The sequence below is a fragment of the Phocoena sinus genome, chromosome 15, assembly GCF_008692025.1.
Source record: "Phocoena sinus isolate mPhoSin1 chromosome 15, mPhoSin1.pri, whole genome shotgun sequence".
In the NCBI taxonomy this organism is placed as follows: Eukaryota; Metazoa; Chordata; class Mammalia; order Artiodactyla; family Phocoenidae; genus Phocoena; species Phocoena sinus.
This window is the reverse complement of record NC_045777.1, coordinates 11,736,188-11,880,366: the sequence shown is the minus strand read 5'-3', so window position 1 is coordinate 11,880,366 and position 144,179 is coordinate 11,736,188. Positions and strand designations below refer to the sequence as shown.

The 144,179-nt window shown below is 43.9% G+C and overlaps 1 protein-coding gene across 2 annotated transcripts; it reads right to left on the bottom strand.

Moving 5' to 3' along the window:
- Positions 1-27,136: 27,136 nt before the first annotated feature.
- B4GALT5 (beta-1,4-galactosyltransferase 5) lies at positions 27,137-109,653 on the bottom strand. 2 transcript variants are annotated; one of them, XM_032604822.1, is made up of 9 exons: positions 109,490-109,653; positions 48,423-48,557; positions 38,415-38,528; positions 37,318-37,442; positions 36,213-36,329; positions 35,396-35,583; positions 34,540-34,662; positions 31,350-31,451; positions 29,694-30,308 (listed from the first exon to the last, which is right to left on the bottom strand). In XM_032604822.1, the coding sequence occupies exons 1-9, from the start codon at positions 109,602-109,604 to the stop codon at positions 30,161-30,163; spliced, it is 1,167 nt and encodes a 388-aa protein (XP_032460713.1). In that variant the 5' UTR covers positions 109,605-109,653; the 3' UTR covers positions 29,694-30,160. The 2 variants fall into 2 exon arrangements, with proteins under 2 accessions (XP_032460714.1, XP_032460713.1); XM_032604823.1 differs by lacking the exon at positions 109,490-109,653 and adding an exon at positions 60,478-60,799 and having other exon boundaries at positions 27,137-31,451.
- Between the last annotated feature and the right edge of the window lie 34,526 nt (positions 109,654-144,179).

Genomic DNA, 144,179 nt, shown 5'->3' with positions numbered 1-144,179 from the left:
TCATGTCACCACCAATGCCCTTGGGTGGTAGACACCCATGTTGTCTCCATTTTACAGACTTGGAAACTGAGGCAAGTCCCTTGTCCAAGGTCACACAGCAGGTAAGCAGCAGTGCTGGGACTCCAGAGCCACATGTCACCATTATCTTAGTGGAAAGTCAGCTCATAGAGTAGGACAGGTCTCAGCAAAGTGTCCACGATGGACACGAGAGGAGGAAGGGGGACTTTGGGGCTCTGGCTTCAAACCCTCACTCCGTGGGAAACAGCTACAGCTTCACCTCCTCCCTCCCATGTCCCTGGCCTATCACCACCCTGTTCATCTACGTCTCTCCCGAAAGCCCAGGTTTTCCTTGCTGCTCACTGTGGCTCCAGGAACTACATCAGCCCATGAAGGCAGGACCTCGTCTGTCCAGTTCAGGGCCATGGCCCAGGCCCACATCAGGATTCAATACATTTTGGGCAAAGACCTTTGGGATCAGTTGTCAGTCACTTGTGGCTCAGAGGCAGCCCCAGTGCTGACTCTGTGAGCCTAGTAAACTACGTTCCCCCACCCCACCCCCGCAAGCCTCCCTTCCCTCATCTGTAAAATGGGCAGTGTAAAGCTTATCTCTTAGGTCCTACAAATACTAAATGCTCAAGCAATGAGCTGGAAGGGCCACAGGGTCCAGGGTTGTGAACTCAGACATCCCAGCATCCCAAGACACAAGTGAGAAATGATGGAGTGGGCTGGCCGCAGACTGTGATAGCCCCTAGGCAGCTCCAGTCACCAGCTGCCAGATCTTCTCATTTCTCGAGAGAAGCCAGAAATCTAGAGTTGACGAGAAGTTTCCCAACTCTTAAGTGCTGGCAGCTAATCTAAAACATTTAAACACTTCTGCGGGAAGGATGTGACTGCAGGCTGTCAATCTGAGACCCTGATTAATCCAATGTGCCTCAGATGTGGAGATTGAGGCTCAGAGAGGGTGAGCCACCGGCCCCAGGTCACAGAGCACAAGAAGTAGAGGGGAAATGGCAACCTTTATCCCCCAGCTGCAGCCCAGCTGCCCAAGCCTAGGGTATAGGCGGGCCCGCTCGCCACGATCCCAAGGGAGGCACCGCAACCTTCACCTCCCAGGCCTGGCAGTTCTGGGGTGAGAGAGAGAGGTCACGGTATCTCTGCCCAACCTGCCTAGACCAGGCTGTATCAGGCTATGAGATCCAGAGAATAATTCCAAGCAACAGGCTGGCCTAGGAAGCAAGACCTGGGGTGGGATGGGGGGTGGAGGGGAGTATGCTCCTTGCTCACTTCAGTGACTTGGAAACCATGTCAGCAGGCCTGGGCAGAGCTGGGCATGGGGCAGATCTTGGTTCAACTCCTGTCTGGAGAAGCATGTGGACCTTCAGCCTAGCACTGCCCTTAGAGGTCTTGCTGACAGGCCAATAACACGTGCCAGGCTCATCTCACCAGAACTCACCTGACACCCCACGATCTCCCTGAGCCCCCCTCCCTCCAGCCTCCCACCACAATGGCTGCCCTGCTGTGCCTGCAACATACCAGGCATGCTCTCACCTCAGGGCCTTGGCACTTGTGGGTCCCTCCACCTGGTACACTTTCCCCCATTATCCATATGGCTCATGACCTCACCTCTTTCAGGCCTCTGTTGAATGTGACCTTCTCAGGGAAGGTCACATTTTAAGCAGGGTGAACCTGCCTGTTCACCGTGCTTAAAATCGCAAGCCATCCCTACATTCCTTATCCTCCATCTGGCTTTATTTTTCCCCACAGCACTTATCACCACCTAACGTATTATATGTTTCATTTCTTTATCATGTATTAGTTTCCTCTTGCAGCTGTAACAAATCACAATTTGGTTGCTTAAAACAATACTAATTTATTATCTTACGGTGCCGGAGGTCAGAAGTTCAAACTGGATCTCCTTAGGCCAAAATCAAGGGGCAGGGGTGACTTCCTTGGGGAGATTCAGAGAGAGAATCTGCTCCCTTCCTTTTCCAGTTTCTACAGGCTGCCTGCATCCCTTGGCTCGTGGCCCTAGCCTCCAGCTTCAATGCCAGCAGAGGCAGGTCTAGTCTGTCTGCTGCTGCATCCCTCTGACTCTGACTCTCCTGCTTCCCTCTTGTACTTACAAGGATGCTTGCAATTAAATTGGGCCCACTGGATAATCCGGGACCATCTCCCAGCTCAAGGTCAGCTGCTCAGCAACCGTAATTCCACTGCCACCTTAACTCCCTGTGTAACTAGCATATTCACTGGTTCCAGGGGTTAAATGGACATGGATGGGGGTGGGGAGGCATTATTCTACCTACCACACGCACATTCACGCGCGCGCACACACACACACGCACACACACACACGCCAACAGAGCTCCAGGAGGGCACGGATTGTTGTCCGTCTGGTTTACTGCTTTATGCCTAGTGCCTGGTGCTTAATCAGTGCTCAATAACATTTGGTGACCGGATGGGTGGATGGAGTGGAACGTGGTGGCTGACGGAAAGGGAGGCCCGGGAGGTGGCTCAGACACCCCAGGGGTCCTTCCCATCTCACTCATGGGACCTTGGCTCAGAGGAACCCAACACGCCTAGGGCTGGGGCACTGTGACTTAGCCCCTGGCCTCGCTGTACCCGCCAGAGCACTTTCTACTCTGTCATCCTGAGCCCACAGAGAGGACGGATGTGGGGAGTCTCACTCCCTCACCACTTAGCTCATTCCCTTCCTGGACTGAGCTTTCATTTCTCTGACAGGCCCTGGGCCGCATGTGGGAGGCCCAGAGAAAAGGCCTGAGCTCTGAGTGGCTGCAAGAGGGGATAGTCCCGGCCATGACCCCCTCTCTGCCGGCACCCCCCACCCTCAAGAGCTCTCCTCCCAAGGCCGTGCCAGGCGGCGTGTGCAGACAGCTGCCCAGCCCCAGCCTGTCCGTGGCGGGGTGGGGTGGGGTGTGCCCAGCAGGACCCAATTAGTCACGTAGCAGCTGGAGCTCTCTCCTCCTTCCAGCGGTGCAGGCCCTCCTGCCTTCGAAGGAGACAGGCTCAGGGCCCAGGTTTTCTCATGACAAAAAAATGTTCTGCCCCCAAAGGACATGAGCAAACAGCCTGCTAGGAAGGCAGTGGAGATAACGGTGTTTCACCGTAGCAGGAGACACTCGTCCCCAGCAACACACAGAGAATTTGGAAACAGAATGTTGAGTGAAAGAAGTGAGAAACAGAAGAAGAACTTGTCTGTAAATTAAAAACACCCACGTGTAAAATAATAATACTTGTTTCACAAAGACACATACACACCCAGAGACAGATGTCACAGGCTTGGGCATTAAGGATGAAGGGAAAAAATACAACAAAATATAACAAAGTAAAACCATGGAGTTCCCTGACACAAACCAACTGATAGCATGCTTAACGCAACAAATAAAAGACGTCTGCTTCACTCTCAATTTAAGAAGAGAGGTTTAAACTATACTAAGATATCTGCTTTCATCTATTAGAGTGACCAAAAAATCCAAAAGTTCATAATACACGGTATTGGCAAGTTTGTGGGGAAAGAGGAAGCCTCACATTTCATTGGTGGGAGAATAAATGGGTACAGTCTCTGCAAAGTGCAATTTGATCATACAGATCAAAATGTAAGATGCACAAATGTGTCATAAAGTCTCACACACAAAGAAAGATATTAAGGAGATAGACACTTACTACAGTATTATCTGCTAAGAGCAAAAAGCTAGAAATAACCTGAGGGCCCAGCAATAAGTGAATGATTAAGTAAAAGACAGCCCAGCCACATAATGGAATACTACGCACCTGTGGAAAAGGATGATGCAAGACATCATCACCCTATTTGATGAATTAGGAAGATCAACAAGGTATGTCAAGAGGAAAAAGCAAGATGCGAGACATGGGTTGTATTATGCTTCTATTTGTGTAAATAAAAAGTGTCTGTGGTCGTGTCATGGTCAGACTTTCCCTGGAGGAGCCCACGTGAGACTGGAAACAGGGCTGCCTTGGGAAAGACAACTGGGAGAGCTGGGAGTCAGGGTGGGGAAAAGACTTAATTTTCACTGCTTACCTTTATGCACCATTTGAATTTTTATCATTTACATGTCTTGCCTATGTTTTGAATGTAATTTTTTTAAATGGAAAAGCAACACTCAATTGATCACAAAATTTAAACAGTGAAATACAACCGGTATGAACCAATTGTTCCTAACTCTTCCCCTGAAACCACTACTATTAACCACTTTCCAGATTTAATATATGATCTTAAATTTTGACATGCTTCTGTATTGCTTGAATTTGTACAACAGGCTGCATGACTTGAAATTAAACATGAAACTGCTTTCTTTTTAACGCAAGAGACCAGCAAGGAAGCAGTTGTAGTTGTAAAGGTGAGAAAAGATGGTGACCTGGACAGGCTGTTAAACAGTGAAGTGGCCGGTTTCCAGAGGCAAGTATAAGAGTCAGATGTGAGGGCAGGTAGGGACAGGAGGGAGGATGTGCCATGATCTCATGTCCAAGTGGACACCAATGTGTCGGTCCCAGACAGGACTGGGGAGACTGGAGCCAGGGTCAGAAATTCAGTGATGGGGGTCACGGAGTACCAGGAGTGGGTACAAGGGTCCCAGATTTTAGGGGCTGGGACTCTTGAGGTCAGAGCAAGATGCCTGGATAATGGACTCAGTTTCTAAGAGTTAAACTCCAGATTTACTTGGAGTTCTTGGGACTTCCCTGGCGGTCCAGTGGTTAGGACTCTGTGCTTCCACTGCAAGGGGCACAGGTTCAATCCCTGGTCGGGGAACTAAGATCCCACATGCCTCGTGGCCAAAAAACGAAAAAACAGATTTACATGGAGCTCTGGAGTCTGGATTCGCTGCTGGGAAGTTTGGAGGGAAGTGATGATTATGATGATCCCGACAAGAAGAGTAACAGAGGCCAATACTTTGTAGCACTTACTAGAAGCCACGTGCTTTACACGTGTTAACTCCTTTAATCCCACAGCCACCCTCTAGAGAGGTGCTGTCGTCCCCGTTTCACAGATGGGAAGACTAAGACACAGAGAGGTGAAGTAACTTGCCCAAGTCACACGGCTTATGGGCAATGGAGAAGGGCAGGGTGCACCACTGAGCAAAAAGGAGGTCCCTTCCCCCCAGAGTCCCAAACTCAACCTTCCTCAGTCCCTCCATCTCTCCTGCCACCACTGCATGGACAACTGCCACAAGCCCCTCCTCAGCCTCCCTGCTTCTGCCCTCATCCCCCAGCCCCTTTTCCACCAACTGATCGAATTTAACATCACCGATAAATGATAATGACAATCAATAATTATTTCAATAACTGGCCTGTACTCCTCAAAAATTATAAAGATTAAGGACAGAATCTGTCAGATTAAAAGAGACGAAAGAAACAACAAAGTCCTATTATATAGCACAGGGAACTATATTCGATATCCTGTGATTAACCATAATAAAAAAGAATATGAAAAAGAATATATATATGTGTATAACCGAATCACTTTGCTGTACAGCAGAAATTAACATAGCATTGTAAATCAACTATATGTCAATAAAAAATTTTTTTAAAAAGAGAGAGAGACAGGGCTTCCCTGGTGGCGCAGTGGTTGAGAGTCCGCCTGCCGATGCAGGGGACACGGGTTCGTGCCCCGGTCTGGGAAGATCCCACATGCCGCGGAGCGGCTGGGCCCGTGAGCCATGGCCGCTGAGCCTGCACGTCCGGAGCCTGTGCTCCGCAACGGGAGAGGCCACAACAGTGAGAGGCCCGCGTACCGCAAAAAAAAAAAAAAAAGAGAGAGAGAGACAGAAGAGACATGACGACTACGTATGACGCACAATTGAAATTAGACTCTGGATGGAGGGGGCGAGGAACTGCTGTGAAGGACACCACTGCGACAGTTGGCAAAATGGTTACGGGCTTCGGGTAGCATCTCTAGTAAAGCTGCTGAATCTGATGGCTACAGGGTTGGATAAGGGAACGCCATTGTTCGTAGGAAATACACACTAAAATATTTCGGGGTAAAGGACCATCATGTCTGCAATGTATTCTCAAATGATTCAGGGAAAAAAAAAAAAGATTTCTCCAGAAGAGAGAGAGAAAGAGTGAATGATAAAACAAATGTAGGAAAATGTGGTTAAATTGGTAAATCTGGGTAAAGGGGTTTTTAGAGTTCATTATACCATTCTTGCAACTTTCATTTCTTTCAAAATTAAAAATCTTTTCCCAAGTCCTTAGCAACCCCCTGTGGTGGGTAAACCCTCCATGTCATGAGCTCAGGCTACACTGTTCAATTCCTCTCTGCTTGTAGCCCCTGAAGGTTTATTTCCCTTCAATTCTGCAAGCCCAGCCATCCCTTTAAAAGGCTCCTTGCCATGTTTTATCCAGAATCCCTAGGTGTCCTGGGGGGAGGGGGTCCCCGTCCCTGACCTGTCCCAATGCCCAGCCTCTCAGCACTGTGAGGGCAGGAATGCGTCTCTCTCACTCCCAGGCCCCTGGCACAGACCATGGGCTTGGCAAATATATGGTGAATAAACAAGCTTCGGGTTATAGGCTGGGCTCAAATCACAGCTCTCTACTCACCCATGGGAAAGCCACTTCACTCCACCAAACCTCCCTTCCTTCATCTGCATGCGGACATGTCCGTGGTTTTTTTTTGTTTTGTTTTATTTTTTTAATAAAACACAAATACAGAAAGCCACACAGTACAGACATATACCTTAATGATTTATGATAAGGCAACTAAACTTCCTTGTGGCCACCTCCAGGTGAAGAAACAGAACTTGGCCAGTTACCCCAGAAGCCCCTGCAGTAGCCCTGTCCTACTCCGGGACAGCCCCACCCTCCTTCCAAAAGGAACCGCGACCCTGACTTTTAGAGTTAACTCTTGTGTTTCTTTATAGTTTTATCACTTCTGTTTGTATCCCTAGGCTATATTTTTTCTTGCCCATTTAAAAAAAAAAAATTGATTGAGAATTCCCTGGCAGTCCAGTGGTTAGGACTCCGTACTTTCACTGCTGAGGGCCTGGGTTCAATCCCTGGCCGGGGAACTAAGATTCTACAAACCGCATGCAGCATGGCCACTCCCCCCCCCCCACACACACAAATTGATATGTTCTCAGTCTTTTAAGTTCTGTTCCCCCTACCATTTGTTTCTTTTCCTTACAGTTCACCTGTTGCAAAACCTGGGTTGTCTGACCTGTTGATTGCCCTGGGGCTGATTGTAACACAGCACACTCTAGCCTTGGCGTTTCCTGCAAAATGGCAGAAAGATTCAGATGCCTGATCAGGGATATTTGTGAGGAATGAGGATGGGAGAGGAGCCTGGCCCCAGGGGGCAGCCCCTGAATGCAGGAGCCGAGAAGGTTCGGGTGCCCATGTAACCTGACCGCAGCTCAGCCAGGCGAGACATCCAGTCTCAACAATCCATCTTGGCTTCTCTCCCCAACTCAGACCAAGCTTCCCCACCTCAGGAAAGTTCCAGGACCGAGGCTGGCTCGTCCCAGTGGGAGCTGGCAGCAGAATGGCCCATAATTTTAGCAGTTCCTCTTCCCTAAAATTATTTCCCATCTGGAAATGGATTCCAAACCCCGCCCAGGAAAGAGTTGGTGGTGCAGGGAACATTTTTCTATTAAAAACAACAAAACGAGATCAGACACCGAACGTTGAGTTATTGTAGGCCAGGCTCTGGAGGCCTGGCTGAGTGCCAGCTGTATACCCTCCTTGAGGGGCTCTGCCAGGGAGGAGCAGAAGGTGAGAGGGACAGTCAGGCTCTGTTCCCAGGATCCCCCATCCCACCCTGGGCACAGACTCTGCATGCAGGGCCTGGGAGGGCCTGGATGACCAGAGGAGAAGGGTTTGGGCTGGGATCGAGCTGTGGGCTGTTCTAGGTCACATGGGACATCAGGTCCCAGAGAGGAAGGTGGTTTTCCCCACAGGGATTCTCTTGCTCTGAGCACCTCAAGGAAAATGCTTCTTGCTGCTAACAGCTCCTTATCATCTAGCTAACCCTCTCATCCCTTCTAACAAAGTTCCAGCAGGCTCTGTTTCTAGAGTGGGCGAGGAAGCATCTGGAAGGATGCAATGGTGTTGTTTAGCTCTTATTGTGTTTATTTTCAACATTATCTTCATTACACAGGTTTTCCATTTCTGCTAATAATATATAGTTTCCTTTGTACAGAAACAGGTTTAGTTTAGAAGAAAGGTGGGTGGGCAGTCCCTTTAAAATATAGATTAAGGAAGGCAGGGAGCACATATAACACAAAACTCAGAGCCGACCAGAATTTGGGAGACTCTGGTGCCACGGTTAAGAGGGCAGACTCCAGAGCCTGAGGGCCTGGACTTAAATCCTAGTTCTGACGCTTGTGGGCTGTGTGATCTCGGGAAAATCACTTGTCCTCTCTGAGCTCTGGGGTTTTTCATCTGTAAAAGAAAGGAAAGTAATAGCACTTCCATCACAGTTCTTTCTTTCTTTTTTTTTTTTTTTGAGGAAACTTTTAGTTTATTTTAGTAATTTTTATTGGAGCACAGTTGCTTTATAATGTTGCGTTAATTTCTGCTGTACAGCAAAGTGAATATATAAAACCTTCCCATTTAGGTCACCACAGAGCATTGAGTAGAGTTCCCTGTGCTATACAGTAGGTTCGCATTAGTATCACAGTTATTTCTGAGGATTCAATAAGACATTGCTGGGAAAACACTCAGCAGGCACATGAAGGACCCATTCTATTCATTCAGCCAAAATTCATTGAACGTTGCTCCTGAGTTCATGATGTTTCCTGAAAAAGCAGGTACAAATCCCAGCCCTCGGCTTACTGGCTGGCTGAACAAGCTGCCCTACCTCTCTGAGCCTCAGCTTCCCCATCTGTAAGAGGGGGACATTGATAGTCCTTTGAGGTTCCCGCAGGAGGTGGAGGGTAGCCTTCTGAGACCCCATGGCACACTGCGTGTCCTGTGTCTGTCCCTGCCTCTCAGTCACAGTGAATTGAGCCCCAACATCTACCTCATCCTGACTCCCTGCCGATCTTTTTAAAAATTATTTATTTTATTTTTTTATTTTTGGTTGCATTGGGTCTTCGTTGCTGCCCGGGGGCTTTTCTCTAGTTGCGGCGAGCGGGAGCTACTCTTCATTGCGATGTGCGGGCTTCTCATTGCAGTGGCTTCTCTTGTTGCGGAGCACAGGTTCTAGGCATACGGGCTTCCGTAGTTGTGGCACGTGGGCTCAGTAGTTGTGGCACGTGGGCTCAGTAGTTGTGGTGCATGGGCTTAGTTGCTCCGTAGCATGTGGGATCTTCCCCGACCAGGGCTCAAACCCGGGTCCCCTACATTGGCAGGTGGATTCTTAACCACTGCGCCACCAGGGAAGTACCCCCCTACCCCACCCCATCTTTTTGATGTTATTTTAGCCAGACTTGGCTACTGAGGTTCCTTGAGCCACCCCGGGGCCTTTGTATACACTGACGCTTCCGTCTGAAATATCCTCCTGCTTCCAGATGGGTAACTATTGCTCCTCCGGAAAAATCAGGTAGGCTTCCTGCCCTCCCCTGAAGCATCCCCTGAGGCTTCCCCTCTCTGGGCCATCCCAGCTCCCCAGTCTTCCCATAGTTTCTGATTCTCTGATATGGAAGGTCCATGAATATTTTAAACAAATAATTATGCTCTCGGCACAATGTCTGCCTCCCTTTTTTCACTGTGTGGATACACTCACTCCCTCCCCAAAGGAGACCACGCAAATGTCTAATGAGTACAATCATAGCTTATAATCCCAAGGTGCGCGATCTGCCTCCATACACTGAAGACGCATTGCGGAACAGCATCGCCTCTGCTAGCGACCTCAGCTGTCCAGCCTCAGTTACCGCCTCTGAATAATGTGGCAATAACAGTGCCCGCCTCATTCGGGCTGTCCCAAGGGCTGTTAACGTATGTGGGAAGCCCTGAGCACAGCGCTCGATGCAGGGGAGGAGAAAGACATCTCTTTGGTAGGACAGGACCTCTCAGACCAGGGCTGGGACTAGGGTGAAGCAAGCGAGGTGCCTAGGGTGCGAAATGTAAGGAGGTGCTCGCTCTCAGAGCCACGAAGACCCAGTTCCCAGGAGTCTCAGAGGAGGCCCAGATATCTGCTGCCCCCTGCTGGTCACTCTGCAGAATGACACTCCTTCCCTCTGCTCCCAAAGGTCCCTGACCCTCACCCTCAGAGCTGGACGGGAGGAGGGCACATTGCCAGCTTCGAGGGACGGGTCCTGCTTCTGCACCTGTGGGAGCCTCAGTTTCTTCACCCATAAAATGGGGTAGGAGAGCCTCACAGTGCATGGCAAACAGGAGGCACTCAATCATCTATGTCCTTCCTTCAACACCAGCATTTAAGGAGCAACTACTATGTGCAAAGGACAAAGAAGGAGACTGAAATTCAAGTCCTTCCCTTCAGGGGCTGAAGGGGTGGAGAGGGGAGCATGAGGAGGCCGGGAATGGCGACTGAAGTACAGGACCGCCCCTATTAAGCACCCACTGGGCACCACACACTGTTCTAAACACTTGTGGAGGAACACATTTAATGCTCTCAGAATGCAATGAGGAGGGTACTGTTTTTACTCTTGTTAGGAAACTGAGGTCCAGAGAGGTTAAGGAGCCGGTCCAAGGTCACACAACCTTGGTTATGGAAGTGAGACTAAACCCCACAAAGTTCTAGTGCAAGGTGGGAAGGGCTGTGCAGGTTCATCCATTCATTCATTCTACAAATATTTGTTGCACAGTTACTGGGTACCAGGCACGAAGCTGGATGCTGGAGAGAGAACAGTGACCAAACAGACAGCCTCTGCCCCCAGGGAGCTGTTCACATAGAGGAGATGGGCAAAATAAATGTATATCACTTGGTGATTCTTGCTGTATATAAAAAATGGAGTGAGAAGGGAGGGAAAGCAGGCTGGAGTGTCTTTTGATTTTAAACAGAAGGGCAGGGGCCTTTGGGGCCATTTAGGGACTTTGGATTTCTTTGTGAAGGAGAAGTGGGAACCATGGAAGGTTCTGAGCAGGAGAGGGACATGGGGGTGACAGACAGAAGTCAGAGACAACTGACTCCCTGAGTGTTTGGGGGAAGAGTTGTTTCAGATGCGTCCGTTCAAGTTGCCTGTTAGTGTGGATGTGAAGTTTGGGCTCATCTGGATAAAATATCTTGCATTGACCTGGCACACCGTGAGCCATGGGCAAGCGCTTGCTCGATACTATTGGCATTATTATTACAGGAATGCTGGAGGGATCATTTCTGAAGCCTTGGTTCCTCCGGGAGCTGTTGCAGTGTCTCACGAGGCCACCAGGTGGCACCAGCGCACAGTAGGCAGGCCTGAGACTGCTTACCCGGGGACACAGCATCCCAGGCCAGCATCTCTCAACCAGCCAGGTTCGGACAGGCTCATTCTGTGGTGACAGCTGTCCTGTGCACTGCGGCATCTTTGGCCTCCGATCACTCGATGTCAGCAGCACACCCCGATGCCCCGGGGGACCAGCAAATGCACCAAAATTGTCTTCAGACATTGCCAGGTCATCTCCTAGAGGGAAAAATCTACCCCTGCTCTTCTCTCAACCACTCTGTGCCAGATACATTGGCCTCCCCGAAGCTCCTCCCACTTATCTGCATATTCCTGCTGCAGGACCTTTGCACTTGCTGTTCCCTCTGTCTGGAACTCTCTTCCCCCAAGATATTGTCATGGCTCCTCCATTTCATCCAGGTCTCTGATCAGATATCACCACATCAGGGACTTCCCTGGTGGTCCAGTGGTTGGGACTTTGCCTTCCAATGCAGGGGGTGCGGGTTCGATCCCTGGTCAGGGAGCTAAGATCCCACATGCCTGGCAGCCAAAAAACCAAAACATAAAATAGAAGCAATATTGTAACAAATTCAATAAAGACTTAAAAATATATATATATCACCACCTCAAAGGCCCCCTGTCCCAGACGCCCTCTACCCAATTACCTGAATATTTTTACAGCACATTATCACTAGCAGAAAGGATACTGTTAAAATGTTAATTCCTTTACTGTGGATCTCCCCCACACAACAGACAAACCCCTGCCCTCTTAGAGCTCAAGTTCTGGTGAGCCAGATGGCCAGGAAGGGCCTCTTTGAAGTGGTGACATTTGAGTTGTGACTTGAAGGATGAGAAAGGACTGGTTGCGGGAGAAACTGAGGAAAGGTCTCTCCTGACAGAAGGAATAGCAAGTGCAAAGGCCCAGGGGCTGATGAACCCCTAGAGCCTGCCTTGGAGCAGGCCTGTCTGCTCACTGGGTGGTGAGCTCCCAGGCCACACACAGCTGAGAGCACTTGAGTCATCAGGAAGCCTGATGGTGTGGACAGGGACTGGGCTACACCTGGTCACACAAAGGCTAATTCATGGCCAGATGGGAAGGACACAGGGCAGCCCAAGTGGTTGGCTCCCTCTTGTCAGCTCCCAGGAAGCTCTGGCTGGAAACAATTGAAAGTCTGGAGCTTCCCAGGAGACTCAAGTTTCCCTGGGTCGGGGAGAGAAACACGGGCAGCCTGGTCACTTGGACACACTGGGCAGCTGTGTAAAGGCTTTGAGGTCCCACGGCCCCATTCTAAGTCCAGCCCCCCACCCCTCGCCAGCTGAGCGACCTTGGCCACATCACCCCACTCTCTGGGCTTCAGTTCCCTCACCTCTAAAATGGAGTGAAAAAGAGGACAGTGTGAGGCCACGTGGGAACCAGGTGTTATGCGGTAGGAACTTGATAGCAGGTGGCCGGCCGTGGCGGTTGGCTATGGTGGTACTAAGTATGAAGACCAGCAGGGGAGCGTGGCAGGGGTTTCCGGTTCAGAGAGCCCGGGTTTGACCCAGATCTCCTGCTTTCCAGCCTGGGGCAGGTGTGCTCTCCCTGCTCCTTGCCTCGGTTAAGGGATAATGAGAGCCAGACACAGGACGATGGCTAAAAAGACCCCAGCATGGGGGCCTGTGGTTATAGATGTGGGGTCCAGGGCTTCAGAGGGCAGCCTCAGGAGGGCAGGTGGGAAGTGTAAGGGCATGTTCCCTACAAGCTGACAACAGGAACGGTTTCTGGAAAGGCCCGGCTAAATGGCTGATATGGCAGAAGAATGATGCATCTGGGTCAGCCTGCTGGGTTCAAGTCCCCCATACTAGCTGTGTGTCCTCGGGCAAGTTACGAAACCTCTCTGTGCCTTGGTGCCTTCTTCTGTGAAACAGGGGTAAGATCATCCCCACTAGGCCATGGGGTGGGTGTAAGGTCCTGATGGGAGAAGGTTCGTACAAAGAATGGCTGACAGGCTGAGGGTCCGCTTTGATGACCCATAACCGAGTAGGCATCAAGGCTCCAAGGAGCTGGGAGGGGAACGGGGAAGCGAGCAGGACCTGGAAGGGCCGTGGGGCAGAGGAGGCAACACCCGCGTGTTGTGTGAACACATTGACGAGCTCGGCCGCGGATCAGGGTGAGAAGGCATATCTCAGGCCGGGGAGCAGCAAGAGAAGAGAACCTGAGGCTGGAAAACTACACAGTGGCCATGGGTGCTTCAGGTCCTACTAGAAAAGCTGGCTGCACCCAAAGAAAGGAGAGCGGACATGTGGAGATAAGGGGTGTGGTGGACTCGGCCTGGGGCAGTAGGGAGCCATGGAAGGTTTGGGAATTGAGGGCCCAACTGCTCTTTGCATGAGACTTGACATAGTTAGGATCCTCCGCTTCAGAGCTTCAGCCCCTGCACCCAGCTTGGAGCCTGCCACACGGTGGGTGCCCAGGGAAATGGTTTTGAATGAATAAACGAAATAATGAGCGCATGGAACCCAGCCACTTGACAGCTGCCCTTATTCTGCCTTTCCCCACCCACACAGCACTACATACCTCGAGGGACTTAGATATAGCTCTAGAAAAGATTATAGTAGCTAACACATGTAGGGCATCTACTATTGGGTTTTAGGAAGAGCCAAGAACTAAACAGGTCTAGTCACCGCGTTTGTGGAGCTCACATTTCAGTGACACACCAGGAACAGGTAAACAAATAAATGTGCGTCTGATGTGATGTGCTCTGGAGTGGATGAAACAGGAGTGAGACAGAGTGATGAGGTGAGGGTCAGGCCGGCTCTGAGGGGATAGTTGAAGGAACAGCCATGGGAGCAGCTGAGGGAAGGGCATGCCAGGCCGGGGGACCAGCAAGTGCAAATGTCCTGAGGTGGGAATGAGCTCAGTGAGAGGGAGTTGCGGCCAGGAGGCCCTAATGGCTGAGGAGGGAAAATGAAGGGACAGGAGGGCCTGCAGGGCCTGTGGGGCGAGGAGACAGGACTTCCCTCCGTATGCAGCAGGCGCCCTGGAGGGCTGTGAGCAGGGAACTGGCTTGGTCTCCTTCACCTTTTATATCCTCCTAGTCAAAGGGCTTCACCATTATCATCATCCCCATTTTACAGATGAGGAGACCGAGGCTCCAGAGTTTGCATGATTTACCTTAGGTCATATGGCCAATAAGAGGCAGAGCCAGGGCTCAATGCCCACCCCCCCACCCCACTCCCCACCCCGTCTGTCTCTGGGGCCTGCAGGGCTGGAGGCGGATTGAAATATACCTACTGGACCCAACACAGGTCTCCTGAGTCACCAGGTTGGGCCCAGAGCTAATTTCTAGCAGCCAAGAGCTGCCCCGGGGAGGTGTCCCTCGCAGGGTCACTCCTTGGTGGCCTGCCCCAGTGGCTGTGAAGTGCTTCCATGCCCTTTTGATTCCCCGGCAGTTCCGGCTACACTACCTCAGCCCTCAGCACGCGTGTTGTCCTGTGTGGAGTCCTGGCCCATTGCTGATACTGGGCCCAGGCCTGAGGGCAGAGGGCAGGACAGATAAATGCAGGCAGCGGGAAGCCCCTGTGGACGCCACTAGGCCAGACTCCTGTGGATGAAGCAGAGGCCAAGGCTACCTCATCAGAAGCTCAGGGGCCCAGGTCCCACACAGATAACATGACCCAAGAAGAGGGAGACTCCTGTGGCAGAACTTGGCTTCTATAAGAGAAAGAGGGAAGGAAGAGAGAAGGGGAGGGAGTGAGGGAAGAAAGGAAGGAGAGAAGGAGGGAAGGGATGAAAGAAGGGATGGAGGGGGTTTCCCTGGTGGCGCAGTGGTTGGGAGTCCGCCTGCCGATGCAGGGGACATGTGTTCGTGTCTCGGTCTGGGAAGATCCCACATGCCGCGGAGCCTGGGCGTCTGGAGCCTGTGCTCCGCGGTGGGAGAGGCCACAGCAGTGAGGCCCGCGTACCGCAAAAAAAAAAAAAAAGAAGGGATGGAGGGAGGAAGGAAGGATTCTAGTGCTATCATCTCATTTAATTCTCATAACAACCAACGATGATGATGATACTCATTTTACTGATGAGAAAATTAAAACCCAAAGAGGAAAAGTTTTCTCTCAAAGTCCCAGAGCCAGGAAGGGGGAGAGCCAGCATCAAATCCAGGCCTTTCTCCTTCCACAGCCCCTTTGACTGGGCCTGGTAGCCCCTCAGACTCTTAAGCTTTCATTTTCTTCCCCACAAAGTACAGCACTCTGGACTGAGCCTCCAGGGGCCAGCCAGGCCTGGCTGTGGACCTTGGAGCAGGGCAGGGTTGGTCAGTGCAGCAAGGTGGTCCTGGGGGAGCCTGGTGGCCTCCCTGGGGTTGCTGGCCATCATGCTGGAGGCCACTCTGTCCGTGGGACCCAACCCACCCAGGAGGAGCCCATCTCAACATAGGAGTCATCTGGGGCCTGTGTGGCCCATTTTGGGGTAGGAGGCCCAGAAGTTGCCTGTAACTTGCCCAGGGTCACACAGGGGGAGAGCAGACACAGCCAGGGAACAGGGGGTACAGTGCCCTTTCTTCCTGCCCACTCAGGATAGTCTTCCAACAATTGCCTCTTTTGTGCAGCCTCAGTTTTCCCCACTCCCAGGACCTCATGTTAAAAAACATAAAATGCCTTCCCTTGACCCCATCACCTTACCACGAGCATCCCTCCCTCCACTCCCCCCCATACCTGGTGAGAGTCCACACTCCCTGGCCCACTTCTACACCCTACCCCCTCCTCGGTGTCCCCCAACCAGGCTTCCACCCTCTGTGCCACCAAATGGCTCTCAATGTCACAATCCTTGTTGCCAAGTCCAATTGTGGCATCCGCGCTCAGCAATATCATTTCTCAGCAATGTCCTCCCAGAGCCCTGTGTTTGGACCCCTGCCGGCAGCGCTCCTCTCCCTCCCTTGGTGACCTCACCCATTCTGCTGCCTGAAATAAACATGCGTGATGAATCTCACATTCCTATCAGCATCCTGATCTCTCCTGGGCTCTGGACTGGAATATCGAATTGCGGACTTGAAACATCCTAAGAAGACATCTTGCGTTTCTCCAAACACTTATTCCTCCCCCATCCCCACCCCAAACCTCCAGTCTCTGCTCCTGGTGACACCACCCAGTGGCTCAGGCTCCAAAGGCATCACTATTTTTTTGTTTTTAATTGGGGTAGAGTTGCTTTACAATGCTGTGTTAGTTCCTGTTGTACAACGAACTGAATCAGCCATATGTATACACATATCCCCTCCCTCTTGGACCTCCCTCCCACCCCACCCCCCAGGCATCACTCTTGATTCCTCTGTGCCCCTCACCGCTACCTCCAAAATGTGTCCTGAATCATCCACTTCGCTGCCACCACCTCGCTCCAAGCCACCGCCATCCTCACCTACAACCTCCTTGCTCGTTTCTCCGCTGCCACAGAGCTCCCTACAGCAGCCAGAGGGAACTTTATTTTTTAAATTGTTTTGGCCACGTCGCGCGGCTTGTGGGATCTTAGCTCCCCGACCTGGGCCCTCGGCAGTGAAAGCGCCGGGTCCTAACCACTGGACAGCCAGGGAGCTCCCAAGAGGGAACTTTTGGAAACGTAAATCCAAACATGTCACTTGCCTGCTGAAACCTTCCAGTGGCTCCTGGCTGCCCTTCCGCAATCACCAAAGTTCTCACCACGGCCCGCAAGGCCCTGTCTTTGCCTCCTCCTCTCCCCTTCAGCTACTCTGGCTTCCTTCTACTTCTTCCAACAAGCCAAATTCTCTCCTGCCTCAGGACATCTGCACTTCCTCTTTCCCATTCCCCTGTTCTTGTCATAACTGCCCTTCTTTTAAACCCCAGCTGAACTGTCACCTTCCCAGGGGTCTCTTCCCCGACCATCCAATTGAAGGAGCCCCACCCTGTGTCCTGGTCATTCTCGACCCCATCTCCCTGTTTATTTCCTTCACAGTTCTAAGCACATCTGGAACTCAGTCATTTATTTGTTTACTTGTTTATTGTCCATCCACCCTTCCTCCCCAGAAAGTTGGTTCCACGAAGGCAGGGATTTATATCTGTCTTGTTCGCTGCTATAGACGGAAGCCAGGTACCCAGCACAGTGTGTAGCACAGAGTAGATGCTCAGTAAACATCCGTTGGATGGATGGATGAATTCATACGCAACCAGAAAAATGAACCTAAACTACACATTTAATCTTGCCACTCTCCCGCTCAAGAACCTTCCTTGGCTCCCCACTGTCTACAGAGTAGACAGCAAACTCTTCTTTGTGACATTCAAAGCTTTCTGAACTGGTCCCACATTGGGTACTCACTGCACCCCCAGAAGATAAATCATTCATAGTGGCCTGTTAGGAAGTGGATCGGTTAGGTGTCCGTCTCCCCACACCCTGCCAAGAGCCATCTGAGAGTGGGGTCTTGGTGGTCTTCATCTTGGTCTATTGGCATTTAGCCCTTTGTCAGCAGCATCAGAGACGTTTGATGAATAAATACAAGAATTAGTGAGTGAGTGAGAGAAAGTGGCCTCACTGTGACTTGGGGAGCCAGCAAGGGAGAAGGCTCAGATGCAGGAAGCTTCAGACTCAGAGAGCGGCACTTTCCAAATTTAGAATATGGGAGTAGTTTCACTGTTTCAGGTCACTGCTCCTGGTCAGGGTTTCAAAAGTATGTAGAGGTGGGGCTTTGTGGTAACAGGGAAAATTTGAAAACTACCAGCAATCAGCCCGGCAGTGTCTCTCAGGAAGGGATGATTTGGTTTTTTTTTCGGTTTTTTTCCACTAAATTATTTATTTTTGGTTGTTTTGGGTCTTTGTTGCTATGCGTGGGCTTTCTCTAGTTGTTGTGAGCGGGGGCTACTCTGTTGTGGTGCATGGGCTTCTCATTGCAGTGGCTTCTCTTGTTGCAGAGCACGGGCTCTAGGCGTGCAGGCTTCAGTAGTTGTGGCACGCGGGCTCAGTAGTTGTGGCGCACGGGCTTAGTTGGCCCACAGTATGAGGGATCTTCCTGACCAGGGCTCAAACCTGCGTCCCCTGCATTGGCAGGCAGATTCTTAACCACTGCACCACCAGGGAAGTCCCAGGAAGGGATGATTTGAATGATAATTATCAGATCCTCCAATTCTAAGAGCTGTGCCGCATCAGATTAGTAAAAACACACTCTCATGTGATTTTGACCAAAACCATGAAGACCCACAGCCCTGGCAGTGAAGGTTGTTGGGACTTATGGTCTTGCTGGTGTTCTTCTGGTCTTTGCACACCTCTCAGACCCTTTCAAATCTCTTGATTTGCAGGTGGGATGGGAGCAGAGCTGGGATGGAGGAGAAGCAGCTATGCGAAGCCACTGTGGCTTAGCAAACTGGTCTTATGGTGAGTGTGTATCTGGAGTGGCTTTGGAGGCATTGAAATTACGGGGAAGAGACAAAGGCACTTCCCACAGCCCTTGATGCCAGCCCTTGACACTACCACTGACCATGATAACACCCCAGGCCTGACGTGACAGATGCCAACGCTCCCTCCAAACCTGGCCCCAGGACCCCACGCTACAGTGGGGGGTGAGCTGTTCCTTTAACGATCATGATGGCTGATTAACGATTCATATTTACCATCACCTGTGAATTAGCTTCAAGGGAAACTTGTTAAGGTTAATTTATGCCACTTGTGAAATGAATTCTGCTCCCCATTCTGGCAGAAAACTTCCTTGGGAGGTTATGAGCTGTGCAGCTCAAGAAAGCACAGCTCTGCGACCTTCTCTCCCTCCCTACCACCTTGCCCTGCCCCCCTCAGCTGCCCACTACTACTGCATGTGGCACTGACAGGCACTGTGTGATTAATCTCCGGGACAATGGTGGGTGGCTTGGTGAAGTAGCCAAATGGGAAAGAGGTCCCTGCTTTGTGGGGGGAAGGAATAGGGGAGAGGGAGATGTAAATCTTCTGCTCTTAATTCTAGAAAGAAGAGGGACTGGGAAAGATGCTCTATAGCTGGATTCCACTTCTACAACTAGCTCCATAGCTAGAACTCCACAGCCTGGGGAAGTCATTTCATGTCTCGGGGGCTCCATTTCCTTAGCAGTGGTTCAGATTTTTGTAAGAAGGACAAATTGAAAAGCCAAGAAGCCTGGGTAGCTGGGTAGGCATCTCTCTCTCTCTCTCTCTCTCTCTCTCTCTCTTTCTCATTCAACAAATATTTTAAGACCATCTACTGTCACACCCTACCCTGGATGGCGAGGAGACCTGAGATTCTTGCCCTCCAGAAGTTTACAATGTAGAGGGGGAAGAAAGATAATAAACCAGTGAACACATAAATGAACAAGCAGATTCATCTAGTGATGTGGTATAAAGAAAAATAACACAGAACTGGGACAGTCGGCTGCTCCAAACTGGGTGTTTAGGGAAGACACCTGAAATTGATGGAGTGCTCCCAGCAGAGGGAGGAAAAAGAGAAAATCTTCCCCAAAGCTAACGTCTCCAGCGTCACCTTTAAATGCACTCCAATTCTTGACTTACTACCCTACCTAAGATATGCCAGATATACCTACAAAATTTAATCTTTTAAACTGAATTAATTAGCCATGAGGCTGGCAAAATTTTTCCTGTAAAGGGCTAGATAGTAAATATTTTAGACTCTAGGGGCCATACGTAGTCCCTGTCACAACTCAACCACTCGATTTTCCCGTTGTAACTTGAAGCAGCCGTAGACAATATGTAAACCAACGGGCATGACTGTGTGCCGATAAAACTTTATTTACCAGAGGCTGGCTGGCCAGAGTTTGCCAACCTTTGTAAATTTTTAGGCTAAAGGGTCTTCCCTGGTGGTCCAGTGGTTAAGACTCTGTGCTTCCAACACAAGGGGTGCAGGTTCAATCTCTGGTCAGGGAAGTGAGATCCCACACGCTGAGCGGCGTGCCCAAAAAAAGAAAAAAAAATTAGGCTAAAAATTAACAGAAATATGAATGGTGAAGGAAGATCACAGAACAAAAAGAAGTCCAGGAAAAATAAAGCTAACAATGTGTACTGGCCAGTTTATCACCATGTAACACGTAATAGCAATTCCGCAGAAGGAAATCAAACCGCCCAACAAGAATAGACAAACATGCTAAGCTCTGTCAACACAAAGGAAAAGGGAGTGACAGCAAAGAGTGACAGAAACACGGAAAAGCAAGCCAGATAGTGAAGAAAGGATGCACCACAGGAAGGATGTGCCGATTACAATATTAAACTGTCCATTCCTTGATCCTGGCCCATGGCTGGAGAGAGCTAACCAGAGATTCAGAGCAATGGGGGACATGGTGCTTTTTGTCTGTCATTCTGTCTTTATGCCTGTCATTTTATGTCTGACAAACATTTATGTCTGTCATCTGAACAGACGATCAAAAACAGAACAGAGGCAAAAGTTTTTTTTAATTTACAAATTGATTCAACAAATATTTAATGAGGACCTACTATGTTAGGGGCTACCAAGACTTAAAGTGGGGAAAGTGGCAGTTCTTATTGGATGGGGTTATTGAGAAGCAGAATTTTATGATTATTATTTTTTTAATTTTAACCGTGGTAAAATATACATACTGTAAAAATTACCATCTTAACCATTTTCACATGTACAGTTCAGTATTGTCAAGTATATCCACACCGTTGTGCAACCACCTCCAAAACTTTTCATCTTGCAAAAATGAAATTCTATTATCATTGAACAGCAAAATTTCATTTCCCCCTCCCTTCAGTCCCTGGCAACCACATTCTAGCTCTTGTCTCTATGATTCTGTCTACTCTAGGAAGCTCATATAAATGGAATCGTAGAGTATTTGTCTTTTTGTGAGTGGCTTCTTTTACTTAGCATAATAGCCTCAAGGTTCATCCATTTTATAGCATGTGTCAGAATTTCTTTTCAAGGCTGAATAATATTCCATTATATATACCACATTTTACTAATCCATTCCTCTGTTGATGGACACTTGGGTTGCTTCCACCTTTTGGCTATTGTGGACAACACTGCTATGAGCATGGGAGTACAACTATCTCTCTGAGGCTTTCAATTCTTTTGGATATATACCCAGAAGTGGAATTGCTGGGTCATGTGGTAATTCTATTTTAAATTTTCAAAGAAAGACTGTGTTCCATACCATTTGCACCATTTTACATTCCCATCAACAGTGCACAAGGGAGGCAATTTCTCCACATCCTTGTCAACACTTATTGGAGGCAAAACAATTTAGAACTGAAACCTTAGCTGTACCCTGTCACTCCCTAACATGATATATTGATAGATACTATGAAGTGGGTTTTGGTTATGTTTGTCTTTCTTCCCAACTGGATTGGAGAATATGGACTCTGTTTTTCTCACTGCTCAATCCCCAGCACCCAGTCCAGGACTTGTATACAGCAGGACCTAAGGTAACATGTAGGTGCTCAAAAATTTCCTGAATGAACAAAAGAATGAATCATCTCAATTTGACATGGAAAAAATCAGATGAGATAAGATGAATGTAGAAAGAGCCAGACACACCCATCTCTGAATCCCATTCAGGAGCTTGGGGCCTTAAGTGAAGTCACATTTCTCCGGTCCTGTTTTCTCTTTTGCAAAAGGGAGGTCACAATACTTGACATATGATGTCATTGTGAAGGGTAAGTGCAAAGACATGTGAGTTACTTAGCACAATGCTTGACGCATAATAGGTGGTCAGACAACGGAGCCTCCTTCATCATGGCAGCTTCACCATGAAGCGCGGTATATAAATCTAAGGTATTCTTACTATTAGTAAATCCTAATTCTTAAGACCAACTTACTCACAGGAGAAGTAACTTGGAGCCAAGATTTCTAGCTGGTGACAAGATCACAGACATTTCTGTCAAAAGAAAAATTGTAATGGGATGAAATACAAAATAATACAACAAAATAGAAAGATGCCATCAGATTTGTTTGCCTATCATTTAGGGATTTTTCTTTTTTCATAGTATTTTTGTTGTGAATCCACTGACTAATAAAAACATAGTTGCAGGGCTTCCCTGGTGGCACAGTGGTTGGGAGTCCGCCTGCCGATGCAGGGGACGCCGGTTCGTGCCCCGGTCTGGGAAGATCCCACATGCCACGGAGCGGCTGGGCCCGTGAGCCATGGTCGCTGAGCCTGCGCGTCCGGAGCCTGTGCTCCGCAACGGCAGAGGCCACAACAGTGAGAGGCCCACGTACCGCAAAAAACAAACAAACAAACAAAAAAAAACATAGTTGCAGGATCATGAGTTGGTCACAGCTAGAGGGAATGGTTCATGTTTTCTCTGAGCAAAAGGATTTGGTAATTCTGGAGATTAGAATTAATACTGTAAAGGTACTAAGACTTCCCAAATTAATACTTCAATGTCATGTCAATCATAATCCTATATCGATTTTTTAATAGAACTTGACAAAATGAATCTAAATTTCACTGGATTAAGAAAATACATAAAAATAGCCAAGAAATTTTTAATAATGAACAATCATGAGGTTATATGGATATGTTCACTCTAACAATTCAAAGAGCTATTCACTTATGATTTATGGATTCTTCTGTATGTAAACTCCACTTCTAGAAAAGCTTACATTTAAAAGTTCGAGGAGGATATGGAAGATGAGAGATACTTGTCTTTTGAAAATATACTATAGGGATAAATATGAACTATGTAAAGCAGAATGAGACAAAGAACTTGGTGGAATGCAAGAATCTTGCTAAAGGGGACTTCTCTGGTGGTGCAGTGGTTAAGACTCCGGGGGGCCTTAACCCCCGGAGTTATGCAGGGGGCCCGGGTTCGATTCCTGGTCAGGGAATTAGATCCCACATGCATGCCGCAGCTAAGAGTTTGCATGCCACAACTAAGGAGCCAGTGAGCTGCAACTAAGGAGCCCATGAGCCGCAACTAAAGAGCCTGCCTGCTGCAAATAAGACCCGGTGCAACCAAATTAATTAACTAAAAAAAAAAAGAATCTTGTTAAAGAATTTAATGTATGAGACAGGGTATTTCAAAAAAATGAGGAAATTACATATTATGATAAACAATATTGGGACAATTAGCAGTCCATTCAGAAAAAAATTAAAATTTGGACCCTCCCCCCCTACCTCATCTCATACACAAAATCAATTCCAGGGGATTAAAGATATAAAGGGCATGGTCACTCATAGATGGTAGAAGGGTTAATTCAGACTTCCTTTTTGTAGGACGAATTGGTGTATTCCATCAACAGTTAAAATGTGCAAATTCTTCGCCCCAGTAATTTCACTTTTTGGACTCTCTCAAGTTGACCTGCTTACATATATGCACCCGAATTTATGGGCAGCTGTGTTCACTGTGGTGCATATCATGTGATAGTGGAAAACTGGAAACAGCCTCCATGTCCATCAGGAGTAGAATAGGTAAATAAATTACATCCATCCATACTACATGCGACCATTCACAGGAATAATATAGGTTTGCTCATTCATTCATTCAACAAATATTCATTGAGCACCTACTATGTGCCAGGACTGGTTCTTGGCACTGGGGATAGAGCAGGGAATAAAACAGTCTCTACCTTCATGGGGATTACATTTGGGTGGGGCCGACAGTCAGTGAACAAAGAACGAATAACCATATAGTAGGATTCAGAGTAAGAGATCTTGTGAAGCAAAAGAAAGGTGAATGAGGGCTGATGCACAGTAGACTGGGTGCCCATGGAATGCTTCCCGGAGGGAGTGACATTTGAACTCTGAGACAGCTCTTCATTCACAGAGAAGAGGTCACCAAGAAATAGTAATATACAAAGCCAAAAGTAATACAATTTAAGTTTCTTTAAAAGTATACATGTCTTAAGTGAGAGAGAGGCATGGACATATATACACTGCCAAACGTAAGGTAGATAGCTAGTGGGAAGCAGCCGCATAGCACAGGGAGATCAGCTCGGTGCTTTGTGACCATCTAGAGGGGTGGGATAGGGAGGGTGGGAGGGAGGGAGACGCAAGAGGGAGGAGATATGGGAACATATGTATATGTATAACTCATTCACTTTGTTATAAAGCAGAAACTAACACACCATTGTAAAGCAATTATACTCCAATAAAGAAAAAAAAAGTATACATGTCTTTATCTCCCTATACATGCACGTAGGCATATAGGTACATACAGACACCAGCTAAACTGCTAAAATTAAAGGGAGAATTGAAACATTTTTTTCAGCAAGCATGTGCTCACGTATTACTTTTATAATAAAAATATTTGTGAGTTGTGTTTGTGAACAAAAGCTAATAAGAGCACATATGCAGAAAAAGAAGTTGCATCACAAGTAGCCTAGGGGTTAAGAGCATTTACCTTGGGGTAAAAATGACCTGGTGTTGAAATCCTGGCTGGCTCCATCCGCTAGTTTTGTCACCTCAGGCAAGTGGTGGCTTGGCGGCTGCCGTTCCCCACCTCTAGCGCAATGGTTCCCAATTGGGGATTTTGCTCTCCCCAGGGTCACATGGTAATGCCTGGTGACATTTTTGGTTGTTACAACTGGGAGGAGGGAGTGCTATGCTACCAGCATCTAAAGGGTAGAGGCCAAGGGTGCAGCTAAATAGCCTACATTGCAGAGAGGATGCCAACCCTCCCTCTCCATCCCGTACAAAGAATTATCTGCCCCCAAGTGTCAAGAGGCGAGACTGAGAAACCCCGCTTTAGAGAAAGGGGCAGAGTCTACCTTGCAGGGCTGAGGATTAAGAGTGCACAATGCACTTAATTAGCACAGCACCTGACCCTGAAGCAGCACTCAATAAATGGGAACTACTATTTTTATCACTGGACTTCCCCCAAATTAAAAAAAATTTTGAGTGGGGAGGAAGTGGTAGGACCAGAAATCAATTCGGTCAAATTCCGATTCTCGTGACTTACTAGAAAGGATCCTGGATCTTTTAACAGCAACATGGGTCTTCACGGGCTGTTTGCCAATTAGAGATGGCATAGGAAGGGCTCCTAATTCCTCCTGGTGTTTGCTTTGATCTCACCCCCTGCTACCAGTTCAGGAGCATTCCCGATGGATTATTCCTTGTCTCACATATATTCAGCTATCTTTCTCTGGTGGGCATCTCCCTGGGGTTCAAAAACACACTGAAGTTTCTCTTGTTGGAAAGCCAAAATCAAAACCTGCCCTGAGCCTCACACACTTCCTCCAGGTACCAGCCTTCTTTTTTCATCCCTTTATAGGAAATTCAAGAAACGCCTGCACTCACTGCTACTCCACCCGCTCCTTTCTTGGTCTTCTCCAGTGTGGCTCCCCTTGCACCTCCACTTCAGCAGAATGGCTCTAGCCTCGACCAATGTCCTCCCCGCTGCTAATCCTTAATTTTCATGCCTCGTCTTGCATCACTTCTTTGCTGCATTCAGTGCTATTGACCACCCCCTTGAACATGTCTCCTCCCTTGACCTTCCTGTCCTATCCACTCCTGTCTTCCTCCTATCACTCTTCCTGTCTGCCCCACTGGCTAATCCTCTTCTTCCCAACTGTTATTAATGGAGATCTTAGAGTCTTGGGTCAAGGCCACCTTCTGTTCTCCCTCTATGCGTCCTGTTCTACTCCGTCCCTAAACAATCTCATCCACTCCTAGATTTTCACTAATCTCCTACCCCAGAGACTCACAAATCCATCTGTGGTCCCGACTATTCCTTTGAGTCCCCGAGCCAGCATTCGCAGAATGGCCTGTTTGCTGTTTCGGCTTGGTTGTCTCAAAACCCCCTGAACTCAGCACACTCATGACAGATCTCATGACCTTCCCCGTGAACCTGGTCCAATGCCATCCAGTGCCCTCATCTCATGAAAATGGCCTTGCCATCCATACAAGTGGCAAAGCCAGCTTAGTGGATTCCTCCATCCCAACAGCAATCCATGTCCAGGTCTTGTATTACGTCAGCATCCCTCCATCTCCTCTCCTCCGTCCTGCACACCACGCCCCACCATGACAGCATTCACCTACCTGGTCCTCCTACTTCTTTCTCTACAATCCGCCATTCTCCCTGCAGCCAGAGGCCTCTGTTCAAATTACTCTCAACTCACATCACACACAGCCCTACCTACTGGAAGCGCTTGAATCCACTGCTCTAAACATAAAACCTGAAAGCTTTACCTTGGCTCACAGGGCCCTGCACTGCATGGTCCAGCCCCGTCCACCTCCCCAGCCTAACACTGCCCGCTGCGCCCCTTTGCCCTTTCTGCTCCCGCCTTACCGGCTTTCTGTTCTTGCAGCTCCCAGGGTACACTGTTCATCTCCCCTCAGCTCACCCACCGCACCTCAGGGACGCCTTCCCTACCGTGCACTCATGGTCCGGAGTTACCTCCTTTATAGCACTTACCGTGGTTGTAGTTAAATCATACCCTCCATCTGGGAGTGCAGGAGGAGAAAAGGATAGTAAGCTTTATGAAGCCACTGACCTTTTATTATTTTGCTGATCATTATATCCCTCGCACCTGGGCACAGAACTTTCCACGCAATAAATATCAGTGAGTGGTAAACATTCAACAAAAAGAAGCTACAATTATACTCCACGCAGTATCAGGCAGACGGCAAACTGTGGACCGGCCCCAGAGGACCTCCTGGAGGCAAACTCCATCGACCCTCACCCCACCCCTTGCCCAGGTGTCTTATTTGACTTGATGGGCATCGCCTGGGCCAGTTCTTGAACGAAAACCCAAGTGTGGGCGGATGCCTGGTAGCACAGTGGGGTTCGATGCTTTGGCTACATGGGCAGCGTTTTTCACTCAAGTGGTCTGACTGCAGGGCTCGGGCTGGCAGTATTTCTCTCAGGACTACCTGGAGGTCAGCCCGGCAAAGTGGAAGCCAAGGCTCTAAGAAGTCAAACTGTCCCAGACAAAGACAGACAACCACCAAGGTTTGGTTCTTGAATATGTATTTTTTACTGAAAAAATCATTCATAAATTAACATACAAAAATGTACAAACACATGAGTAAATAATGTAATGACAAAGGACTATTTTCTGTGAAAAGTGTTTTTTAAAACATCTTTAGATTTCAGTGCAAAAATGTACCCCTGGCACCTCTTAAAACATAAGAGCAAGCTCAAAAAACTCGTAGTGATGGAAGTAAGCGAGCTACGTTCAATGTAATGGTCATTGGTGAGTGGATACAATCAGTACGTATGCTGCTGCTTAGCTCTTAATGTCTGTGGTAGAGAGGCTCTCACAAGAGGCCCTGTAATGTCAGAATGAATAGTTTTGCTGATAACCCCCCCAAAACAAAACAGCGTGAAAGGAAAACTTCTTCCTATACGCAGCAATCAAAAGACAAGACTGATTTAAGGGGTCATTCGTTGGTAGCCTTAAAGAATTTCAGCTGTCAAAATATATGCAAGGTCACATTTGGTTCTTATTGTTCTTTTTTTCTTAACGTGAGAATTGCACAGTTAACAGCACACAGGCCTGGCTGTGTTTTCAGCTTCTACCTTTCCCCACACGGTACTCAGCTTGGTGGATAAATGACTTCCAGTGCACAGCAAGAGATTCCACATGAATAAAACAAACTCACACGTGACTGCAAGATGATTTAAATGACCCTACTTTGAGCAGTGGAAAGAGACTTTTCCTTTTGTCCTCAAATCAGCATTTTCTTTTTCAAATCAGGTGTCAGCCTTTTGCCAACACTTTGTTCTTGATGGTAAATGTGTTAATGAAAGCCTTCAAACAATATCATTTTACAACGCTGCCGAGTGTACACGAGCCATTCTTGACCAAGAATCAGTCTGTCCTGGCAAATTCTTCCAAATGACATCATAATTTTGTCACACTGAAAGCAGCTCACAGCCCTCAGAGAGAGAAGAGGCCAGGCTAGCCCAGAGGCCTGGGAGTGCTCAAAGGAAGGGGGGAAAAAAATCTTTATTGCTATATGCACCATACATCAAAGGAAAGCCCAAAGAACTTCTGTGTGTCATGTTCCTCGTGAAGGTCTTTTAAAGCAAGAAATACTCAAAAAAAAAAAAACAAAAAAAAAAACTTTTAAAACATTATGATACAACTTACCAGCGTGTTCAAGGGCAGGAGTCTGCTCTCTCATATGAGCTGGTAAGAGCTTTGCAATGCAGTTTATTTTCTAAATAGCATTCTCCTCTTCGAAGGAACAAAAACACAACAAAAAAACAAGGCCTGGCCAATCACTCCCACAGCCTGTGGGGATCATACGTCCATGGAACCAACACATGCAATGGAAGAAACCCCCAACCCATGTGTATATAAACAAATATAGCCTCTACACACATCCATGTAAACCATGAAAATTAAGGAAGTTGAAGGCAAACAAGGCAATTAAAAAAAAAACATGAAGTACTCTTCAGAAAGTACTCCTAATAATGATATATAAATATGTTTTATGGAAAAGGAGGGGAAAAACCTGGCATTTTTCAGAATTCTGCAGAAGCCAAAGGGGACTATGAGGTGAGGGACTCGGCTCAGGCAAAAACACAAAGGCACAACTTCAAATGTGATTGAGAATCTGACTTCAGAAAGCACATGGGGGTGTGAATGGAGCACTTGGGCTCCTGCGGCCGTCCGGCAGCTTTGTTAGTCTAATCCCAAAGCTTGGATTTGGTCTAACCTGGATCCCAGCTGACCCATAGCACACGAGTGTCACCTGCTCCCTGGCTGAATTCTTCATAATTCAGTTGCTCATTATTCTATGTCCTAGTTAATAGTGTTAATGACAAAGCTTTCCAGAAACCAAAATGGGAAATATTCAAAGGAATCGCTGAAGCTGGTTGGTAATTTAGGCACAGACTTCAGAAACTGTGGCCAAGTTCCATAAGAGCAAGCGAAAGAAGGAGAGAGAGAGAGAAAGAGAGAGAGACGGAAGTAGGGAAAACCAACACCCACGCTCTCTCTTTACCATGATGGAAGGACAAGACAGGAAGTCCAGAGATCCAGGGGTGTGTGCACAGTGGGCCCACCTGACGGGTTTGCTTCAAGTGGGAGAGCAGTGTTCTAACACAGCAGCTTCGTGTTCAGCACAAGACTGGGATGAGAGTGGACGTGCCCAGCAGGGCAGAGACTCCAGAGCCAAAGTCGGGAGCAAGACTTTTGGAAAAGGGGACAGGGGTGGGGGCACAAGAAGTTAGCTACCGGTGATAAAGATTGGACTGTTTTGCTCTCTTGTGACATGCCCTATAACCACTCCCTTCCAGAGTGACAGCAATTTGGGAGACGATGTTATTCCACTTGAGCTGAGTTCCTGCATCTGCCAAACAAATACGGGATCTAATTTATAAACCCTCGGTTTGAATTGGAGCCAGCTAGAAAATTAAATTTAAAAAAGGCATTTTACATGGCTTATTTACAATTATACTTCTTCAAGAAGTGATTGTTATATGTCTATTTATCTTCCCCAATCCCTCCCCCACTCCCCCCTCATCCCCACCCAAAGCAGGTAATTTTTTTTTTTTTTTTTTTTAATGAAACCAAAGAGAACACCAGAGATGTAGAAGAATGGTTGTGTGGAGTTGCCTTTGCTCTTCCTAAAACACAGCTGCCCTGTGGTGGGTCTGCCTCTTTGCTCTGAAGGGAAAGAAGCTCCCAAGGCCATTCGTGGCGGGATGGTGGCGGATCACAGTTCCGGTTCTGCAGATTGTGGAGGAGATGGGACGTCAGGGCAGAAGATGAGGGAGAAGAGCAGCAGGACAGACGTCTGTCTTGTGAAAAGAGCAAGTCAGTTCCCGGCTGACTCCCTCAAGCCCAGTGGGTCCAAACGGTGAAGGCGTTATGTGCGTGTGCTCTGTTCACATTTTTTCCTTGAACCCTGCGATCCCTCATGGATCCACACTGGATTTCTGTTTTCTTCCTCTGCGGAGCCCCGAGACATGTCGTCAGGCTGCTTTCTTGGGGGCGGTGGGTGAAGCAAACATATATTCTCTCCTCGTCTCAGTACTCGGTCACCTGAGCCAGCTCGGGTGTCAAATTGACAGTAATGTTTTTATACAAGGCGTCATATGTGATGTTTGCAAAGTAGTTCAAGTTGTTGAGGCCGTCCAGCCCTTGCCGTTCTTTGGACTTCCTCAGCAACGCATACCTGTTAAGCAGAGAACAGAGGGGTGGGCTCTGAGCGAGGGTCCAAGCTCCTCACGACACGGACGGGGCAGGGCAGACCACAGGAGGCGGCACAACCCAAAACGATGTTCCTGCCCCACATGGCGGGTGACTGGCCGTTCAGCTCCTCCAGGCTACACGTCATCATTAGAATTAGAAACGTGTCCTATTTCATGCGAGGTGTTTTACTTACAGCATTATTTCATTTAATGTCAGCTCCTCCAGGCTACACGTCATCATTAGAATTAGAAACACATCCTATTTCATGCGAGGTGTTTTACTTACAGCATTATTTCATTTAATGTGCCTGCCCCTTTGCAGATGAGGAAACCAAGGCTCTCAATATTAACCGGCTTTCCCAAAACCACAGAGTGGGGAAGTGGGAGGTAAGCTGCTAAACACATGGGATGAGAAAGTTCAGTCTGTATTCAGTGCCTGCTTACTCCCATGAAAAGAGTTCACGCAGCCAGATCGACTGTCTAGAGAATAGTGCTCCCCACTACTAACAAAAGACACAAAGAGCCACTCCTGAGGACGCAGAGACGTACTCCGCCCACATGCCCCGCTCAGTCCGATCACAAATTTCTTTATTGAACGTACAGAGGGTAATAAAGCAGCTGCAACCACGCAAACAGAAGCTGAGGGACACCCTTCCAGAACCAGAGCTTGCAGAGAGGGTGCCAAACTTTTTGTCATGTGACTGTGAGTTACACAGAAACCTTTACCGGAGTGGATTCTTCCCCAACTCCCTGAAAGCTACAGAGGAGACGACAAAGCTTAAGACACAGAATGAGTGATTTCCTTAAAAGATCTTACTGTCAAAAATTTTCACCAATGGTATGATTTTGCCCCCAAACGCCTGCCTCACGCTTAAATTAAAATATATATAGGAACTCTAAAAGAGCTGTCTGAACAAGACCCTGGAGAGGAGTGGGGAGCAAGACAGGAGCTGCAGTGCTCGGGGACACCTGGAAATGCGAAGTATACAGGATATTTGTACAAGGAATAAATAAACTGCACCAACCTTCCAAGAAACTGGACTTCTCCGCGGTGGTGATGAGGAATGGACTTGTACTTCCCCGCGTCACCTTCTGGCCGACTCACAGAATAGCCTGCATTCTGCACTCTGTCCAAGACAAAGAGGGTGGGCTTTTGGGTAAAATGATCAAGTCCCATAGGTGACCAAACCTATCCCGAGGCTGAAGGACCCCAAGCTGAACAACAGAACTTCTGCATCTAAATATTCATGTTGCTTCCCCTCTGGATAAGTTCACGGTTTTAGAAAAGAAGTCTACAATACAAAAACGTTTTGAAGAAGGAAAGAAATTTGAAATTCAAAAAGAAATTCAAAATTCTTGAGGTGTGACACAGGGTCTCAGTGACAGGTACAACCACACTCCCTCTGGGCTGGCTTGTTTGGGTCCTATCAGAAACATGTTCTCCCCGGTGGGCACACCTGTCTTCCACAACCTACCACAGAGCAAGTCAGCAAAGTCAGAGTCACCGTGTGTCCCCCCTAGAGAGACCTTATGTCTCCGCCCACCTCCCCCATCACCAGGGAGATGAGCTAATTTATGTGATGTCCTCCGATATAGATGTAAAACTTCACAATTTATGAAGTCACCATGAGGGGAGAAGAATTTAGAGGAGGTGTTCAGGATATTTATTCTTAACATGATAAATATAAGGTTTCCCAGGCTGGGTTTACTGGAAACTTGATAGGACTCCAAGAAATACTCAATACATGGGGTAGACTTTGGATATCTATGCGATATTTATGATCATTTTCATATTTCAACATCCTCCTTGACTCCAAATTATACTCTCATTTTCATATATAGTCAGCCCTCAGTCTCTGGGTGGGGGACTGGTTTCAGCACTGGGCCCACAGATATTAAAATCTGTGGATGCTCGAGTCCCTAATGTAAATGGCATAGTATTTGCATATAATCCACTCACATCCTCCAGGATACCTTAAACCAAATCTAGCGTACTTATCATACCTAATACAATGCTATGTGAATAGGTGCCAGCATGTGGCAAATCCAAGTTTTGCAACTTCCTGGAATTTTTTTTTTTTTTTTTTTTAATATTTTCATTCTGTAGTTGGTTGAATCCTCAACTTCAGAACCCATGGGTATGGAGGGCCAACTGTGTGAAGATGTGTTCTCACTCTCATTTGATAAATATATATGAAATGCCTACTGTGTGTTTGGAATTGTGTGGGGCGCTGGGGAAAACCAGCTGTAGGTTCCTGCTCTGAGGGGCTCCTTGCTGAACTGAGGAAAGAGCAAGACGAGAGTTATGGCAGATATCCTGGGGGAGCTCAACTGGATTCAAAAACCAGTCAAACTTAGTTAAATGTCTGGAAAAGCTGTTCATCCTCACTAGGTTCCTAAGAAACCCAAGTTAAAAGGATGAGATGCCACTTCTACCTAACAGACTGAGAAAGAACTGTCTGGAGCTGCTTTGCCTAACAGCAGCCACAAGCCACATGGAGCTACTACAGAGCTGAAACACGGCACACATTTAAAAGGTTGTTTACATCCAATGTTGCTGGTGGTGTAAGAAAATTTGTACGCTAACGTGCTGTTGGTCAGAATATTTTTGCAATCTTTTCTGGAGGAAAATGTGACAATAACTATCAAAATTTAAAAGTGCATTTACTGGGGCTTCCCTGGTGGCGCAGTGGTTGAGAGTCCGCCTGCCGATGCAGGGGACGCAGGTTCGTGCCCCGGTCTGGGAAGATCCCACATGCTGCGGAGCGGCTGGGCCCGTGAGCCATGGCCGCTGAGCCTGCGCGTCCAGAGCCTGTGCTCCGCAGTGGGAGAGGCCACAACAGTGAGAGGCCCACGTACCGCAAAAAAAAAAAAAAAAAAAAAGTGCATTTACTTCTTGGGACTTCCCTGGTGGTGCAGTGGTTAAGAATCTGCCTGCCAATGCAGTGGACACGGGTTCGAGCCCTGGTCCGGGAAGATCCCCCATGCCGCGGAGCAACTAAGCCCGTGTGCCACAGCTACTGAGCCTGCGCTCTATAGCCCGCAAGCCACAAGTACTGAGCCCACATGCCACAACTACTGAAGCCCGTGTGCCTAGAGCCCGTGCTCCACAACAACAGAAGCCACCGCAGTGAGAAGTCCTCACACCGCGTCAAAGAGTAGTTCCTGCTCACTGCAACTAGAGAAAGCCCACGCACAGCAACAAAGACCCAACACAGCCAAAAATAAGTTAATTAATAAAAAAAAATTTTAAATAAAAAAAGTGCATTTACTTCTTGACTCTGCAGTTCTGCAACTAGGAATTTAATCTAAAGATATATTCGCACATGTGAACAAAACATGTTCAAAATTAAACAATGTTCATCAACAAGAGAGGATTAAAATAAATTGTTGTCTATCTACATACAGAAATACCATGCAATTGTTAAAAATAATGAAGTGGCTCTCTAACATGGTTGGAAGGGGAGAAAGGATGTGTCTGGGTTGTTTATGTATGAATAGAAAGAAGTCTATAGAAAGAAACAGCTTGTTCAAATGGCTACTTCCTGGGAAGGAAACAGGGTAACAATGGGGATTAAGACTTATACTCCCTGGCTTAGACACATCTGTATCATCTGAATTTTTACCCGAAAATATTATGTTATATTAACAACCAACACACCCTTTCTTTTTTTAAAGCTGAGATAGAAAGTGGATACAAGGTAGAAATTCTTTCGGTTATTTGTTCCTTGTTGGGTTACTATTTACTTACTCTGTAAAAATACTGCTTTACACTAATCACACCCAGGATTGTTCATACAAACTTACATAATACAAGCCTTATCTGATGGCATGGATAAATCTGTGTACACATAACAAACATCTGACCTCTGGTTTGGGGAGGTTTCAGTAAAATGTGCTGTGAGTGTAAAGTACACACCAGATTTCTATGATTTAGTCAGAAAAAAATGAATGTAAAATATCTCATTAATAGTTTATATTGATTACATGTTGAAATGGTATTATTTTGGATATACTATGATAAATATAATTTTAAAAATATTTTTATTAATATAATAAATTAATTTCACATTTTTCTTTTTTAACCTTTTTAAATGTAGCTACTAGAACACTGAAATTTACATACATGGCTTAGTACATCATATTCCTATTAGACAGTGATAGTCTGGAGAGTCTAAGGTAGCATTTCTAGAAGACATCAGAAGAAGGTAGTACCTGTTCCACAGGTCGTCATCTTCTCCACCCCAACCCCAGAAAGCATTAGGAAAGCCATTGATTTTCCGAAACTGTTCCACGGTTAAGCCGCTCACTCCACCAAAGAACTCAGTATAAGGAAGCCTAAAAGGAGATGTATGGTATCAATCATCTGTGCATTAAAGGGTGATTTTTTTCCCCTAGAACAGGCCATCTCACTGGAGAACTAAGTCTTAAGTAAAACAATACTCTCTGTGCTACTGCCCTGAACCACCTGAAACTGTTTCCTCAGGACGAGACGCATCAATCTGAGTAGCTAATTGAACTTTTTCCTAACTGATTATTTTAATAACAGCTTTATTGACGCAGAATTGACATACCATATAATTCACCCATTAAAAGTGTATAATTCAATGGTTTTTAGTATATTCATGGAGCTGTGCAACCACGGCCACCATCAATTTTAATTAATTTCATCACCCTCCTGAAAGAAGCCTTGTACCCACCATCAACAGTCACTCATTTCCCCCTATTCCCCTCAACCCTATGCAACCACTATTCTCCTTTCTGTCTCTACAGATTTGCATATTCTGGACATTTCATATAAATGGAATCATATAACATGCAGTCTTTAGTAGTTAGCTTCTTTCACTGAGCATAATGTTTTCTAGGTTCATCATGTTGTCACATATATCAGTACTTCATTCCTTCTTATTGCCAAATAGCATTCCATTGTATGGATGGATATACTACATTTTGTTTATCCATTCATCAGTTGATTGCCATTCAGGTTGGAGCTAATTGGATTTTGTCATCTCTGCATCTCTCACCATCCTTTTAGATTTAACCTCTTTAATTAAGGGGAAATAATACTCACAGATACATATACTTATCCAGTTTAGTTGCAAAGTGCCTTGGCATCTGTCCACATCCATAATAGTTACGATCGCTTTCTGGTATATGATCCACATCATGAAAAATAAGACAGTCCCAGTCCAAGTCCTTCATTGCTTCTTGAAAACCCACATTAAAAAGCATGGCTCGATTAAAGGGCTGGGTGCCAACCTAAAAGAAGCAGACCTTTATTTTTAAAAGGACTCTTGAAGAACAATCTTTGCTGCCTCAGCCCTGCCTAAGGGAGAGCTTATTGAGAGATCCTGGGCCAGAAGGGAGGTGGGTCCTGCCCAGCTCATCACTGACTCACAATCACTTGACCTCTGGCCTTGACTTCCTCGGAAATAAAAAGGGGTGATAAAGATAAACCCAAGCTCCTCTCTCCCAAGGCTGTTGTAAAGGCAGACAGTCAGCCACGTAACAGCATTTAGAAGGGTACCCAGCCCCATATACGGAAGGAAGAACAACACTGCCATTTCGACCTGTGGCTCCTTATCTTAAGGGGAATTTCCTGGGTCTGGAGCCTAAAGACAACACTTAAAGCAGCTCTAGCGAAACCAGCTCACAAGAGGCCTTTGTTCAGGGTAAACAAAGTTCCAGGCTGCACTCAAATCTGCTGATATTGAGCAACATCTCAAACCAGGAGCAGGACTGCTCTCTGCTCCCCTTCCTGCCGCAGGCGACTCAGTCGACTGTGAGCTTTCAGTTTTACTGGATCTTTACACGAAGGATGCATTAGCCTGAAGCTCTCTAAACTGCTGTCTCAGAAGAGAAAGAAGAGAGAAGAAAGGACCACTTACTTGCTCCACCACATAAAATGCAAACTGTAGGCGCTGGCGTTGGAGCATGGGAATCAGATGTCGGAGCAGGACCGGGAGGTGCTCATGGCGGTTCCGGAAGGGGATAAGGATTGCCACCTGCAATGGGTCACAGCAAAAGAGGCCGTCCTGTTAGTCCCCTCATCTGTTGCTTTGCAGCAGGGCACTTCTGCAGAATCGGGGACCAGCTCTTGGGGAGTTCTGGGAGCTGTCTTATCCTCAGCTTCTCTAAATAAAGACCTATCGTGGCAAGTCGACCCCTGGAAGTAAGTGGACCTCGTTCTTACATGTGCCATACCATGTACACAGTGGGCCTGCAAATGAATTTGACACCACAACCCAGAGAAAGACATACATTCATATTCACTGTGACCCAGTACACAAATATAGAGACATACAACTAAAACACGCTTCACAGAACAGTACTTCCCCTTAAAACATGCAATGCACTTTTATATATATACATAAATTTTTTAAATGCTGCTCATTAAATTGATTTTACAACCCAGTGATGGGCTGGAAACACTGATCTGTTCCAGACATGCTTTGATCACTGCTGCACCACAGCATCTCATAGGGCTGGCACAGAACAGGCACTTTACTAAATACTTGTTGAAAGAATGGACTTAAGCCAGTGCCATAAGCTTGATCCACACTACCGATGTCTCCTGATTAGAGTCACGCAGAAAAAAACTAAACAATTCTCAGTGTCAGGCTAGATAACTCCACTTTTTATTCCACTAGACTCACGGCAACAATGCCAAATAAGGCATGAAGCACTGAATTTGTGAAGATGGCTTCTGCAAATGTGTCACAAGAGACCTACCACCCCCTACCCCCTGCTTAGCCAATATTCCTGTAAGGAAGAAAAAGGGTCCTGGCTCAGTCATCAGAACAATGTGAATTTCCGTGGCTACAGAAGAGTCCTCAGGGAAATCCATTCCTTCAGTATGTTCCCATCAAATGCAAATATTTTGCATTAAGTAGTAAGTAGGGTGCAAATTACAAAAGGTCAGAGTGAAACCCATAGTGATTCAGATGATGGCAGGTAGGCTTCCAGCACTTGGGGTCTGACCTCACCCCCTACCTTCCATCGAGGAATGCAATCCGATGGCTTCCAGTGACCTCCGAGCTTGATGGTTGGGTCTTTAGAGAAGAGTTCATGGATGGCATCCATTCCAATTTCACTCATGTTTATGGCTATGGGGCCCTCTGAACAGAGGAGGGAAAAAAGTAATAATTAAGAGGCCAGAAAATGGTAGAGTCTTATTTCTATGTTCAGGGTTGTAATCTCTGGAGCAGTTAAGTGCTTTTTCAGTGGGTTGTGTTTTTAACAGGGATGGGGGTCCCTTCCTCTGCTTTCCAACTCATTGCATTTCAGCAAATCACTATTACTATTACTGTGTAAAGCAGCAAATCAAGAAATTGAGCCTTTGAGTTCTCTTTCTGCCAAGGGTGTACAGCAGCTGAACTTCTGAAAATGGAAGGAGAAAAGTAGCTGAGCTTGGCACCGTCGCTGTGTGCTCCTGAGGCATGTATAGACACACTATCCCAATTCATTGATCAGTGACCCCGACTGGTCACGTCCAAACTCAGAACTCTCATCGTCTCGGACTCAAGTCCAGAAGAGGACTGTCCAAGAAGCCCCAGAGTCCAGAAAAGGTGTAACAGTATATTGTCATTGCTTCAGATTATAGATGAGATTCTAAGAAGGAAAGGAAAGGAAAGGGGAAGAGGAAGGGGAGAGGAAGAAGAAAAAGGAAGAGAAAGAAAAGATCCAAGAATTTCCTAAACTAGCACTTTGTTAAGAAAATAACTTCCCTCATAGCGAGCAAGTCATATAATCAGTGTGAGATTTATACTAAAAGACAAAGCTGGTTGCCTACACTTTCTCTAGGACATCTTAACAGACCCCGAGTTACAAAGGAGGGTGGCATGTGTAAAGCCAAGTGAAAAATGTGGTAGAAAATGGCACCAGGAACACAGGCCACCCTACAGAAGTGCTGAAGAGGAGCCAGGGCACAAGTAACTTTCAGAATCCCTGTTCCCAACGGCCGGGAGGCGTTTACAATCTCTGTGTAAGTAGACATATCGACAGCTCAAGAACACTCTCCCTTTTAGTTTACTCAAATAAGAAGGCATCAGTTTTAAAAGCAGAGGAAGATAAGCAAGAGCTCTACTCACTCATGGAAGGGAGCCTTTCGGGGCAGGTATGGTTTGCAAAGTAGGTGAAGTCTTCAGGAAGAAAAGTTGTGGTTTGTAGGAAGGTTTCGCTGTGGTTCAAGTCAAGAGGATAATCTAGAGAGGTAAGAAAAACAAGGCAACTCAGACTGGTACATGTCATCACTCCTACAACTCTTCGATGCCTACCAAAGGAGTATTTTTCTTAGATATCATCTTTTGGGGAGGCAGGCCGCTGGCCTAGCTCTTCAGCTAAAATCTGAACCTGTCAATAAAAATGTTAACCAGATGATACTAGTTTACCAGTGTTTCTATTCTTACTGTTGTTATAGCTTTATATGCAGGCAGTTCACAGTCAAATAACCTTACAACGTGATTAAAAAAAAAAAAACACAGGGCCCCCTCCCATGTCTTTCTCTAAAGGAACCGCTCTCACTTCCTCACCTACTACCTCAGTATTTATCTCCAGCAGCCTGCACACCCAATCTCGATGCTTCGGTTTTAGGTCCATCTGTTGACTTCTCACTGCGGGAGCTGAAGACTGTGCTCCCTCCCTCCCCTGCCCCCGCCACACACATACGCTTTCCATCCTCCAGTCTCCCTCCAGTCAAATAATGATAATCGTGGTTAGGACAACCTTCAGTATTTATATTATGACGATTCGATAAATACTCGCTGTAGCTGAGAAATGTGGAAAGTTATGATTACTTTTCCTTTCCTGCATAATTATTTTTTCCTGGAGCGACTGTCTTGTTTTCCTGTTTGCTTAGTTTTATGTGAAATGATGACAACCTGACGTCATGCCCTTTGCCACTTCATTTCCCCTGAAGACACAGGCATCAGGTCTTCCCTCAATTTCCTCTTCCTTAAGAAGGTCCAGCACCTCCCGATCCACTCCAGTTTGGACAGGCTTTCCTGGGAGCCTGATGTGCACATGCTACTCTGGGATCTCCCTTCCTCAGTGTCCTGGGGAGTCCCTTCATCTTCCTATAGTATGGAACCTCAGTTTTCCTAAGTTCAGCTTCTCCCTTGTTCTCACTTGGTAGAGCACATTCTTCCAGTGGCTTCCTAAGAAGGGGGAAAGGGCAGTGATTTTGAAACCCTGTATAGCTGATTATTTTCATTCTTCCTCACTTGATACACGGTTGGTTGGTTTTATAGAATTCAAGGCTGGAAATAATTGTAAAGGTGCTTTCCCACTGCCTTCTAGATTCCCCTGTGCCTGTTAAGTCTGAAGCCATTCCCATTCTTTATCTTTGTAAAAGGTGAAGTAATTTCTTTCTGGAAGTGTAAAGAACTTTCTCTTCAGGAAATTTCATACAGGTGTGCCTAGCCCACCGTGTTGACCTTTTGGTGGGCTTTTAAAGTTTGGAAATTCATTTTCTGTTCTAAAATTTTGGGGTGAGGAGGAGGCATTACTGTGATGATGATTTCCTCCCTTCTCTATTGTGCTATCTTTCTGGAGAACAGAAAATAGGACTCAGATGTTGGACTTCCTGGCCCTATAATTTTCTCATCTTTTCTAACTGACTTTCCATCTTGCTATTCTTCTGCTCTACCTTGAGAGATTTCCTCAATTTTACCCAGTCCTTCTTTTAATTATCATTTTCTGCTGTTAGAGTTTTTATTTCAAAGTGTCCCTTTAATTTTCTGAATGTTCATTTTTTTTTTTCAATGTCTTGTTCCATGTTTGCAATCCTTTTCCTCTGACCCTTGAGAACATATGTGATAGTTAAGTTTTTTCCTCCCAGCATATTCTGTTTCTTTCAATTTGCTGCTTCTTATTTGTTTGGTCTCTGGCACGATGATCCTTGGCCATCTGCTAATATTTAAGAGTGGGGAGCGAAAGCTAACTGGAAGGGTCTGGACTGAGGTTCTTCACTGGAGGGTGTTCTGGCCAAAAGTTTTAGAAACCTCCAGTGTCAATATCTTTGGGTCTTTCCTCTTGGTCCAGTCAGGTTCCCCAGAGAAGTCTATTCTAATCTCCTGCCAGAATCATATGCTCTTTGCTGCAAGCACCCTAAAACTGAGGAAGAGGAAAAGGCTAGGGTACCCTAAACCAAGCCAGGTCCCCCCAGTTGAAGGACCCTCTATTTTACCATCTCTGGAGGTTATCAAGTCTCTAGTACTTTGCCAGGACGGGGGGAAGGAATCTGGGTATCTGACTGCTTTTTAAACAGCTTTCAACCAACTTTTATCTTAGTTGCCACCTTTATTCTTATCTCCAAAAGTACTTGATGTTGCTGATTCCTGAGATTCTGAGGGATTCTGGGGTATAAACTGCAGTGGTTGCTGGCTTTCCTTGCTGCCACATTAGCAGTCAGTTTTCTTGGGTCCATTAAGTCCTTTATCACTGGTCCATCTGCTTTCCAACTTCCAAAATTTTTTGCTGTGGTCTCCTTTCTTGTTCTCATTTTCAGGGGTATACACCATTAAACACACACACACACACACACACACACACACACACACACAATCTACTGTCATTTTAGTGACGTGTTAAAGAGTAAAGCAGAGGCCTTTTTCCTAGGGGGAGGTATGAAGGGGTCCTCCAACCTCTTTATCTTTTGACAGATAAAGAAAGTGAGGCACCGTATACACAACTCGTACAAGGAGACCTGGCTAGTGCGTAACAGAGACCCGACTGAACTCTTTCCATTACACTGCACTATTTTTTCAGAGTATGAAAATCTCTTTCTCCAGTCCTTTTGGATTCATGCTGATTCTATGAAAATTAAAACTTCCTATTCACATTCACTTTGCACCCTGGAATTCTAGAATCTTCAACATGGATAGTTTTTAAAAAGCACTATGAAAAGGCTTCCAAGAATCAAATGGCTAATACAGTGAGTCCTTTTATGCAGACACATGGCTGCCTATTCTACAAGTACTCGGAGGACGAAACTCAATGAGAGGCAACTTGAAGAGAATTTGGAGTCTCTTTTTTTTTTATATTATGAGTATTTATTATAAATATGGCTGAATACAAGGATTCATATATATATAATAGGTTTCATATCATCTCGTAAATACAATAATATTTAAGTCTCTTAACAGGGCAGGAAAGGGACAGAATGCTCTCTGTCCTTTTTAGTTGCAGCTTTCCTGAAAAACAATAAGCTTGCATTTATATCAAGACATAAACCAAGTCAGCATGAACACTAAAGGTAAAATTACATTTACACAGAAATTAGCCCAAAGTCCTCAGTTCACACATGCAAATCCATCCTAAGTCCAGCCCTTTCTGAAGGTATTAACATTTCAAAAAGCTACGTCAAGAACCTCCAATGCTAATCATTACTCCGGGTGATTCTCATTTTGCTTAATTGTATACATATATATACACACACATATTTTTTTGTCCATAAAATGATTCTTTTTAAGAAAAAAAATTAGCAGTTTTCATGTGTTCTAGAAAACGTGTATGTCTGTGATGTGCGCATGTGTGGAGGGAGAAGCTGGTTAGAAACGGCATCACAAAAATTATAGTCATCCTTATCAGTTCACTCAGTCCCATGTCAAATATACAAATCAATTTTCACTGCAAAGTAAAGGCGCTGTTACTGTGGAGGATTCCTGGACTGAATGTCAATATGATGACATAGTGTGAGTGTGTTTCGTGTTTGGTAATTGCAATCACTGTTGCTTCTGTTGTGGTCATCCATTTACAATGCTTGGTGTCAGTTTATTTATCTCTTGTAAAACTAAAATACAGTGTGTGTGTGTGTGTGTGTGTGTGTGTGTGTGTGTGTGTGTGAAATAAATACATACATACATACTTTTTAAGGGGAAAAAAAAAAGAAACGGCATCACAGTAATTAGGCAAAGAAATTCCCAGAAGTATTACAACAGGCATTTTCATAAGCAAATCAACAAAAACAGAATAATAATTCTGGGCAAAGACAGAACCAAGCCTTAGAGCTACAACCTAAGTAGGGAACAAGAAGTTAAAAAAACATGTGGGAGAGGAGACAAGACACCGTCTAACCTTAATGATCCTACTTTGGGGGTCTGTTTGGGGACACAGATAAATTCCTTTCTACTTCCTTCCAACACTGATATATATATAATAGGCCTGGTAGTGAAACTGTACAACCCAGATTGGGACCTGAACCCACTGTCTTTTGTCTTTTTTTTTTTGGCCACGCCCATAGCATGTGGGATCTTAGTTCCCTGACCAGGGATTGAACCCGCACCCCCTGCATTGGAAGCGTGGAGTCTTAACCACTGGACCACCAGGAAGTCCCATGAACCTACTGTCTTTTAACAGAGATCACACACCTAGTCTCAGGACTTACTGAAGCTCAGGTTATGTCTCAGCACAGAAATTCAAATTCAGTGACAGACAAAGTGATAGGTAAGAAGTGGATTTGTTTAGAGATACACATTCCATAGGCAGAAGAATGCAGTCCATTGCAAAAGGCGAGAATGGCCTTGGAAGAAACACACACCACAGACAGAGGGTGGACCATCTCAGAAGGTGCGAGGCCTCGAAACATGGGGTTGTTGTTAGTCTTTCTGAGCCGGGTAACTTCATAGGCTAACTAGTGGGAGGATAATTCCAACTTTTGGGGGGAAAGGGCAGAATTTCCAGGAATTGGGCCACTGCCTAATTTTTGACCTTTTACGGTCAGTCTCGGAACTGTCATGCGCCTGTGGGTGTGTCACTTAGCTAATGTATTGCGTAGAGTATATTATGAGGCTCAAGGTCTACTGGAAGTCGAATCTTCCGCCATCTTGGACCTAGTTGGTTCTAACCAGTTTATGTCATATCCCAAGGGCTATGTCATTCTTTTAAAGGTTGTGCCCTGCCCCCTTCCCTCCTGTTTCGTTAGCAGCTAGCGTGAAACAAAACACCACTTATTCTTTTCTTCTGGTTACTAAATTAGTAATGTCATTTTTAAAAAAGAAAACCTGAAACACACAACTCCTAAGTGAAAGTCCTCCATAACCTTGCCCTACACCGTGGAGAACACCCACCCCCAACAAACACTAATTTCCTCATTTCTAATTTTAAATTCTTTACATAAAAATTTAAACAAAATCTACCTTTCCACTAGTAGTAGAAGCCTTTTAAACTGAAAGCGGCAGAGGAAATTAATTGCTCACGACCTGGTAAAGCTGTGCCTGGTTATTGTGGAGTCCTAGCTCTCCTCCAGCTGCCTAGAAATGGGAGGACTATACTGTATACTCTCTTCAGGGGTTCCAAACACCCATTTCTCTCTTTTTTTTTTTTTTTGCACTACATGGGCCTCTCACTGCTGTGGCCTCTCCCGTCGCGGAGCACAGGCTCCGGACGTGCAGGCCCAGCGGCCATGGCTCACGGGCCCAGCCGCTCCGCGGCATGTGGGATCCTCCCAGACCGGGGCACGAACCCGCGTCCCCACTGCACCACCAGGGAAGCCCCAAACACCCATTTCTTAGTCTTCTAAAGCACGACCCTACTGAATGAGGGAACTGCTGAGAGAAAAAGCCAGCCTGCTGAATTTCTATGGTCACGGTTTTACTTTTTAATTTAAATCTAATCCATTTCGAATCAGGACATGTTCTTCCAGCAAGGGAGGTAGACGGCAAAGAAGGCAGCTGCTTTTACATTTATAACATGGGACCACAACAGACATCCTTCCTACCTGCAGATTCAAATGGCCTGCTCGGTCAACTTTGCTTTACATCAGTGGTTCAGCAGCCTTGGCTGCATACTAGAATCATCTAGGAAGCTTTTTAAAAATCCTTATGCCCAGGATATACCCCAGACTAATTAAATAAGACCCTCTGGGGGTCGGGGGTGGGGGCAGGGATCAGCATCTTGTAAAGCTGCCCAGGGGAGTCCAGTGTGCTTCCAGGTTGACACGGCTACCCCAGTCCACGGTGGTGGGAAAATTCTGCTTTATCCCTCAAATTACCAAATCCAGCTGAGCGGGGACTGAAAAGTGCTGACTAACAGATGCCAGGAAGAATCACTACTTTCTCCTCCCATTTGAGAAAAGGCCAAACCCTTGCCTCTCTGACTGAAAAAAAGTGGAAATATATATATATTAGAAAGATGCCATCAGGACAAGCATTTGTAAAATATAAAGAATTTGCATTCTTCGAGAGTTAGCTCGCTTAAGGCTGACCACCTGCTGGGAGAGGAGAGGAAGAGACAACTATGGGCTGAGCAGGCAAAAACCAGAGAGAAAGAGGTTAAGAAAGAACATCGACCTCACGGAATAAAGTATGAAATGTACTGGCAGTGACTCTGTTCATTTTATTTGCCTACGACAACAGACCTGTTTTGAAGGATGCGGGCAACAGGATACTTTCCTGAGTATGTGACCAGAAGGGGACTGAGGCCATCAGCACGGGGAGGTTTGTGTGCATGTGCACGTGGATACAGAGGGAAGAAATCTCCCTCTGGGTAAAAGTGACTGCGTAGAATGACACCTGGAAATTCGTACTTAAGAATGAGAAACGCCAGGCCACCCAACCACTCACCTCAAATATACAAACTAAGTGGCTGGACTGGATGAACCCAGGAATTCTCTTCTGATGCCAATATTCTCTTGAGCGTCTGCCCCCGGTGCTCTGGGTAAATTTTACAGGAATCACAATTTCACATACCAAAGGCTTTCAGTGACAAGAAGTTTCTCCAGGTCATTATTTCAGGCTTAATTCCAGGTCACAGTCCTGGTCCCTCAAAGTACTTTCTTTTTAGGCAGTAGCCATTTTAGCTTTCAAGGATAAAGAAAGCTAGCATTACTTAAACGACACACTAGCTTTTTAGCTACCCTTGGCCTCCTGAAGGCCTTTGAACATGGGTGTGTGCCACAGCACTTTTTTTCCAGAGCGGGGCAACACAGTTCATGAACTACCTCAGTCCAGGCTACTCTTACCAAACCCATGGTGCTCCTGGCAGGAGTGGCCGGGGTCAGCAGTGGTGGTCATCTGGCTATCTCAGCAGCTTTAGGCCCCAAATGCTCTTTCTGACTGTGCTAGGCAGAAAATTACTTTGAAATGAATAAAAATAGTTGGTTTTTACTGGATAACTTCCAATGAAATGATGTTTCCTCTTCAACACTTACTCACCAAGGATGTGCCAATAAAATAGAAGCCAATCAAGATGGTAATCTCAGAACTAGGTTACAACACTTAAAATGTGTTTTCTTGTTAAATCTATCCACTCACACACTCAAAAATCATTTACTCTATGCCTCCTATGTGCTAGGCAGTGTACCAGGTACCAGGGGTAGTACAAAGGCAACACAGGCAATGAGGAGCGCTACTGGGGTTCAGAGGTCAGCAAGTCCCAACCCCACTGCTGCAGAGAGTCCTAAAACTCCGACCCCTTCATCCCTGAAAGGGGGACACAGTCGTTATCTTTCTGAGCTCTTGTGAGGAGCCTATGAGACAATGCAAGCAAATCATCTACCCCAGGGCGTTTATGCTGACGGAGCGGAGCCAGCAGCGCCAGGATGGTGCCACTGGAGAGCGAGCAGATGATGGTAGAACTAATAAACCTGTTCCAAGGAAGGGTTCTGTGGAGGGCTCTGAGCCCTCAGATGACAAGTGTCCGTTAAGAGCTACTGATGGGAAAAGGAAGATCATTAAAAGGAAGATGGGAAAAGCTCACAGTGGTGAGCTCCGAAGCAATGATTCAGTTTCAGATGGCTTGTTCAAGCCTACTGAGAGCTAGCATGGATGGACTGGAGAAGGGGGACAAAAAGAGGAAGAAGAGCAAAGCAGCGCAGTGAAGGGCACCAGATCTCCCATTTTCACCAGCTAGCCACTGAATCGCTATTTTTCCTTTGGTTTTTACTTTGGGCCACAAAGCTGGGTTTCTGATTCCCCTACAGTAACTGTTTTCATGTGAGATTAGGGTCATTTTTGGATGGAAGAAGGGCTGTAGTATTTACAAGAAGCCAGTTTATTTTAGATCTGGCTAAGTGATCTGTGTTGTATGGCTGTAAGTTTCTGGATAATGGTTTACAGTCTCTGTAGCTGTCTGTGGAGAGCACTGCATCATTAAGCCTGTATTTGTCAGCACTGACCATCTTTTACTCCTTTTCCCACCCCATAAAAAGTTTCTGGCAATAGCCCCTCATTCTGGAATGATGTGACTATGAATTGGCTTTAGGCCCTGTCTTATGGGTTACTGGAATTGAAACCTCACAATTTTATAAAAAGTTGTGTTATTTCACGGGTATTTTTCCCAACTTGCTGTATAATTTTATCATCATAGTTCCTTTAGCAAATTTGAAAGAGTTCTCATAGCCAAGTTAGAGTTTGCTTAACCAAACTAAGGATAAGCCTATTACAAAATCATCAAGAATAAAGATTCCAAGTTAAAAAAAAATCATCTACCCCATCATAAGCAGGCCCCGACAGCAAAGACTTCCAATTTATGAGGAAGAGAGACACATTAAACACAAAATGAATGATTAACTAGTCCAACCAGAGAGATGCTGGGAAGAATTATTTTAGAGTATGATGATTTGAGGATAAACACATGCAAATTGAAGTAACAACGGGTCCCTGGATAGGCCTTCCAAGGGCGCAACTCACTCTCTGCTCAACTTCCAGGGACAATAACCCCTCAGGGAATTAGCATGATCTGTGTTGCAAGACCAGCAGTGGTGCAGGGATGGAGACCTGCCACGCACCCTCTAACTTTGAGAGAAAACAGGTTACCTCGCCAATGGCCCAGAGAGAAGCCCCAGCAACCTCTAACCTTGGAGAGGCATGAACACGTGGACTGGGTAAAGGTCATGACAGCACACATGCTCCTTTATCTGGAGTGATACAGGGGAAAGAGCTCTGAATGGCGGTCAAGGTATTCCCGAGTTTTATCACCCAACTAGAAGCAGGTTCGGGCAGGGTTTAGGGAAAGTCACATGACCAAGCCACTCCAACACCCCCAAGATTACCTGTACATGTGAAAAATGGAAGTAACAAAATCCTGCCTACCCGATGGAGCCATATCCGAGTCAAGTGAGACAATGTGTGTGGGATCATCTGTTAAACCGAACACCACACAGGATGAATCAGGAAACAAAAATCTGCTTGGCCTTCTCCCTTGACTTCAGGAGCTGCAGGGACTCCTCTTCCAGGTACGGTACAGAGCTCAGGGAGCTTGTCCCGTGAGGCCACAATTTGGCTGAGAAGCTCTGAGAAGTTGATCGTTCGCTCTTTGCGAACAAGAAGAAAGGAAGTAAGTACCAAAGCTTATGGGTTTGCTAACTGTAGTGCTTGGTTGCTGCTAAACTGGCCAGCAGGACAGACTGATAAATTAGGGCATGGTCAGTTCTTCTCAGGATTTAACTTCCCTTTCAGAGGCAATGCTTTCTCTTGATATCCCAACACCCCAGAATAATTCTCACTTGCAACGGTTGCAAAGCAATTTCACATTCTACGGTGAGCTCTGGACAATCTTAGAACTTACTACAGAAGAAAAAAGGATTGATTTGGAGGAAAGAATATTTTTAAAAATATACATATTTTATAATACTAGGCTTGAGTGAAATCACTAAGAAGCCACAGGGGAAGCACATTAGTCCTCAGTTAAAGAAATAAGTGGCAAATCATGAATGCGAAGCAAAATGAAATCTCAGAATCTATTTTCTAAATAAAAACCATCCCTGGCTGGAGACTGGAGAGGCTTCACGACAGACCCATTTAACCATCTGGAAATACTTCCTCTGTTCACTTTTTGGAAGAGTTAAAAAGAGAGACATAAAAAAGACAGCCTCCTCTCAAAGGTGAAGAACTTGCTATGTACAGTCTTTTGTAAAAGTAGTTAAAGTGAAAACCACAATTCGGGAACAAGTTCTTACAATATAATGACAGGCAAAGCCATCTAACCTCGATGTTCTTTTCCCCTCTTTATATACTTAGTGCTTATAAGATAATAAAAGTTACAGGTAAAAGTTCCAAAGACTGAGGCAGAAATGTTCACTCCTGGGTCCATCATTACCGCTTAGCTGAACTCCTGGGAGGAGGCCCTCTGAGCAGACCACCTCTTTACTAAAAATATACCTGAGTCATTCACGCTGCTGTTCCTCTTGGCATAAGCGCTCCGAACCACCTGCTCGTAAACCTGAGCGCCGATCGTTCTCATGTTGTCCCGGATGAGAATGCCTTGAGCCTGCATCATGAAGAGGTAGGTGTTCACTGCAGGAAACAGATGGGGAGGGAAAAGAGGTTAATTCAAAAGCAATCAGTAACATAAAACACACAGAAAACCCCACATAACTTTGGGTTTCTTTCTTTTTTATCCCCTTTTCTTTTTGAAACCTCTTTCAGCTCTAAAACCCTACAAATGCTGTAACTTCTATTTTCCATACTGGGTTCTACGTTTTCAGGACACCAATATTCCTTGGGTAGCTAGCAGAACTTAGGGGTATTTCTGTCCATATTCAGCAGTTTTAGAAAAACCATAAATGAAAAAAAAAATTATATTCTACCTGGTCTTCAAATACCCAAGCTGTATTCTAGCACTGTTATGATCAGAAAGACCTTTATGGATCAGTTAAAACATTCTGAAAAAGATCTCTGCTCTCTTTAAGTTCACATTCTCAATACTCAATCGCTATTCTCAGAGAAAGGAAACCACCAATTGCCCTGCCTTCTGGAAACACTTAGACGTAGGTCTGGTCCTGGCTATCTTTCGAAAGTGGTGATGAAGGTTCCAGCTATTTTTCTTTGCTTTATTTGGAGAGAAGAAGAAAATAACGGAAGAATGTTAGCAGTCCTCACTACCCACCCACCTCAGCCCCAAAGTTCAAAGCAATGGGAAAGGAGCAGGGGGCTTGGTCCAAGTGTCAGTTAAAACATATTCCCTTCACGATACATACATAAATATCCAATCATTATGTTGTGCACCTGAAACTAAAATAATGTTATATGCAAGTTATATCTCAATAAAAACAAAGCGAAACAAAAAACCTCCATATTCTTAACAATATTAACTGCCCAATCATCGTCATCTTTGGAAACCGATCTCAGGGGTGGCACATTTATAAGTCTAAACTCTGGCGTGTGCTAGGGATCATCTGAACACTTGACTGACCTCTAACCAGGCCCCAGGCAGGTATGCAGCAGAGAGGCTGGGCCACTCCTCCAGACTCAATATACACAGCCTCGGGCGGTCCTGGTTCTTCAGCAAGACATATTTTGCGGACACTGTCTCATCATTCTTATCACAGTGTCCTGCACATAATGGGCAGTAAATAACGACTAAATGGATGAGGCTTAGAAGTCTATTTACTTTATTTCAAGCTATTGTGTGTGGTGCTTGTACTTGTGATGGGGGTGCGGACAGGGACAAATCAAATGGCACAACTCTCAATGTGGAAAACATCAGGTGGCCCACATTAAACGGGGACATAAACTCTTTCAAAAGATTTCTAATCATCTCTAAGATAAATCCAGAGCCGTAAAATAATTAACAAAAGAAATCACTGTTCAGAATGCTTTTAGAAATGAGTGAGCAGGTTCAGATTAGGCCCGGCTGTGACTGGAAGACAACTGCATGCTTAACTCCTGGCACTGGCTGAGAATAGATCAGATACAGTGTTTACTCTCTGTAGCAAGAAAAAGTTACAGGAAAAAAAATTAGCTTCAAATCCTTAAAGAAAGTACCATGCTGTGAAGCCTCTGAAAACAACAGTAGCATCTCATTTTCTATTTACAGCAGAGAGCACTGTGCCCGGTCATAGTAGGTAGGTAGGTAGTTAAGCCTAAGATTTAAACTTCTTCCAATATCATATTTCTAATATGGTTCTGTACTATATTTTTTAATCACTTAGACTTATGTATATTATACATACTATATTAAATCTTCCTTCTATCCCCAACATACTACTTAAACCAGTTGTATTCAATAATATAGAAACAAATATTTATTGAACATTGTGTGTAAAGCTGTCAATTAGGCACTGCAAAAAATACACTATCTCTTTTCTCCCGAATTTCATCTTCTCTGAGCTTCTTATCTTCTACACTGTAAAGGGCACTGTTGTTAGCCCCTCTTTTAAAAATTCCCTCCCTGGGCTCCCCTGGTGGCGCAGTGGTTGAGAGTCTGTCTGCCGATGCAGGGGACACGGGTTCGTGCCCGGGTCCGGGAAGATCCCACACACCGTGGAGCGGCTGGGCCCGTGAGCCATGGCCGCTGAGCCTGAGCGTCCGGAGCCTGTGCTCTGCAGTGGGAGAGGCCACAACAGTGAGAGGCCACAATAGTGAGAGGCCCGCGTACAACAAAAAAAAAAAAAAAAAAAAAATTCCCTCCCTTTCTTAGTTCTGTAGGATTCCTCTAGGGCAGTTCTTAAACCTTTCCCTGCCTATTGCCTGGAGAGCTTTCTGAAGCCTCCCACCCCCAGAGACCCTGATTCAGTAAGTCTGAGTGGGGCCCGTGAATTTGCACTTGTAACAAGCTCACAGGTGATACCAGTGTGGCTGGTCAGAGGACCACACTTCCAGAACCAAGGCTTGAGGGAGACTTCAGCTACCTAATAAATAATAGTGAGTAACATTTATTGAGCACTTAATTACCTAATTCTTTATCTCGTTTAATCCTCATAACCTAAGAGGCAAGTAATACTATCCAACTTAGAGTCAACTTCTAGGCTTCAGTTTCTCCACCCTGCTTCACCAAGGTCACCGAGGGATGGATTTGAACCAGGTGGACCTACGCTCTAACCACTGAGATTAAGAACTTGCTCATCCATATTCCAGCCACAACCTGTCCCTCAAAGATTTCACACACCCACATGACTTAAATGATTGCTCTTAAGGAGATAGCTCTCAAGTCTTTATCTCCTACACAAAGCTGCCAGGTGGATCTTTCTTTTCTGTTTTTTTTTTCTTTTCTTTTTTTTTTTTTTTTTTGTGGTACGCAGGCCTCTCACTGTTGTGGCCTCTCCCGTTGCGGAGCACAGGCTCCGGATGCGTAGGCTCAGCGGCCATGGCTCACGGGCCCAGCTGCTCCGCGGCATGTGGGATCTTCCCGGACCGGGGCACGAACCCATGTCCCCTGCATCGGCAGGCGTACTCTCAACCACTGCGCCACCAGGGAAGCCCAGTGGATCTTTCTTAATTACAGATTTAGCCACACTGCTCCTCAAAAGCCTTCTACGTCTCTTGCCTGCATGCCTGGGCTTCTGTTGATCTGCAATGCTTCTGCTCTCCTTTCTGCCGTCCAAATCTCATTAATCCTTCAAACCCCAGTTTATATAATTCTCCAGTTTTCCCCTTCTAGAATTTCTGTGGTACTGTTAAAGATTGTCAAAATTTTGCCTTTTGTTTACATTTTGTCTTAGTTTGCTAACAACTGTCTCGTGTGTTAGTCTTGTCATTCAATTAACAAATTCACACAAACCACGTATTATCAATGCCTTTTCTAATTATCCACAGGAATTAGCACAAGGCTGAAAAAACAAAAGGCTGAAGACATAAATTTTGCCAAACAAAAGAAAATAATCACAAATTCAGACTCGGGGTTGGATGGGATTTTAAAGAACACTTTTCAATACCTCCTCATACACCACCCAAAAACTATGCCTTCCAAGAACACAGAATCAGTAAGTAAAATAAAGCCATCTTCAAAGAAAATTCTACTTTGGGTTGGGCCCAAAATGTTTTCCAGCCACTTTTACCCACTGGTTCTCAACCTGCCCCTTGACAGAACAGTAAAGTCCCTTTCCCACACTTCAGATATTGGAAGACAGGCATTTTCAACCTCCCCCCACCCTCACCTCTACCCCACCTAACCTCCTCCTGCAACCCCATGCTAGATAGCCCCACTTCCTCTGTGAGCCCCCTGCCCTTGCCATCACCACACCTTCCCTCCCCATCCTGGCTGCTGTCCTCTGAATACCCGCCCAGTGGTCTACACTTTGACAAAGAGTGGTGCCCAGGCTGACAGTGGTCCAGGTGCAGTCTGATGGGCCCAGAAACAAGCAGAGCTACCAGCAGCCCTATTCCATCTGTTACCAAAGCGCTGTCAACTAAAGCTCCCTCTTGGAGATGCAAATGCACAATAACTCAAGGCCAAAGAGATCCTACAGGGGAGAGGCTGAATAATCTAATCCACCATTTCCCAAACCAGCCCCTTTTCCCCCACATAATATAACTAGTAGCATCAAGTGATTCTCTGCAGAACTCACTTTGGGCAATTCTGTTTTGGGTATTTTTATTAATAGAATTTAAAACTTCCACTACATGGTAGATAATCAATCGAGAATTGCTGAGTGTTGTTAGTAAATAGCAGTCACACCATATTACTGATTCACATTAAGCTTGCTAGAGGCAAAATACTCAATCTTTTTAGCTGCTAAGCTACACTTCCTCTGTTCTGTGCTCATGCAGTTGGTTATAGAGATCAAACTGTAGGACCTTTACAAGTGTCCCTATTAAAAGCCTTGTTACTAAATTTAGCCCATGGTTCTGGCCTAAACTAGGAAGTGTATATGTGCGCTGCTTTCAATCTAAATGATCTCATTTAAAATTCACATCTTTGTGAAGTAGGTATCATCTTGATTTCCTATTTAAGATAAAGATGTAAAGTCCTCCAGAAGTCATTTACCTAAGGTCACATGGTTAGTGAAGTCAAAAACAGAGCGAGGTGAGGTTAGGTGTTCCATACCACTTTGATGAACGTTTCTTTGAAAAATGGTACTTTCCAATAATGTGTTCCTGATCAACTGTAGCTGAATCACAGATAAAAAAAATTTTAATTGGCACATGGTTGTTAAATCCTTAATTGTGTCAACAAGTACCTACGGAGCCCCTACTTTCCTGTGCGCTTTTTATTTTTTTACACACAATTCTAGGCCACTGTGGGCCAAGGATGAGCAGGACAACACAGAATAAGGTACAGACACAATTAAATAAGAAGGTATAATGCAGTGTGATAAATGCTAAAATAACATTTACTACAAATTCAGGCTTACCAGTAGCTTTTTTACACTTTCACGAGAAATGGTAATTATTATCCAGCCCCTGCTTCTAGATTGAGGCATCTCTTATGATCATAACTTAGCTGAGAAAAATAAGCCCCATTAAGGTTTACATAATTGGAAATTTCCGTCCAGATGCCAATGTAAGCAGCCTTGGGCCATGGCTTTAACTGGAGAGTTTCCGGGAGCAAAGCACCGGGCCTCCTAACAGGAAGGCAACCATCTCCTCTCTCCATCAGAATTCCAGTCAGCCTTCCTATCCCTACGAATCAAGTAACACGATTTTCACTTGAACACACACATTAATAAATGACTCTGACTCATAAAAAGTTCCTCACTAGATAATGAAATCTGACATTCCCGATTAGGAGCAGAATCATTTGACACAACTGAACCCAGGAGGAAATGACAATTAGAAGATTCTATGTACTTAAAGAGTTCACAATTTGTTTTAACCTAAACATGTGTATCCTTAATGTTTGTTACATCTGGCTTGGTAAGCTAAACCAGCATTAAGAAGTAGAAAAAGAAAGCCATTCCTTTCCTGACCACTGTCTAAAATCTGTCTTAACACCAACACCCAGACACTCCTGGCTTTATTTTTCTATTACACCTTTTCTTATTTGTCTTGTTATCACCCTCTAGAATGTGAGCTCCATGAGGGCAAGGATCTATGCCCCTGGTGGCTAGAACAGTGTGTCTGGAACACAGAAGATGCACAGTGAACACTCGAATAAATGAGTATCTAAGTCGGGACAATGAACAGTGGAGACCTCTAAACTCAGCTGTGCCCAAGAAGGCGTGGATATGGGATTTCAAGCCTTTCTCTCTCCTTTATGAGAGGAACTCAAAATGCTTTGAGTTAACCAGCTTCATTGCACGAAACTGTTCTTAAGAAAAGTTCAGCAATTCCTTTTCACCAACTGAGCAGAGCTGCCAAATAGATTAGCTTTTCCCTAAAAATGTTCTCTGGTACTCTCACTCTTCATGAAGTTGTTTGTTTTTTTAATCTTCCTTAATATAACGCACAAGTTTATCCAAAACCTTGTGCAATATTATTTGTAATAGGAAAACAATGGGGAAAAAAGCTAAATGTCACCCAAAGGAGACTGGTTGAATAAATTACTGTACACCCACATGGATGGAGTACCGTGAAGCTACACAAAAGAATGAGGAACCATTCAAAATAGCTCCAAACTGGCAAGAACCCAGACGTCCATCTATAGTAGAACAGATTAAAAACGTGTAGCCTATTTGAATCTTGGAAAACTATACAGCAACCAGAAGAGACAAACTGCAACTATATGTAACCACATGGATGAGTCTCATACATCACATGGAACAAAGACACCAAAGGGCACAGATAGCGTAATTCTATGTACACAGGGCCCCAGAAGAGGCACGACTAATCTGTAGTGTCAGAAGCCAGGGAAGAGTTATCTGTGGGGCAGGGGAGGAGGGTTGGAAAGGAGGCTTCTGGTCATCTTTTATTTCTTGACCTGGATACTGGTTTCATAGGTATATTCATTTTGGAAAAAGTCATCAAGCTGCTCACCTACTTGTGCACATTTTAATATGTATGCTATACTTCCATAACATTTACCAAAAAAAAAAAAAAAAAGAATGAGGAAAATCTATGAACTAATTCCCAGGATATATTGTTAACTGGAAAAAAGCGAAGAGCAATAGTGTGTGTGTGTGTGTGTGTGTGTGTGTGTGTGTGTGTTATGCTGGCTGTTCAAGACATAAGGTGAAATTTTATACACATATTTTTTTTTTTTTTTTTTTTTTTTTATTTTTTTGCGGTACGCGGGCCTCTCACCGCTGTGGCCTCTGCCGTCGCGAAGCACAGGCTCCGGACGCGCAGGCTCAGCGGCCATGGCTCACGGGCCCAGCCGCTCCGCGGCACGTGGGATCTCCCCCGGCCGGGGCACAAACCCGTGTCCCCTGCATCGGCAGGCGGACTCTCAACCACTGCGCCACCAGGGAAGCCCTATACACATATTTTTATAGGAAGAAACGGGAAAGGCAAACCAGGTAAACATTCATTATACACCTATTGTGTGCCAGGAACTGCCCTTCACTCTGTGAATAAAATGATAATTATAAATAAGCTACAGATCTTGTCACTATCTTCAGTCAAAGAGCCAGACAAGGAGACCGTAGCCAGTGCTGTCTGTAACGGGGAACAGGAGAGTGGCTGTAACTCATATAGTGACGCGGGGGATCAGAAAATACTCTCAAGAAGAGGTGACTCTAGGATATGGTCTTGAAAGAAGAGCGCTGAAATAGGAAAGGGAAGAGCAAATGAAGGGGCACAAAGGGAGAAAATACATTTGAGGAACTAAAAGCAGTCGGGTATGGCTGGAATGAAGGGTATGTATGGCCAAAATGCAAGGACGCGGTGGGGTGGGGATGGAGTTAGAAAAGCAGAGGGGCGCAGGAACACAAAGGGCTTTATGTGCTATACTTAGGGGCGTGACATGGAAGAAACAGTCCAGGATCAGATTTCAGGTGGGCCAACTAGTAGGAATCAATCAAAACAAGTGAATACACCCCTACTCAATTTCAGGGCTCCAGATAAAAGACTGAGCATTTTAGTATCCAGACCCAAGTTCCTTAAAGGGAGAAACTTCTTTGGATGAACTGAATAAGGTGCTGTACGTAGAATCCCATTTGGTTACTACAAGCTGGGTGCCAAATCTTACCAAAGACTGTATTTTCGCTCTACATGAAGCAGCAGGAGGAATGCCCTGTCTGCCAAATCTTGGAGCAAGCAGGTGGAGTGAAAGCCATCAAGATATAAAGCCAGTACTACTGATACACAGCCGGGGAGAGCTGGGGCAGGGGCGGGCAAAGGTGGGCCTGGGTTCAGTGGGCCCATCAGAGTAGGTGTTCTTTCCCGGGATTGACTCACATCTGGTATCTTTGTTCTGAACACCCCCTACAGGCCAAACAATGTATGATTTCTAACAGGGTCAAGTACATTCCAGGAAAACAATGGAACAAATCAATGGACCAAGGATTATACCCCATTCACATTCATATGATTTCAAAATAAAATAAAGGATGGGGAAAGGGAGAGCATATAAAGGGAACAGACGTAGAAAAGGAATAAATAGAAGAAAACAGGAAGGCTGCTCACTCTCTCCTCCTGCCCCCATATATAAAATACACCAATGAGATATAATAAAAATCAAGGGGAAACAACGAACAGAATATGTCATAGGAATGTTGAAGTTTGATTTCTGCCATGCTAGAATATCTGAAAAACCTGCATGGCTTTTTTGGACCAATATTTTCTGAGAAATACCAGAACCTGAAAAATAACTGATCTCCCCAAATCAGAGATTATCAGTGTTCACTGTTCCGCACAATAGGTGTTCCGTAAAGAATGAACCCACTTATTCTGCTTATAAAGAGACAGATTCCTGTAAAAAGCAATGCATTTCTTGAGTCTCCTATGTGTCAGTGCCTTTCTAAATACCTTCTGCGTTATCCCATTTCATCCTCACAATGAACGGAGAGGTAGGTCATTACTCTCATTTTATAGATGAGGGGACTGAGGTCTGGATATAAGTAACTATTTGGAGCCAAGATTTCCCAACAGGTCTTTGTTTCCAGAGTCCAGGTTTTTAACAAATATGTTCTATCATCTCCCAGGTTCTGGATGCCCAGGAGTCCTGTGAACCCACAGCTGTCATCACCACACTCTGCTCGCTGATTCCTTTCATCTGAATCTTTACCTTGAACTCATACATGATTGGCCTCCAATATTCCACTTCAGTGGTGGTGCCAATGATCATGGTATAGTCTGGTACATCCCTAGAATTTTATTAAAATTTTATCAGTTTGAAGCTTTAGTATGAATCACAAATTTCTGCATTTCAGATCTACTTAAAATGTTGGATACTCATACTATACAGAGAGAGATGAAGACCCAAGGTGTGGGTACACAGTGACAAACATTGAAGAAAAAAAGAAAGCTGTTTGGGTTTTTTTTTTAAGATGCAAGGAATTTTTTGACAATAAATTTACACCCTTCGGCACATCTATTTTAACGTTCTGGAGCAACTGTGTGACAATTTTCACACTCCTCTGTACGAATGCTTTCTGGTGACACCTGTTCATACTAAGCTTTAATGGCTCTTTTCGTGGATTTTCCTGATATCATCCCACCCCCAAGATTAGAACTGTCTTGACTCTTTCCCAGCTGATAAACTCTTACCATGACCCCTATAAATGTGAGCCTATCTCTTCCAGCAGGCTGGAAACTCCTCACGAGTACAGACTGTCTTACTCTTTTTTTTCATCTACAATATCTGATAAACAGTAGACACTTAGCTACTTATTAAATTACTGAATTACAGCTCAGCACACAGCATGCTGTTATGGCCATTTGGTGGAGGTGAGCCTTGTTTTCTCAAATGAGAAGTAGACTGTTTTTTCTGCAACCATACAAGAAAGATTCTATAAGCCAGAAGACAGCATAGTGCAACTGATACTTGACTAACTTTTCTGGTGCAGTGTAAAGTATAACCTTTTGGGAAAACTATTTGCAAATTCAACAAAGAGCCATAAAAATACTCGTATCCTCTGATCTAGCAATTTCAAGGAAATTATCCTAAATATGAGGACATTCTATGCACGAAGTTTTTAATTAAATTATTCCTAAAAACAAAAACTTGGGAAACAACTCAAAAGCAACAATTAAAGAACAGATAGGTTAACAGTAATACATATTCCTGGTAGAATCCTATACAACTTTAAAAGCAAAAGCCATGAAACCTTATAAACAGAATAAATGTGGAACACCTAGCATAGACTATCATACTCTTAAGAATATGAAGAAAAGTTCTGTTATATTATGGTAATTATTGCTAAAGAATAAACACATGCATAACGCAAAAACTGACTAGAAGCAACTTTACTAATATGCTTAGATGGTGGGGGTAACAGTGATACGAATTGACTTTTTTCCTTCTTCTATTTTTCCTATTTTCTCTGTAACAGCTTTTTGTCGTTGTTAATATACAGTAGGGAAAAATAAAGGATTCCTCCAGCCAGACTGCATTTATATAACATGACATTTATAAACAAGATATTCACAATTCCGTTCTTTGCTTGTCAGGCTAATGGGAGAGGGGGTAGGTGGGTGTATAAAGTGTCCAGCTGCCACACTTGAACTATCTCCACATCCACATTCTGTTCTAGAAAGGTTGCCAATAATGGCTGCTACATTCTCCTTAAGTCCTCCCTACCTTGAAGGCCAGGAGAGCTTCTTAGACTAGAATTGCCTACAGAAACCAAGAATTTACGCATGGACAAGGTGTTCTAGTTTTCTCTCTTGGGAGTAGAGTATATCTACACTGCACCAACAACAGACCTGAGGGGAAGGAGAAGAAACCCCTCATATTCTAAGGGAAAAAGGTAGAGGTTCGAGTCCTGTCCCTGGCTGGCTCTGTGGTCCTCTCCGGACCTCGACCACCCCATCTGTACGATGGCATTGCTGAACTGGATACAGTTTCCTTATCCTTTTCTACCAAGCCTGACCCCCATCACTGATATACATAGGAGATCTTCTGTAAATAAAAATGTTTATATTTACACTGAATATCTTCAAGACATAAACTTATATAATATTGAATGTGCTTTTGCAAATCACACAAACCCCTGTAAATTCTGATTCTTCTCCCTTCCCTTTGGATCTTGAGAATCACTAGACTGCAAAGTCTCTTTCAGCTCAAAATACCACAATTATAAACTCACTGTCTTCTCCTCTCTTCATTTGGGAAAAACTGACTTACAAACACCTCAGATTTACATTTGTCTACCTTCTCGCTCCTTCTTTTCCATAGGGAGTAGGGTTTGGCTGTCCTTACACCCCGGCCTTCCTTTCCAGAACAATGGCGCTTTAGCCCTCTTCATGATAAAGCTAGGAGTGGAGACTGAATGAGATAGGAAAGCACATTCCCAGAGCCACTGCCTTCTCCATACACACTGGAGTGATCTAGAGGGAACATGGGTCCACACAGGGCTTCTAATTCCCTATATTTCCTCTCTTCCTCCCTGACCATGCTGAAAAATTGCATTTTCATGATGATTTAAAAGAAAACAATTCTATAGTAAAGAGCTGAATTTCTTTAACTCAAATGCTATCTGCCTACAACTCAGTTTCTTCTATCCCTTTGCAAATACATAACATAAGATTTTAGGATCAGGCTAAAAGTTGCTTGTCTAAAGGATTCAAAAGACTGACAATAATGAATGTTGGTGAGGATGTGGCAGAATAGGTGTCTCCTACCTTGCTGAAGGGAACATCAATTGATATAACCCATAGAGGGCAACCTGGCGATGTACTATGTCAAAGTGAAATGTTCACACTCTTTAAACCCACTTTCAGGTATTCATCCTAAAGAAATAACTTGACAAATACGAAGTATGTCCAAGGATGTTTATCTCAGTATTATTTATAAAAGCAAAACACAAACCTACCTAAATGAGCAACAAAAGGACTAGAGGAAAAAACTGTGGCAGAGTCATACCATGGAAAACTAAGCAATCATTACTTCATGAAAAGAAATCATATTGTGTAACAATGTATACGGGACATCACATTTGTGTTAAAGTAAAAGACACAGAGGAAAGTACATGCATAAAACAATTTTGAAAATTGTACATCAAGAAGTTCACAGTGTCATTTCTGCTCAGTAGAATTATGGGTCTTCTATAGTTCCTTTGCTGTTACAAGGCAGCATTTCCATGACAGTCAGAAAAACCCTTGTATGATAAAGAGAGTCTCTGTTCCAGCAGTGGAAATTCTTGCAGTAACCAAATCTGTTTGAGTTGATCCAAAATTTCAAAGTTTCCAGAATTACTAAGAATGCCTTTTTCACACAGCCCCTATTTTTAATATCTAGGAACAAACTCTAGGAATGCTGCCTTAGGACATGGTCTTTTTCATTTTTTTAAACAATGATGTTTTCATCTTTTTAAACAATGATCATACGTTTTTATACGGGGGAGGGACACAAAAACACATCCAAGCTTTTGCCTTCTTAAGGATTCCCCCCTCTTTACTGCTCCAGACCCAAATAATTTCCCCAACCCCAAACCATTATTCTACTTTCGCCTACCCCCATATGATTCATAATTATCCTAAAACTTCTGGTGCTTCTAGTTGTAACTTCATCAAGCAAGTTTTCTCCATCCATCCCACGATCCCAAAGTATTTTTCCGTAGACAGCTCTTTGGTCTCCCTCCTGATCCTCTTTTGGAAAGGAGATTATTCTTCATGTCCTATGGGGATAATATATGATAATCATATTATTTTTACCCTAGAAGATTGTAACAGACTAATAGGGTTATCTACTCTTTAGGAAGTTAAGTGTTTCCAGAAGGCATCATTTTAGCTGAAATTAGCAACCCAGTTGTCAAACACATGAAATCAGAGCCATGATTTCTACAGAAAGACAAAAATTACTAAAGAAAGCACTTGAAAATGTCTTGACTCTGAGGCATAAACACTCAGCAAAACAAGGTCTTCCCTTAACTCCCTGTGGGTATGAAACCCTCCCTCCAGACCAGATGGCTTGTCTTTAGCAAACATCAAACTGTAGTCCTAGAAAGGGGTCTTCTGAGCCACTCATTTGCTGTCATCTATAATATCGCTTTGCCTTTCACTTGATCCAGAATGATCAGAAAATAACTCTTCTTTCTTCAGCTAAGTGATGCTCACATGTTACAGCAATGCAAGGCCCACCAAGTCCACAGAAACAGAAGGGCCAACCTATTTTACAAGGGAATGCTGTAAAGTGTAAATCGTGTTCAAAACTTATAAGACTACTCTGGAACATTAAAAACAAATTCTTCCCACAGATTACTTGATTGCAAAGGGCAAAGTACACATTTACAATGGGGAGATTAGACAGGCATCCTTGACCAAGGGATCAAACTGGGCATTGCTAACATTAAAACAAGGTAACAGGGGCTTCCCTGGTGGCGCAGTGGTTGAGAGTCCGCCTGCCGATGCAGGGGACACGGGTTCGTGCCCCGGTCCGGGAAGATCCCACATGCCGCGGAGCGGCTGGGCCCGTGAGCCATGGCCGCTGAGCCTGCGCGTCCGGAGCCTGTGCTCCGCAGCGGGAGGGGCCACAACAGTGAGAGGCCCGCGTACCGCAAAAAAAAAAAAAAAAAAAAAAACAAGGTAACATTACCTTCAAGAGAATTCCTGCCAAAAAACTTTTAACCTACATCTAATCAAGATTTTAGATCTCTGGTTTACAAAAAATACAGGGGATTAAGGAAGACATCAAACTCAAACCAGGCAATTCCACATTGTAGGACAGTCTATGAAACAATTGGCCTGGACTCTTCAGAAAGTTACTGGGGGGTTGGAGGACCGGGCAAGCAGCTACAGACTGAGACCAAAAAGACATAGTCAAATATAATGATATAATAATGTGAGTTGGGGGGAGGAAAGCTATAAGTAACATTTTCAGCACCACTGGGGAAATTAGGATATGGACTGGATATTAGAGGATATTATGAAAGTACAGCTAATTTTGTTAGTTGCAATAACAGTATTGTGGCTATACAGGAGAATATCCTTATTTTTTAAAGAGACGCCTGCTGAGGTATTTAGAGTTAAGTATCTTGATGCTGGGAATTTCCTGGCAGTCCAATGGTTAGCATGCCACACTTTCACTGCCAAGGGCGCAGGTTCCATCCAGGAACTAAGATCCCGCAAGCCACACGGCATGGCAAAAAAAACAAACCAAAAAAACTTGATGTCTACTTACAATTCATTGTACATCGCTCAGAGGAAAAAGAAAACAGAAAGCCAGAGTTAAAATAAATAAAGCGAAGTGGTAATAACTGTTGACTCTAGATGGAGGGTAATGTGTTCACTGTGTTATTCTGTATACTTTTCTGTATGTCTGAATTTTTTGATAATAAAAATTTGGGGGCAAAGTCTGATTTTGGATGTATCTCAACTGCCAACTACATCTAAATTAAAGTATACTAATGCTATACTAAGAATTCTGTAAGTGGGTCAAAAATTATAATACAGGGAGTAAATACCCTTAGTGATGGTCACATAAAAACTTAAAGCATTCATTGGCAATTCTTTTTTTTAAATTTATTTTATTTATTTATTTATTTTTGGCTGCATGTGGGCTTTCTCTAGTTGCGGTGAGTGGGGGCCACTCTCCGTTGCGGTGCAGGGGCTTCTCACTGCAGTGCCTTCTCTTGTTGTGGAGCACGGGCTCTAGGCTTGCAGGCTTCAGTAGTTGTGGCTCGTGGGTGCTAGAGCACAGGCTCAGTAGTTGTGGCGCACGGGCTTAGCTGCTCTGCAGCATGTGGGATCTTCCTGGACCAGGGATCGAACCCGTGTCCCCTGCATTGGCAGGTGGATTCTTAACCACTGCACCACCAGGGAAGCCCCTCAGTGGCTATTCTATGCCCCACTCCCTAATTCTTTACTTTCTTTTTGGAAACAAAAGTTGCATTTACTCTTTTCCTCAGGAAAGCTGAAGAGAAATTATAAATAAATCTTCCTGCTCCCTCACTTAATCTTTGAATGGCTTTCTACCACCTTCAAGGTCAAGTTCAAATTCCTCATGCTTAGCGTGACTTTTGAGTCCATAAAACCTCTCCCCTGTCTCTGCAATTTCAGATCTTGCCACTCCCCAATTCCAGCCACAATGGACGTCAACAGTTCTCCAGGATCTCAGACAACTCTGCTCCTACTGCCTGGATCTTAAAGGCACGAAAACAAGGAAGGCTTCCCAGGAGAAATCAACTATCACAGAAAAAGCATGTGCTTGGGATGAAAAGGGAGGGGAGGAGAAAAGATTCCAGCGAAGACCAAACCCAGCTGTGCCTCCCTCTCCCTTCACATATTCCTTAGGTTGGCTTGTTTGCAGCTCTCTTCAATTACAGTTGTAGGTTGGCCAAAAGAAAAATGGCTAATTCCTGAGATTGGATTTATTAACAGACAAAAGACAATTCCTAGGCCTGCACACCCCACAATCAAAAACACTACAGTACGTCCAAAGACCTTATGACACTGACCCTCTGCCGGCAACCATACAGCACTGAAATGTCAAAAAATTAAATTACGGTCCTTTGTAATAGATTTAGCACTTCATTTTTAAGTATTAACAAGACTGCCAGAGGGAGTAAGTTTATCAAGGGATAAGAATCCTATCAGAGGCCAATTAATATTTCTCACCACTCCCAACAACTCTGCTCTCCAGGGTTCAAAGTTGCTTACAACCCTGTGGGTTTGTCAGCAGGTGCCTCTGAGCAATAACCTATTACGATGAATGTACTAGGGGCTCAGTGTACAGGGAGGAAAACCTGAACTATTAGAAATAACTACCAGAGCAAATTTAGTATTGCCCAGATTTTGTTTTTTGTCTTTTGCTGACAATCCACAATCTAACGCAGCCATTTGATTTTTAGTCTCTCTTCTCACCTTGGTTTTCCCTTCTCACAGTTAGTTTGAAAATCAGCAAATGCCGGGACTTCCTGGTGGTCCAGTGGTTAAAAATCTGCCTTCCAATGCAGGGAACACGGGTTCGATCCCTGGTCAGGGAACTAAGATCCCACATTCTGTGAGGCAACTAAGCCCGCGCACCACAACTAGAGAGAAGCCCGTGCGCCACAACAGAAGATGCCACATGTTGCAATGAACATCCCGCATGCTGCAACTAAGACCTAATGCAGCCAAATAAATAACTATTCAAAAAACAAAATAAAATCAGCAAACGCGTAACATTCATAAACTGTCAGTGGCCATCTGTGTTTTTCACAATTAGATCACTATTAAAGAGGAGCAAAATTTTCAGCTCTAGACTTTACTTCGACGATCGAGCAAATCATTAAAGGGGTGAGTGAGTGACTCATCTTTAGAGTAGGGTTGCTGTACTCTGAGGCCACCCTAAAACAAACCTAGTTCTTGAACTCAACTGTAGGCCCTGAGGCTTCTGGCTAGAGTTTTATTACTGCCTCTCCCCCACACCCCAACTCTAGCTCCTGAAACAAAGCCTGGCACTTTCTGGATCCCTGCTCATAAAATGACTCAGTCTACTGATGGGGTCATTGGCAAATTTTTAAGGAACTGAAATATTATCAGGTTAAAAAGTGAGTTAAAAAGAAAAAAACTGTTCTAGGAGAGCTGTGAAGTACATAAGAATAATAGAAAAATTCACCTAAAAGAAAAAAAAAAAGATTGGGCAGCACCAACTATAACCTTCTACCCACATGACCCCTCTAAGTGGATCCACAGAAGACTGTCTTGAAGTGTCTTTTGCTAATTTGTGGTTAGAGCACAACACAAGAAAATGATGCTCACAGCAGGACACTAATACTAAGTAATTTTATGAGATTATGCCTGCGTTTGTGTTAAATAATTTATGCTGGGAGCAGTAATAAAAGCGGAGATGAAGTTAAGCTATTAACTGAAGACTGTACCAACCTCATTCTTCCCCCCAACCAAAAAGAGAGAGAAAGAGAGAGAAGGATGAATGAGTCCCTTCAAGACCCAGTGCAAATGTACCTGCCAATTGATCTCTTCCTTCTTTAAAAAGCCCTGCTGCTCTTATGGGCACACTTTTTGCACTTGGCAGTTGTGCAGTGGCTGTGAAGTCTGTGAAGGCCTCCTGGTACTAGGACTAGAGCTGGCACACATAAAACTAGTTGGAAGCCAGCTGAAGGCAGGGGAGGCACAAGGGACAGAAGACTGTGAACGGCCTGTCCTGGCCCATCTCGAGGGAAGGACAGAGAAAAAACCACACAACAATAGTTTTCACTCTTTAAAAGAATAAGGTTCAATGATATTCATTCTCTGTGTTTAAGATGACTAGCTGCTGCTGCTTTCTGGTAAGGAAGGGGAGTCATCCTGAGAAACAGAGTTACTTCTGTGTTCCTCTACAACATAAAAGCCATCATCATTCTAATTATGGGACTCCGGTATCCTAAAACCAGCCTATGAGGTGTGTGCCTAGCTTTTAAAAGGTGCTACAGTGTTGATAACTTCTTTGTTCCTGGAGGCATTTCTGCAATCTTTTCAGAAGAACCTTAAGAGTATTAGCCAGAAAGTGCTACAACTTTCTGATGTCAGTCAGGGAGCATGGGCTAGAAAGGGAACCACAAGGCTTCAAGGATGACCACAGCCTCACCACCTATCACGCGAAGATAATCCACACTCAAGTACAAGTTCACCCTGAGTATGAGAAGTCTTAAAGTAATCTCCCTCCCCAAAGTCTGGCCCTAAGATCACACCTTAGACACTGAATAGGGTAAAATGCTCACAATCTCCTTCTACCCCACCTCCCCCCACCTGCTCAGCACCACACCTCCACTCCAGTTTCCCCAAAGCAGCATTTCCAGGACAGCACGATTCTTTAATCCACTGAAATTTCAACACTGGCTAAAGTGTACTATTATTTCTTTTTTTTTTTTTTAATTCCCTTTCACACCATTTAGACTGTAAACACACAAATCTCTAATCCCAAATGCTAGGCGCAAACCCTTGGTGATTATGTTAAAGTCAGGCTTTTTAAATTCTATTTGATCTTTATCTGATTTCTGAAGTGGAATTCTCTGCAGAGGAAAAGAGTTGAAACTGCTTTTTTTATGATGCAGCTGAACAGATAAAACAAAAATTAAATATAACCAGAACACAATACAAGAGTCATACTCTCCAAAATTACATATGGATTTGGCTAACGTGGTAGGTGAAATATCTTTTAAATCAAATGTTAGCATATGCTCTAAAGACATTTTCCATCTTAGGACTCAGGGTAAACAAATTTTATTTCTTCAGAGCAGAGGAGAATGGCAAGGTAAAGAATCAGATGACATTGGAAGAGAGCCTAGATCTCACCCCTCCTCAGATGCCAATCAGATACAGCCTAGGGCTCCTGGGCTAAATTAGAAGATGAAGGTCAACTTGGTTACTAATCTCCCAGAGACAGCCCAAGGGAAGCAAGACAGAAAAGCAGAACCAACCCTGGGACTCAAATAGGATTAAATGCATATCATAGCATTATGTATAGCCCAGGACAGGTGGGTAATAATTTGGCTGGACAAGAGTTTAGGCCCTTTCCTGAGTTATTCACCTACTGTTCAAAGAATGCAAATGCATTCCTATTGTAGCCACAAGCTAGACACCAGCCAGGAGTCCTTAAGTGGACACACCCTCTGGTACAGGCGGGCACTACCTCTGAAGGACAAAACTTAAAATCAGCTGGCCATGAGGTCTTGAAAAATGCCTACCAATGTATACTTGATAAGATACATAATCGCTGAGCCCTGGAAGCCATCCAGGAGCTCACCAGGTCTTTGGAAGGGCAAAGTGAGACAGATATAACAGTGTAACAAGGACACACTCCTCTCAAACTTCGTCCTAGCACAAGCCTTGATGGAGAAGAAAATTAAGAGACAAGGGGTCTCATTTAATTTTGATGAAGTAAGTATTATTATTTCCATTTTATAAAAAAACAGGGCTACCCTGGTGTCGCAGTGGTTAAGAATTCGCCTGCCAATGCAGGGGACACGGGTTCAAGCCCTGGTCCGGGAAGATCCCACATGCCGCAGAGCAACTAAGCCCGTGTGCCACAACTACTGAGTCTGTGCTCTAGAGCCCGCATGCCGCAACTACTGAAGCCTGCGTGCCTAGAGCCCGTGCTCCACAACAAGAGAAGCCACTGCAATGAGAAGCCCTCGCACCGCAACGAAGAGTAGCCCCTGCTGGCCACAACTAGAGAAAGCCCCCGTGCAGCAATGAAGACCCAATGCAGCCAAAAGTAATAAGTAAATTAAATAAATATTTATTTAAAAAAAAAGAAAAAGAAAAACAACCTGGGAGTTAATCATTGCTCTGACCTGGCTTAAAAGCTCCCAATAAGCTTGCTACTAAGACCTTGGAAACCCTTGGCCTCCAAAAATACTTCAACACAGACACTGTTACTGCTAACAGGGGCAAAAATGGAAAGTCCTCAGGGTTCCTGGAACCCAAAGCGGGGTCCCCTCCAACCTCCCAGACACACTAATTTCATCCCTTGCCCACTAGATGATGACATAAAAAAAAGAAAAAAGAAAAAATTTAAAACCTAGGAGACTTCCCTGGTGGCGCAATGGTTAAGAATCTGCCCTGGTCTGGGAAGATCCCACATACCATGGAGCAACTAAGCCCATGCGCCACAACTACTGAACCTGCACTGTAGAGCCCGTGAGCCACAACTACTGAGCTCACATGCCACAACTACTGAAGCCCACACGCCTAGAACCTGCGCTCCGCAACAAGGGAAGTCACCGCAATGAGAAGCCCGCGCACTGCAACAAAGGGTAAAAAATAAAAAGGGTAGCCCCCAGCTCGCCGCAACTAGAGAAAGCCCATGCACAGCAACGAAGACCCAACGCAGCCAAAAATAAATAAATAAATAAATTTATTTATTAAAAAAAATAAAACCTAGGGCCAATACCCAAAGCCAACCAACCACAATTCAAAAGGAGAGAACAATGGATACTTTGATCTTCCTTTTCAACTCTCATCACAGCTGACTGTTTTCAGCACTGCTGGGATGGCTCAGTGAACTATGGGAAATGACCTGAAAGGCCCACTGGTAATGACTAAACGGGGACTGCGTCTTGAAAAAGACTTCTTGCCTCTAATTTTGTTAATTTATTTTATTTTTTAACTAACAAAGATTTTTCTGCAATTGGCAGTCCCGAAGTGAAGCTGAACATTAATTTTCATTCTATCCTTAGTCATTCTCTCACTCCAGGCAGGAACATCACTGAGTCTTGCCTATGAGACCGAATGTTGGTTAAACAAACATCACCATGTTCACATGTCAGCTAAGGTTGCAGCAGGCTCGATCCCCAAGCCCAAAGGAGAGCCAGATTTTTCCTCAATGCACTCACTGCCATAAACACTGCTGCTATCAAGCAGAGTGAAGAGGTTATTTAGGAGATATGGCAAATAACACTGTAATTCCTTTGAAGGGAGAGGCAAACTTACAGGACTTTGCCCCAAGCTCAGCAATTTGTCAAATGAGCCTGCGTAAAATTACGCTCCCCCAAATACCTCCCCGCCCATTACCAGAAGGAATCTATTCTGACTTGGTTGCTGCCTTTAAGCTGCCACTTTTTCAGGTTTTCTAACTATCCCAAATGAGACAAGCTTATCCTTTGATTAAACATGCCGTATAATATCAGAAAATCCATCAAGTCATGTAGGCCAGAGAGTAAGTCATCCGGCTCCTTAGTATCAACACCATCGTTTCACTAGCTGCACAAGCAAGAAAGAAGGCTGCATGGGCTGAAGAGGCACTTCACAAACTCTTAGAGCTTTCCAGACACACAGACCATGAGTATTTTGGGACACGAGGCTGGGTTATTGAGGTTGCTCTGTAGCAAAGAACTCCTCTTAGAAATAAGACTCAGTATATGAGATATTAATTATTCAAAGACGTTTTAAAAAGTAACAAAAGCACTGACACATGCTACAACATGGATGAATCTTGAAAACATGCTAAATCAGACACAAAAGCACAAATATTGTATGATTCCAATCACATGCGGTACCTAGAACAGGAAAATTCATAGAAACAGAAAGTAGAAATGTGATGACCAAAGGCCAGGAGAAAGGGGAAGTGGGGAATTGTTGTTTAAGGAGTGCAGTTTCCGTTTGGGATGATGAAAAGCTTCTGGATGTGGACAGTGGTGATGGTTGCACAGTATCGTGCAGGTACTTAATGCCGCTAGATTGTATACTTAAAGTGGTTACAATGAGAAAGTTTAAGTTTGCTTATGTTACCAACAATTTTTTAAAAGCTGTATGTAAAAACTAGAATTATAACAATAAAATTACAGGTGATAAATAATAAACCTAACCAAAGGGGCATAAAAGTTCTGTATTTAAAATCCATTTAAGATAACCAACAAGGACCTACTGTATATCACAGGGAACTATACTCAATGTTATACAAGAAAAGAAATTCAAAAAGTATATACATACATGTATAAATGAATCACTGTGCTGATACCTACATGATATTGTAAATCAACTACACCTCAACAAAAAAAATCTTTTTATTAAAATTAAAATAAATAAATAAAATCCACTTAAGAGTCAAAAGGATCAACACTCCCAAAGCGCCAAAACAGTGCAGACAAAGCTACCGCTGCTCCCCTGCTTCTCTCATCCAGTCTCAGGACTTTACGTACCACATCTATGCTGAAGACTCCCAAGTTTGTAAGTCCAGCCTGGACCTCTCCCCAAACACCCTGTCTGTATACCAACTGCATCCTCCACATCTCCACTTGGATGTCCAACAGTCCTCCCAAACTTAACTGGTCAAAAGCCAAATCACTGTCCTTCCCGCCCACAAACCTGCTCCACTGTAGTTGTCCTGTCCTGGTTAGTGGTAACTCTACCCTTCCACCCTCACCCCCTTTTACAGTCATTCTCAACCAGGCAGCCAGCAGCATCCTTTTGAAACAGAAGTCAAATGGTCTCACTCCTCCCTCTTCAAACCCTCCAATGAATTCTCATCTCTCTCAGAGTAAAGTTAAACTCTGGACAATGGCCTACAAGGCTCTAAATCAGGAGTCAGCAAACGTTGGAGGCCAGATCCTGTCCACTGCCTATTTTTGTAAACAAAGTATTATTGGAACACTGCCGCTCTCACTGGTTTATGTATTGTCTATGGCTGCTTCAGCGCTACAAGTTACAGGGCGGGCGGAGCTGAGTGGTTGCTATAGAGACTATAAGGCCTAAAACATTTACAGCTGGCCCTTTACAGCGTCAGTCTGTCTTCCCCTGCTCGCAATGATTTGCACCTCTCCTCGCCCCTTTGCCGGCATCTCTTTCCACTGTCTGCCTCACTCGCTCTGCGCTAGCCACCGCGGCTTCCTTGCTGTTCCGCGGGTACCCCAGGCAAGCTAGCACCTCAAGGCCACCGCCCACACGGGGTTGCTCTTCCGCAGACAACGGCACGGCTTTGCTTGTGCAACTAGAGCAAGACCTTCCCTAACCCAACTGTATTTCAAACTGCAGCCCTTGCCCCACCCTCCAAAAAACCCACGTAGCCACACCTTTCCCCCTCTCAGTTTATCTTTCTCCATGGCACCAATCACCTATTATGGTACATAATTTTCTTTTTTGTCTGACTTGACCTCAGTACATTAGAATATTAGCTCCATGAGGACAGAGATTTCTGTATGTTTTGTTCATGTATCCCAGTGCCTAGAACAGTGCCTGGCATACTGTAACAGCCCAATAATTTGTTAAATATACTTCAAAGAGTATGCATGGTACAGTTTGTGAGCCTAAGGCTAAATTCAAGATTTCTATTCTAATTGTAGGGAGTAAAAATCAAATGATTAACAAAAGAGATGGGAAAAACTAGGATCCATACTTTAAAAGAATCTGAAAACACAATTTTGGCTTCTAACACATCCAAATACAGACAAATACTTCCAAAGTTAAATTTCTCAATTAAAAAATCAAACACCAGTCTAGAGTTGCAATTAAGTAATAAATATCATATGTGCTCACAATGCAAAACCTGTTTTAAGCTGTAATCTCCAATTTATTCATATCCTACTGAACTTTATTTTTAATCTTCAAAAATTGACATTTTAATTAATATTCGATACATTTCCTATTATTCTATTCCAATATCCCATTAATACTGCTTTTTATATTACCCTCTTAGCTGAAAAGACCAGAAGTAGTAAAAACAACTCCTGCTTTGATGAAGTAGGTTAAAGAAATGATATGTTTGCAAAATAAAACCAACCAACGATGTGCTAACAAAATTGGCAACTCTAGTTTTTATAAGCAATATTTTTTTTTTTTGTGGATTTTTTTTTTGGCGGTACGCGGGCCTCTCACTGCTGTGGCCTCTCCCGTTGCAGAGCACAGGCTCCGGACGCCCAGGCTCAGCGGCCACAGCTCACAGGCCCAGCCGCTCCGCAGCATGTGGGATCCTCCCGGACCCGGGCACGAACCCGCGTCCCCTGCATCGGAAGGCAGACTCCCAACCACTGCGCCACAAGGGAAGCCCTATAAGCAATATTTTAAAGAAGAAAAATGTATCATGCAAGTAAAGTCAAGGATGTTAGAATGATAGTAAATTGTTTGCCCCACTACCAAGAATACCAAGAAAACCTGAAAGGAAATCTGTAAGAACTCCAGGTTTTGAATTTACCAAGTAACAAACCAGCCCTACAGGCAGAGAGTTTAACAAATACAATTTTGATATTTAACAACACTAGTATACCTGAAATGGCTCAGAAACTAATAACACATTAGTTTTTGTTTAGAAAAAAGCTTAGAAGAACATGCAGCAGGCTGTTTAAATAGTGGTTACCTGGAGCAACAGGTGGGATTACACAGAATTTTTGACTTTTTAAGATTATATATTTCTATAATGTTTGCATTTTATGTAACCTTATATTCCTTTGTAAGAGAGAAATAAAGATATAGAGAAATGATATAGAAATAAGTTTGTGTACAGCAGATAAAAACTCTCAACTGAAAATGATTAATGAAGCAATTATCCTAGAAATAAATTGTTTTCATCTCACAAATAGCTAACGTTCAGATGAGAAGTTGCAAACTACACACAAATGTGTTTTGTTTGGCCTATCAGGTGTCTTCCGGTTTTCCTTTCACTTTCAAACTGTGAATTAACTGCCAGAGAGTTTAGTGGTTAAAAGTATCAGTTTTGGAGCAACTACCTAGGGATAAATCCTAGCCAGCTGAATGACCTTGGGCAAATTACTTAACCATTCTGTGCCTCAGTTTCTTCATCCATAAAATGGGGATATCAATATCCCTACCTCATTTAGGATTAAATGAGTTAATATTCGTCACATACTAAAAATAAAGCCTAGAACATGATAAGCACTATATTTACTTAAATATTTGCTATTATTATTCACAGAAAAGTCCAGATTTCTAGATTTTCTTGAAATATTGGAAGATCTAGCAAAAATGGGCATGCAATTCCCACCTTAATGCAATCATCAGGTGCTAAGTAGCCTAGTGGCTTTCTCCTTTTAACAGAAAACACCTTTTTAGTTGACTCTAATCCTCACCAGGGCCTGTCTAGTGCTTACAGACTAGCATTTGAGTTTATACCCTCTGATCTAAACTGAAAAAGGAAAATACATTATAAAATCAGAATTTCATTGTTTCCACCCTCCAAGGAGTTGCTTTTATATTCATTAATTTATTAATCTAACTACCCATCAACATTTACGTGTCTACTACGAAGCAATGGGGGTCCAAAGACATTAAAATGGGACTACAGCTTAGTGTTTAAGAGCCTGGCCTCCAGAATAAGACTACCTGGGCTTGAGTGCTGGCTTCATCACATGGTAACTGAAGAACCTTGGTCAGGTTACTTAGACTCTCTGTACCTCAATTTCCTCACCTATAAAATGAGGGAAATAACACCACCTACCTCATCGGGTAAGGAAAATGAGTAACCAATGCAAAGCTCTAAGACCAGGACCTTGTGTATGGCTAGCACTCACATGTTAGCTTAGAATTAATTTTAATTAGAAAAGAAAAAGTTGGTCCCTGAACTGATGGAGGCCACATACCGAGAACATGAGCGTGCAAATCAATTCTGTGCCATGCAATATTAGTGGCGCTGTAACAGAAAAAAATCAAGGCTTATGTGTAGACTTAAATGACACACTGAAGAGCCACTTATCCTCATTCCCCGGTAAACAGAGAGGAAGTGAAATGGGGTAGGATTAGTCTTTCATTCATATAAGACCAAGGTCTGAGTCTGGACCCTGCACAGCAGTGTGGTCTTAAGATCAAGACTGAACTTCTCACAGTCTTGTGAAGGTTGGATATAACAAATGTCAGACCCAAAAGTTAGTGATTAGAACAGAGTGGCCCTTTGCTGAGCCACAGTTATTATTATTTTCATGAGCCTTTTGTTTTAGAATAATTTTACATAAAAATTGTGACGATATTACAAAGAGTTCCCATACAATTTTTCTTTTTTATCGTTATTCTGATCGTGAAGAGAGGTAAATAACTTCTAGGCTGCCCTGAAAACCCATGGCAACAATGAGGACTACCACTCTGGGAAAATCCCGATTTAAGCACTCAAAGCACCACAGCACATCAATAAACTGATTTCACAAGTTTGTTAAGATGTGTCATGGTTTAAAGGCTGACCTGAGTAAGAGGCTATGATGCTCACCACAGACCTCGCTACACGTTCTCCACGTGACCATCTCCAACAGGAGCTTCAGCAGGTGTGCGGGGTATCCCCTCAACCTGTACCACAAACCCAATGGCTTCAAAAATTCCTTTTTTCTCCAGGGCCCATCCTAACATAGTTACTTCCTAACCAACCAGAAATAAAACTCTGTGGCCCAAACAGACCTGCATTTGAAAACAGCAGGCACAGCAGCGGCTGGGCTCCTGAAGGTCAGACTCTGAGTGGCCATCCAGAAGGCTGTGGGCTGGCAAAGGCAGGGGAGAAAAATGTTGGCTCCAAGCCTGGACCCTAGTGCTCACAGAGCAATGAATTACTTTTTCTATTCTCTTATATCTGACTCCTAGCAGCTACCTATCATAAAGGTAATGTGAAAAATATCATTTTAAATTTTACAAAATAGAAATTAGGGAACTCAGAAGAGACGTATCCAGACAATAGCTAGAAAAGTGGGAAAACAACAGCTATTGTCCCAGAAATTGAATGCAGTTAACACTAACATTCAGACCAATTTTTTTTTCTTTTTTCAGACCCACTTTTAAGAGCTCTCAAAAACCTTATGTCATAGACGTTTCTGGATAGTTTTTAAAACCTTTAAGAGTAAGAAAAAAGCACCCTCTGAATTGAAGCTTTAGAGTAATTAAGGTGGAAAAGCTGCTACAAGATATGCGTGCATGAAAGATGGCAGCATTTGAGCACTGCAGCGGGGTTTCTCCTCTTCACCGGTGCTGAGCTGCTACTATAACAATCTTCTCTGACTCAGCACCTAAGAGGCACGATGGGAATACCATAAAAAAAGCCATGCATTATTAATAAGAGCCTTGGCATCAAAGCAGAATGATTTGGAAAACAGGGAAATGTCTGCAGAGAAAGAGTAGCAAACAGCTTAAATCATTTTTGCCAGTGTCAGAAATGTCCACTCCAACTCACTTTTCTTCTAAGCTGTCTTTTCCACTTTTAACCCTTAGTTTTAGCCCTAATTCTGATCTCTTTATGCCCTGTGTCCCTTAAATTCCCAGTGGTTATTTACATTCTGAGTGGACTTCTCTGTGTTAATTTGCTCCTGTCAAGATTAGACTGTACATGTGTTAGATCACCGTGAAACCAGAGGGCAACAGTACTGCTCTGCAGAAGCCCAAGGAGACACCACACACGGGCTGGACAGTTACTACCACCTGAAAGCCAAGTCTGTCTTCTCATGTGACCTAAGCTCCAAATTCACAGCAGGCAAGCTAATGGTGGCAAAATCTATTTACTCTTATAACGGTTTTAGGGCCCCAGTGTCTACCATCAAATGAGCAGGCAAGAATGAAGTTGGAAATTAGTCCAGTGGTGAAAGACAATAACGGGTAACTCAAAATTCAATTCTACTTCTCTGGTAATATATCCAATTAGGAAAACTAATCCCTCCTCTTAGACCAGTGGCTCTCAACCAGGGGTGATTTTGCTCCCCGGGGGACAGCTGGCAGTATCTGGAGACATTTTTGGTTGTCACAGCTGAGGGAGGGGGTGCTATAGGATCTCGTGGGTAAAAGGCCAGGGATACTGCTAAACACTCCACACTGCACAGGATAGCCACCAGCGACAAAGAATTACCCAACCCAATATGTCACTAGTGCCAGTATTGAGAAACTCTGCCTTAGACAAATCATTTGTTTGTGCCTAACACTTACTTTTAAATTAACCATTAATATTTTTAGACAAAAAGCATAGTAGTAATGTACAAGTAAGTTTATTAATGTCTGGTTCGCTCTTAGATTTTTTTTAATTAATTAATTTATTTATTTTATATTTGTTTGGCTGCATTGGGTCTTCATTGCTGTACACGGGCTTTCTCTAGTTGCGGCGAGCGGGGGCTACTCTTCATTGCGGTGCGCAGGCTTCTCATTGCGGTGGCTTCTCTTGTTGCGGAGCACTGGCTCTAGGCACGCAGGCTTCAGTAGTTGTGGCGCACGGGCTTAGTTGCTCCGCAGCATGTGGGATCTTCCAGCACCAGAGCTCGAACTCGTATCCCCTGCACTGGCAGGTGAATTCTTAACCACTGTGCCGCCAGGGAAGCCCCCACTTTTAGATTAATAAACAGATCATATTTCTTTTCAATTCCCTTTGAACTGAACGTGTCTTCCTTTATAAATGAAGCAAAGACTAATACCATCTTTTCTACAACGTAAGGAAAAAACACATGAGCAAGATTTATATAAAGTAGTGTCTGCTTCTGACTATTACTGAGTAGCTTACTGTAGACCAGGGATTCCTCAGAGAACAACTAGAAAAGCCAAATAAAATACAAAACGGAAAAGGTGTGAAGACTTTGGAGAGTTGCTGAGGTAACCAGGACTTGAGGAGACAAAATCCTGGAGAAGGGAGAAACCCTTGGCAGTGAGCCACACACTGCAGTTGGTTTGTTCCTCCAGGTGTTCACCAATTCTGGGTACCAAGAACAAGGCTGAAGAAGCAGGCAAACAGTCTGGGCACGGGACTGAAGCCACTACTAAGAGGCAGTGGAACCAGGAGAGCTTTTGGCAGTTATCTCAGGTCTAAGAAACAAAAATGGAGACTTAAGGGGTCAGTATCCTAATGAAAAGAACTGAGCCAGTTTTCCCTTTATGAGACTTTGTAGAATCCCAACACTGCATAAGTCAGGGGGCTAAGAAACCAAGCCGAAAGCCTCTGAAGAGCACAGCTGGGTTTTTTTATCCATCCCACGTGCTGAGGAGACAAAGATTAAAGTTCAGGACACACCATGGAGGAAGGGCCATGGTAAACAGCCCAGGTTCTCAGCTGTAACTCCTGCAGGGCTACTCCCTAAGAGCAGGCAAAGCAGAAGTAAATGGAGCCTTACAAAAACCACACCCTAGCTTTGGTCCGCCCAATAGGATAAATGGGATCAGCTCTCATCCTATTTGTGTAGCAAGTGAAGTGAGCCTTCTCTAGAAAAGAATAAAATCATGTAAGGCCAACTACAATTTTTTTATACACAACATCCAGTTTTCAATCAAAATTACCAGGCATGCCAAGTGGCAGGACACCAGATGACTGAATATCAAAAGAAGAACCAGACAATAGGAAAAGACCCACAGGTGATCCAGGTATTGGAGTTATCACTCATGGGCTTTAAAAATAAGTACATTCGAGAAAAGAGAGGGAAAAAATTAAGAAAAAAGATGGGGAGAAAAAAGAAGAATTTCACCATAAATGGAATCTATAAAAAAGTATTGGGACTTCCCTGGTGGTGCAGTGGTTAAGAATCTGCCTGCCAATGCAGGGGACGCGGGTTCGAGCCCTGGTATGGGAAGGTCCCACATGCCACAGAGCAACTAAGCCTGTGCGCCACAACTACTGAGCCTGCACTCTAGAGCCCGTGAGCCACAACTACTGAAGCCCGCACGCTGAGAAGCCCACACTCCGCAACGAAGCACGGTCCCTACTCACCGCAGCTAGAGAAAGCCCGCGTGCAGCAATGAAGACCCAACGCAGCCAAAAATTAAAAAAAAAAAGTATCAAATAAAAATTCAAGAGCTAAGAAATTAAGAATTTAGTAGACAGGTTTAATATTGGATTAGACATAGCAAAAACAAAAGGAGAATTAGTGAACTAGAAGTCAGGACAATAGAAAACATCCAGATTGAAGTTTGTAGAGTAGGGGAGGAGAATAGAAAACTACAGGTTTGTACTGAGCACTAGCCTTAGAAAGTGCCTTGGCAAAGTAGTGTTTATGTACCCACTGGATACTGTATGTAGAAACGAACACAGGTGCTACCTTTGACAATTATACAGGATTTATGTTACTTGCTCACATCCAAGACAGTACAATAATCAGAAAAATAATCTTTGGACTTAAAGAGAAAGACTGTGAGAGCTTTAACACAGTAAAGATGGAGAATCTAACAATTCTTAGCTTGCTCTCTATCAATCTCAAAGTTAAAATGATCAAGTCAGTGGTCAGATTCAAATGGCTCCACTTCTACCCTATGGTAACTAGAGCCTTAAAGATACTAATTTATGGGACTTCCCTGGAGGTCCAGTGGTTAAGACCCTGCCTTCCAATGCAGGGGGCACAGGTTCGATCCCTGGTCGGGGAACTAAGATCCCACATGCACAGCAGTGCAGCCAAAAAAAAAAAAAAGATACTAATTTATAACATTTTTAACCAATATTTTACTACGAAAAATTTCAAACACATAGCAAAGTTTAAAGAATTTTACAGTGAACACCCATATACTCACCATCTTGATTCAACTCAACTTTTTTTTTAATTGAAGTATAGTTGATTTACAACGTTATGTTAGTTTCTAGAGTACAGCAAAGTGATTCAGTTATACATATTATTTTTCATATTCTTTTCCATTATGGTTTATTATAGGATACTGAATATAGTTCTCTGTGCTATACAATAGGATCTTGTTGTTTATCCATTCCATATATATTAGTTTGCATCTGCTAATCCCAAACGCCCAATCCAATCCTCTCCTGCCCCCCCTTACTCTTAACTTTCTCATCAAAAATACATCATCTGTCTATCCATCAATTCATCTTATTTTTTCATGCATTTCCAAGCAAATTGCAGAGATCAGTATATTGCCTTCTAAATACTTCAACATACATATCATTAATAAGAGACCGATATCCGTATAAACACTCCCCGTTTGGTGTAAAATTCCATAAAATGAACAAGTATACATTTGCTGAGTTTTGACGAATGCACACACCTGTGTAACCCAAATCCCTGTCAAGATATGAAATACAACCATCACCCCTGAAAGTTTCTCAAGCCCCCTCCTAGTCCATCTCCATGATCACTTCCCCCTCCCAGAACAAGTGTTACTTTTAACCCACTATGTTACAGAACTGCATTTTAAACATTTTCAAGTCTCTAGTGTAAAGAGTGAATCTTAGAAAAGTAATGTTTAAAAAGGACAAGCATTTTCATTATAAAATATTAAGTGGAAGCACATTCCTGAAGTTAAATTTAATGTATCTATACATGTAAAGTAGGAAAGAAAGTGACATCTTTCAATTCCTATAAACCAACTAAAAGTGTGGTATTAGTAATAGCTAATTTACTGCCAGTATCTTTCAATGTGATAATATTTAGCTCTGAAGAAGGCACATTGATTGGTATGTCCAACATATGTAGCCATTATTTAACAACTGTTCTTGTTTTCTGAAATTCTACTTTTATGAATTCATGGAAGCACAAAATATTCTAGGGAAGAATCCTTCCTTTCAGACTTCCATGTTATCTGTAATTTATATTCCTTGAATATTTGGCTTTCCTTTCTGCATATGACCAAAGTGAATCTTTCTTGGCAAGAATGGATGGATCGCTCTCTCTGCTGTGAACTGTAGTTACCTGGCATTATCTAGCAACCAGTTAATTTAACACAAATTAACAGATTATGCCTGTATTCTGATCCTAGAATATTATTAGACAGATAGCAGATAAGACCTAAGTAAGTAAGCGATCAAATGGTGCTAGCTGAACCAGGCAAAACTTCCTTGAGAATTAATTACTATTCTTTTCATTTGAGATTTCCTATAGGTGGGGAAATGTGAGTTATTCTGGTAGAAGCGAAGGTGCATCACAATCAGCCTGCTTAGGCATCACTGCTGCACGAAACACACACCAAAGAACGTTCTTCTGTGGCATAGGGTAAAGTCCAGATTTTCTTACAGGACTGAAAATGTGACAGTCACTTTGCCTCTAGATTGTTTTAACACTTTAATTATATAAAACTGTACATAATGTGAGCTCAATTATGTTTTTGAAAAATTACACACATACCAAAAAAAAAGAAAGAGAGAAGAAAGAGCGAGCACCAAAATGTTAACAGCAAATTATCTTTGGGTTGAGATTTTAAGCTGTCTTTATTTTCTTTATACTTTGCTGTATTTTCCAAATTTAAACAGTGAATGTATTAGTTTTATAATCCAAAATACATACTTAAAAAAATAAAAAAGAATACAAAAACCCTAGCAGCAACTGACCTGTAATGATCCCCACCTCACTGTGATCACAGTGCCCTTTGTACCTGTTTTATCTTTCTGCTCACCCCAAAGATGCATATAACCTGGTTCTCCCAGCAGCAAAGCACCTTGACATCCCACTTACCCCATGTTTGTAAGGACAACAGATGGTAATTCAACTGTTTTAAACCTATGCCCCCTACGATCATGCTTTCTCACTATCTTTGGTGTATTCCCACCTGCCAAGTTTTTTTTTTAAACTTATTCGCTGTAGTCTGCATTATAAAAACAATAGGTATGTTGAGTGTGCTTTTTCTATTTATACACAAATGTCTCTCTGCCTTATCCCCAACCAAAAAAAAAAAAAAAAATCCTGGTATCATCATATCATCATCATTCAAGGCCAACTTTATAAGAATCCCTGGTAAGACTGGTGAAAATCCCTGGTAGTACAACCAGACTGGGAATCACCTCTAGTCTTGGTATTGCCTGGGAGACTGAGTAAATCCTGTAACATCTCTCAGGTTCCATTTCCCCACCTGTACAATACAGAGTTTGTTCCAGTAACCCTGAATACCCTCTTCTCTTAAGTTGTGATCCTGTATGTGTGACTTAGTCCTGAAAACACATCTAAGATTACAATCTCCCAATAGGCAGACTATCAATCATAGTAGCAGCTAACATTTACTGGGCATGCTCACCATTGCCGGGGACCTTGCTAAGCACTTCACTATAAGGTAGGAACTGATATTATCCCATGAGGAAACTGAAGTAGGTACAGAATGGTTCAGTAAACTTGCCTGAAGTCACAAAACCAGCAAACTGCAGAGATGGGACATGAGCTCAGAAGGTGTGACTTCAGAACTTATTGCGGGTTTACATCTCCCAGGGGCAGGCGAATTCCCCTGGTCCTAAATAGAGCACAACGGGCCGGTACAACATAACTTGTGTTTCTAAAAGGCCTGCAAGCCAGATGATTGATTGACGATAGAGAAAGAGACAGGGAGGCAGGGAGGGAGGAAGGAAAGGGGGGGAGAGAGAGAGAGAAAGGAAAGAAAGAATCCTATACCTCTGATTTTTAGGACTCTAGGAATTCTAAGTATAAATATCCTTACTATTCTCATGGTTATACATCACCAAGAAACAAGTTTACTTTCCTCACCAGTTTCAAAAAGCCTGACTGACTTGACTGTGTTTATGCTCAGATATGATTAGCTCAGCTCCATGGTTAGAGAGCAGCACAAATGCAGTCCTGCAGCTTTGCATAGAGAACAACTCTTTGCATAAGGAGTAGCCTGGGGGGAAGTTCCCCAATTCCTGACAGCTGCCTCACACCAGTGACAAGGGAGAGCTGATGTAAAGGGGGACAAAGGCACAAAGCAATTGTCTCTGTACCTGGAAAATAACTGAAAACCACATGATGGAAACCCACTTTCAACATAACAATTAGGACTTCCCTGATGGCACAGTGGTTAAGAATCTGCCTGCCAATGCAGGGGACATGGGTTCAAGCCCTGGTCCGGGAAGATCCCACATGCCAGGGAGCAACTAAGCCCGTGCGCCACAACGACTGAGCCTGCGCTCTAGAGCCCACGAGCCACAGCTACTGAGCCCGCATGCCTACAGCCCATGCTTTGCAACAAGAGAAGCCACTGCAGTAAGAAGCCCGCGCACCTCAATGAAGAGTAGTCCCCCCCCACTCCCTGCAACTAGAAAAAGCCCGCGGGCAGCAACGAAGACCCAATGCAGCCAAAAAAAAAACTACGGGAAAGCAGGAAAAATGATGTATCAACAAAATGAGAATATCAAAAAAGAGACAATTTTTAAACAAACCAGGTAGAAATTCTGGAGCTGAAAAAAATAACCCAACAATAAAACATAACAATTAGCCACATCATTCCATTCACCAAAAAATGATGGCACTGGATGGGCTGATAAATAAGCAGACGTCTAAACTGCTCTTCCTTAAAAAGCAACAGACAGCTTAAGTATACTTTATTTATTTTTTTTTTGATGTGGACCATTTTTAAAGTCTCTACTGAATTTGTTACAATATTGCTTCTGCTTTATGTTTTGGTTTTTTGGTGGCATCTTAGCTCCCTGACCAGGGATTGAACCTGCACCTCCTGCATTGGAAGGTGAAGTCTTAACCACTGGACCACCAGGGAAGTCCCTAAGTATAATTTTTAAGACCTTAATTTTCACATTAGTTTCCCAAAAGAAGTTCAAAAAGCTCTGATCCTCATACTTCAAAGTGCCTTTTCTAAGTACAAAGAGATGAACTGTGCCCAGATAGGGGTGGGGATGGGGGTGGGGGGTGGGGAAGGGTTTATCTAGGCTTCACACCTACCACTTCTTTGGGCCTATTCCAGTAATACAGTCAAGCTCTGTGACCTTGAACAGTTTAACTTCTCCAAGCCTTGGTCTCCTCATCTATAAAACATCTAGGTCTCACAGAGCTAGGGTGTTAATAGGATAAAATATGAAAAACACTTCTAGAAAAGCTCAACAAATGGAAGCAGCACCTGCTGCCACTGTCTCATTGGGAGACGGAGGAAGACTGCTGAGCTAGAAGAAGGGGAGACGGAACACAAGCTACTCACTGAGATAATCACTTCTGGGAAATAGGGTTTCTCAAATACCAGTCCCTAAATCATAAGACTCAAGAGGGAAGGAAGAGTCATCATAATTATGTGGGCTAAATGTCACTTTGTCACCATCTAGTTAGTGAAAAATGTGGAGTCTATAGGAAGAAATCAAGAGTAACCTGTGCATCAGGAGACACAGAAAATAGCCTAAAAAGAATTTCAGACAGCTACGGTGACTCTACTTTCAGAATGCAAAACTAGGTGACATGGTCAGGGCAAATAAAATTTTCCCCCCACATGTGATTTACTTATCAAGAAGTTTTATATAGTGCCTTCCCCTTTTCCTTTCTTTCTGGAAAAAAAAAAAAAATTTTTTTTTTTTTTCAGTCCTAAAGGAAGCTATTAGGTGGGACCAAGCTAGGTAGATGTCCGTGCCAGGGGTAGACAGGGGAGACATGGAGGTATGTCTGAGCACAGCAGGATAGGGGCTGGCCTGCATGGAGTGTCAGAGCCAGGAAAGGTGAGAAAAGCATGCAACAGGGAAGAGGGGATGCCACGGTGGAGTTCCAGAGTTGAAGCAGGGGTGAGAGGAGGAGCCACACAGGGAGGACGGAGTAGCCTGGTGCAGGCTTGTAGGAACCCAAGTGGGATGAAGAGGGAAGACAGCCCAGCTAAGAGAGTTGAACTACATTTGGGGTGAGCAACATGCCCAAACAGGGACTGGACAAGAGCAGCATGGTTACGTACGGGGAGATTAATCAAATAAGTAAATACAGTAAGGAAAATGGGAGTTAGGATTCTCACTGTCAGAGAAAGGAATTACAAATATGGAAAGGGGAAAAACTAGAATGAACCCCTTAGCTGTCAGATTTAAATTGTGGGTATTGGTGTGAACTCACCATTTTCTATATACATAAATGGAGAAATAAATATAGATGTAATGTGTGGGTGTGTAAGAGTGTGTGTATACATACATATATTCCAGAGCTCTATATATTGATGAGAAAGCCTAGAAGTCACAACACTCCAAAAGCAATGAGTACATCCAGAACCAGGATCCTGACTTCTAAGTAGCCATTCTCCACTAAAAAGAATCACAGTTTTTTGGAGAAATAGCTGATTCCAGGTCCAGGATTAAAAAAAAAGCATAAAATGTGCCTAGAACACCTTGTTATCCCAGAAAGTAAGGAAGCGTTCAAGAATGAGAGGGACAGGGACTTCCCTGGTGGCTCAGTGGTTAAGAATCCGCCTGCCAATGCAGGGGACATGGGTTCAAGTCCTGGTCTAGGAAGATCGCACATGCCACGGAGCAACTAAGCCCGTGTGCCACAACTACTGAGCCTGTGCTCTAGAGCCCGCGAGTCACAACTACTGAAGCCCATGCACCTAGAGCCCGTGCTCCTCAACAAGAGAAGCCACCGCAATAAGAAGCCCGCACACTGCAACGAAGAATAGCCCCCACTCCTGCAACTAGAGAAAGCCCGTGCGTAGCAACAAAGACGCAACGCCGCCAAAAATAAATAATTTTTAAAAAGAAAAAAAAAAGAATGAGAGGGACAAAAGGACAGATGCCAGGGCAAAGGGGTTCCCATTGGCCTAATGAGGACAGTGGAGCATGAAGATGATGACAGTAAACAGATTAAAACCACAAGCCCATGCTGGTAATAATAAACTCTTTAAAAAGTATGGGTATAAATAAATAAATACACTGAAAAGTCTGATGAAGAAAAAGATATTTGTATAGTTTTAAAGTACCTCTCCACAAAATACATACTGATTACAGAAGGGAAAAAAGTCACTTTATGGTGGAAACACTAGGCAGATACCTCCTCAGTCAAGTGATCAGAGCAAACATCCTCAGCAATGGGACAAATCATAATCCTGTGTCACCTGACATGCATTGAAAGGATGTAATACACTTCTGTGATTTTGCTGCCAAAGATGCATAACCTGAATTGAACTGTAAGGACACATCACACAAACTCAAAGTAAGGGACATGCTACAAAGGAGCTAGCCTGTCATCCTCAAAAGTGTCAAGGTCATGAAATTCAAAGAGAGACTGAGGAACTTTTCCAAATTTTCCTGAAGGAGACTAAAGAAACATTACAACAAACACAATGGGCGATTCTGAACTGGATCCTTTTGACATAAAGGACATTACTGGGGCAACTGGCAAAACTTGAATGGAGATCAGAGGATTAGATGGCCATAAAGGTGAAGTATCAATGTTAACATTAATGGTTGTATTGTCCTTGGTTGCAATATCCTTCTTTGTTGAAAAACACACTCTAATATTTGGGGGTGAGGGGCATAATGTCACCACATGGTTCAAGAAAAAGTCACGGTACTACATGTGCAACTTTTCTGTAAGCTTGAGATTTCAAAACTTTTTTTCATCATTTTTTTTAAGTTTCACATATTTATACAAATTACATCATATTTTGACTCACAATCAGTTACGCTATAACGCTTATTTTGAAAGTACACATTTGTTCCAACACAACTGACATATTTGGGAACAATCTGAGCGTAAGTGGATTTGCATCTGCTTATGGGCAATTCCACCCATGAGTGACACCCAGAAAACTACAACTCGCTGAACAGACACACACCTATGCACACACTTCAAACGTCTACCAGTGACCTCAGTTCACCAAGTGAGTATCCCATACACATCTGGATGTTACAACATCCAGTACTATTTTAGAACAACTCTCCTTCCTCCACAATAACTCACAAGTTGCAATCCTTCTGATGCCCACTTCCACAAGCAAACTTCAGGTCTTTATCAACATAAACTGCCCTACTTATGGTGTTTCTTAACCATTTAACATGTGTAAAACTGTACTGGTTTCATTAGGTTCCTTTTTTTTTCTTTTTTAATAGGACACTAATTTAGTTTTTAAGTGTTGTGTGCTTAACCCCATTTTTCCCATAAGCTCTAGGTTTTTATTCAACAATTTTGTACAGCACAGTGATTTTTAGAAACATTTAAGTCATGTCAGAGCAGAGCTAATTACATTTGATAGAATCACCTTTACAGAAAAGAATAAATTGCCTGACATCAATGGTGTCCCCCTTCTGTACATATAGGTATGGGGATCTCCCAGATGGGATCTTCCAAAGGGCTAAAGGAAGCCCAGGTCAACCTAGAGAAGGCCATACAAACTAACTTTACATATTTAATTCCTTTAACTATAGATATAGAGGGCAAGCTGTGTCACACAGCTTACACTTGAAAAACAAAGAAAATAATGGCAATAATGTACATAATTATAGTGTGGCCAGGGCAGTCCAACCTACCCACTTTGGTTTCTGCTCAGTTGATCTGATCCGTCTTTGAACAGTTTCTTACTCATTCAAAGTTTAGTTACTCTTGACAAACTGGAGAAAAAAATATCAGACTGGAGAAAAATAACCACTAAGTACAAATAGGTTTCTGAGAAAGACTTTATTTCTACTTTGTGGAATCCAATCAAGGGAGGAGACAGATCAAATACTACACTCTCACATTAGATTAGCCACACTGTTATAACATTTAATAAAACTTAAGGTTCTTCTATTTAACTTTATTAATAGTATATAAGAATGAGATTATATTGACTTGACGCCATAAGGGCTAGAATTTCCCATCAAGTTTTCCACATATTGGTAAAGAAAGCAAGTAGGTTTTCTTCAGAGCTTTCATTCCAAGAGTCCCTTGCCAGAAATAATCTTATATCAAGATACTACGTTTAGACTCCCTTTTGCAAGAACACCAGAATCATAACTAACTGCTGAACAATCACTGACAGGAAGACACTGGAACTCACCAAAAAATATACCCCACGTCCAAAGACAAAGGAGAAGCTGCAATGAGATGGTAGGAGGGGTGAAATCACAATAAAATCAAATCCCAGAACCTCTGGGTGGGTGACTTACAAACTGGAGAACATTAATACCACTAAAGTCCACCCACTGTAGTGAAGGTTCTGAGCCCCGCATCAGGCTTCCCAACCTGGGGTGCCGGCAATGGGAGGAGGAATTCCTACAGAATCAGACTTTGAAGGCTAGCGGGATTTGATTGCAGGACTTCGATAGGACTGGGGGAAACAGAGACTCCACTCTTGGAGGGCACACACTAAGTAGTGTGCGCATCGGGACCCAGGGCTAGGAGCAGTGACCCCATAGGTGACTGAACCAGACCTACCTGCTGGTGTTGGAGGGTCTCCTGCAGAGGTGCCATTAGCCCCACCAAAGAGCTGAGTAAGCTCTAGTGCTGGGTCGCCTCAGGCCAAACAACCAACAGGGAGGGAACCCAGCTCCACCCATCAGCAGACAAGCAGATTAAAGTTTTACTGAGCTCTGCCCACCAAAGCAACACCCAACTCTACCCACCACCAGTCCCTCCAGTCAGGAAGCTTGCACAAGCCTCTTAGATAGCCTCATCCACCAGAGGGCAGACAGCAGAAGAAGAACCACAATTCTGCAGCCTGTGTAACGAAAACCACGTTCACAGAAAGACATACAAAATGAAAAGGCAGAGGACTACGCTCCAGAAGAAGGAACAACATAAAACCCCAGAAAAACAACTAAATGAAGTGGAGATAGGCAACCTTCCTGAAAAAGAATTCAGAATGATGATGACGAAGATGATCCAGGACCTCGGAAAAAGAATGGAGGCAAAGATCGAGAAGATGCAAGAAATGTTTAACAAACACCTAGAAGAATTAAAGAACAAACACCTAGAAGAATTAAAGAACAAAACAAACAGAGATGAACAATACAATAACTGAAATGAAAAATACACTAGAAGGAATCAATAGCAGAATAACTGAGGCAGACGAATGGATAAGTGACCTGGAAGACAGAATGGTGGAATTCACTGCCACGGAACAGAATAAAGAAAAAAGAATGAAAAGAAATGAAGACAGCCTAAGAGACCTCTGGGACATTAAACGCAACAACATTCATATCACAGGGGTCCCAAAAGGAGAAGAGAGAGAGAGAGGACCCCAGAAAATATTTGAAGAGATTAGAGTCGAAAAATTCCCTAACATGGGGAAGGAAATAGCCACCCAAGTCCAGGAAGTGCAGAGAGTCCCAGGCAGGATAAACCCAAGTAGAAACACCCCCAAGACACATAGTAATCAAACTGACAAAAATTCAAGACAAAGAAAAATTATTGAAAGCAACAAGGGAAAAATGACAACATACAAGGGAACTCTCATTAGGTTAGCAGCTGATTTCTCAGCAGAAACGCTACAAGCCAGAAGGGAGTGGCATGATATATTTAAAGTGATGAAAGGAAAGAACCTACAACCAAGATTACTCTACCCAGCAAGGATCTCATTCAGATTTGAAGGAGAAATCAAAAGCTTCACAGACAAACAAAAGCTAAGAGAATTCAGCACCACAAAACCAGCTCTACAACTAATGCTAAAGGAACTTCTCTAAGTGGGAAACACAACAAAAGAAAAGGACCTACAAAAACAAACCCATAACAATTAAGAAAATGGTAATAGGAACATACATAGCGATAATTACCTTAAACGTGAATGGATTAAATGCTCCAACCAAAAGACACAGGCTCCCTGAATGGACAAAAACAAGACCCACATATACACTGTCTACAAGAGACCCCATTCAGACCTAGGGACACATACAGACTGAAAGTGAGGGGATGGAAAAAGATATTCCATGCAAACGGAAATCAAAAGAAAGCTGGAGCAGCAATACTCATATCAGATAAAATAGACTTTAAAATAAAGAATGTTACAAGAGACAAGGACAGTACATAACCGTCAAGAGATCAATCCAAGAAGACATAACAATTATAAATATATATGCACCCAAAATAGGAGCACCTCAATACATAAGGCAACTGCTAACAGCTATAAAAGAGGAAATCAACAGTAACACAATAATACTGGGGGACTTTAACACCTCACACCAATGGACAGATCATCCAGACAGATAATTAATAAGGAAACACAACCTTTAAATGACACAATAGACCAGATATGTTTAATTGATATTTATAGGACATTCCATCCAAAAACAGCAGATTACACTTTCTTCTCAAGTGCACACAGAACATTCTCCAGGATAGATCACATCTTGAGTCACAAATCAAGCCTCGGTAAATTTAAGAAAACTGAAATCATATCAAGCATCTTTTCTGACCACAACACTATGAGATTAGAAATCAATTACAAAGAAAAAAACGTAAAAAACACAAACACATGAAGCTAAACAATACATTATTAAATAACCAGGAGACACCTGAAGAAATCAAAGAGGAAATCAAAACATACCTAGAGACAAACGACAATAAAAACACGACGATCCAAAACCTATGGGATGCAGCAAAAGCAGTTCTAAGAGGGATGTTTATAGCAATACAATCCTACCTCAAGAAACAAGAAAAATCTCAATTAAACAATCTAAACTTACACCTAAAGGAAGTAGAGAAAGAAGAACAAAACAAAACCCAAAGTCAGTAGAAGGAAAGAAATCATAAAGATCAGAGCAGAAATAAATGAAATAGAAACGAAGAAAACAATAGCAAAGATCAATAAAACTAAAAGCTGGTTCTTTGAAAAGATAAACAAAATTGATAAACCTTTAGCCAGACTCATCAAGAAAAAGAGGGAGAGGACTCAAATCAATAAAATTAGAAGTGAAAAAGGAGAAGTTACAACGGACACCGCAGAAATACAAAACATCCTAAGAGACTACTACAAGCAACCCTGCCAATAAAATGGACAACCTGGAAGAAATGGACAAATTCTTAGAAAGGTACAACCTTCCAAGACTGAACCAGGAAGAAATAGAAAATATGAACAGACTAATCACAAGTAACGAAACTGAAACTGTGATTAAAAATCTTCCAACAAACAAAAGTCCAGGACCAGATGGCTTCACAGGTGAATTCTATCAAACATTTAGAGAAGAGCTAACACCCATCCTTCTCAAACTCTTCCAAATTATTGCAGAGGAAGGAACACTCCCAAACTCATTCTACGAGGCCACCATCACCCTGATACCAAAACCAGACAGAGATACTACCAAAAGAGAAAATTACAGACCAATTATCACAGATGAATATAGATGCAAAAATCCTCAACAAAATGCTAGCCAACAGAATCCAACAACACATTAAAAGGATCATACACCATGATCAAGTGGGATTTATCCCAGGGATGCAAGGATTCTTCAATACACGCAAATCAATCAATGTGATACACCATATTAACAAATTGAAGAAGAAAAACCATACAATCATCTCAATAGATGCAGAAAAAGCTTCTGATAAAATTCAACACCCATTTATGATAAAAACTCTCCAGAAAGTGGGCATAGAGGGAAACAACCTCAACATAATAAAGGCCATATATGACAAACCCACAGCAAACATCATTCTCAATGTTGAAAAACTGAAAGCATTTCTTCTAAGATCAGGAACAAGACAAGGATGTCCACTCTCACCACTATTATTCAACATAGTTTTGGAAGTTCTAGCCATGGCAATCAGAGAGAAAAAGAAATAAAAGGAATACAAATTGGAAAAGAAGTAAAACTGTCACTGTTTGCAGATGCCATGATACTATACATAGAGAATCCTAAAGATGCCACCAGAAAACTACTAGAGCTAATCAATAAATCTGGTAAAGTTGTAGGATACAAAATTAATGCACAGAAATCTCTTACATTCCTATACACTAGTAACAAAAGATCAGATAGAGAAATTAAGGAAACAATCCCATTCACCACTGCAACAAAAAGAATAAAATACCTAGGAATAAACCTACCTAAGGTGGTAAAAGACCTGTACTCAGAAAACTATAAGGCACTGATGAAAGAAATCAAAGAAGGCACAAATAGATGGAGAGATATACCATGTTCTTGGATTGGAAGAATCAATATTGTGAAAATGACTATACCACCCAAAGCAATCTACAGATTCAATGCAATCCCTATCAAATTACCAATGGCATTTTTTACAGAACTAGAACAAACAACCCAATCCAAAAATGGGCAGAAGACCTAAATAGACATTTCTCCAAAGAAGACATATAGATGGCCAAGAAGCACATGAAAATCTGCTCAACATCACTAGTTATTAGATAAATGCAAATCAAAACTACAATGAGGTGTCACCTCACACCAGTTAGAATGGGCATCATCAGAAAATCTACAAACAACAGATGCTGGAGAGGGTGTGGAGAAAAGGGAACCCTCTTGCACTGCTGGTGGAAATGTAAATTGATACAGCCACTATGGAGAACAGTATGGAGGTTCCTTAAAAAACTAAAAATAGGGGCTTCCCTGGTGGCGCAGTGGTTGAGAGTCCGCCTGCCGATGCAGGGGACACGGGTTCGTGCCCCGGTCTGGGAGGATCCCGCGTGCCGCGGAGCGGCTGGGCCCGTGAGCCATGGCCGCTGAGCCTGCGCGTCCGGAGCCTGTCCTCCGCAACGGGAGAGGCCACAACAGTGAGAGGCCCGCGTAACGCATAAAAAAAAAAAAAAAAAAAAAAAACTAAAAATAGAATTACCATATGACCCAGCAATCCCACTACTGGGCATATACCCAGAGAAAACCATAATTCAAAAAGATACATGCACCCCAATGTTCACTGCAGCACTATTTACAATAACCAGGTCACATGGAAGCAACCTAAATGCCCATCGACAGATGAATGGATAAAGAAGATGTGGCACATATATAAAATGGAATATTACTCAGCCATAAAAAGGAATGAAATTGATGGATCTAGAGACTGTCATACAGAGTGAAGTAAGTCAGAAAGAGAAAAACAAATACCGTATATTAACATATATGTGGAATCTAGAAAAATGGTACAGATGAACCGGTTTGCAAGGCAGAAATAGAGACACAGATGTAGAGAACAAACGTATGGACACCAAGAGGGGAAGATGGTGGTGGTGGTGGCAGTGGGATGAATTGGGAGATTGGGATTGACATATATACACTGATGTGTATAAAACAGATAACTAATAAGAACCTGCTGTATAAAAATAAATAAAATAAAATTCAAAAAAAACAGACACAATGTTTAGTTATAGTGAAGAGAACAGAACTAACCAGGAAAAGATGTTACAGCAAAAAGACTGTACAAGATTATTCCAAATCAAACACTCACAGCGTTTACTAAATTGCTGCCACCCTTATAGCATCAATTCCCTCAGCCTAGCAATTCCTAAGGTACAAAACTTTCAAATATCTGTGTGTGTATACAAAGATGAGAAGGAAACAATGAAATGAAAACACCTGTGAGGAAAAGATGATTATGAATAAATTACTGTCATTCCCTTTATTATCCTTAAAGTTGATTTAATAGTTTAAAAATATTGCTTAACAGAACAAGGGTGGTAACATTTGTTAGATCCTAACTAAACATGATTCATTCTGGAATGCTTCTGATGACACAAGTTTACATAAATAATCTACTGGTAAGTTTGTTCAAAATTCACAATGGAGACAGTCAGTTTTTCACACATACAACCCGAAACTATAGCTTCAATCTATGCAGACTGTTTTACTTTTTTAATTATAGAACTAATAAATTAATATAACTAATAATACTAAAATTAAATCAGTGTTGTTGTTCACTTGTTACTAAACACAAAGCAAAAAATCTGTGCCAACACAGATCCTAAAAGAGGTATTTTTGCCATTCTTTCCCTTGCAAGCTTGGCACTTGGCTTTGGTCAAAGCTGATGTAAATAGTGACAGAATTCAGCAATATATTCTCAGAAAAATAGGCCAAGAGAAGCAAAAGAACACAGGTGTTACACACTCCAGCAGTAATCATCTGCTCCCAGGGCACCTCGGAGACTTCAGCATCCTCAGCCAGAGCACCTGCTCCTCAAGCTAAGGAGTGCCTTCGAGGTACCACCACAGTACAGAAAGGTTTATTCTTGGCAAACATCTGACCCTTGTTTTTCCAGCTCTAAACTTCAAGGGTTCAAATGAAGGACAGGGTAATAGAAAAAATAAACAAATCCTCCGGAAACTTCGCCGTAATCAACTCTCTACCGTGTACCAGTTCATCCACGTGTCCCTTCCCCTCTCTACTCCAGTTGAGCACTGTGATTGAGGAACTGTGAAAGGGCAAGGAGACATTTACCTGTTGAGCATCTAACTGGTACCAAGCCATGGAAACATCTGACAAATACTCTCTCGTTTAATCCTCACAATAAGCCTATGTTTATATACTTTTAGTCTTCCCTTTTGACATATTAAGAAACTCTCATTGAGGTAAATGGATCAGCAAAACATCTGAACAAAAATGAAATCCAATTATCCAAAGGTTTTAAAAATACAGGTTATTAATTAGCCTAAGCCTGTACTTTTGTTTTGTGGGGGGAATGGGGGCTGTCTTTGTGCCCTTTCACATTTATATTTTTCACAAATATAAAGGTCATATCAAAATACCTTTGTTCATGGGAGTCCAGTATACTATTCACTCTACTTTTGTATGTGTTTGAAATTTTCTATAATAAAATTAAATAATTAAGGGAAAAAATTATCTTTAACATAAAGCCAACCCAAAAAGTAGCTCTTACCTAAAGCTAATTTCCCATAGTGCCAAATGAAATTCAAATAAATCCAAATCTTCTAATTCACACATATCTTAAGATTTCTGAATACTTAAAAGCAGAATGAAAAAGCCAGGCGTGCCAAGTCAACAATGAAACAGAAAAATCAAGCCAATACCAAAACCAAACATTTCACTTCCTCCCACTCACATTCACACACACATACACAAAATGAAGGATTCCAGTTGTCCCTTCCAGACAAAGCAATTGATGGGTGCCAGCCTAGCACGAGTCAGCTCAAAAATAATCTCAGCAACAGAGGCAAGGTTATTTCCACCTTCCATCCAACAGCGTAGAGCACAAGAGACTAGCTGTTTATGAATAACAGACTTACTTTCCATACCATCCATATGGACTTCCAATTTCAGAATTTGTTTCTTCCTCATTGCTCTTTGGAAGAAGTAAAATATACAACAATTTCTCATTTCCTAGGCAAAGACTACCTCTCAAATTAAAGACTGACAAGCATATTCAAGACATAAAAGTATAGCTTTTATCATAAATTTGAAAACACCAAAACCATTAACCTAAATATCTGTCTAATTAAAAATTAGAAACAATGTTCCTAGCAATATATAAGAATTATTGTACCTACTTCTTCCTAAATCAGGACTGAGTGTTTTCCTATTTATTAATTTTTATTTTATTTTTATTTATTTATTTTTTTGGCCACCCCACACGGCTTGTAGGATCTTAGTTCCCCCACCAGGTATTGAACGTGGGCCCACAGCAGTGAAAGCCCCGAGTCCTAACCACTGAACTGCCAGGGAACCCCTTGTTTATCAATTTTTTCATCTAGATTTCAAGTTGAGGAACAAGACTAACCATTAATACATTCATTTGTGATCTGCAATTTCAAAGCATTATCATACACATACTATGCAAGATACAAAAAGCACTTAAAAGTGTTAAAATCCATGTTGAATCTTAAATGGGTGAAACTTTAAAATTCCTACTTGTCATCTGCCCACTAAACCAGGCCCCCACAAAACCAAACATCTGACTGGATTGGACATAATTAATCTGAGACTGAGCTAGGAATCATACTTTCAATTACAATTAATATTTTTACAAATCCATTGTGTTTTTATTTGATCCTTTTTAGTTCTTCACATGGAAGTCCTAGCAGTTAGCACAGCAACCTTCAACATACCCAAATGAGCAGGGAATTGGCTAGTTGTACTTTTCAGGACCTCAGATCTGTCCACCTCCACCTCACTTCCCTGATTTAACAAATAAATATTCATTGAGCACCTACAGTGTGCCAGACCAGCGTTCCAGGCAGGGATACAACAATGAACAAGAAATGAGGCCCTTGGGGCTTCCCTGGTGGCGCAGTGTTTGAGTCCGCCTGCCGATGCAGGGGACACAGGTTCATGTCCCGGTCCGGGAAGATCCCACATGCCACGGAGCGGCTGGGCCCATGAGCCATGGCCACTGAGCCTGCGTGTCCGGAGCCTGTGCTCCGCAACGGGAGAGGCCACAGCAGTGAGAGGCCCGCAAAAAAAAAAAAAGAAATGAGGCCCATGCATTTGCCACTGATTTAGAGGTATGAGGATGGGCAGGCATATTTGAGTTAGCTAGTGAAAAGCTTAAGGATAGAGCCTAGTCTATGCTGGAAACCAGGTGGGGAGGCCCATGTGTCTGGAGGTAGAGAAGTGGCATAAATGAAGCTGGAGAGGGAGGCAGAGGTCAGATCACAAAAATTCTTATAAACTGGAATAAGTAATCTGAACTTTATCCTAAAAGCAATGAAAGCCACTGAAGGGTAGAAGACAGACTGATCCTGTCTGACAAATGCTCTCTGAGCACCTGCTCAGTGCCAGACCTCTATTCTAAGACAGATACTCTTCCAGGTAGAAGGGAAGAGGCCTCAGCATCTAAATGCATCCTTCCGCCACTGGTCCAGAGAGCATCTATGTTACTAAGAAACTTCAGGTCACTGTTCACCACCATTGCCATGACTCTGTTCAGGAGATAAACAGCAAAAACATTCATGTAAATATGAATACCACCAAGAACATGTACAGCCAATGGGCCCAGTGGGGTAAAAAATTAAACTAAATGACTCTTCAAGAATTTCTTTAAAATTTTTTTGCTGTCTTAAATGTCTACAATTAAAATACATTCACTGTTATTCCTGGCAATTAAGGCACGTTAACATCAACTGAACTGACCCTCAGTTAAACACATCTTCTGGAGATATAAAATCACTCAAAATTCTGAAAATTTTTTACTAAAATGAAGCCATGCTCCCTTGCTGAAGACTTAAAAAATAACAGAGGTACGGTGTCCACATCATCCATCACTGTACCCCCAAACCTAGCACACTCTAAGGGTTTAACACATAAAGATTAAGTTAGCTCTAAGAAAACAGCCAAAACAGGCAAATGCAAAGGCAAGTCTGTAAATCTTTTCTTTTATCACAGGCCCCGAAGCACAAACATTTTCTAAGTACCCACCTGTCTTTAATCACTACCATTATCACTCACATTTAGATAAATACATTTGAAATTCAGCTGATACCAGGAAAAAAAAAAAAATTAAAGTGCCAAATTTTACCATGTCACAGATGCAGAAGTCCAGCAGGTTTTTACACGTTAGACTTTTCTGTTTCCTCGTTCTTTAACGTTCTCTTCACTTTCTGATAATGTTATAAAGGGAAAATGTTATAAAATAACTTTTAAAAATTAAAAAATGTTATAAAGGGAAAAAACAATTCCTGTGTTCACATCACACACCTCCTAGTCAGCCAGGCACCATCTTAGCAAGCTGTTTCTCATCACTACCTGCCATCCTGTGCCTGTGGTGGCCTGGGGAGGTATGGGGAAACAGAGTGCTCTGTTTCAAACAATCAGAAGGAAAAAAATCATACTTAACACCAAACTCAAAGTCATGCATCCGGGTCTACATTCTAAGTATCACCACTGATTAAACAGCAAAACATAAAAGGTGCTGGGTAATGGAGATTTGAGGCTAACAAAATGCCAAGTGATATATACTTTTCCCTATCTTGAAAATCATCGTATACTTTCATTTCTGTATGGAAAAAAAAATAAGTCCAGTGTTTCATTGACTATATTCATCAATCTATAATATTTTCAAAATTTCTCTTCTATATCATATGTTTAATCAGTAAACTGTATTGTCCCCAACAAAAATTTGGTGTGCCAACTTCTGGCCCTGTCTTACGTGGACTTTCAGAGAACTGCAATTAGAAACAGAAAACATTTAAATTTAAGTTACATTTCAGTCCTACTGAACAGAATAATCAACAAAGACATCAATAAGATTTGGACTCTTCAAACACTTGAAATATTTAATGGCATCTGCAGAGCATGTCAAGTTTGGCAAAGAGAGTAACCATTTTAAAAGTTTTTTTTTTTTTTTTTTTTTTTTTTTTTTTGCGGTACGCGGGCCTCTCACTGTTGTGGCCTCTCCCGTTGCAGAGCACAGGCTCCGGACGTGTAGGCTCAGCGGCCATGGCTCACGGGCCCAGCCGCTCTGCGGTATGTGGGATCTTCCCGGACCAGGGCACGAACCCGTGTCCCCTGCGTTGGCAGGCGGATTCTTAACCACTAAGCCACCAGGGAAGCCCAGAGAGTAAACATTTTAAAGACCAAGAATCAGGGCTTCGCCGGTGGCTCAGTGGTTAAGAATCCGCCTGCCAACGCAGGGGACACGGGTTCGAGCCCTGGTCCAGGAAGATCCCACATGCCGCGAAGCAACTAAGCCCGTGCGCCACAACTACTGAGCCTGCGCTCTAGAGCTCGTGAGCCACAACTACTGAGCTCACAAGCCACAACTACTGAAGCCCCGCGAGCCACAACGAAGAGTAGCCCCCACTCCCCGCAACTAGAGAAAGCTGGTGCACAGGAACGAAAACCCAATGCAGCCAAAAATAAATAAATTAATTTTTTAAAAAAGAAATCAAGAAACCAGCATCAAACTTAAACAACTAAGAGAAAGATAAACCAAAAAACCTTGCCTCCTGCTTCTCAGAAATCAGCTCAATAATAGCTTGTGTAAGATATGCCTATCAGTAACTTAGGGAAAACTTTCACGGGCAGAAAAAGTAAACGACTACAATGTAGGGAGCAAAAGTTCAGTCAAAAACTTACCAAGTAGCATATTTTTTAAAGTACAAACAAAAGGGGCTTCCCTGGTGGCGCAGTGGTTGAGAGTCCGCCTGCCGATGCAGGGGACACGGGTTGGTGCCCTGGTCCGGGAAGATCCCACATGCCGCGGAGCGGCTGGGCCCGTGAGCCATGGCCACTGAGCCTGCGCATCCAGAGCCTGTGCTCCGCAACGGAGAGGCCACAACAGTGAGAGGCCCGCGTACAGCAAAAAAAAAAAGTACAAACAAAAGAAAAATATAAATAAATTGAACCTCGTTAAAGTCAAAAGCTTTTGCGCATCAAAGGACCCTACCAAGAGAGTGAAAAGACAACCCATAGAATGGGAGAAAATACTTGCAAATCATATATATCTGGTAGTGGTTTAATATTCAAAAAATATAAAGATCTCTTAACAACGGACAATCCAATTTAAAAAGGGCAAAGGAACCTGAATAGACAGTTCTCTAAACAAGATACACAAATAGCCAATAAACATATGAAAATATGCTCAACCTCATTAGTCATTAAGGAAATGCAAACCAAAACCACAATGAGCTACCATTTCACACCTACAAGGAAGCCTACACTTAAAAAAAAACACACACACTCAGAAAATAAGTGTTGGCTGCAAGGATGTGGAATATGTTGCTGGTGAGAATGTAAAATGGTGCAGCCACTGTGGAAAGTCTGGCAATTCCTCAAAAAATTAAACAGAATTACCATATGACCTAGCAATTCCACTTCCAGGTAAATACCCAAAGAATTGAAAGCAGGGACTCAAACAGATACTTGTATGCCAACATTCACAGCAGCACTATTTACAACAGCCAAAAGGTAGAAGCAACTCAAGTGTTCATCAACAAATGAGAAAAAGTGTGGTATACACAAGATAGAATATTATTCATCCATAAAAAGAATACAGTTCTGACACATGCTATGACATGAATGAACCCTGGAAACATTTTGCTAAGTGAAATAGAGCAGACACAAAAGGACAAACATTGTATGATTACACTTATATGAGGTACCTAGAGCAGTCAAACTTACAGGATGGAAAGTAGATTAGCAGTTGGTGCGGGGGGGTGATGGATGGGGAGTTACTGCTTAACGGGAAGAGACTTTCTGTTTGGGGCAATAGAAATTTTTGGAAATAGCTGTAATGGTTGCAAAACATTGTGAATGTAATTAATGCCACTGAGTTGCACATTTAAATTACCAAAATACATGGCAAATTTCATGCTATAAATATTTTACCACAAAGAAATAGGGGAAAAAAAGACAAAGTAGTTTTGGGCAAAATGAATTCAAAATCACTTCAAAATCAGGATTAACAGAAGAAGCAATCCTTCCCCCAGATTAAATGCAATCCAACAACAAAGAGGCTAGCTTGACCAGGCAATAGTTTCTTCATTCATTTCAATAAATATTTAAGTGCATATAACATGCTAGGCAAAAGGACATTACAACCCAGAGAACTCCCGTATCATTACTCTATAGATTATGATGATATGGATAAAATGAGTTTTTCTTTAAAAGTTAAACGATTAAATGGTTTTATTTAAAATATAAAGATTCATAATAAGTACATCAAGAACCCTAAAGTCAGTCTACTATCATCTCTGATCCATCTGGTTTAACTTCCCTAAGTTGGCAATGTTTTCATTTTTCTGCAATGGAAGAAAGGATTTTTTTTTTTAACTACACAAACATGACCCCAACACAGCATTTAGGAAAATACTATTTTCTAGCCTTCAAAAGCCAATGGTCTACCAATCTGAAAACACATACACTACAATCATGAGTATAATTTAGGCTTAGTGCCTAAAAGCACAACTCCTCAAAACGGGGCAACTAGTTCTACGAGTAAAAGAAACACTCCTGCTTTTCCATTTTTCCAAGCATACAGTTGTTCAACACACGAGAGTTAAGCAAAAAGTTTAAATGACTATTAATCACACTTTTAGATGGTGAAAAAAGTTCCCTCTTTACTGGTATTTAAATGTTTTACAGCTCTTTAATAAAAATAATAAACAGCTGTGCTCACTAGCACACCTCTAATTTAAGTTTTAAAACACAACACTGAGCTTTCCTACAATCTACACTTCCCTGTACGTGTCACTCCACAACATTTTTCATAATCATAATTATGCCACTAATAAGCCTCAGAGAACTGTTCATAATTGATGATGAGGTACCTCAGAAACAATGCCCAGCTTCCCTTCTAGTCATTGCAAAGTACCTGGCTATCTTTGTAACCTGGGAAGGAGGCGGAACAATACTTATAGTCTAATAATTACTCAAACTAACAAAAGGGGTGGGGGGAGGGAATCTAAGAAGAGACAGCACTTTAAATTATTCAATGTGATTCCCAGGCTTGGGAAAACACTGGATTCATGGGATCAGTAGAGGAGGTATGAATGCTCTTCTATATAAGCCACAATATTAAAAAGAATTACTGTACCATGAGAAAACCATAATTCAAAAAGAGTCATGTACCACGATGTTCATTGCAGCTCTATTTACAATAGCCAGGACATGGAAGCAACCGAAGTGTCCATCGACAGATGAACGGATAAAAAAGATGTGGCACATATATAAAATGGAATATTACTCAGCCATAAAAAGAAGTGAAATTGAGTTATTTATAGTGAGGTAGATGGACCTAGAGACTGTCATACATAGTGAAGTAAGTCAGAAAGAGAAAAATAAATACCGTACGCTAACACATATATATGGAATCTAAAAAAAAAAAAAAAGGTTCTGAAGAACCTAGGGGCAGGACAGTAATAAAGATGCAGACGTAAAAAAAAAAAAAAAAAAAAAAAGATGCAGACGTAGAGAATGGACTTGAGGACACGGGGAGGGGGAAGGGTAAGCTGCAATGAAGTGAGATAGTGGCATGGACATACATATACTACCAAATGTAAAATAGCTAGTGAGAAGCAGCCGCATAGCACAGCGAGATGAGGGAGATCAGTTCGGTGCTTTGTGACCACCTAGGTGGGTGGGTTAGGGAGGGTGGGAGGGAGAGGCAAGAGGGCGGAGATATGGGGATATGTGTATATGTATAGCTGTTTCACTTTGTTATAAACCAGAAACTAACACACCATTGTAAAGCAATTATATTCCAATAAAGATGTTAAAAAAAAAAAAGAATTACTGGGTCAAAATGTAATATTCATTTCTCATTTAACATCCAATTACCTAGAGGAATGAAGATGGGGCAGGAGCTAATGAGTCCAGGGCTCTATTTCATGCTTAAAAGCAAAAGTGTGAGGCTAGAGGTAAAGACTGATTTAGCAGATTAAAACTTAAAAGGATTACCCAGGGGACAAAAAGAGAAAAAAAGAGGAAAAAAGAAAGTCTTAACATCCCAAAGGTATTTCCATAAAATTCTTTTAGTATTCTTCCTTTGACCAAGACAACACAAATTTCTTTTCATTGTTTTTTCTTTGACACAATGATTTCAAAGACAGACTTCAGGGCAGACATTCTACGTCTGCCTCATTTTTAGGGCAAATGTCCTCAAACAATAGCATTGCACAGTCTGAATTTCTCCATTCACCCTACAGAGTGAAACTGTTAAGTCTGATGGTTATACACCGACACTTCACAGAATCCATGGCTCAGTATTTCACTAAAGGTGGGAAACTAAGTGAATGGGAGATCTGAATTTTTTTTAATGGGGTGTCTTTACTTGACAGAACTCATTATTCCTTCTTCTCCTTCAAGGTTCAACTCACACTTGCTCAGAATCATGGAACTTCAGATCTGAGAGGGACCCTAGAATCTGTACTTTAGTCCATTGCTTTATTTTACAGATGAGAAAACTGAAGTAAAGGTTTCCATCTAGTTATTGGTAAAGCTGGACTGGAGCTCAATCCTCCTCTCAGTTTAGTACTTAGGCCAAGAGGACATCTCCTATGGTTATAAATAATAATTATTAACATATGGAGCTTTGTGTCAAGCTCTGTGCTAAGCCCTCTTAAAGGCATATTCCACTCAATTCTCACAATGACCCTGAGAAAGATGGTATCCTCCACTGGGCAGATAAGAAAATTGAAAATAGTGTGCCCACTCAGTCAGAGTTGATTCAAACCCAGATCTGGCTGATTTCTAAGTTAATGTTCACTCCTATCCTACAGCCCTTACCATGGCCTATAGGGTCCTACAAGGCCTGACCCCTACCATCTTTCTAAGCTCATTTCCTACCATTTCTCACTTATAAAAATCCAGTCAACCTTCCCTCAAGTGCATTTCTGCCTCAAGACCTTCACGTATGCTTGACACGCCCATCACCATCCCAATCCCCAGACCTGTGACCTGTTCTACCCCTTCAAGTCAAATATCACCTCATTAATGAAGCCTTCCCTAACCACCCTATCTAAAACAGACCCTCAGGGACTACCCTGGTGGCGCAGTGGTTGAGAATCCGCCTGCAAATGCAGGGGACACGGGTTTGAGCCCTGGTCTGGGAAGGTCCCACATGCCATGGAACAACTAAGCCCGTGAGGGCCCCAACTACTGAGCCTGCACACCACAACTACTGAAGCCCATGTGCTCTAGGGCCTGCGTGCCGCAACTACTGAGCCCATGCACCACAACTACTGAAGCCCGCGCGCCTAGAGCCCATGCTCCACAACAAGAGAAGCCACCGCAATGAGAAGCCCGCGCGCCACTGCGAAGAGTAGCCCCCACTCGCCAGAACTACAGAAAGCCAGTGCGCAGCCACAAAGACCCAACACAGCCAAAAATAAATAAATAAAATAATATAAAAAATAAATAAATAGACCCTCAGTCACTCCTACCACTGTCTGAAATTATATTGTATATTGGCTGTCTCCCCATCAGAATTAAAACACCACAAAGGGCAAAAACGTCCCACTAGAATGAAATCACCAGGATGGCAGAAACATTCTGCCTTACTCATTTCTAGATTGCCCAATACCCAAAAGAGTATCTGACAAGAGGAGGCACTCCAAAACAACTACCTATTGAATAAAGGAATGAGTGCCTGTGTCCGAATCTCTCACCTCATTAAGGACCAGTATCATACAAGTCAGCAATTGACTACATACTATTTTCTATTTTCTCTAGTTATTTCTTATGATTAATCTTGTATTTTCAACCATATAGTATATGCTGCAGAGGTATTTTATCTTATTTATTTATTTATTTACTTATTTTTACAGCTATTTTGTAATTCTCAACGTTGGGCAAGTTAGTGACTCAACCTGGGCTTATACAATCATCTGTAAAATGAAAGCAGCAGTCAAAAGTCTAGAATCCAAATATCTCCCATAGCTGGTAACATGATAGGAAGATGCTCAAATACTGGATTATTATTGACCCACAGATCTTAAATTCCTTTAATTTTCTCACAGCTTTCTACAAAAATACACACAATGTGCAAAGGAAGGCATACTCTTATTTAGCTAGTATTAGAAACTAAAGAATAACTGTCCTTTCACTAATAGTACACACAGGCCTGCCTCTTCTCACGATAACTCCTTTAACTTCTTCTAAGCCAACACCCAATCTGTTTGCTTCTGATTAACCTTTATCTTGACCAATGTTAACCACTAGTTTTCTCTAGTTCTTTGACAGGCCTTTGCAGCATCACATTGCCTACTTCTTGCTTACTAAAGTTCTGTTTGCTTATATAGTTGGATGTGTACAACGTATCTTCCATGATCTAAAACGCTGCAAAATTAGGGAAGCAAATAAGTCAGTAGCACTTTGGCTTCTACAGCTTTCTCCTCTCTTAAAGAGCTCTAAAGAGTCATGGCAACACAAGAAGACCCTCCTTCCTGGCGATGTTATACGCTGCTCTCACTGGCCTGTCAAGCTCTGGGGGAAAATGTCAGGGTTGGGAGCAGAATTATCTACTGGCTAGAGTAGCGATGCCCTGGAACAACAACTGATACTGGCCGAACGGCTGCTTCCAAAGACTGTCCAAGACTAGCACATTTTCACTGTTAAGAGACTTCAATTCCAAACCCAAGACTTTGTTTCCGACATAGCAAACTGCGGCAGAAAGGACATAAAACATCACCAAAATACTGGTCAAAAGTGGTGCTGTTTAGTTTTATAACTTCAATCTGTTCTCCAAATATGGTTTCCTTCTAAGAAGACTGACACGATGCAATACTCAAAGGAAACATCTGAGTGAGTGAGTGAGTCTGTACAGGCACACGTGGGGAGAAGCGGGTCCTTAAACAGGGTAAGGCTCTTTAATTTTCTAAAATAAAATAACCCACATTCACAATATGACGTATTTCACTCCAGAAAAGCTCAGAAACTAAGTGCACTGAAGCATTTAGAGGACACTTTCATGTGAGGAACAACAACAAAAAGGCTGTTTTCATACTACACTTAACAAGGGGGGGATGGGACTTCCCTGGTGGCGCAGTGGTTAAGAATCCGCCTGCCAAATGCAGGGGACACGGGTTTGAGCCCTGGTCTGGGAAGATCCCACATGCCGCGGAGCAACTAAGCCCATGAGCCACAACTACCACAACTACCGAGTCTGCGCGCCTAGAGCCCGTGCTCCGCAACAAGAGAAGCCACTGCAATGAGAAGCCCGCGCACCGCCACGAACAGTAGCCCCCGCTCTCCACAACTAGAGAAAGCCCGCGTGCAGCAACAAAGACCCAACGCAGCCAAAAAAAAAATATATATATATATATACATATATATATATATTTAAAACAAGGGGGGAATCTGAAATTTTCCTGGGGTTATTAGAGAAAGTTGCATTCAGTTATTTAAAACATGTATCTTATCTAAAATCTTAGGTCCAAAATTTGCATAGGATATGAATGAATTATCAACTTTCTATACATAAAAACTTCTGACTATGCTAACACATATATATGGAATTTAAGAAAAAAAAAATGTCATGAAGAACCTAGGAGTAAGACAGGAATAAAGACACAGACCTACTAGAGAATGGACTTGAGGATATGGGGACGGGGAAGGGTAAGCTGTGACAAAGCGAGAGTGGCATGGACATATATACACTACCAAATGCAAAATAGATAGCTAGGGCTTCCCTGGTGGCGCAGTGGTTGAGAGTCCACCTGCCAATGCAGGGGACGCAGGTTCGTGCCCCGGTCCAGAAAGATCCCACATGCCGCGGAGCGGCTGGGCCCGTGAGCCATGACCACTGAGCCTGTGCGTCCGGAGCCTGTGCTCCGCAACGGGAGAGGCCACAACAGTGAGAGGCTCGCGCACCACAAAAAAAAAAAAAAAGGTAGCTAGTGGGAAGCAGCCGCATAGCACAGGGAGATCAACTCGGTGCTTTGTGACCACCTAGAGGGGTGGGATAGGGAGGGTGGGAGGGAGGGAGACACAAGAGGGAAGAGATATGGGAACATATGTATATGTATAACTGATTCACTTTGTTATAAAGCAGAAACTAACACACCATTGTAAAGCAATTATACTCCAATAAAGATAAAAAAAAACAAAAAACTTCTTACTAAAAGTATGGCTAAGATGCAGTTCTAGTTTTTCAAACAGCTTTGTTTTCTGGCCAAGTATAAGATCAGAGAATCAAGTGATTTGCTCAAGGTCATTTGGTCAAATCAGGTGGGATTAGAATTACTGATTCCTGTCTTCCAAAAGCCAGCCATGAATCAAACTTTTTTTGGAACTAAGCAGGCCAAAAGGGAAAAATCATTCCCCATTTCCTTTCCTCAATAATCAAGACAAAAGAAAAATTAATTTAAATAGTGGAACTTTAATAAAATTTCATCAGTATATAGACTACTGCCTCTAACCATGCACAGGCATCTCTCTCAAAATCAGTAACTAAACAATTTGCAAAGGTCAGTAACCTCTATACAACCTTGCCATGTGACAGCACCATAAAGTTAATAAGGTTTTTAAAATCAGCCCTTCAAATGTATGTCCATCCGTAAATAGTTCACTTCTCTTATCTTCTAAAAGACCTGGTCAGACTGGAACATGGAGGTACTCGGAGCTCTTAGATTTTTTTTTTTTTTTTTTAAGTTAAAGGATCATAAATAAGTTCAAAGTTCTCTTCGGAACCCTGAAAGGAATAGGGATATTTCAACAGTGCAGGTAAAACAAGTGATGAAATAAATGATAATCACTCAGGCTGTGGAGGGCAGGGTGCTTCAGAGAAGAGGCACGTATGCATTTTTGTGTGTGTGTGTGTGTGTGTGTGTGGTACACGGGCCTCTCACTGTTGTGGCCTCTCCCGTTGCGGAGCACAGGCTCCGGACGCACAGGCTCAGCGGCCATGGCTCACGGGCCCAGCCGCTCCGCGGCATGTGGGACCTTCCCAGACCGGGGCACGAACCCATGTCCCCTGCATCAGCAGGCGGACTCTCAACCACTGCGCCACCAGGGAAGCCCACGTATGCATTTTTATAACCATATTCCCTTCCTCTTCCTTTTTCAAATCCACCACCTCCCTCACACTTTCTGCCCCATCCTTTTCATTTCTACTTTTAAACTGCTGATATAAAACACTACTTTTGATTTAATAACAAAAACATAATGGCCAATGAAGTCATATTTTTAAATTACTTAACTGGATTGGCAGGGGTTTATTTAAGCAGCTAAGCGCACTTTGTATTTGTTACAAACACACTATAGTCAGATTTAGTAATATTCCTCACATCCAATTTTCTAAGCCAAATGGTACCACTACCTCCATTTCAGATGACCCTCAAGTCCAGGAAAAGTTTCCTTTGCTGTTAGACTATGGGACACTAACATTAAGAGCTAGCATTAGATCTCAAAAATACCAGCAATACTTAGGTTGAAATTGTAGCTGGGCTATATTACACATGAGCAACTTTAAAACATTTAAAACTAACATGGTTTTCCTCATATCTCAAATTCAAGTCTACATAATTCCAAATATAGCTGTAACACACTCTCGGGTTGATGATTTCTCTTTAGCCCTAGAGCACAGCGTGGGCACAGGGTATACAAAGTAAATCAAAAGCAGAACTGGAAAAATATTAAACCTGGAAGGAAATACAAGTCTGACACTTCCCGTTACGCCAGAAAACAGGACTGTCATTATTTGGAAATGTATTAGATTGAGCTATATCAAACTGCCAATATACAACTGGTTTTGACCTGCAAAACATGGAAATTTCATGTGGTTCAACCCAGTATTAATGTCTAAGCTCATTTTAACAGTTGTCTCAAATAAGGTCTTCATAATCCAAGGCATATAAAACCTTCTATTTCTCTAGACTGCCTTAACTTTTTGAAAAGATTTGCCACCCTCTGTCCAAAGCTGATTATTTAAAAAATTAAGCTCCTGAACAGGAAAGCCAAGATAAATAAAATCACCAAACTGCTCAATGTATCCTTCTAAAACCACTTCACATCCTTCCCACCACTCCCCTTTCCAACTAACAGAAGTGAATCTTAAGTAGATCTGCCCTTTAGAAGACCCACATTTAAGAAGAAATTAGTGAATATTTAAGTGCTTTGCATCTTTCTCAGTTATCAGTGATGTAGGAATCTAAGTGTGGTAGAAGCCCATTGCTTTATTATTTTTTTAAATTTACTTATTTAATTTATTTATTTTTGGCTGCGTTGGGTCTTCGTTGCTGCGCGCGGGCTTTCTCTAGTTGCAGGAGTGGGGGCTACTCTTCGTTGCGGTGCGGGGCTTCTCATTGCGGTGGCTTCTCTTGTTGCAGAGCACAGGCTCTAGGTGCGCAGGCTTCAGTAGTTGTGGCTCGCGGGCTCTAGAGCACAGGCTCAGTAGTTGTGGCACACAGGCTTAGCTGCTCCGCAGCATGTGGGATCTTCCCAGACCAGGGATCAAACCCATGTCCCCTGCATTGGCAGGCGGATTCTTAACCACTGCACCACCAGGGAAGCCCCAAACCCATTGCCTTTCACTGGGGTTCCACTGACCTAAAAATCTACTGCTGAAGAGTTTTAATTAAGTTGTTACGTTCCATTTCTGTTTTAGAATCTGGCTTCTAATCTTTCTAATCAAGAGGGTGATTACTATCCCAGTGGGATATATTTTTCCATTTTGACATAGCTTATTTATGTGCCCACACCAGAAAAAACCCATCACTTTCACAAAAGGGGTTATGGCTTCAAGACTGCCTCTAGGTTCAAATCCATCATTTCACACCCATTTTTATTAGCCTAATATCCAATATGCTAATGAACTCTTTTCTCAATTAATTCCACTAATTACTCACCTGTTCTTATTCTGCCCAGACTCCTATCCCTCATCCGATCCATCAGGCCACATACAACACCTTCCCAGAGGGATGCTTTTCCTAAGACATTTCATAAAATGTTACGGCAGTAGGATATTACCTGTTCTATCTTTGTAGTACAAACTAGATCTAGTTTGTACTACAAGTCATCAATATTAGCCATCAAATGAAATATGGTCTTTAAAAAAAACAATCAGGAGAGGACTTCCCTGGTGGTGCAGTGGTTAAGGATCGCCTGCCAATGTAGAGGACATGGGTTCAAGCCCTGGTCTGGGAAGATCCCACATGCCGCAGAGCAACTAAGCCTGTGTGCCACAACTACTGAGCCTGCTCTCTGGAGCCCACGAGACACAACTACTGAGCCTGCGTGCCACAACTACTGAAGCCCGCACGCCAAGAGCCCGTGCTCTGCAGCAAGAGAAGACACCGCAGTGAGAAGCCCGCTCACCGCAACTAGAGAAAGCCCAAGCGCAGCAATGAAGACCCAACACAGCCAAAAATAAATAAATAAAATTAATAAATTTATTTTTTAAAAAAATCAGGAGACAATCTCCGGCTCTATCTGGAAATTTCTCTACTCAGCTAGTTCAGTGTTGACAGGTCAACAGAGAATGGCACTAATCATTACTACAATCCTAAAGGGTATTTCCCTAGAGTTAAACCATCAACCCTTTCCTAACATCCAAATGATCCAGACTTTTTACAGCAAAATTTACTCTCCTTGCCCCACCCCCAACAGCATTTTCTGATCATTTTTCACCTTAAACTGAGGTTTTCTCTAGGGCCTCATGGTGATGCCAAGTCAGGCAAATACATACCTTCCATCTACTCCCTCCCTTCTTTCTTGAAACCTACATATAATAGCTTTTTTTTTTTTGAAAACCCTCTAAGCATCAGGTACAATGACAAGTGCTTTAAAAGGGAATTTATCTACTTCCATCCTTAAAACCCTGAGGTTAGGATGAGTACCCCCATTTTACAGAGGAGAAAAGGTGAGGCTTAGTCACTTGCTCAAGGTCATAAAGGGCAGCGATTAGAATCCAAATCTGACCTCCATGTCCTCTGACCTTAACCCTCATGCTGTTATTTCCTTCTAATGTTTCTTCACGTCCTAAATGTCTGCTCTATGCTCTTAGACAGCCTATGCTTGGTCAGGGTTCAGTTTCTCCAGGGCTGTCTTTCCTTTAAAGGACATGCCTTTGAGAAGAATGAGTCCCCATTCCACCTTTTCTCCATGCTCCTTCCCACCTGCACCATTTCCCCAAGGCCCTTGTCATAGCTCCTCCTCTAGGACCAATTTAAATGTACACACCCCCGGCCCCATAGGATACTACTGAAGGGCCACCTTCTACCCTCAAGGCTAGGAGAGGGCAGAAGTGAAAGAAAGGGGAGAAAGGAAGAGCCCAGACAGCACCCCTTCCCCAAGTCTTCAATCAGAAAGAAACTGTGCCTGAGGACCAGAGGGGTATGGTGAGGATTCGGGGAAGGATAGGAGATAAGGGAGCGTAGATGACAGGGAGTGCCCTTGGGGGTAGGCGGGGCAGGGGGAGGGGATGGAGAGGAGGCGTGGCACGCTCAGGGGTTCGTAGACTGAATGGGGGGGGTGGACCTCCCTGGTGGGTGGGGGACGCCACCCTGCTAGGAAAGGGATCTGGCCACTTGGAAGAGGAGAATGTGTGTGTTGGGGAGGAGGACCTGAAGGTGGATGTAACAAGGGAAAGTCGAGGGAAGAAAGGGTAGGAGGGAGAGCAGGAAACGGTGGAGTCACCAGGGAGAAGAGAGGGGAAGGATGGATGGGAACCGGGAAGGTGGGACTCCTGGAGACCCCAGCACAGAGGCTCCGCGAGAAGGGAAGGGCGGGCCGCGGAGGTTCGGGGGCCGCGGAATGCCCGGAACCGGGGCTGGAGGAGACCCCGGAGGAGGGAGAGCGCCAGTTCTCGAGCCGAGGAGCGTTAAGTGGGGGTTCTAGGGAGGCCAGGGTAAGAAAGGGGGCGTCCCACCACGCGCGCGCGCGCGCGCGCGCGCGTGTGTGTGTGTGTGTGTGTATGTGTGTGTGTGAAGGCATGGTCGGGTTCCCGCGGGGAAGGGGTTAAAGGAGGGCAGGGGGTGGGCGGGAGGCTGGCGGGGGGAGGGGGGTTCTGGAGCCCGTCAGGGTGCAAGGTACTGGAATGTCCTGGAGCCCCCCGAGGGCCAGGCGTGGGGTCTCCCGAGGCTCGGGCCAGAGTCCCCGTAGTCTTCTGAGGGCCAGGCTCGGGGTCGCCTCCCAGCGGGTGTCTTCTGAAAGCCAGGGTCCCCTCAGGGCGGGGCGGGGGTTCCCGGGGTCCCCTTGAGGCCAGAGAGGCACCCCCGGGGTCCCAGGCCCCCTTCCTACCTATGCCGGGCGCCACATAGACGAAGTAGAGCAGCGAGGACGAGAGCGAGAAGAAGAAGAGCGCGGCGAGCATTGAGCGGCGCGGCAGCCGCAGCAGCCCCCGGCGGACGCGCATGCTGCAGCCAGGCGGCCGCTCGAGGGCCGGGCCGGGCCTGCTCCCGCCGCTCTCCGTGCGCCGCCTCCTTGGCCGCCGCCGCCGCCGCTGCCTGGGCCTCGGCCACCTCCCGGGCCTCGCCAGCCGCCGCTCGCCGCCGCCTCGCCGCTCCCAGCCGCCAGCCGCCGCTGGCCGGGCCACATGAAGCGGGCGGGGGCCTGAGCGGCCCGACAGAGAGCGCAGCGGCGGGGGCGGGGCGGGGCGGGGCGGGCCGCGGGGGCGGGGCGGGGGGGCGGGGCTAGCGCCGCCGGGCACCGTCGCAAAAGACCCGCACGCGCGCGCTCACAGAGCGATCCCCTGTTTGGCCCCCGCGGCGGCGCAGTGGCCCGCAGGGAAAGTCGCCAAATGGCGACAGCCCCTCTACCGGCGCGGCCACCGCCCTGGCTTTTGGGGAACGTCGCTCAAGTGCCCGTCGGTCCGCTCTTGGACGTCCCCAACCTGGGAGCCAAGGGGCCGTATGCAATGTCTGACTCGGCTGGCCACCCACTGCGACAGAAGAGCAGGGATTGTAGGCAGGAGGGCTCGGTATACACCTCCATTCATTCATTCAGTTCACCATTTATTGAAAGCCAGACATATGCCAGACACCGTTCTTGGCGCTGGGGATACTACATAGAACAAAACAGACAAAATCTCTGTCTTCTTGAACATAACATTCAAATGGGAGGAGAAAAAGAAACAAATCAGTTCATAATGTCAGGTACTGATAAGTGATATGAATACAATAAAACAGGAGAATATGTTTGAGGCAGACTAATGTGGTCAGGGAAGGCCTCACTGAGGGGTGACATTAAACAGTGAACATCAGATGCAAAGGTCCTGAGGTTAAAAAGCCTGATCTGACCCCAGCTTAACTCAAGGCCAGCATGGATACAATCCAGTGGGGCAGGGAGAGCTACAGGGATGAGGTTGTAGCTCTGGGCAGTTTCCATATCCCAAAGACTCCTAAGGAGCTTAATGATAACAGTTATCAATATGAAGACTTGCCCTTGAGAGACACTGGGCTTTACCTACCTCATTAAATCACCCCAACAGGCCTGAGATGTGTGCTCTTATTATTCTTATTGTACAGCTGAGGAAACTGAGGCTCCTAGATGGAGAAGTAATCCACCCAAGCCTTGCAATAAGGGCTTAAATAAAAAATGACCTGTCTCCCAAGGCATCCTTGACCACTAGGCTGTAAGTGCCTCAGCATTCCATCTGAACCCTAATTTCCATCCTGCAGACAAATCGGTACCCTGCTCCGTAGGATAGCGTGCGGCCATATCCAAAACAATGGTTTAAGATCAGCCCCAGGCCAGAAGACCTCTGACGGCAGTAGGCAGTAACTAGAGACTCAGGCGAGGGCCAATAGAACCTGCCTCGGCCTCAACTCAAGAAGTTGCCAGCTGAACTGGGGAGGCAAGTGTCCCCTTGGAATGCCATAGCAGTCAGGAGAAGAATGAACTTTGCAGGGATTCTGTGAGAACCAGCAATAATCCTGCTTTGTATTCCTGAAGTGATTTGTCTTTTTATGGTGTTTCTTTGACTCTTTATATTCGGGCTCTAGAGCCAGACTGTCCTGGTTCCTTGTTCCTGTTCATTGTTCCCTGTTCCTGTCTCTTCCATTCTTAGCTGAGTGACCTTAAGCAAGTTACTAAACCTCTAGGCCTCTCAGTAAAATGGCATGTATTATTAGTAATGACTGCATCAGGTTCTTGTGAGAATTTGAGTAATACACGCATGCAGGCTCTCAGCTGACCAACACCCCTGGGAAATGGAATGGGAGAGAAGAGGCTTAAACAACAAAAAAGAAAAGCAAATAATTTTGACTCAGGCAGATGTGAGTTCAAATCTTAGCTTGGTCTCAACTGGCTGTGTGACCTTGAGCAAGTCACTTCACCCTCTGAGCTTCTATTCATTACCTGTGAAATGGGCCCAGTGTTGCCTACCCCATAGGGATGTGATGCAGAGTAAGTGAGATAGCAGAGGTGAGGCCTTAGACCAGAAATCTCAAACTAGCTGGAATAATCTGACCTGCCACTACTTTTGTTTGGACCATAAAATGGCCCCCACCTCCTGCCCAGCTCTGTCTTTAACAAATATTTTCAAACATACAGAAAAGTTCAAAGACTAGTACAAGGAGCACCTGTACACTCTCCACTTGGATTGATATTTTTCCAGCTTTTAAAATTTTTTATACAATTTTTAAATGTTACTTTCCATTTACAGTTATTACAAAATATAGGCTATATTCCCTATGTCACACAATACATCCTTGAACCTATCTTACATCTAATAGGTTGTACCTCTCACTCCTTCATCCCTATATTGCCCCTCCCCCTAGTTTTTCAGATTTATCTATCTATATTCATATGTACAGTTTTTTTCTGAATTATTTAAATTAGTTGCTGCCTTATTGGTACTTCATGCTTCAATACTTCCACAGAAATCCTAAGAAAAAGTACATTCTCCTACGTAACCACAATAACATTATCACACCTAAGAAAATGAACAATCATACCACAATGACCTGTAATATCCAGTCCATTCCCAAATTTACCCTTTGCTTTAAAAAATGTCTTTTATAGCTTTTTTTTTTAACAGTATCAAATCAGGGTTTACACATTGCATTTGAAATTATTTCCATAGTATTTGTTTATCTACCATAGTCCCTCTACCTTTTTTTTCATCATCCCTCCCCCAATATGTTATTTAAAACACTTTTAAACCCATTGGGAAGTTGAAAGAATGGTACCATAAACACCCATACACCACCATTCAATGTTTTGTTTAATTGAAACAAAACAATTGGTGCTGGGTCAATTGGACTTCCATATGGGAAAAAAAAAAAAGACATCACTCCTACCTCACACTATCCACGAAATCAGTTTAAGATGGATTGTGAATCTAAATACGAACGATAAAACAAAAAAACAAAAGCTTTCAGATGAAAACATAGAAGAATATCTTCCTGTCCTTGGGGTAGGCAAAGATTCATCAAACACCAGCCAAAAAGGAAAATTTTGATAAGTTGGGCTACATTAAAATAAGAATTTCTCTTCATCCAAAGACACCTTTAAGGGGAAGCATAGGCCGCACAGTAGAAGAACTAGAAATATGTGGCTGATAAAGAATTCATATCCAGAATATTGTTTAAAACACACGCAGATTTATAAAGACCAACAAACAAATAAGGAAAAAAAAGGAAAGACTTGAACACACATTTCACAGAAGAAGATATGCAAGTGGCCAATAAGCACACGTAAAGTTGCTTGCGTTCATTTGTCCTCTGAAAAATGCAAATTAAAACCACACCTCAATACCGTCTGTGGGCTGCTGATTCAGAGGATAACAGGGAGTGCCTAGAGCCGAGCCTGGAGGAAGTCCACCTTGAATGGCAGAGCCAAAAATTATGACTCTGCCAAGGAAACAGAGGGCTCTGGAAGCTGAGGGAAGAGGTGCCTCTGCCTTTGTGCATGAGAGCAAGGTCACTTTTCATCCCTGACATTATATTATACATGTATGTGTTTATTTATTCCTTTTCTGTCTCCTGTATCGAACATAAGCTCCATGCAGTCAGGGATTTTGTTTCATTCTCTGCTGAATCCTTGCATCTAGCACTGTGCCTGGCATACAGCAGGTACTCAGTAATTATTGAAGGAATGCTGAATGAATAGCAGATGTACATTGAGCACATCTGGGCATGGCAAATGCAGAGGTGACCGAGAGGAGGTGCCTGCAGCCCACTGGCAGGACTGACAGGAAAGTGAGTAACTGTGGTACAGTACGTTGAGGGCAAGACTCATATGATCAGCAGTCTGGGGAAGTGTCCTGTGAGATTCTAGATGGCCTTTGAAAGGGAGGTGAGACATGCTTGCTCGAGGGGCAGTGAGAGGAGGCCAGCCTGCCTGGAGCAGCTGGTGCCTCCAAGGAAAAGGAAAAGGGATGGGGTGAGATCAGAGGGGCCTTAACCCTATAGCTCAGTAGGGGCCCCAGAGTCAGAAAGATCTGATGACCAACCAGTCCTGCCTCTTCCTCACTCTCGCTCTGTGACCTTGGCAAGTCATTTCACCTCTCTGAGCCTCCATTTCCACATCTGTAAAATGTGGATCATAGGTTTTCCTCCTGGGGTTGCTGTGAGGACTAGAGATAGTACCTATAAAGTGTCTGGCATGTAGCAGGCGCTCAATCAATGGGAGCTGTCCTATTCTTACACTTTCTCCTGTGGGCCATAGGGAGCCCTTGAAGGCTTTAGAGGAGAGGAGTGGCCTAAAGAAAGGTGTGTGTGGGGAGGTGGTCCCTTGAGAAATTCCAAGAGAGCATGAATCGGGCCTCACATGCTTGTCAACACTCAGTTACAGACTAGCCCAAGTAAAACACGTGAAGAAAAGGATCCAGAGCCTGAAGTAAGTCAGAAATAACACTATGCCCTCCCCAACCCCTCAAACTCTCCTGCTCCAGGCACCTGCCCCGAGGAAGCCATTGCACAATCCATAAATGCCAATCACCAGTATTGTGATAATATTACAAAGCAGTGACTATCTGAATTCAAACTCCCAGAGGCAGTGAGTAGATAAAGGTCGTTGACATGTCATAACTGCTTTCCAGGCCCCAGGAGACTTGGCATTGATTACTTCTGGTGCCAGAAACTCCTGTTGACTGAGTATTGACTGTGAGGTTCACCCTGGTAAACTCCAGCCAGGCAGTCCTTTCAGAGGAAACTGAGGCTCAGAGCAGAAGTGACAGACAACATTTCCTGCCAGCAGCTTTAAGAGCCGGTATGTCCTCTTATCCCTCTACCACAGTTACCATCAATGTTCCACAGAGCAGCTGCCCCACCAGCTGAGTCCCAAAGGGAGGAGAAAACTCCCCCGAGCCCATCAGGCCAGTGATGAACATATAGCATGAGCAAGAAATAAAACTTGGTTTTAAGCATCTGATTTTACTGTTTATTTTACTACAACATAACCTGGCTTATCCTAACTGATCACAAATATACTCTGGCGTCATGAGTATATGCTTTCATGACGCATATGCCTGCGTCATGCTTTCTCTCAATATATTTTTATAAGGTATAGCCGCAATGAAACATGTAACTGAGGTTTATTCATTTCTTGATGATGCTAATTTGTTTCTTTTTTTTTTTTTTCTATTACTGGTCCATAGATCCTTAGCCACAATTCAAAATCTAAAAAATCTGAAACCTAAATGCTTTTTCATAATTTATTTGGCAGTTAAGACCTGACCTGACCTGAACTTCTTTGGTGGCAAAACTTGACCTCAATAGACAGAAAGCTATCTATAATCTTTATCATACTTAGTATGAATAATCATATGTTCCACTGAGAAAATATTTAGATTTTTACTTACAGGGTGACCCATTCCTCTCAAGGGGTGTTATATAAATATTCAGTGTATGTACCATGTTACCTTTCAAAATTCTGAGTTTTTTTTTTTTATTTCAAAACATATCCGGCCCCAAAGGGGTTTGGATGAGGGATGGTGGCCCAGTACAAACATTGCTGCAATGAACATCTCTTGCAGAATGTCATTTACAAAGATGGCCTCAACAATATTTCCCATTCCTATGTTCTTCTGGAACTTACTTTAATTCCTCTCCCTTTGAACCTGGTGGGATTATGAATCACTTATAGCCAATAAAAAGTAGTGGAAATGCCAATGCACAACTTCTGAGGAAATGCAGCTTCTGACTTGTTGGTTGGACCATCTACCTTAAGAGCCTTTAGCCACCACACTGTGAGGAAGCCCAGGCCATGTGGAGAGGCCACGTCCAGGTGCTCTGGTCAAGGCCCCAGCAGAGGTCCCAGCTGACTGCCAGCATCAATCACTAGACACTTAAGACAGCAAACCTTTAAACAGTCTAGCCCCCAGCTGTCAAGTCATCCTCCACCTTCAAGCCTTCCTAGCTGAAGCCCCAGGCAAGCAGTCCTCACTGTGCCCTTTCCAAATCCATGAGCATAATAAAACGGTTCTTGTTTACACCAGTAAGTCTGGGGTGGTTTGCTACACAGCAATAGTACCTACAACAGTGCTCTTCTGTATATATCCTGCGCACCAGGGCAAAAGTTTCTCCAGAGCACAAACATACAAGAGTGCATTTGCTGAGCAGTAGGATATGCACATCTTCTGTTTAACTGACTGTTTCCCAATTGTCCTCTGAAATGGGTGTGCCAATTTACACTGTCTGCAGCAGTGAACAAGGACTTCCTGCCTCAACCATGGCTGCTATGATGAGACTTTTCCAGGGCTCTGTCCCTCTGCCACGAAGCCCCTCCGAAGAAAGAGAGTAAGATATGAGGAACTGGCATAAAAAGTTAGCAAAAGACCTTCAAGAGCATTGATTCTACAGAGACCTATGGCTTTGCAGTCAAAAGACTGATCTATATCCCTTTTCTAAATTCTGACACTATCTTTTCTATCCTGGACAGGAAGGCCTAGGGCATGACCAGGTGGCTCCTAGGGAGTATCAACTGATGGAAGTGATTCTCTCGTTCAGCAAGTATTTATATCTACCAAAGTAGGTGCCAGGCATTTTTCAAAATGCTAAGAAAAGAAAGAAGAGGAGGAGGAGAAGAAGTATAGGTACCAGATATTTATTTGACTTTTTTAGATATTTAACTTCCATTCACTTCTGCAATAGTTCCAATTTCCTCCTCCTCTGCTTTCAGTCTGTGGGGTTCTCTGAGGTTGTTGACTCCATTTCTACCTCCAGACTTGTTAGGTGAGCCAGCCTGGCGAGTCAGAACATTGTATTCCTCTGGTAATAGTAATTGATTCAGGGTTGGGTAGACCAGTCAGAGCCAATGAGACTCAATTCCCAAACATTTAAATTTGTGCTTTTGGAGAAGCCAACTTTCTCTTTCATGCTAGATATAAATATGAAAGGTTGTGAGGCTGACGCAATGGCAGCCATTTTATCCACATGTGGAGCCTGGGGATGAAGCCGGCACATGGAAAGAAACTGATGCAAGCAACAAAGAGAAATCGAGTCCTGATGACATAACTTGAGTCCTGGATCCATCTAGTCCTAGCCTGCCATTCTTTCCGCCCCCCCCCCACACCCCCCCCACACACACACCAAGTTTTCTACCTGCTGAACTTTTTCTGTTTTGTTTTGTTCTATTTTTAATTGAAGTATAACAAACATACAGAAACATACACATATCACAAGTGTATAGCTCACTGAATATTTAGAACTGAATATACCCATTTAACAAGCACTCACATCAAGAAGCACGTCCCTGGCACTCACTTTGTACAAACAGAATCATATATTCTTTTATGTCTGACTTCTTTTGTTCAGCATTATGTCTGTGAGATTCAGTCATATTGAGGAGTGAAGTTGTGAGTCACTCATTTTAATTGCTGAATAGTATTCCATTGTGTGACTATACCACATTTTATTTTCCAGTCAACTGTTATCAGGCATTCGCGCAGTTTTTAGCTGGAGACTGCTATGAATAAAGCTGCTGTAAAGTCTTTAGTGTAGTGGCTCTCGTACTAGTAAACTACTCTCTTGACATAACGTATTAGGACTTTCAACTCAAACTGGCTTAAACAAAAATGAAATTTATTGCCTTAAATTACTATAATGGCCTGAAGCAAGGTTACATGGCTTCAGGCATAGCTGAATCCAAGGGCTCATGTAATATCAGCACGCAATTTCTCTCCATATCTTAGCTCTGCTTTCCTTTGGGTTGGCTTCATCAGATTCACCTGCTCCCCCTAAGAAGGTGGTCCCCACAGCTAAGGAATCCCTGCCAAAAAAAAGAGTGTTCAGGGCTTCCGTGGTGGCGCAGTGGTTGAGAGTCTGCCTGCTGATGCAGGGGACGTGGGTTCCTGCCCCGGTCCGGGAAGATCTCACATGCCGCGGAGCTGGTAGGCCCGTGAGCCATGGCCGCTGAGCTTGCGCGTCCGGAGCCTGTGCTCCACAACGGGAGAGGCCACAACACTGAGAGGCCAGCGTACCGCAAAAAAAAAAAAAAAAGTGTTCATGATCAAGTCTCATTGGCTTGGTTTCAGTCACATGGCCATCCCTGAACCAATCAGGGACTAAGGGGATGGAGTGTGCTGATTGGCTGGACCTGGTCACATGCCTACACCCAGACCCAGGGGGCAAGAGGAACTTCATATGAAGTACCTGACTGATAGTGGAAAGGGGGTCTCCCCAAAGGGAGACCAAGGTGCAGTTACTCCAGTGGAATAGATGCTGGGTAGGCAAAAACAATAGACGTTTGTGGACCATACCAAGCTTTTTTTATGCTTTCATGACTTTACATACTCTGTTTCTGCTACCTGGAAACCCTGGGTTCTCATTTCTCTTCATCCTTTAAGACCCAGCTCAAATATTTTTCCCCAGTGTGATATCTCCCAGAATTCTTGGTCTGGATACTCAGATGGGTGCTCTTGACCTCCATTTCACTCTCCTTCTACTGGAAGAGGCTCAAAAGCTTAAAATGACATTCCCCAGGCTCCCTTGCAGCAAGGAGGCCAGTGGTAAATTAAGTTCTGTCAACTACATGCATTTGCATGAGATCTGAAGGGTGGGAGGGAGGCAGTGGTCCTCTTCCTGTGGCTGTGGCCCCTGACCAGCCAGTCCTGGAAGATGGGAGGAGCATTGGCAGTGGAGTCCTCCGTCTAGTCCCCAGTTTGAAGGGTGTGAGGCAGGAGGATGTGGCAGTGGTGATGGCAGGAGCAGCAGCAGTTTGATGACTTCTGAAGCATGACCAGAAGGAACCTTAAAGTGGAGGAAACTTAACATCAAAAGTCCAAAACGGGGACTTCCCTGGCAGTCCAGTGGTTAGGACTCTGCATTTCCACTGCAGGGGGCTCGGTTTTGATCCCTGATCAAGGAACTAAGATCCCACATGCCACACAGCATGGCCAAAAAAAAAAAAAAAGAGAGAGAAGTCCAGAATGGTCACTCCGATCACTCTTCCACCCCTTCTGGTGACTTTGCAAGCACCTAAATCCTGTATCAAATCCTGTTTTGACTAAAGTACCTGGAGTGGTTTCTATTTCCTGAACTACATCCCGACATAAAATTCTCTGATGTAGAATAATCATAGACACCTCTGTGAGAGCACCAATTACGCTGCTTTATGTGTACGTACATACATATGGGTGTATTTTCACGTGTGTACATAATAAAACAAGCAATTAAATAGCACTTACGCTGCATCAGGCACTGTTCTAAGCGTTTTACTTAAGCCTTACAGCAACATCTTGAGGGAGGTATTATCACCACCCTCATTCACAGATGAAGAAACTGAAGTGTAGAAGGATTAAGGAACTTGCCCAAAGTCACACAGCTGGGTTTTTTTTAATATATAAGTTATGCGTCAGTTATGGCTGGATTATACAGGCCTAAATCAAGGCCTGGCACATGGCAGATATTTGGCAAATGTTGGTTAAACGAATGCATGAATAAAATGTTTATGAATTCATCTGAGTCTGCTGTAAGAAAACAAAAAATTCCCCCTCAAAGTCCAATCATTAAAAAATGTTTCAAGGTATTTCTTTTCCCACTAGAGCATGGGTAAGTAAACTTCTTTTGTAAAGGGCCAGATAGCAACTATTTTTAGTTTTGCAGGCCATACAATCTCTGTCACAACCACCTAATTCTGCTAGTGTAGCACAAAAACAGCCATAGACATGCAGCTGTGTTCTAATAAAACTTTATTTTCAAAGATAGGCAGTAGGCCAGATTTGGCCCATGAGTTGTAGTTTGCTAACCCCTGCACCAGAGAATGAGTCTCTGTTGTATCAAAGTATTTACTACAAATTATTGCACTTAGTAAAATCCATCAGTACCTTAATTTTTACTTTGTTTTGAAATATTACTTTTTAAGCTACCACCCTTCAGCTTATCCCATTTACTTCCTTCAGTATATTAGACTTCCTGGCACATAATTTTCATCATGTCACTCTTCTTATCAAAAACTTTGGTGGCTCTCTATAGCTTATAGAAGAAAGCATAATCTTCATTTGACCTTCAAGACCCTCCATGACCTGGCCATGACCATTTGTATCACTTACTTCTCTCCAACATGTAAGTGGGGATAGAGAATAAGTATTTCAGGTTCTAGACTGAGGAGCGTGCTTAGTAACATTCCATGATTCTACACGGTACAGGGCTCAGTCAACATTCCATGACTCTACACAGAAGAAGGGGGTTCAGGGCTTCCCTCGTGGCACAGTGGTTAAGAATCCGCCTGACAATGCAGGGGACACGGGTTCAATCTCTGGTCCAGGAAGATCCCACGTGCCACAGAGCAACTAAGCCCGTGCACCACAACTACTGAGCCTGCACTCTAGAGCCACATGAGCCACAACTACTGAAGACCGCGTGCCGCAACTACTGAGCCCATGCACTGCAACTACTGAAGCCCGTGCACTCTAGGGCCCATGTGCTGCAACTACTGAGCCCACGTGCTGCAACTACTGAAGCCTGCATGCTTAGAGCCCATGCTCCACAACAAGAGAAGCCTCCGCAATGAGAAGCCCGTGCACCGCAACACAGAGTAGCCCCCACTCGCCACAACTAGAGAAAGCCCACACACAGCAACAAAGACGCAACACAGCCAAAAAAAAAAAGAAGTGGGTTCAGCTAACATTCCTTGGGTCTATACAGACGAGGAAGCTCTGTAGACATTCCATAATGATAAGAAAGAGGCTCTGCAAACATTCAATGATTTTATAGAAACAGGTGTCCTGCAAACAGTACAAGATTTAAGCCACAAAAAGGGGTTCTGCAAACATTCCATGATTCTGTACATATAAGAGTGTTCCTCAAAAATAGTTCATAATTCTATATACAGGAAGGAAAAGTTGATCAAACACCCTAAAATTCTATACTCAGGGAGTGCTCTGTAAACACTTTATGATTTTATACCTAGGAAGAGACTTACAAATATTACATAATTCTATAGATAAAAAAGGGCTGTGTGAGTCTTCCTTGATTTTCCAAGGTGTTTTGCAAACAGTTGGTGATCCTGGAGAGGGATCTACAAACAATTAATGATTCTACTCGGAAGAGGGTGTTCATTTCCCTGATTCTACTGAGAACAGGAATGCTCTGTAAAGATTCCATGGTACCAAACATAGGAAACTCTGTGTGCAGTTAATGATACTACAGATAGGAGGGTATTCTGTAAATATTCCTTGATTTCACACAGAGGAGGGGCAGTCTGCAAATATCTCATGATTTTATATGTAGGAGAGGGTTCGGAACACATTCCAAGATTTTACACAGATGAAGGGAGTCCAGCAAACACTCCTTGCTTCTGCTAAGACAAAGAATCCCTACAAATGTCCCTCGATGTTACATACAGGAAGAGGATTTGGAAGCAGTTCATTATTTAATACACAGGAGAGTGCTTGGCAAGTGCTTGGGAATTCTGTGGGCTGTAGTGGGCTTGGCAAATCTGATCTTACAAAGGAAAGCTGTGGGATGGGCAGTTCTATCAATGGACCCCAAAGGCCAGAGCCCAGAGTCTCTAAAGGTTTCAAGTGCACATAAAGATGTTTGAGACCAATACTGACTCCAAAATATAAAAAGGAAACCGCAAAAATTGAAGTTAGTCTAAGTTTAATAAAAACGTCTACAGAATATGTTAGGTCAGCTAGTCATCTACCTCTGAACTCACACGATTGCATCTAACTGTATCTACTGAGCCATGGGGATGCATTTTGTTATGCTTAATATGATGTGGATGTGGCCTTACAAAGTAACAATGCCAGAGGCCCAGGAATATCCTAAAATGACCCTAGATGGGGAAGTTGCTGGAACGTTCCCGTGGGAAGGTTAGAGGACTCTCATCTCCAAGCCACTTGCTGCCCCTACCAGCCCAGCTCCTGAGCAGAACGCTGACATTCCAGAGCTGGGCTCAGTTCATTCTCTGCTGGGGTGAGAAAATATCCCAACTCCCAAGGGATGGACAGGGCTCCAAATATCACCCACTGATTGGAGGAAAGGCTGCCCATGTCCGCAACAGGGAAAGCCAGTGAGCCAAGGACATTATGTTGTGGCATGTGCCTGGAGCAATCAGATATTGTCATGGTATCAGGAAGGAAAAACAGCTGTGTCTGCTTCTCCCCCTCCCATCCTCTGAGCCCGCAGCATGACTCCCAGCAGAGTAATGGGGGTCAGAGGAAGGAGCTGTGGTGGCAGCTAAGCCCCAGGGTCACAGGCAGGAATCAGGAACGTTGACCAAAGGCAGTGAGAGAACGTCTGAGTCTAGGGTCTAAACATCCCAGAGCCCGGCCATAATCAATCAGCCCATACGACAGCAAATGTAATATTGCCCTGAGCTAGAGGCCACAGGATGGGCAGAGGTTAGAGCTCTGTTCTTCCATTTTCTTAACCCATACCCCGCCTTCAATGAACATAAAAGCACCTCAGTCTCCTTTGGCATCATTTCGATTTCAAAAGAAATTTTTTCCCTCTAACTCTAAAATGATTAAAGAACACACAGAAGAATATCTTTATGACCTTGGAGAGAAAAGGATTTCCTAAACCAAGCACGAAAAGCACAAAGTATAAAGGAAAAGATTAACCAATTGGACTACATCAAAACTGAATATCCCTCAATGACAAAAGACCTCACAAAGGGAAAAGACAAGGACAAGCCAGAGAAGATACTCACAACCAATAGAACAAAGAGATTATATCCAGAATTTATAAAGAACTCTTACAGATCAATGAGACAAAAGACAATCACCCCAATGAAAAAGGACTAGAGGGTTTTAAAAGGCATTTCTGTGAGAAGAGGTAACCCATAAACATATGGAAAGGTGCCCAGTGTCAGGATTAATCAGGGAAATACAAACTAAAACCAGAATCAGGTACTGCTTTACACCCAGAGATTGACAGAAATTCTACTTCTAGATATGTACTCCAAAGAAATTCTGGCAAGTGAGCATAAGGGGATATATACAAGGGTGTTCATTGCAGCATAGAGTATAACAGTGAAAAATTACAGGCAACCTAAAGCCATTATTAGGGGAACGGGGGAAAAACTGGTTTTATTTGTCACATGATGGCATACCATGCAACAGTTAAAATGAATGAACTAAAGCTTCTCTATATATCAATAATGTGAGAGAGCAGCAAGCTACAAAATGAGACATACAGGGGGATAACATTAGGCTGAATTTAAAACATATAAACAATGAAACTATAAATACTAAAAGAAAATATGAAAGAGGGCTTTCTAATTATGATTCAATGACCAGAAGCCATAAAGGACTGATAAATCTGACTATGTTAAAATAAAAACTTACGGCAAAGAAAGAGAGAGAGAGAGAGAGAGAAAACCCACAAATGACAGGACATCCCTGGTGGCTCAGTGGTTAAGAATCCCCCTGCCAATGCGGGGGACACAGCTTCGATCCCTGGTCTGGGAAGATCCCACATGCCACAGAGCAACTAAGCCCATGCACCACAACTACTGAGCCTGCGCTCTAGAGCCCGCAAGCCACAACTACTTAGCCCGCATGCCACAACTACTGAAGCCCACACGCCTAGAGCCCGTGGTCCGCAACAAGAGAAGCCACCTCAATGAGAGGTCTGTGCACCACAATGAAGAGTAGCCCCCCATACTCGCCTCAACTAGAGAAAGCCCATGCGCAGCAATGAGGATCCAAAGTGGCCAACAAAAAACAACAAACAAAACAAACCACACAAATGACAAGCCAGAGAAAAATTCTTGCAACTCATCCCACAAAGAGCTACTCTCCCTCATGTAAGAAGAGCTCATAGAGACAGATAAGAAAAATGGACAAAACCCAATAGAAAAATGAACAAAGAATATAAACATACAGTTCATAGAAAAGGAAATTCGAATGGCTGTTAAACATATGAAAAGCTGCTTAGCCTCTCTCATTCTAAGAAATGCAAATTAAAACTATAGGAATCTCCATGGTCCATCTATCACTTTGGCAAAGTTCCAGAAGCTTGATAACATGCTTAGTGATAAGAGTCTGAGGCAACAGGAACCTTCAATTCCTGGTGGGGTATAAATTGGCCCAACCTCTCTGAAGGACAATTTGGCAAAATCTATCAAAATGATAAATGCATATACATTTTGATCCAGCAAGTTCATTTCTAGGAATTTGTCCTACAAATAACCCTGCATATGTGAAAGATGACATTTGTATGAAATTATTTAACAAAAACATGGGCCATAATAGAAAAAAAAAAAGGAAACAAAAACCCATTGTCCATTGAGAGGAGACTGGTAAAGTAAACTGTGATCCCTCAAATAACAGAATACGACGCAGCAGTTAAAAAAAAAAAAAGAATGATGAAGCTCTCTATGTACTGATATGGAAAAGTCTCTAAAATACATTGTTATGGGAAAAAATAAGTGTGATGATACCTACCTTGTATAAAAACTGTAGGAAAACAAGACTGTATGTTTGTATTTGCACATGTATTCAAAAAGATACTCTAAATAGGGCTTCCCTGGTGGCGCAGTGGTTGGGAGTCCGCCTGCCGATGCAGGGGACACAGGTTCGTGCCCCGGTCTGGGAAGATCCCACATGCCGCGGAGTGGCTGGGCCCGTGAGCCATGGCTGCTGAGCCTGCGCGTTTGGAGCCTGTGCTCCGCAACAGGAGAGGCCACAGCAGTGAGAGGCCTGAGTATCGCAAAAAAAAAAAAAAAAAAGATACTCTAAATGAACACATACAAAAATAAAATAGTAATTACCTGTTGCAGGGGGAGGGAACCATATGAATCATTCATTACTCATTTAGGAATTAAATGTTGAAACAATGAAAGTGCACACACATGCAAATCAGTTTATGCTTCTTCCCTGCTTAAGAACTTCCAAGAGCCACGCCCTGAAATAATAATAAAAGTCAACACCTCACTGAGGCCTACGGACCCAGAAGGATCAGGTACCAACCAGCCATCCTCTCTAACCCCTTCTGGTCACCCTATCCTCACCTTTCTTCACCTCTTTCTCTATATGTTCATATGGTTGTATGACCGAAAAAAAACAAAAAGTATAAAAAGGTATCAAAAAACTGGAACCCTCATACACTGCTGGTAGGAATGCAGAATGGCGCAGCCACTTTGGAAAACAATCTGGTAGTTCCTCAAGCAGTTAAACATAGAGTTACCACATAACCCAGAAGTTTTACTCTGAGGTATACACAAAAAATATATGAAAATATGCGTCCATGGGCTTCCCTGGTGGCGCAGTGGTTGAGAGTCCGCCTGCCGATGCAGGGGACGCAGGTTCGTGCCCCGGTCCGGGAAGATCCCACATGCCGCGGGGCGGCTGGGCCCGTGAGCCATGGCCGCTGAGCCTGCGCGTCCGGAGCCCGTGCTCCGCAACGGGAGAGGCCACAGCAGTGAGAGGCCCGCGTACCGCAAAAGAAAATATGCGTCCACACAAAAATTTGTACGTGAGTGGTCATAGCAGCATTAGTCATAAAAGCCCAAAAGCGGAAACCTTAAATGCATATTACTAAGTGAAAGAAACAAATCTGAAAGGACAGCATACTGTATGATCTCAGTTATATGACATTCTGGAAAAGGTAAAACTATGGAGACAAGATAAGAATCAGTAGTTGCCAGGGATGGGGGCAGGGGGAAAGAGGAATAGGCGGAGTGCAGAGGAGTTTTAGGGCAGTGAAAATAATCTTTATGATATTATGATGGTGTATATAGGTCATTACACATTTCTCCAAAGTCATGGAATGTACAAGAGTGAACATACAAGCCTAAGGTAAACTGTAGACTTTGGGTGATTATGATGTGTCCATGTAGGTTCATCTTTGATTTTTAAAAAATGTACCATTCTGGTGAGTGATATTGACAATGGGCAAGGTTATGCACGGTGGAGGGGGGAGGTTATGTGGAAATCTCTGTACCTTCCTTTCAATTTTGTTGTAAACCTAAAACTGCACTAAAAAAATAAAATAAACAATTAACACAAACACATTCCTCAAGGTGGAAAAAGACACAATTTTAAAATATATATATTGTTTGAGTTACTGATGGAGGTGAAACTGAGGGTCGCCTGTAGCCAACCATGAGCAGCAACGTGCCCCCAGGAAGGACTGAGTGAACTGGGGAAAAGCAAATTCAAATGTGTCCTTCCTCTGCTCAAACCTTTTTCCATAGCTCCCCATTGCCCTCAAGAGAGAATCCAAATATTCTTAACATTTGCCAAGACCTGCATGAACTGATTTCTGGGCACCTGTCATTCCTCCTCCACCTTTTCCACTCAGTCTCTTTTCTCAGGAACATGGACGTCACTGGTTTTCTTTATGTCCCTTGCATGAGCCCTGCCCCCCTCTCTCCCCCAACACACACCCCTTTTCCCTGAAAACCTCCCCTCCCTTTCCCACTCTCTGAGGCTAAATACACCTACACACCCTGCCAGGTGGAACAGCAGGGAGGCAGCCAGTGTGGCTGGAGTGGGCTGCGGCAGGGGGCGGGGGGGGGGTGCAGGAGGACCGAAGTCAGAGGTAACATGGGTGGGGGCCATCACAGAAGGCCTTGCTGATCAAAGAAAGGCTTTTACTCTGAATGAGCTGGGAGCCGTGGGAGATTTTGTGCAGAGGGACAGGATCTGACTTAAGATTCCTTTAGCTTTTGGGGAGTGGCTAGCAAGGGCAGAAGTAAGAAGACCCAACACCCTCAATCAGAATTAATCCCCATTTGGTCTATGCCCCCAGAACACACGCATGGACTGCTTTCGACAAGCAAAAGCCTTTACTTCGCTTTCATGTTCTAGTTGACTATAAGCCACAAGAGCTGAAGCACGGTGGATAAGACCTCTGGGGTTGAAGTCCATCCCTCTCCACCTAACAATCGGGTGTTATTTAGTTTGTTGGAACCTCAGGGTTTTCATCTGTAAAATGCGGCTGATAAATTGTACTGACCTCCACAGAGCTGTAGTGAGGATTAAAGGAGTTAATCCACGTAAAGTGTGCCTGCAGCATGGTCAACCTCGATAAACATTAGCTATGATTATAAAGTGTCTGTCTGCACTGCTATAATAAGAACTCTGTGTTAATTTAACCTGGCTATGCAGAAGCAGCTCTTAGGCTGAGTTTGCTGGACATCCAAGCCTCTGCTGACGGCAGGAGGTCTCCCCGCTTTCCTGTCTCTCCCCCCCTCCCCCCATCCCGTCCTCCTCCTCTTCTCTGTCCTTTTCCTCCTTGGTTTGCTATGATTGTTGCAACAGGTTCGTGCAGAGTCTTTACATGTTAACACTTCCAAAGGACTCCAGTGATCCATGGGCTTCCTGGACAGATGAAGAGACTCGTGCAAACATCCAACCACAGGATGGAGAGGTCGGTGGGGCCTCAGAGCCCTCATCTAATGCACATCGAGATACAGAACTGGGGGACCAGAAAGCTGAAACCACTAGGCACAGGGCGCAAGGGTTAGGGACAGAACTGGGGCAGGAACCCAGGTTTCCTCTCTCCAGGGCTGAGGTACTTTTGTTTCCTTTTATCAGTTTTTAATTACAAAAGTAAGGCAGTCTCCTCCTTTTTAAAAAATGCAGGTGAATGTAAAACATGTCTTTCATGACCACCCTGTGCCACCTGCCAACATTCTTTATCCATGAGCCTGCTCTATTTTTCACCAAAGCACCAGTTTCCACTTGACATACCACCCACTGGAACGAAAACTCCAAGAGGGCAGGGAGTTCAGTGATTTACTCATAGCCGTGGTCCCTATGTAAGGACCACTCTGCCTGGTACAGAGTTAGTGCTCAGTAGATACCTGTTAAAAGAATAAATGGTACCCTGCCCTCCTTGCCCCCTCCATGCCAAGTTAACCATTATTATCAGTTTGGCTTTTTCAACCATTTAGACCAGTACCATCCGATAGAACGTTCTATAGTAATGGAGGGAGGCTGTATCTGCACCGTCCAATACACTAGCCACACGTGACTACTGAGCCCTTGACGTGTGACTGATGCCGCTGAGAAGCTGAACTGTTTATTTAATTTTAAATAAACGTTTACACTTAAATAAATAAGTAAAATAAAATTCAAAAATAAATAACTAAGTAAACTTTTACCTTTAAATGTAAATAGCTATGTGAGGCTAGTGACAACCATATCAGACGGTGCTGTCCCAGACATTGTTCCGTGTGCATTTACATATATATATTACTCACACGCTGCTTTGCATTTTTGTGTTTTACATCAGTGTTCAAGTCTGTAAACCCTTCAGCTTCTGGCTTTTTGTCACTGAATGCTATATTTTGGAAGTGAAAACACCTCAGGCCATATTAATCTGCCCCTTTCTTTTTAACTGCTGCACAGAAATCCATAGTGTGGGTGTACCATGATTTGTTTAGCCATTCTCTACTGAGAGGTATTTAGATGGCTTTCAATTTACCATTACTAAAAACAGTGCTTCAATAAATGTTACTGTTCATATCTCCTTGGGCACAAATAGGACCTTTTCTCTCTGGTGAATAGCAATGATTATTATTATTGTAATTATAGTAAAATCACTTACATTTATTGAGCCTTTATTATGTGCAAGGGATAGTACTAAGTCCTTTACATGTATTAACTGATTCAATTCTTATTACAGTCTAATAAGGGAGGTTTTATTATTATCTCCATAGTACAGATATAGCAACTGAGGCACAGAGAAGCTCAGTAATTTGCCCAAAGTCACACAGCCAATGAGTGGCAGAGCTAGAATCTGTACTTGGACAGTTGCCTCTGGGGTTGCGTGTTCAACCTGGAGTTTTCTAAGCTCCTGCCACACTACCATGAAGAGGGTAGAGGGGCTATATCAGTGTACACACAGACATGGGTTCTTCACCTGCAGGGCTGAGCTGCCACCTCAGGGATCTCTTCTCAGGGCTGAGAGCCTGGGCTCCTCTGTCTAGGGTAAGACATGCATCCCTGGAAATGTTGGGGCTCGGTCAAGCTGCCATTTGGGTTTATCTGGGCAGCAATAAACTCCTGCTGAGGCACCCTGCATCTTGTCCCCTCCCCTTATAGGCCCCAGGTCTTCCTCCCTGACCGGCAGTGAGCTCAGAGTGGTATAAATAAAGATGACAGCAAGAGAGAGAGAGTGAGAGCGGCAGGCGGACTTACGCAACCCAGTGGAAAGTGATACAGGCCGACTTGCTGATTGGAAACAAACAGAAAATGAGTCGGGCAGAACTTCCTGGAATCCAGGTCTAGGAGCTGCCAAAAATGGGCCTCCTCCCCTAGGAACAATTGAATGTCACTGGGGTAACTGCACACAGCTGGCAAGAGAGGTCTCCTGCCCACAGCCTCACAGAGCAGCCTGTGTGAGCTAGGCCGGGCTCCAGAGGGAAAAAGGGTCTGGCGAGGTGCCCCGTGAGGCCATCTGAGGAGACACTGCAGTCTCTCATGCTGGACCAGCCTCTGCTGTAACCAGGATGATGGGCCACAGGCTGGGGGTTCCCCAGGGTGAGTCTCAGGCACAGCTAATGAGGAGGATTCTAGGCCAGTGGGCAGGCCCAGAACTCAGAAGACAGGATACCTGGGTTCCAAGACGAGCTTTTCCTGCTGCATAACCCTGGGCATGGCATAACCTCTCGTTCTTCTCCTTAATAGAAAGGGAATAAAAATGGGATAGCAGATTAAAATGGGATTAGTACAAAGGGGATAAAAACATTATAAGACTCAAATAAGACAGAGGTCCACAAAACTTTTAGGTAAAAGTCACTTTGTAAATATCTTAAGCTCTGAGGGCCATACAGTCTCTGCTACGACTGCTCAGCTCTGCCATCAGAGGCCAAAGCATCCATAGACAACAACAAAAAAATGGGTACGGCTGTGTGCCAACAAAACTTTATTTTTGTACACTGAAATTTGAATTTCATATAATTTTCATGTGGTACCAAATATTGTTCAGCTTTTGATTTTTTTTTTTTTTTTTTGGCCTCACCTAGTGGCTTGCAGGATCTCAGTTAACCAACCAGGGATTGAACCTGGGCCACAGCAGTGAAAGTCTGGAATCCTAACCACTAGGGCACCAGGGAACTCCCAGTTTTTGATTTTTTTAAACCATTAAAAAATGTAAAAAACAAATCTGAGCTCTATGGGCATACAAAAACAGGTGAGGTCCACCCAAAGGACCCGGCTTTGGTGTGCAAGGAGGCCTTTAATTTATATTCAACTATAAATATGTCACTGGAGAAACAAAATATGAATTGCCCATCTAGGAAAACAAACAAACAAACAGGCAGTGGGCTTAGGACAGAGTTTAACACAGTATCTGGCACATATAAGTGCTCCAGAACATTAGCAATTATCATATTGAGAGTAACACATAGAATTTGTAAAAAGTAGATACAGGTGACTCTATAAGACTTTAACAGGTAAAATAATAATAGCCAACATTTATTATTTATTTTTTTTTTTAATTTTTTTTTTTTTCCAACATTTATTTTTTAAAAAAATTTTTTTGGAGCAGAGAAAGGTTTATTGCAAGGGCCATGCAAGGAGTACAGGTGGCTTGTGCTCAAAGGACCTGAACTCCCCGATGGTTTCTCAGGGAACGGTGTTTATAGGCAAAATCTGAGGGGAGGTCTGCAGGGTGTGTGACCTTCCTCTGATTGGTTGGTGGTGAAGTAACAGGGCAGTGTTCCTGGAATCTCAATCATCAGCCTTCTGGTTCCAACCAATCTGGGGTCCAGTGCTTGTGCTCAGCCTGAAGCTACCATCCTCCACCTGGGTGGGGGCCTTAGTTCCTGTAGAACTCAGAGATATGTACCACATTGTTATGTATATCCCTTGAGGAGGAGCCAGGACCCTGCCCCACAGGACAGCTAACATTTATTAAGTCCTTGCTATATGCCAGGCCTTGTCCAAAGCACTTTACTTGTATGTATGTGTTCACTTTTCACAATATTCCTATCCTTAGGCCCATTTTACAGATGGGGAAAGAAGAGAGGTTAAGTAAACAGCAGGGATAGACCCCTCACCCAGAGAGTCTAGTTCCAGAGCCCACATTTACTTACGCTCAGTGATATTTCTAGGCAGTCTCTGTTTTAACTCATTTAATCTTTCCTGGGAATGCTCTGTGGTGGGGACTATTATTATACCCATTTTATAGAAGAGGAAAGTGAAGCTCATAGCGATCAAGTAAATTAACTAAGAGTGTGTGGTTAGTAAACAGCAGAGTTAGGATCTGAACTCAAGAAAGTCTGATTCCAGAGCCTATGACCTTAACCATAACCCTGTAATATATGTAAATATAGCTTTTCCTAGCATAATTTATTATATCATACTTGATCGAATCCCCATTTGGGGACATTTAGGTTGTCTCCAGTTTTCACTCACAACTCTCAGTTGTGAAGCGTATCTTCAGTTCTTAAAATTAAACTTTGACATGGGATTTGCAGGTCAAAGAGCATAAACCTGGAGATTTTCCATGCATATGATGTTGGCAGGTGGTGGTACATGGGCGTGTTCTTGTTGCTGAGCAGCAACAGGTGGTAGTTAAAGGCCAGGCTTTGAAGTCATATAGATCAGGGTTCAAATCCCAGATCAGTGATTTACTATGTGGCTAATTTGGGGCAAGTCACTTCACCTGTTTGAGCTTCCGCTTCCTCATCTGTACAGCCCTGCCTTCATTGATCCTCAGCTCACTTCTGGCTGATTACAATCCCTTCTTCAGAGTTACCATTAAAATTGTAATCATTTGATGAATGGGCGTTCCCACTTCTCTTTTTCCCAGGCAGGTTCTCAAAAGAGAAAGGAAAAAGAACCACAGTCACTGGGAAAGGAGTAGAAGCATGGTCATCAGAATAGAAACTCAATCCTAATCTTAGTCCAACATCTTTAGATCGTAAGTAACAGAACCCACTCAAACTAGCTCAAGTGAAAAGGAGGAGCTTACTGTGTGGAGTATTAGTGAGGAGCATTTCCTTTGTAAGTGACAGAAGAAACCAACTAAAATTGGGTTAAGCAAAAAGAGAAGTCATTTGGCTCACTTAATTTAAAAGACCAGGATGAGTGCCAGCTTCAGGCACAGCTGGATCTAAGGCTTAAATGATGGTCCAGGTACATTCTCTCCAGCTCAGCAGTGAGCCTCTCCTCCTGGGAACAATATGGCACCAGTGGCTCCAGCCCTCTCAGCAACCACAGGGCCAATAGAGTCTGTCTTCTCACTGTCTTCTCACTCCCAGAATGGAGTCCTCATCGGTTCTAACTGGGTCATGTGTCCATTTATGAACCACTTATCACCCTCAGGGGATAAAATGCTATGACGGGGCCAGTTTAGAGTCAGGTGAAGATGGAATCAGCTTTGCTGAACACCATGGACAGGGAGTAAAAGGGGGGTAGTTCCCCTGGGAAAATCAAGGTGCTATTTCTGGAAGAAGGGGGAATATCAAGACCTGAAAAGCTAAGACAATAGGTGTCCACTACATCACCCAGCTATCCTCATGTTAGAACCACTGTTATCATATCGAACACAAGGGCAGGAAGAGCAGTAGCTTCAGACATTTCTGGAAATAGCATCTGAAAGACCACCAGGAATTGTGGGAGCAATATTCTGCATCCCTTTATCACCCTGCCCACAGATTCCTCGACCTCTGTTTCCCTTTTCCCCCTCTCTCTCTCCTCCTCTTCCCCAAGTCCATGACCAAACATGGCTGCCTCACAGCAACTGAGTGCACGACCCCTTCCTTTAAACAACTACCCACAAAAGTCACTAGGTCATAATCCCAGATTCACAGGAGAAAGGATCGATTGGCTCATGTAATCAGGCACCCATCTTTATCCAGTCAACTCTGGCTGGAGGACAGGGTCGTGTAGTTGTAAGCATGGCTTCCTGGGGTGCCCACACCTGTTTCAAAGAGAGAGGTCACCAATGGACTGGGCAGGTACCACATGATGTGTCCATGACACTCTGTATCCCGATGAGGTGATGTACAAAGAGATTGAAGCCAAGTTGCAGAAGCAGTGTGGAAACCAAGACTGTGTTTCCTTAGGACAGGACAAATTCTTGCCTCTGGGGAATGGATGAAGCTGCCTGGATGGACAAGTGGACCCAGGTGTTGGGGTGGAGCTCCACAGGGTCCCCAGAGGAGCATCCAATCAGAACAGGGCCAAGAGAGCCTGATCACACCAGGAAGTCACAAGAACACCTGCAGGAAATAATAATCATGACAACAATACAAAGTAGTGCTACTAGTAATCCTTCTTCGGCACCACTACCAGGCATCACTCTAGGTACTTTAAATGCCTAACTATTTTTTTAAAGATTTTTTTGATGTGGACCATTTTTTAAGTCTTTATTGAATTTGTTACAATATTGCTTCTATTTTATGTTTTGGTTTTTTGGCCACGAGCCATGTGGGATCTTAGCTCCCCGACCAGGGATCGAGCCCGCACCCCCTGCATTAGAAGGCGAAGTCTTACCCACTGAACCAGTAGGGAAGTCCCATGCAAAATGTTGTTAATCCTCACAGTGATACAATGAGGTAGGTGCTGACTTTCCTCATTTACAGAACATTTGTTGACTGAATTAGCATTAACAGATCGTTTGCCTCATTTATTCGTTTAGTCATTTACTCACTCTCCGAACAAATATTTAATGAATGCTGACTATATGCCAAATACGTGTGTCCTGAGTGTTGAGACCATAGTGGAGGGCAAAAATGATCCTGCCCTCAAGAAGGTTATGGTCAAATGTTGGAGGATCTGAAGGACAAATAGCCATTAATTAGGCAAAGAGGAAAGGGAAAAGCGTTCCAGGCAGAGGGAACAGCATGTGCTAAGGCCCTGTAGGGGAAGGGAGTAGGTGAGGCAGGAGAGATGTAGGTGGACTAATGGTGACCCAGGTAGGCGGAGAACCATGCAATTTATAATACATCTGCTGACTCAGTGAACCCTTACAACAATCCTATGAGGTAGCTACTATTTTCAGTGTCATTTTGCAGATGAGGAAACTGAGGCACAGAGAAGATAAGTAACTTGCCCAAGGACACACAGCTCCACCAGCAGTGGTAGAACTGATGTTAGACCTCTCCAACCAGAATCCCAAGCAGCTCTAATCCTTAAGTAAAGGAAGGCAGGAGAAATTCATCCATTTGGGGAAGGTGTGTAGTCTGGGGGCCTTCCAGGATTATTTTCACTTGCATCTGTAGCCACAGGCTTTGTGGTTTCCATAAAAGAGGGGAGAAGAGAGCACAAAGCCTTTCCTGGTCACAGACAGGAATCCTTTCAGGCAGTCAGTTACTGATGTTCAACCACAGGAGGTGCCATAGTGAGACATACAAAGGAGCCAGCCCTGGGAGAGGCAGGTGAGGAGACCAGCGCGTGTCCTGAAGTAACTCACTTCCGTTTCCATTAAGAGTGAGTCTGGACTTCCCTGGCGGTCCAGTGGTTAAGACTCCATGCTTCCACGGCAGGGGACGCAGGTTCGATCCCCGGCAGTGGAACTAAGATCCCACATGCCACGAGGCATGGACGATAAAACAGAGTGAGTCTGTCAGCATAGAAAGAGCTTGGACTCCAGGGACAGGCCAAGCTCATTTCAAACGGCAGCTCTGTCACCCACTTGCTGTGAGACCTCAGGCAAGTTCCATCTGAGCCTCCATTACCTTGTTCAAGCAGGAGAAGTAAGTCTCTCAGCTCTCTCCCGTGTCCATCCTGCTGCCCCCAGCTTCCCCATCCCCAGAATGCATGCACTGTTCCTAGGTTCATATAACACCCTCCAGGTAAATTTGAGAGAGAGAGAAAGAAATAGATTGATGTATATATATTTAGATGTATATATGTATACCTATACCTAATATTCATATACACACACATATATATGCATATATTGTATCTGCTGGGATGCTTTTGGCTGCAAGTACAAAATAATAACCTACAAATGTATGATTTACCTATCAAGAAGTCTGGAGATAATAAAGGCCTGTCACATGTGTGCAACTGTTACTTATTGATGTCTAATAGAAATTTCAAACATTATAAGGTCAAAATTGAACTTTTGATTTCTGACCCTCTAAAACCCACTTCTCCCTTACTGAACATCTGGTTGCTCAAGCTAAGAAGCTCATTAGAATCACTCTCAACTTTTGCCTTTCATTCACTTTTTACATCCAATCCATCACTCAGTCCTGTCTGGCTTTCCTATAAATCTAGAGGTAGCTCTACCATGAAGAGAATGAAGGAAAAGTTCAGGGTCCCTCAGCCGCACAGCCCTTTCAATGTGTCCACAGGGTCATGTGGTTCTGTAACATCTGCAAAGTAAGGAATTTTAACTGTAATCATCAAGACCGCTGTCTCTCCACCTCCCCCCATTTCCTGCCCTGGCATCAGGTGGCACTGGGGAAGCACAGGCACTGGGGGGACCAGCTAAAGAGAAGCTGAACTGGGGATACATTCAGTCTGGGTTTAGTAGATGTGATCACGGAACTCACAAGCTCTTCCATGCATAGTGAAAATACTGCCTGCTGTCCTGGCATAGGAGTGGCTTCCAGAATATTCTGGCTGCCCACACTCTGACTCACCCAGTATCAAGACTCAAAGGTGCAGGGCCAGAGGTCATACTGCCAAGGCCCAAGCAGTAAGAAGGAAAGAACCTGGACCATTGATGATATCATTTGTCCCTTAAATGAACCAACTTTAAAACGTTTCTACATCCAGACGTCTTATAAGTGAATCATATGTTTGTAGGTTGGGTGTTTTGCAGCCCAAAGCATCTCAATAGATACAACAATATATGCTTGTGTATGTCTCAAGTTTACCTGGAAGGAGATACGTAAAAGTGGTGGCAGTGAATGGCTCTGGGGAAGGGGGCAGGAGGCAGTGGGAAGAGGATGAGAGGAAGACTTACTTTTTCTGGATATTTTCATTCTGCTTAAATTTTGTTTATCTCAGGTCAGCTTTTTACCATTTCAAAAACTAGAAAATAAAACTTCAAAAGCCAGTAGAACAATTGAGCTTTACATTTCTTTTAAAGGCATGAAATAAATAAATTTAATCTGGCAAGCCTGGTCCTTACCGATATAATCTGAGAGAGGCTGGTAGGACAGCCAAAACAGAAATGTTGACAAATTCAGTTGTTAAGGGGTTGGAAGGTGATCTGGGACTCAGCACTGCAGAGCTCGAAGGATGCTCGGAATTTCTCATGCCTGCTTTCCTGCCACTGAGCAGTTCAACCAGCCCCGCCTAGTGTTTCAGAGGATTTCCAGGAGGCTGGAATGAGCTGCACCTCCTTGAAGTTCTTTTTGAATGTACACTTCAGATGCATTAGTCTGCCTCCTCTCCTTCAAAGACTGGACAAAACCCTCATCTGTTTTACAAGTCAGGAAGTAGGATTTTTTTTCAAGGTCACACACAGTCAATTCGTGACAGGGTGGGAGTTGCCAAGGATTCCCTGCTTGCCCATGTTCACTTGCTTTGGCCCCTTGATGATCCTGGTCAGCCCAGGTTCCTTATCTGCTCCGAGGGGACTCCCTCAGTGTTCTCAGTGTTAGCACTGGGAAATCCCCTGTGAAAAAGTGACCTTGACGTCTATAAGTTTGGGGATTGCCACTTTCTGTAGGCCCCTCCTGGAGATTTATAGAGCATGTTAGCAGATTAAAGCCTCTGGAAAGTCTTGCAGTAAAGGAAACTATAAAAAAAAAATTTCCCCCAAACAGAAGTTCTGGAGTCAGTCTGTCTGTGTTCAAATCTCACTGTTTCACCTACTAGCCAGGAGGGTTGGGCGATGCACATAATGACCCTGACCCTCAGCTTCCTCGTCTGTATAATGAGGATATTGGGACTTCCCTGGTGGTCCAGTGGTTAGGACTCCGCGCTTCCACTGCAGGGGGCACGGGTTCGATCCCTGGTCAGGGAACTAAGATCCCGTAAGCCATGCTGTGCACACCACCACCCCCAAAAATAAATTTAAAAAAATAAAATAAAATAAAACGAGGATATTACTAGTACCCAGCTCACAGAGTTGTCACGAGGATTGAAAGCACAAGTCTACAATCCATTATCACAAATCAGTGTTTCAAAATTTAGAAATTTTTACATTTCAGAAAAGTAATCAAACTCATTGATATGAAACACATGAAAACTCACACTAAGTGGGTTCAACAAGCCTACACATAACCTCAGATCAGGTCGGGGTTTGTTCCCAGATGAGCTTTGGCACCAGACTTTTGGGAAACTTGGTTTTCATAACTTAAAAAAATTCAGTATTGTGGATAAAAGAATGAGGACTTGTAATGAAAATAATAGCTAATACTTATTGAGCATTTTTTGAGCCAGGTCATGTTCCAAGCACTTCACATGGATTAACTTGGTTGAATCCACAGAACAACCCCATGTGGCTGATATTATCACATATCCCCATTAGGCAGACGAGCACATTGAGGCACAGAGGGGCTAAGCAACTCACTCAAGCGGCAGAGTTGGGATTAAATGAAGTGATGAATATGAATTGTTTATCACAGCGCCTGGCACATAATCCTCACTCCATAAGTGTTAGCGATTATTATCTTGTTAATATCATCCTCATCAGTGGTGCAAGGATTACGACTGATTTTTGCCTTTGTGCATATGTGCAATTTCTAATTTTAATATAATGAAAATAGCCTATGTGTGGGAAAAAATGTTTGCCTGAAAACGAAACTCAATTTCTGAATTGAGCCTAATCTCTCAATTGTTCTCACTTCTTCTGTAAAGGCTGATGCTGATCTGGGCAGAAATAGATTTGTCACCTCAAAGTTGACTTCCTTGGACACAGCCAGGCCAGATGCTGGGCGCCCTACAACAGTCCTGGAGGGGCACAGCTTCAAGAAAGAACTTGCTATTCTCCTGTGAAGAGTGCAGTTAGCTGACAGCCTCCAGCTGCAGCATCTTTGGGATCTGTCTAAACTTCAAGCCAAGGCCAGCCTCTTCCTGAGTAGCCCCCAGGCAATGACTGAGTATAGTGGGGAACTTGGGCCAGCCATTTCCGCCCGACATGGGGCTCCTCTAACCAACGGCCTTTGCTCTGGAGCTCCCCACATTGTTGATGAAGACTTTGTCAGATCTGTATTGAAGTCTGAAGCTCCCTTGATCAATTCTGCTTTCTCCCATGTTTTATCCTTCATAAGTATAACACTCCTCCCACCCACTATAAACCTCTTGCATTCCTAACTCCACTTTAGCATCTGCTTCACGGAGCACCCGAACGGACACACCACCCTTTGCTACCCCACAGGCATTCCCATTCCACTTCCACATCTTCCCTCACCAAAGAACCTTGATTTGGGGCTCAGCTAAGAGGTAGAAATCCCTTGATCTCTGAAAGATAGGTTGCTCTCCAGCCCCAGCTGATAAATCATGATTCATCTTAAGAGCAGTAATCCTATTCCCCTTCGGCAATGATTGGTCCAGGATGGGCACATGATCCAGCTCTTCGCCCCAATGGAAGGTCAGGGGAAATCTGGGGATTAACTTCATTAATAACATAGAACTTCAGGAGGTGAGAGCCTTTTGCCCCTGCCCCTTCCTTCCTGCTTTGATCAGTGTCTTGTGATCACATGATGTGGGGCACTGGAAGCAGCTGTCATGGGTGATGAGTCTGAGAACTAAAGCCAACTGCTGGAGATGACAGAGAAGAAAGATGAGAAGAGCCTGTGTCCCTGAGAACACCATCAAGCCACTGCAACATCTTTGGAGCTGCCAACCTCCAGACATTTTGTTATAAAAGGTAACAACATTTTTTCTTTGCTTAAGCCACTATGAGTCAGGCATGCTGTCACTTACAGTTGAAAATATCATAACCAATGCAGTCACCTTCTCAATGCCCTATTGCAGCGGTCCTCAACCTTTTTGGCGTCAGGGACCGGTTTGGTGGAAGACAATTGTTCCACGGACCAGGGAGGGGCGGGGTGGGGAGATGGTTTCGGGATGATTCAAGCTCGTTACATTTAATGTGCACTTACATTTACATGAACATTACATTTGTTGTGCATTTCTATTATTACTACATTGTAATAGACAGTAAATAATTATACAACTCACCATTATGCAGAATCAGTGGGAGCCCTGAGCTTGTTTTCCTTGCCACTCACTGATAGGTTTGGTTTTTTTTAAATTTTATTTATTTATTTTTGGCTGTGTTGGGTCTCCGTTGCTGCGCGTGGGCTTTCTCTAGTTGTGGCGAGCGGGGGCTACTGTTCGTTGAGGTGCGCGGGCTTCTCATTGCGGTGGCTTCTCTCGTTGTGGAGCACGGGCTCTAGGCACACGGGCTTTAGTAGTTGTGGCGCACAGTCTCAGTAGTTGTGGCTCATGGACTCTAGAGCACAGGCTCAGTAGTTGTGGCGCAAGGGCTTAGTTGCTCCGCGGCATGTGGGATCTTCCCAGACCAGGGATTGAACCCGTGTCCCCTGCATTAGCAGGCAGATTCTCAACCGCTGTACCACCAGGGAAGTCCCGCTGATAGGGTTTAGATGAGTCTGCAAAGAGTTGATTTATTATGGTCTCGGTGCAGTCAAACCTCTCTGCTAATGATAATCTGTATTTGCAGTCACTCCCCAGCGCTAGCATCACCACCTCAGCTCCACCTCAGATCATCAGGCATTAGATTCTCATAAAGAGCACGTAACCTAGATCCCTCGCATGGCATGCGCAGTTCACAGTAGGGTTCGTGCTCCTATGAGAATCTAATGCCGCCACCAATCTGACTGGAGGCAGAGCTCAGGCGGTAACGCGAGCGATGGGGAACAGCTGTAAATACAGATGAAGCTTCACTCGCCTGCCGCTCACCTCCTGCTGTGCGGCCCTGTTCCTAACAGGCCACCAACCGGTACTGGTCTATGGCCTGCTGGTTGGGGACCCCTGCCCTATTGCCCAAATTGCAAGGAAGGAAACCAAAGCTAGCAAACCCTTGAAGGTACAGAGCTCAGAGTTCCAGCTGAAGTATTTGGACTTTTCCTAGAAAGATGTTTAGAAAATCCTCCCATCTCCAAATTGCCAACGCCTAAATATGACACTTACTTCTCTCTTGCTTCAAATCCTCCCATGACTCACCATTGCTCTTAGGAGTTCAAACTCCTCATTGTAAGGACCTGCAATCTGGCCCCTGCTGTCTTCCTGGCATCACCCCTGACCCTCCTCACTTCATATTTAGGCCCCAGCCAGACTAAGTTACTTTTAGTTCTTCAATATCCTATCTTGGCTCTAGACTTTTGCATGTGCTAATTCTTCTACTTTCCCCCATTTCATCTGGCCCTCTCTTTATTCTTCATGTCTCAGCTCAAATGCTGTCTCTTCCAGGAAGACTTCCTTGATTTCTAGACAGGATTCAGTAAACCCTTAGTGTACCGTTGCACCTTATGCTTTCCTCTGTTAAAACACTTACCAAACTAGATTGTAATTGCCTGTTTTCATGACTGGTGGACTTGTTCTTGCTCTCCACTATGCCGCTTCCAGCTCTTTTTCCTAACTGCTGGCCCTGCTGACCAAAAGCTGCCTTAGCCTCTCAATTTGACTGATGACTGTTATTTGATCTGCTGAGTTCTCTTCCAAGCCTTCACTTCCCCACTCCTCCCACAATTGTAGGGGACCTACTTCCTATAATAAATCCCTTATCCTATGGGATAGTCACTGGCAGTGACTCTGCTCTGCTCCGCTGATTGATACACAGTCCAGGGCAGACACCATCTTCTGGCTTTTGGGTGGAGACATGATCCAGGCCCCCATCCAGAGAATTCTACTTTCCCATCCACAGTGATTGGTTCAGGCATGGGCACCTGACCCAGTCCTCGCCAATGACAGCCCGCCCCAGGATTTATGCTAGAACAACGGGAAAGCAGAAGCAACGTTTCCACTACTGCTACTGAGCTGGTTGTTTGCAAGCCTGGAGCTGCTGGTGATCAGCTCCCCACAATGAGGAGAGGGCCTGCCAGAGAATGAAGTCAACAGAAAAGAAAGCAGGATGAAAAAAGGGAGAGGCACAGATGCCATGTGACATCACTTGATCACCTGTACCCACCTTTATCTGAAGCTAAACCTTCCTCTGGGCTTCTTCTGTTTGTAGTTCAAGCCAGTATGAGTTAAGTTTCTGTACCTTCCAGTTGAAAGAGTCCTGGTCAATATGGGTGAACAGTAAATATCTATTGAGTGAATGAATCCCAAATTGTCGGTGGCTATATACTTCTCTTATCAATTCCTCTTATTCATTTTTTTCCTTTTAGAAGAAAAGACGGAAAGAATTTACAGGGTTGGTGTCATATGAAGAATGATAGTAGAATCCTAGGAGGGGGTTCTAATCAACACTTTTTTATTACATTTAGGGGAACTGAGGCTCAAAGAGGAGGTATAACTTGCTTAGGATCATATGGCCAGATTTTATTACAATCAAAATTAAAGGCCAGGTTGAGAATGCATAATCTGAGTCTGATCATGAGGAAGTATTGGACAAATCCAAAATGAGAAACATTGTTTAAAAAAAAAAAAGACGAAAGTATTACTCAAAAATGTCAACGTCACAAAAGACAAAGGCTGTGAAGTGTTCCAGATTAAAGGAGACTAAATAGACATGACAACTAAATGCAATGTGTCACCCTAAACTGGACCCTCCCTATACTGGAAGAGAAAAAAACTTAAGGACATTATTGGATCAATTAACAAAATTGGAACACAAATTAAAACGTTATCAATGTTAAAGGTACTGAGGTTGATAACTGCACTGGGTTTATGTAAGGTGATATTCCTATTCTTAGGAAATACTTAGTGGTGAGGGGCCATGATATATGTGACTTACAATCAAAAGGTTCAAAATATTATGTAAACACAGAGACGGAAAGAGAGAGAACACAAATGATAAAGAAATAGAAATATTAACAATAAGTGCATTGGGGTAAAGGGTATCTAGATATACTTTGTTCTATTTTTATTCATCTAACTTTCCTGTAGGTTTGGTATTATTAACAAATTTAAAAATTAGAAACAAAAATTAAAACGTTAGAGACCAGACTCCTAGGCCAGTCCACTCTTACTCTCTGTGTTGTGAATGCTTGTAAAGAGCTTCAGGCAACTTTGAGACTAACAAGAAAGGTACAAAACTCAGCCCATGGTGGTAGAGTCCTGATGAATTAGTAATTTTTTTTAAAAAAAATAAATTTATTTACTCATTTACTTCTGGCTGCGTTGGGTCTTTGTTGCTGCGCATGGGCTTTCTCTAGTTGCAGCAAGCGGGGGCTACTCTTCATTGTGGTGCGCAGGCTTCTCGTTGCGGTGGCTTCTCTTGTTGCGGAGCACGGGCTCTAGGCCCGTGGGCTTCAGTAGTTGTGGCACATTGGCTCAGTAGTTGTGGCTCACAGGCTGTAGAGCACAGGCTCAGTAGTTGTGGTGCGTGGGCTTTGTTGCTCTGCAGCATGTGGGATCTTCCTGGACCAGGGCTTTAACCCATGTCCCCTGCATTGGCAGGCAGATTCTTAACCACTGAGCCATGAGGGAAGCCTGAATTATTAATGTTTATCACGTGCAAGAGCTTCATAATAGAACATTCAGAGAGCAAAGTAGGTGAGGCCTGACCAGCTTTAGAACCAAAGAGTCTCTGAGGAGTGGCCGCCTCCTTGCCTTAAAATTTACAGGCTGAAGGTAGATCCATTGGGGTGCTTTGGGCTGAAGATAACTGTATACTCAGTTAAGAGGGCCTTAAATGATGAGGACATTTTTAATCTCAGGTAACAATAAACCAACAGGTGGAATGTTTCAGGGTTGGATAGTTCAGCATCTCAGTATTAGGGCAGTGAGTCAGCTTCTGGAGGATTCCCTTGGTCTTTCCCTCATGGTCTCAGAATGACTGCTACAGCTCCAAATGTCACAACAACATCCAAAGGCTATAAGAAGACACCTGTGAAAGAAAAGGGGTTGGGGGACAAAACTTCTCTTCCTTTTAACAAGAAGGAAAATCCTTCCCAGAAGCCCTCAGCAGACTTTCCCTGCTGCCTCATTGGCCAGGACTGTGTCCCAAGCTTACCCCGAGACTAAGACAAAGGGAGACAGGATTGCTATGGCTGGCTTAGACCAATCAGAATTCATTCTCTGGACCTGGCATGTTGCTCTTCAACAACAAAATTAGGTTCTGTTGGCAAGGAAGAAGGGGAATAAAGCAATCCACAAAGTCTGCTTCGTGGTTTTGATGGTCTCCTAAGTCAGTGCCTTAGTTCTCCTTTCGTGATCTGGACAAAAGGGCAGCTTGGACCCTTCTTGGCACAAGAGTGCCAAGAAGTCCAGAGCCCCTGAGCACGTAGGGGAGATATGTGGCCTAGAACAGGAATTCTACACAGAAAACAATTCCCCTCGCCTGTCAAGCATTCATCCCCCTATCGTTTGCTCACAGCACCCAGTATTTCTTTGGGGAACTTCCCCTCCCCCATGTCTAGTCCCTGAGGTTCAGGTGAGACTGTCCCTACCCCAAGAGACAAGTGACCAGACCTGGACAATCAAAGCATTGCCTCTCTTGAGTGACAGTGATTGGTTCTGAGATAGGCCACGACCTAAATTAGTCCAATCAGAGTGAATGCTGGAACTTCAGCAGAGTTTGTGCATGTCACTTTTGTTCTCATCCCATTGGCCAGGACATAGTCACACAGACATTTCTATCTGCAAGGGGTTCTGGGAAATGCAGTCTTTGGCCACCCAGCTAAAATTCAGGGATTTTGCTACTAAAAGAAAGAGAAAGTCCAAACGTCCTGTCCTGGCAAGGCTTTGTCTTTGTTTTCCGGAAGGAGAGCCCTCCCAGTGGACTTCAGCTTACTTCTGGTTGGCCTGAACTGTGTCTCATGGTCTCCGCTGGCCAGAAGGTGGCTAGGAAAATGAAATATTTAGCTTCCTGGCTTCTCTAGTAGAGGAAGGCAAGAGGGAAGAGGACTGGAAATGGGCAGCTTGAGCAGGGTGCCCAACTGTCCCAGTTTGCCTAGGACTAAGGGGGTTCTGGGGACACAGTGTTAAAACCCACTTCAGGAACTGCAGCCACCCCTGTGTGACTTGAGACCTTAACCCAGTTCGAGAGGTGTATCCTCTGCACCGCCTCCTCCCCCTGACAACCTTCTCTTTCCCTTCATTGCTTCCTCTCTGGCTAAAAGGTGGCTAGGCCTCTGCCCTGCCCTGCATCTGTTTACACTAAGTCCTAACTATTGGACCTCCTTGGCCCTCAACTGTGTCCTGTGTCCTGGGAACCCCAGTGGTGCCCGTCCTCCTCCCAAGTTCCCCGTGTCCCCGCCATCTTGTTTCCCTATCATCTCAGCCCCTGAGAGGCCAGGGCTTGCAGAGCTCGACAGGAGAGACGCTCTTGCTGGTCTCACTGAAACAAAGTCAGGACTTGAACTCCCAGCCCACGGCTCTTCCTTCTGTACCCTCAAAATCCTTAGTGCCTGTCATTCAACTAACCAGACATTTCTCCAGAGCTGAGATGAACTCTCTCTAAGATGTCCTTGTGGTCAGCAGAGGGCAGAGGACATGGTATGTAAAAGAAACACTCAAGAAGCACTCTGTGAAATACCCCCTAGGGTCCCCCTCTGGCTCCCAAATGATCTCAGGAACTACCTGACCTGTCCA

Bases quoted from the DNA above. Each gene is read 5' to 3' on its own strand.
- B4GALT5 (XM_032604822.1), bottom strand. From the start codon at position 109,604: ATGCGCGTCCGCCGGGGGCTGCTGCGGCTGCCGCGCCGCTCAATGCTC. The intron at 48,558-109,489 runs GTAGGAAGGGGG...TGTTTCCTGCAG, and splicing joins CTATGTGGCGCCCGGCATAG to TGAACACCTACCTCTTCATG. The intron at 36,330-37,317 runs GTAGGGGGTGAG...GACCCATTGCAG, and splicing joins ATTGCATTCCTCGATGGAAG to GTGGCAATCCTTATCCCCTT.